The sequence below is a fragment of the Maniola hyperantus genome, chromosome 1, assembly GCF_902806685.2.
Source record: "Maniola hyperantus chromosome 1, iAphHyp1.2, whole genome shotgun sequence".
Lineage (NCBI taxonomy): Eukaryota > Metazoa > Arthropoda > Insecta > Lepidoptera > Nymphalidae > Maniola > Maniola hyperantus.
Genome location: NC_048536.1, coordinates 16,777,650 through 16,900,006, shown reverse-complemented (window position 1 = coordinate 16,900,006; position 122,357 = coordinate 16,777,650). Strand labels below are relative to the sequence as shown.

Below are 122,357 nucleotides of genomic sequence, written 5' to 3'. Positions count from 1 at the left end.
ATCTTAAGTCTAAGATTTAAAATAGGACCTAATTATTTTATTAGCTTCAGTAGTAACTAAATTTTATCTTTGGATGTCACTTCCTGTAGGTAGAGTAGAGGTAACAAAAAGGTTGTCACTTGCTTGAAATAATACCTAAATAGATAATATTGAAATGGATTTACTTGTTGATATCAAATCAATGTTCCTTTGGTAATTACTAGCGGAGTGTGCGTTGCAAACAAACCCATATGTCAGGTCATGGGGGTCACCATGTCCCTTATGTTTGGATAATTTGATTACTGCTTGTCCTACAGTGTCCGTTGTAAAATTAATGGTGTTCTGATTACCTACTTTGTTTACGATTTTATAGCACAATACGTTTATAATTAACTAACTTATGCTGGTGACTTCGTCCGCGTGGACTACACAAATTTCAAACCCCTATTTCATCCCCTTAGGGGTTGAATTTTCAAAAATCCTTTCTTAGGGGATGCCTACGTCATAATAGCTATCTGCATACCAAATTTCAGCCCGATCCGTTCAGTAGTTTGAGCTGAGCGTTGATAGATCAGTCAGTCACCTTTTCATTTCATATATTTAGACTAGCTTACTTCGCTCGGGTGGAATTTAGAGAATCAACGTGGGGTGTAAATTGTCAAAAATCCTGAAACACGTATTTGTGACCGAAACTAGAAATACCAATTTTTATGGAAATACCTTGAAAAATGACGGACTTGCATACAAACTTTCATCCCCTATTTAATCCCCCTAGGTGTAATTTTCAAAAATCGTGAAATATAGGTACGCATTTTTTTACTTTTAACCGAAAGCTTAAATACCAATTCTCATCGAAGTAACTTCAAAAGTGACGGACTTTCATACAAACTTCTATTCCCCATTTAACCCACTTAGGGGTAGAATTTCGAAAACTCCTTTCTTAGTGGATATTTTCTCTTTACAAAGAACATACAGGTACCAGATTCGATCCTCTCAAATAAAATAACCTTTTCTTTTTCCAAGTGTTGCCCAGTGCCCAGATCTGTAGGTTGAAAAATAACTAACAAGTAACAAAACCACACATAAGTAGGTACAATACAAAAATTGAAAAGTCACCGTGCCATGTTCCCACGTAGTCGGGAGCTCCGGCCGGGAATAAAACCTGCGACCCACTCGCGTTAATAAAACCCTCAATAAAGGAGTCCGATCGCCGGCCGATGCGCGGGCGCAGGTGATGGCGGTATGTGCCAAATTAGAAGATTAATCCATTGATTTGTTCAAAATATTATTATCTATACTTATATTAAAACTGTAACTGGACCACTTTTGTACCTACCTACATCAAAAGCACTACCCACTACTAGGTACTTATTATAAATGCAAAAGTGTGTTTGTTTGTTGGTTTATTGGTTTATCCTTCAATTCGACGTGCAGGTGTGCGACGCGTCCTTCCGCCATACCCCGATTGCCATCTCTGTCTGTCTGTCTGTCTGTCTATCCGTCTGTCAACAAACCTACAGGGCACTTCCCGTTGACCTAGAATTTTGAAATTTGGCAGGTAGGTAGGTCTTATAGCAGACATTCGGGGAAAATCTGAAAACTGTGAATTTAGGGTTAGATCACACAAAAAAAAAATTGTGATACCTAATGAATTACTATTATGGATTAGTATTTTCAATTTTCGAAGTAAGATAACTATATCAAGTGGGGTGTCATATGAAAGGGATTTACCTGCGCATTCTAAAACAGATTTTTATTTATTTTTATGCATCATAGTTTTTGAATTATCGTGCAAAATGTCGAAAAATACGACTGTAGTACGGAACCCTCGGTGTGCGAGCCTTACTCGCACTTGGCCGGTTTTTTTTACTTGTACCTAGTGGTTGTGTGAGCTTTTTCAAACAAAATAAAATGCATCTAAAACTTTCACCTACACTACCATCCACTTTAATACACGATATATTCAAGAAATATCATTCCTCGCAAGTAAAAGTATAAAATAATAAAAAAAAGCAAAAAGGCAATAAAAATATAACCCTCATCTTACGATAACACTTCATAATGACGAGGCCGAGCGCGGGCGGCCAGAACAAACAGAATCGTACGCGCGCCATCTTTTTTTACTGTTTCATTCAAATGGTAGAGATTATTACCTCTATCCCACTCTAACGTACACATTTTTAGCCCTTTAGAAGGAGACGGAAAAAGGATCATGGGCCAGGTACCAGGTAAAGGTGCCGTGGTGTCTGATGCAGCCAGACAGAAGGACTCCAAGTTGTGGTATTTAAAATATGTGAATAGATTTAAGATTAATATTATTATGATAGTACAGGCGCTGATTCTGTTGTTTCTTGCTAAACTAAATTTAGAGTATCTGCATCCTTGTCTTTTTAATACCTATTGCTAAAAAAGGACGGAATATGAATTTTACATTTAAAGGCTCTAAAATTTTGTGCACGCTACAAATTTAAACGATACGCTCGCGACTGGCAGCTTAAGTCACGAGGTTTGACGGCTCTTAATTAAACTTAAAACTGTCAAACTATGTCTGTCCTTTTCATATTATATTAGTGAGAAGAGGATACGAATGCTCTAAAATTTAGTTGTGCTCATAATCAGTACTAATGGACACTTAAAATAGTTGAGTCCAAAAAAAGTTTGGGATTGCGATACTAATGGGGAAATATTTTACGTAAGAAATAGGAATCCAAAATAATAATTCCATCATCTTAATTTTTTCACAGTTTTTGGAATTCCCAATTAGTTATGGTATAGGTAATTATAAACGCACTTATCTTACTAATGTTTTCAGTCACGCTCGCTGCACTTACGTTTCTTTATAGTTACTTACCCAAAGCCTACCCATTAGATATTTCATTCTGTTCTGTTACGAAAAAATCTAATTAGCTCCGCGTGATATTCGAATTCCGCTTATTTCCACCTTGCTTTCTCGTTCCTAACAAAACTTTATCTAAAGACAATTTTTTGTCACTTTTATATTAAGTAGTAGTACCTACTTTGATGAAACAATCCATACTAATATTATAAATCTGTGTCTGTCTGTCTGTTCGTCTGTCCGTCTGTCTGTCTGTCTGTCTTTCTGTCTGCTAGCATTTCACGGCCCATCCGTTCAACCGATTTTGACGAAATTTGGTAAAGCGATAGCTTGCATCCCGGGGAAGGACACAGGGACTTTTTATCCCGGAAAATCAAAGAGTTCCCACGGGAGTATTTAAAACCTAAATCCACGCGGACGAAGTCGCGGGCATCATCTATGTCTGTAATTTTTTTTTTAAATAAAAATGGCGAGCAAACGACCCAGTTAATACAAAAATACTAATTATTTGTTCATGAACACATTTTAATTTTTTTTGTGATATAACTCTTTATTCTTCTTTTATCAATTCGTCATCAAATCAAAGATACCTTAGTCGTTTCATAGCCTACCTATAGCGTCAAATGTAGGTAACATTTGACGCCTGCCAGTGTGCCATGGGTGAAATCTCGACGTTCTGTACTGACATAACTGTCGTGAACTGTAGACACAAAATATGATGAATGTAATCAGTAATCACCAATCCAGCGGCTCCCTGCGACTCGTCTGATGTCGTCCGTCCACCTAGTGGGGTGTCTTCCAACGCTGCGTCTTCCGGTGCGAGGTCGCCATTCCAGCACCTTGGGACCCCAACGTCTATCGGTTGTACGAACTATATGCCCTGCCCAGTACCATTTCAGCTTCGCAACCCGTTGAGCTATGTCGGTTACTCTAGTTCTCCTACGGATCTCCTCATTTCTGATTTGATCACGTAGAGAAACTCCAAGCATAGCTTTCTCCGTCGCCCGCTGAGACCGTGGCGTGTGGAAGTCCCTACAAGAGACCTATGTCCAGCAGTGGACGTCTACTGGTTGATGATGATGATGATGATTGTAATCACCAATGACATTATCTCTACAAAACAAACTTCTTACAATCGCATGAGTCGTTACACAATAAATCTTTTGTCGCGCAAGTAGGGGCTTACCCGCGGCTCGAACAGTGACCTAGCAAAACATACACCCGTCCTATGATTTATTTAGCCACCGAGACCGGACACGGACGGCAAACCGGACTGGACCAGTCGGGCTGGACAAAGCTAGGTTGGGGTGGCCATCATTTTGGTCATTACCAATGATGATGAAGCTTGGAACAAAACCTCGACGCTTCACCTCATACTGGCAGGCGTCAAATATAGCACGAGCTTTACATTTTGTTGGAGGGGAAAGGGGAATATTTTTCATAATTAACATTGCTAATCTTCTATAATACAAAAATGAATCACCAAATGTCATCACAAATCTCGAGAACCGCTGAACCGATTTCGCTAATTCTTTTTTTATAATATTCCTTGAAGAACGAGGAAGGTTCTTACGGAGAGAAAAATTTAAAAAATTTAAATCGACTGTGTCGGAACGAAGTTCGCCAGGGCAGCTAGTATTCTTTATAAAATATGTATATATCTAAATATATAAAAGGAAAAGGTGATTGACTGACTGACTGACTGACTTACTTACTGACTGACTGACTGATCTATCTACAGCTCAAACTTCTGCACGGATCGGGCTGAAATTTGGCTTGCATATAGTTATTATGCCGTAGGCATCCGCTAAGAAAGGATTTTTGAAAGTTCAAGCCCTAAGGGTTTAAAATAGTGGTTCGAAATTTGTGTAGTCAACGCGGACGAAGTTGCGAGCATCATATATTTTTAGACATTAAATAAATAAATATTACAAGCTTCCAACTGTTGTTAACTGTGACAATATGAAACGGGAATCTCGAATAGCCCGTCGCATGGGCACCCTACGCGAACCAGCCCCTTGCCACCTGCTAAATCAACGTTAATCTCCACTGACCGCAGTTCCCATAAAAAGAGATTTAAAACACGGCCCATAAATAAAGTTTACCTTATTATTTATTATTGTCACATTGTATGAAGCAATTTAATTAGACACGGTTTGTTCGACGCCTCTTTACATATACTGTGGGGTGTAGACACGACATTCGAGACTTGCTTTACGGCGCAATCAAACTTTACTTGTCAAAATAGCGCATAATATAGATCTCCTTAAAGGAATTCTTCTTATTTATTTATGAAAATGTACCTATCTAAGTGCCGATTTCACCAACGTCGACTGACGTTTAACCTAGGAATAAATTGGGCGTAGTAATGTCAGTTTTTGTATTGAAAACCTGCCAAAATATCAATTTTACTCTCGGATAAGATTTATTTTACTTGGGTGAAATCAAGCCTAAGCATAGTACAGTAGCCGGCAGGAAATATTGTAACATCGACCTTTAGAAAGAGGTTTGGCTTTGTAGAGCGCTGTCTCTGTCACTCATACCTATGTGACGTTTTGTCGATCAACGCAACGCTTTAAGAAACAGCTCTTAAATCTCTTTCAAACCTAAATCCATGCGTAGCAGGCATCAGCTATTTGTATAATATAGATAGCCCTCTCAATATGTGCTGAAGTTTCGCACGAACCTTCAATCTACTCTTCATAATATTGTTTTGTGATTACAAATGGCACCTAATTGGCACCGACTCCAAAAACTATTATTATGTATATCTAAGTAGGTACAATAACTCTTGTATAGGTGCATTATATATTCGGTACCTAATAAATTAAATTATTTATTTTTTAGTGTTTGTGGTTATTGAAGTCGGTATTTATTTTATTTTTGAAAAAAAAAAATTACATATTTTAGTGGCCCCATTGTACTAAAATGTGCTATAAGTACCGGGTTCAAAAGCTAGTGTTTCCCTTAGTAAACACTAGGTTTTGAACTAGGCGTGCAATTAAGTACTTACCTACATATTTTAATAAAGTTGAGTTTTAACACTACGTGATTTAGGTATAAGATGTCTTTTTAAATAAACTTCCATACCGCTTAAATATTGAAATAATTAACGTTAAATAAAAATAACATTCAAATTTTATAGTTATTAATAACATATGTAAGTAGTATTAAATTATGGTTTTATTATTTTATAAATATTGTGACACTAATTAACCGCATCGTTTCAAAGTGTATTTTATGACACAATTAGCTTCGAAATAATTTATTTTTATATATATATTTTCCCGCTAAACCCTGCTTTTTGTCTAATGATGGTAAAATGTTTGATTTAAGTACCAACTAAGTCGAATTGACGACATGTCACCGCATTTAATTTTTGATGATAAGAATAAATCGAGAGTTTTCCAAGAAAATTATAGATATACTTAAGATAAATATTTATCAAAAAGTTATCAAGTTTATGCATTTCAGTAATGTGCATAAGTATTTATTTATTTATTCATTTTCATTTTTCATGTACCGAAATTGTAGTTAAGTACAAATAGTAGTAAAAAATTAAGTTACATTGGGAATTCTTATCGCTAAACAGAGATTTCTTCCAGCTTCCCATTCATGATTCAAGGTTGTGAGTACTTAAGTGGAATAGGTCTTACGGTAGGACTAGAATAATTATAAAATAAATACAAGAGTCCTTAGTTAATATATGTATATACAAAAGATATATATATACCTATTATGTCTATAGTATCATCAATTCTCGTTTGTAAAATGATAAAAAATAAACTTTTTTCAAAAATAACGATTTTTTACGGGCAAGAATTAGGTCCGTTGCCTATTTATTTGAAACTTATTTAAAAGCAGAATTAATGTTTCTTATAAGAATAAATCCTTAGCAAGTAGGTGCCTATATATCCATTGCCTATTAGAATAGGATTTTTTAAAATTATAACAGGTTTTAGGAGGATAATAATTATGTCAAACAAACACGTCATAAAAACTCTATATCTAATACATTAGGCAGGTCTACCTTATTATATTTACATTTTGCAAATTGTGCCGCTAATTTGATGAAATGGGGTTATAAAAAATTTCATACTATATAATATCTACCTACCTACTTATCAAAAAACCTACAGAGTCGGTACTTCCCTGTAGGTTTCTTGATATTTGGCAGATAGGTGTAGGTTTTATAGCAGACATAAGAGGAAAAATCTGAAAACCGTGAATATGTGGTTATATCACACAAAAAAAAATTAAATTGTAGTCGTGAACTAATAATAAGTATTTTCAATTTTCGAAGTAAGATAACTATATCAAGTGGGGTACCTACCTATTATATGTATAAAAGGACTTTAGTCTTTACCTGTAAATAAATAAATAAATAATCGTGCAAAATGTCCAAAAATACGACTGTAGTACGGATCCCTCGGTGCGCTAGTGTCACTCGCACTTGGTCGGTTTTTTTAATAGATACTATTATTGCCAATAAAAAATTTCTTTTGAAGCTTTTTCGGTTTCAGCTAAGTAGATAGGTATAGTTAGGTATTTTGATTAGGTATTTTGACCTGCAGCTCGTTCCAGCAACGCACAAGACTGCAAATACTACTTTATACATGGCATAATCTTGTACCTATATCAAATATTTGAAAAGAGCAACCGCCGAGTTTCTTGCTGGTTCTTCTCGGCAGGAAAGGCATTCCGAACCAGTGGTAGATGCATCCGACTATTCGTAAGCACTTGTAAAAGTTTATACGAATAAAAAAGATTTTCATTTTTTTTCATTTCTATTATCGAGTGATATTATCATGGCAAAAAGCTAAAATAGAAAAAAATATTAACTAATGTTCAAAATAGATTTATTGACTTTTTCTCTAATTTGTATTTATTACCTTTCGACAGTACCTATTTCTTGTTCGTCGATTGACTCACATCCACTAATGTTTTTTCGCCCTCTTCCCTAATATCTTCCACACAATTTGTTATATTTGACACAAGTTACGCCCACTTTCCCCTAATATTAGTGTAAATCTTATCCATTAAGGGCAATAAAAATCACCCTTTGACTCCAGCGTCCCATCTTTGTCTAAACAACATTGGCGAAAAGGGACAAAACATTAACCCTATGAAAACTAAATAAAGATATGACGTGGTTATTGCAAATTTATTCTAAGCCCTTCCGTTTTTTTTTTTATAACATTAAAGAAGTTCCCATTTACTTATTTATTTGCTTGAAATATTATCTTCTCGTTTTCGAATTAAGGAAATATGTAGTTTTTGCATCCGATTTGAATTGTATCGGTGCACTTATCTACTATCTTTTTTTAAAGTAAGATTTTATGGCATTTGAAAAGGTACCACATGCTTTAATTATAACAGATATTATTATTTTCAAAAGAGCGAGAAAAAATAAAAATCCTTCCTGTTTTTATTTTATTAGATAGGTGTACTTATCTAATGGACAGAGGTCTCTGCAAAAATATCAATTTAGAGGTAAGAATATTATGTAAAAAACAGCCAAGTGCGTGGCGGGCCACGCGCAGTGTAGGGTTCCGTAGTCACAATCCTCGAAAAACAGATATAAGTAACTCCTTAACCTGTGAACGTTACATAGCCCTGATAGTTTTCCTTTAAAATTGATTATAATATACCTATTCTACTGAGATTAACCGAGGACGGACGGACGGACAGACTGACTATAAGGGTTCCTTGTTTACTACGGAACCCTAAAAAGCACTGATTTATTTTTCTCATGCAACAAATCCCGTTTATTTAATAAATCCACAGTATTATTATAGCAAATTATGTTATAAAAATATGAATAGGTATTATTAATTTTTAAAAAAACAGGCTTCTAAAACAATTCGCGACTGGATTCGTTAATTTATTCACCTTTCGCTCGTTAAACGTTTAACTGTTAAATATATTATTAATTTATTTTAATCCCAACAACTAGTAAATTATGTTGGTTGTGGTAGTCTGCTATTTTTAAAATATTTATTGGCTTTTAACCAATTTGCATAGCGAATAATATTGATTCTCGATAATTTTATAAATCTAATCTATAAAAAAACCACAGGCAGACAGAACTAGTCGACCCAACGCTTTAAGGTACATGTATAGTGCATTCAATATTAACTGGCTTGTTTCCACTTGAGACCGTTAATAGCAATAACAATAAGATCAAGTTGTGGCGGGTGAATTCAAAAGTATAAACACTGGTTGGTTTGCAACAAAATATATAAGGTTGGACCGGACCGGCTCCTTTAAAAATGTATGGCATGAGTGTTTGGTTTATTACCCCTATTGTTTAAGTGGCATGTCGAATGTCGCTATTGTTATTGCTCATGACGGTCTCAAGTGGAAACACGCCAGTTAATATTGAATGCACACATTATGTGTAGATTTTCTGAAAATTCTATCTTACGCCGCGCTGGCCATACACAATCAAGTTTGCAGCGGACTTGAAGTGGCGTCCAGTCTACTGTACCCGTAGTACAAGATTTTACGTCTCACCAAACCAAACCAAATTCGAGAGTCGAAATACTTCCGCGTTACAGTAAACTGGATCTTAAATGCCTTGTTTTAAAGCTCAAGTTTGTCTACACTTCTACAGCCAGCGCTCCAAGCGGAAACATTGCGAAATTAAAATCAGTGGCATTGAATATTTGACTTCAATTCAAGGCTGTTTAGGTCCATTTTACTGTAACGCGGAAGTATTTCGACTCTCGAATTTGGTTTCGTTTGGTCAGACGTAAAATCTTGTACTACGGGTACAGCACGGCTAGCATGGGCCGAAGATAAAAATTATATCCCCCGATTTTATCCACTGCACAGGAGATAACATTAACTTCTCCACCCCTCAGAGCACGGCAACAGGGGAGAGGAGAAGTTTATCCCCGTTTGACATTTCACGGGGACTCGGGGGACTATTTATCCACCGTCTATAGCATGGGGCCAAATAAAAGAAGATAAACTGTCCTTTTTTGACATTTGAGAGGGATAATTTTATCATCGAGATTAGAGGTGGGTATAAGCTCATAGAACTTTAACTCAATTATTAAAAGATCAAAAAACATGTCTCGCGCTTTTTTTATTAGTTTGAAATAGAGAATTTAGAACGAAAATAACATGAGCACGTAATTAGTGATGGAAGTAATCCCTTTGAATTTCCCGACGCTGAGTTCCAACACTTGTTTCGGATAGACAAATATTATGTGCTGTACTTATGCGAGCAGCTTAATGAAGCACTAAAGCCGATTAATTCGGTGGATGGATTCTTAAAAGTAAGTAAGTACTTACCTATTACCTAAAACCATCTTGTGCAAACGAATAGGTACCTAATTTAGGTTACCTACTTAGGTAGGTAGTAGGTACCTACAAATAGGTATTCGCGGCTATTCTCTATTTATTCTACGTCCTCACATCTATAAGACTCTTGGCAGATGGTAGTTACCAGTGAGATACAAGTCAAGGTCATGGGATGACTATTGCCCGCGACTTCATCTGTGTGGATTTAGGTTTTGAAAATCTTGTGAGAACTATTTGATTTTCCAGAATAAAAAGTAGCCGGTGTCCATCCTCGGGATGTAAGCTAACTCTGTAGGTACTAAATTTCATCTAAATCGGTAAGACTGTTGGGCTGTGAAAAGCTAGCAGACAGACAGGCAGACACACTTTCGCATTTATAATATTAGTATGGATTATTGGAAATATAAAATAACACAATGACTCATTATAATAAAATCATTTATTTGAACAAAATAGGCAGGAGTCTAATTTAACAAAACAATTCTTAAATTAAAATACACACCTATATCATAGTTAAATACATAATGATACACAAACACAATAACACTTTACAAATTATAATGGTTCATCATAAGTGTTTTGTAAGAGTAAATATGTTAGCCTATTATACTTTATAGACCATTTCAGTATATCCTCTTACTCTTAATTTATTATTATTGAAAATCATTAATGTATAAATTGTATATTTCAGAATTCCAATGGAACAACCAAAGGACAGACTAGAAAATGTAACAAATAAAGAAATCTCACATATCTATGGATCAAACCAGACTGCTAACTGTTGCCCGACAATAAAAGGGAAAAAGGGATGGAATAATAAATACATATTTGCATTAAAATATATTTCTTTAAGTACCTATTACCTAAAACCACCTTGTGCAAACCCATCCTTATATCTACTACTACTACTAGGGTTCTGTAGGGTATCAATGGGACCCTATTACAGTCTCAGCTCTCCATCTGTCTGTCTCCTGAAACGTAACAGGTTAAAGTTGAAATTTTGTACTTATTTCTATTGCTGCTATAACAAAAAATAAGTTTCTTCAAAAAATAATTTTGCTTTAAGTACTCTTTCTGTGTGATTGATTGAGTAACAAACACAAACTTTTAGGCATAATATTAGGAATACCAATTAAAACAATGCTTATTTGGATGTACACAAATCTCTGATGTTAACTTAACAGATCTAAAAGTAGTGCTATTATCCTTAAGAAAAGGAAGTAACAAGTTTAATGTTCAATCAAACCACACTGCCATAGAATAACTTCCTATATTCATAACTATTTACAAATTACAAAAATGTACATATCCTCTACTTACTTTTTATTTATTTATTGGCATTTATAGGAAAACCACTCGGGGCTATTGGTTTTATAAAGTACCTACCCACTGTGTACAAAGTGGGTTAAACGACAGTCTCACCATAGTCCACCACCGACACTTCAAAGATTTCTTGCCATAAGATAAAAAACATTGGGCTTGACATGCTTATAAAGAAATAAGTTAGTTTAATAGCTCAAACCATACCAGCTTTAAGTGATATTGAACTCTTCTCAGTGCAGTGTGCTGAACTGTTAGTTTTATCATCATCTCAAACAATAATGAAAATATTTTATGTTGATAAGATGTGTACCTAACTTACCTATTCCAATAGGTAGGTACCTAAAGTTATTTTGAGTTTGTTATACAAGACACACATTTAATAGAACTAAATTAATACACGCATCTCTCTGGCTGGCCCATTATGGAGTCTTCAGGTCCAATTCCTGTTGAGCATTTATGCCCAACAGTGATAATTAATATTGAACACTTATGTGCTCATATATGTGACCGACGGCACTATTGAGACATTTCCCGGTGGTCCTACATCCCGAGCTGCCTCATCATACTTGTCAGTCAGTGGCCAGTGCCCTTCTTCAAGTACATATTTCCATGTCTGCAAATAAAACAACAATTTATGCATTTCTTTGTCGCTAACAATATCAATATATTATCACTTCAATTTTGTGTACTGACTAACACAAATTGTCTTTGTGATACTTACTGTGATAGCTAGGAATTTCAACTATTCGATTATTTTTTAATTTGGATAAATCAAAAGTGGAGTTAGGTTAGGTAAACACAAACAATAACAATACTTACGTGCATAATCTTCTGTGAATGTTTTTTAAACTATTTTACGGCTCCGGCTTCTAGCTCTTTTAAAATAAAAAGCAGCCACAGACGAGTTACGAGTAACGAAAACGAGCAAAATCAAAAGCACAGATAAAAAATAATAACACTTTGACATTAACCGAGGACTAGTCTTTCCCCGCCTTATCACCGGGGATAATTATATCCAACCCTGTGCCCATGCTCGGAGAGTGGAAATAACTATCGGAGGGGATAAAATTTTTATCCTTTTCTCGGGGAGAAAATTTCCCGGCCCATGCTAGGCAGGCAGGTAGATAGCCAAGCCGTACCATAGCACACACTTGTCAAGTTTACTGGACGCTGCTTCAAGTCCGCTGCAATCTTGACCGGGAAACTTGACCGTATAATATGGGAAGCGTTAGTTGAGGTTTACTTGATAAAGAATACCTAAATATAGGTCCCTATATGAAAGTTTTAGGGAACAAGTGGTTTGAATAGTAGGTACGTTCATGTCAGCTAGCTTTTCCTTTTAAAAGGAAGAGAGAGAAAAAGAGGTAACTTTTAGGTAGATATAAAGGTACAACTGATTCGACCGTCCGTTGTGCCAGATCCTTCTTTCCACGCACATGCAAACTGTGGAATCAACTTCCAATTTCCATCGATGGTGTTCCCACTAGATTACAACATGGGGTTATTCAAGGAGCGGACCAACAAATTCCTGAAAGGCCGGCAACGCATCGGCAGTTCCTCTGGTGCTGCAAATGTTCATGGGCGGCGGTAATCACTTACCATCAGGTGACTCGCCTGCTCGTTTGCTCATTAAAAAAATAGTACTAAGCAGACATTTTTTTATTAAAACAACATTATTATCTTTTGTACCCAAGTAGTTACATAATAAAACAAAAAAATGTATTTTTTGCAAAACCTAGGAACAATCGTGAAATTAACGACAAATAACTATTGTGTCCTTTTTCAATTCCAAAGTTCTCAAGACAGTGGTTGAATAAAATAAAAAAAATACTCCTTTCAACCCTTGTCTAACCTACAATGGTACCCCAATCGAACCGATATTAAATTTAAAACCCTTTTAAATACAATTGAATGATATTTATTGCGTTTTTTTTTCATTTTTATCAATCGATTCGCATTCGCCGTGTAATGCTCTAGATACAAGCACAATGGTAGAGAATTTTTTTTAAAAAAACATAAGAAGCGCTGAGGGTGCGAGATGGGTAACTTGAGGTCATACTCACACCCCTGTACTTCCTGTTTGAAGTTACAGGGTTGGCAACGATATCATTAAGTCTTCTAACCTGTTTGGTTCAGAAACACATTTCGATTTGTGAATTGATTATCGATATCTTTAAAAAAATTGATACTCGCCTAAAAATTACATTCAAGGAAACTCATAATTCACTAGCTTATGCTCGCGACTTCGTCCGCGTGGACTATACAAATTTCAAACCCCCATTTCACCCCCTTAGGCGTTGAATTTTCAATAATCCTTTCTTAGCGGATGCCTACGTCATAATAGCTATCTGCATGCCAAATTTCAGCCCGATCCGTCCAGTAGTTTGAGCTGTGCCTTGATAGATCAGTTAGTCAGTCAGTCAGTCACCTTGTTCTTTTATATATTTATAAGATTTACTACAAGCTCTTGTGTACGGTATTTTCATGGTTGTGTGTAACTTACTACATATTTCAATAAATAAATCTATTTTACTAAATAGGTAAGTACTTAGGTACCTAAGTACTAAGTAGGATAATAATTTATAGATTTTAGACCCTTAAATTATGTCCTGTTCATAAAACCGATTTCATATAAATTATTACCTTCAACATAATATTATTATGTAAATGTATGTTGTGTATTTACATATAGTGATGAGTTTTTAAATCCTAAATTAATTTATTCGGTTTATTTTAAACAGGGTTTATGTTGGTAAATTACGTTTTATATATTATCAACAAATCGAACGTCCATTAGCTAATCATTTTGTTAGATTATGTAAAAATATATTAAGCGCGTGGGTACCTACATATTGCAAAATTGTTTTCTAAAAGAGTTGAAAAATTTAACAAAATAAGTATAATTATGTGTGTATAAATCAAAATCTTGTTGAAAAAATAATTTTTCGTCACTTTTGGCAGCCCTGACACATGAAACGCAGATCATCTGACAGGTCACGGGGCACGTCGGGTTCCGTGAGAACGTCAACTGGGCAGCTGACAACTGACGACAGAAAACGCGAAACGAACCGATGACAGCAGTGACAAATAAATAATACCTGAGTATTAGTGCACTGTTCAATATATTGCAATTGTGCAATCGTCTATTTTTAGAGGTAGAGCACTATTTGGCGACTTCAATCTTCCCACCAAGTACAGTAAAGTAGTTCGATATCTTAGTTTTATCAAACGGTCCGTGTGACAAGTAAGTGGGAGGTTTGTCTGGTGGGAGGCTTCCGTAGCTAGTTACCACCCTACCGGCAAAGCCGTGCCGCCAAGCGATTTAGCGTTCCGGTACGATGCCGTGTAAAAACCAAAGGGGTATGGGTTTTATAAAAACTGCCATACCCCTTCCAGGTTAGCCCGCTATCATCTTAGACTGTATCATCACTTACCACCAGGTGAGATTGCAGTCAAGGGCTAACTTGTATCTGAATAAAAAAAAATAAAAAAAGTAGACAGATAGGTACCATAGTCAGCGACAGATTGAGGTCACAATTGGGGTACACCATTTCGACCTGTCGCGTACTATACAAGTCGCTGTTTTGATAGGTGTTTCTCTTGCTAGAGATATCTATAGCATTTTGGTGCTAGTCTGCTATTTTACTAAGAGCTATTGATTAGGTAGGTACTAAATTTCGCGACTATCGAACTCCTTTACTTGATTAGATCGTAATAGATATGATTTCAAACCGAAGCCAAGATCGGGTACGGAACCCTAAAAAGCTAAAACTAAGTAGGTACTTGGTCCTAGCATCCAATCCAATCCAATCCATCAGCCTGTTTGCGTCCACTGCTGGACATAGGCCTTTCCAAGAGCACGTCACCAAACACGGTCCTCAGCCTTCCTCATCCACCCGCTCCCCACCACCTTACCGTACATACAAATAGGTCCTAGCATAGTTCATACAAAACTATAGGTACCTTACAGCAGATCTTCTTGTATAACCTCTATAACTAGGTATACGTGCTCTTTTCACGGCATGGCCTCGAAATACGAAACCAGGCAATTTATGATGTTTTTCAAAAATTCAAGGTTCAAGATTGGTTTTCTTCCCACGTTCTTTAAAAAGGACATTCTAATTATGATCACTACCTAGTCGTTGGATGTCTGATGTCTCCACGAAACCATGAATGGAAACACACGCCTGGTCTTAGCACCATTGTGTCAGGAGCCATTTAAACTATATCATTTGACTGCCGCCCGCTACTTCCGTTCACGCCATTATACTCATCGTTAGGGTTGTCACTTGCTAGTTACCATTGTTTTTACGAGCGAGTCACTATCCATTTTTTAAACGCGCAAGTGTATTTGTATTTTGCTTTGTCCTTCAATCACGCCGCAACGGAGCAACGGATTAGCTTGATTTTTTTGAATATCTTCAAAGACGTGGAGAGTGACATGGGCTACTTTTTAACGGACGGAGCTGAGGGCCTCAGCTTGCCTTAAATAGTAATCCTTATGAGATACAGTAACAGTTATGCTATCTCAAAAATATTCAAAAAATGTCTTAATAAAAATAAGGGAGGTGTGGCAAAGAAAACTTTTCACTTCCCATGTCCTTTAAAAAGGATATTCTAATTTTGTTCAAATAACTAGGGTTTGTTGGACGTCTCTGTGAAACCATGAATGAAGCACACGCCTGCACGGCTAGCATGGGCCGAAGATAAAAATTATATCCCCCGATTTTATCCACTGCACAGGAGATAACATTAACTTCTCCACCCCTCAGAGCACGGCAACAGGGGAGAGGAGAAGTTTATCCCCGTTTGACATTTCACGGGGACTCGGGGGACTATTTATCCACCGTCTATAGCATGGGGCCAAATAAAAGAAGATAAACTGTCCTTTTTTGACATTTGAGAGGGATAATTTTATCATCGAGATTAGAGGTGGGTATAAGCTCATAGAACTTTAACTCAATTATTAAAAGATCAAAAAACATGTCTCGCGCTTTTTTTATTAGTTTGAAATAGAGAATTTAGAACGAAAATAACATGAGCACGTAATTAGTGATGGAAGTAATCCCTTTGAATTTCCCGACGCTGAGTTCCGACACTTGTTTCGGATGGACAAATATTATGTGCTGTACTTATGCGAGCAGCTTAATGAAGCACTAAAGCCGATTAATTCGGTGGATGGATTCATAAAAGTAAGTAAGTACTTACCTATTACCTAAAACCATCTTGTGCAAACGAATAGGTACCTAATTTAGGTTACCTACTTAGGTAGGTAGTAGGTACCTACAAATAGGTATTCGCGGCTATTCTCTATTTATTCTACGTCCTCACATCTATAAGACTCTTGGCAGATGGTAGTTACCAGTGAGATACAAGTCAAGGTCATGGGATGACTATTGCCCGCGACTTCATCTGTGTGGATTTAGGTTTTGAAAATCCTGTGAGAACTATTTGATTTTCCAGAATAAAAAGTAGCCGGTGTCCATCCTCGGGATGTAAGCTAACTCTGTAGGTACTAAATTTCATCTAAATCGGTTAGACTAGCTTTTCACAGCCCAACAGGCTGCGAAAAGCTAGCAGACAGACAGGCAGACACACTTTCGCATTTATAATATTAGTATGGATTATTGGAAATATAAAATAACACAATGACTCATTATAATAAAATCATTTATTTGAACAAAATAGGCAGGAGTCTAATTTAACAAAACAATTCTTAAATTAAAGTACACACCTATATCATAGTTAAATACATAATGATACACAAACACAATAACACTTTACAAATTATAATGGTTCATCATAAGTGTTTTGTAAGAGTAAATATGTTAGCCTATTATACTTTATAGACCATTTCAGTATATCCTCTTACTCTTAATTTATTATTATTGAAAATCATTAATGTATAAATTGTATATTTCAGAATTCCAATGGAACAACCAAAGGACAGACTAGAAAATGTAACAAATAAAGAAATCTCACATATCTATGGATCAAACCAGACTGCTAACTGTTGCCCGACAATAAAAGGGAAAAAGGGATGGAATAATAAATACATATTTGCATTAAAATATATTTCTTTAAGTACCTATTACCTAAAACCACCTTGTGCAAACCCATCCTTATATCTACTACTACTACTAGGGTTCTGTAGGGTATCAATGGGACCCTATTACAGTCTCAGCTCTCCATCTGTCTGTCTCCTGAAACGTAACAGGTTAAAGTTGAAATTTTGTACTTATTTCTATTGCTGCTATAACAAAAAATAAGTTTCTTCAAAAAATAATTTTGCTTTAAGTACTCTTTCTGTGTGATTGATTGAGTAACAAACACAAACTTTTAGGCATAATATTAGGAATACCAATTAAAACAATGCTTATTTGGATGTACACAAATCTCTGATGTTAACTTAACAGATCTAAAAGTAGTGCTATTATCCTTAAGAAAAGGAAGTAACAAGTTTAATGTTCAATCAAACCACACTGCCATAGAATAACTTCCTATATTCATAACTATTTACAAATTACAAAAATGTACATATCCTCTACTTACTTTTTATTTATTTATTGGCATTTATAGGAAAACCACTCGGGGCTATTGGTTTTATAAAGTACCTACCCACTGTGTACAAAGTGGGTTAAACGACAGTCTCACCATAGTCCACCACCGACACTTCAAAGATTTCTTGCCATAAGATAAAAAACATTGGGCTTGACATGCTTATAAAGAAATAAGTTAGTTTAATAGCTCAAACCATACCAGCTTTAAGTGATATTGAACTCTTCTCAGTGCAGTGTGCTGAACTGTTAGTTTTATCATCATCTCAAACAATAATGAAAATATTTTATGTTGATAAGATGTGTACCTAACTTACCTATTCCAATAGGTAGGTACCTAAAGTTATTTTGAGTTTGTTATACAAGACACACATTTAATAGAACTAAATTAATACACGCATCTCTCTGGCTGGCCCATTATGGAGTCTTCAGGTCCAATTCCTGTTGAGCATTTATGCCCAACAGTGATAATTAATATTGAACACTTATGTGCTCATATATGTGACCGACGGCACTATTGAGACATTTCCCGGTGGTCCTACATCCCGAGCTGCCTCATCATACTTGTCAGTCAGTGGCCAGTGCCCTTCTTCAAGTACATATTTCCATGTCTGCAAATAAAACAACAATTTATGCATTTCTTTGTCGCTAACAATATCAATATATTATCACTTCAATTTTGTGTACTGACTAACACAAATTGTCTTTGTGATACTTACTGTGATAGCTAGGAATTTCAACTATTCGATTATTTTTTAATTTGGATAAATCAAAAGTGGAGTTAGGTTAGGTAAACACAAACAATAACAATACTTACGTGCATAATCGTCTGTGAATGTTTTTTAAACTATTTTACGGCTCCGGCTTCTAGCTCTTTTAAAATAAAAAGCAGCCACAGACGAGTTACGAGTAACGAAAACGAGCAAAATCAAAAGCACAGATAAAAAATAATAACACTTTGACATTAACCGAGGACTAGTCTTTCCCCGCCTTATCACCGGGGATAATTATATCCAACCCTGTGCCCATGCTCGGAGAGTGGAAATAACTATCGGAGGGGATAAAATTTTTATCCTTTTCTCGGGGAGAAAATTTCCCGGCCCATGCTAGGCAGGCAGGTAGATAGCCAAGCCGTACCATAGCACACACTTGTCAAGTTTACTGGACGCTGCTTCAAGTCCGCTGCAATCTTGACCGGGAAACTTGACCGTATAATATGGGAAGCGTTAGTTGAGGTTTACTTGATAAAGAATACCTAAATATAGGTCCCTATATGAAAGTTTTAGGGAACAAGTGGTTTGAATAGTAGGTACGTTCATGTCAGCTAGCTTTTCCTTTTAAAAGGAAGAGAGAGAAAAAGAGGTAACTTTTAGGTAGATATAAAGGTACAACTGATTCGACCGTCCGTTGTGCCAGATCCTTCTTTCCACGCACATGCAAACTGTGGAATCAACTTCCAATTTCCATCGATGGTGTTCCCACTAGATTACAACATGGGGTTATTCAAGGAGCGGACCAACAAATTCCTGAAAGGCCGGCAACGCATCGGCAGTTCCTCTGGTGCTGCAAATGTTCATGGGCGGCGGTAATCACTTACCATCAGGTGACTCGCCTGCTCGTTTGCTCATTAAAAAAATAGTACTAAGCAGACATTTTTTTATTAAAACAACATTATTATCTTTTGTACCCAAGTAGTTACATAATAAAACAAAAAAATGTATTTTTTGCAAAACCTAGGAACAATCGTGAAATTAACGACAGATAACTATTGTGTCCTTTTTCAATTCCAAAGTTCTCAAGACAGTGGTTGAATAAAATAAAAAAAATACTCCTTTCAACCCTTGTCTAACCTACAATGGTACCCCAATCGAACCGATATTAAATTTAAAACCCTTTTAAATACAATTGAATGATATTTATTGCGTTTTTTTTTCATTTTTATCAATCGATTCGCATTCGCCGTGTAATGCTCTAGATACAAGCACAATGGTAGAGAATTTTTTTTAAAAAAACATAAGAAGCGCTGAGGGTGCGAGATGGGTAACTTGAGGTCATACTCACACCCCTGTACTTCCTGTTTGAAGTTACAGGGTTGGCAACGATATCATTAAGTCTTCTAACCTGTTTGGTTCAGAAACACATTTCGATTTGTGAATTGATTATCGATATCTTTAAAAAAATTGATACTCGCCTAAAAATTACATTCAAGGAAACTCATAATTCACTAGCTTATGCTCGCGACTTCGTCCGCGTGGACTATACAAATTTCAAACCCCCATTTCACCCCCTTAGGCGTTGAATTTTCAATAATCCTTTCTTAGCGGATGCCTACGTCATAATAGCTATCTGCATGCCAAATTTCAGCCCGATCCGTCCAGTAGTTTGAGCTGTGCCTTGATAGATCAGTTAGTCAGTCAGTCAGTCACCTTGTTCTTTTATATATTTATAAGATTTACTACAAGCTCTTGTGTACGGTATTTTCATGGTTGTGTGTAACTTACTACATATTTCAATAAATAAATCTATTTTACTAAATAGGTAAGTACTTAGGTACCTAAGTACTAAGTAGGATAATAATTTATAGATTTTAGACCCTTAAATTATGTCCTGTTCATAAAACCGATTTCATATAAATTATTACCTTCAACATAATATTATTATGTAAATGTATGTTGTGTATTTACATATAGTGATGAGTTTTTAAATCCTAAATTAATTTATTCGGTTTATTTTAAACAGGGTTTATGTTGGTAAATTACGTTTTATATATTATCAACAAATCGAACGTCCATTAGCTAATCATTTTGTTAGATTATGTAAAAATATATTAAGCGCGTGGGTACCTACATATTGCAAAATTGTTTTCTAAAAGAGTTGAAAAATTTAACAAAATAAGTATAATTATGTGTGTATAAATCAAAATCTTGTTGAAAAAATAATTTTTCGTCACTTTTGGCAGCCCTGACACATGAAACGCAGATCATCTGACAGGTCACGGGGCACGTCGGGTTCCGTGAGAACGTCAACTGGGCAGCTGACAACTGACGACAGAAAACGCGAAACGAACCGATGACAGCAGTGACAAATAAATAATACCTGAGTATTAGTGCACTGTTCAATATATTGCAATTGTGCAATCGTCTATTTTTAGAGGTAGAGCACTATTTGGCGACTTCAATCTTCCCACCAAGTACAGTAAAGTAGTTCGATATCTTAGTTTTATCAAACGGTCCGTGTGACAAGTAAGTGGGAGGTTTGTCTGGTGGGAGGCTTCTGCCGTAGCTAGTTACCACCCTACCGGCAAAGCCGTGCCGCCAAGCGATTTAGCGTTCCGGTACGATGCCGTGTAAAAACCAAAGGGGTATGGGTTTTATAAAAACTGCCATACCCCTTCCAGGTTAGCCCGCTATCATCTTAGACTGTATCATCACTTACCACCAGGTGAGATTGCAGTCAAGGGCTAACTTGTATCTGAATAAAAAAAAATAAAAAAAGTAGACAGATAGGTACCATAGTCAGCGACAGATTGAGGTCACAATTGGGGTACACCATTTCGACCTGTCGCGTACTATACAAGTCGCTGTTTTGATAGGTGTTTCTCTTGCTAGAGATATCTATAGCATTTTGGTGCTAGTCTGCTATTTTACTAAGAGCTATTGATTAGGTAGGTACTAAATTTCGCGACTATCGAACTCCTTTACTTGATTAGATCGTAATAGATATGATTTCAAACCGAAGCCAAGATCGGGTACGGAACCCTAAAAAGCTAAAACTAAGTAGGTACTTGGTCCTAGCATCCAATCCAATCCAATCCATCAGCCTGTTTGCGTCCACTGCTGGACATAGGCCTTTCCAAGAGCACGTCACCAAACACGGTCCTCAGCCTTCCTCATCCACCCGCTCCCCACCACCTTACCGTACATACAAATAGGTCCTAGCATAGTTCATACAAAACTATAGGTACCTTACAGCAGATCTTCTTGTATAACCTCTATAACTAGGTATACGTGCTCTTTTCACGGCATGGCCTCGAAATACGAAACCAGGCAATTTATGATGTTTTTCAAAAATTCAAGGTTCAAGATTGGTTTTCTTCCCACGTTCTTTAAAAAGGACATTCTAATTATGATCACTACCTAGTCGTTGGATGTCTGATGTCTCCACGAAACCATGAATGGAAACACACGCCTGGTCTTAGCACCATTGTGTCAGGAGCCATTTAAACTATATCATTTGACTGCCGCCCGCTACTTCCGTTCACGCCATTATACTCATCGTTAGGGTTGTCACTTGCTAGTTACCATTGTTTTTACGAGCGAGTCACTATCCATTTTTTAAACGCGCAAGTGTATTTGTATTTTGCTTTGTCCTTCAATCACGCCGCAACGGAGCAACGGATTAGCTTGATTTTTTTGAATATCTTCAAAGACGTGGAGAGTGACATGGGCTACTTTTTAACGGACGGAGCTGAGGGCCTCAGCTTGCCTTAAATAGTAATCCTTATGAGATACAGTAACAGTTATGCTATCTCAAAAATATTCAAAAAATGTCTTAATAAAAATAAGGGAGGTGTGGCAAAGAAAACTTTTCACTTCCCATCTCCTTTAAAAAGGATATTCTAATTTTGTTCAAATAACTAGGGTTTGTTGGACGTCTCTGTGAAACCATGAATGAAGCACACGCCTGGTCTTAGCACCATTGTGTCAGGAACCATTTAAACTATATCATTTGACTGCCGCCCGCTACTTCCGTTCACGCCATTATACTCATCGTTAGGGTTGTCACTTGCTAGTTACCACTGTTCTTAGTGAGTGAGTTAATAATAACATGTAGGGTCAGCAACAAAGCTAGGTTTGCACACGTCCATAGTCGCTTGTACCTACTGGTGGGTGCAAACCAAGCTTTGTTGCGGACTGTATATCAAACCATCGCTGCGTCACTACTGAGCACAGATCTCCCCTCAGAACGAGAAGGGTTGGCAACAGTCTATCACGCTGGCCAAGTGCGTATCGTTCTTGCCTGTGATGTGCAGTAGTTTGCGCAGGTTTTGAAGCTAGGGCAGGCATTAGTTACGTAGATACCTATTAGGTGACAGGTTATAGAGAAATTAACATTGAACTAGGGTAAGCAGTGCTTCTATGCCACTATGACCTGCACCCCATTGGTGATGTACCACCGTAGCTTTTCTATTGAATTAGAGATTATAACGTAACAACTTCTGACAAAGAAAAATACATATTTTCTCAAAATTGCTTTAAAAAAAATTGCAACAGGTGACAACCCTACAAATCGAATACAATGAAGTTTCTCGTAAACCATCTTAAGCCTTTTTACATGAAATCGAACTATGATTATAGAATCGTTAACACTCAGAAATGTACCTTAATAGTATTGTTATTAAGTTGAAAATTGAATGTTACAATACACACAAAGGCGTAGATTTTCATGTCCAGTGCATTGCGTATTGTGGTAAATCACTAATCTGTGGTGCTGTTGGTTCCTTAGGCAGTGGTCCGACAATGAGCGAGAAATGAGTAGAACTAGAAACTATAAACTAGTTGGCGATCAGCGGGAAGCGAGTGTGTAGTTTCGATAGTTTTGTCACCGGGCTAGGTATAAGCGAGTGTGCAAGTGCGACGAGCGATTACTCGCGCCATTCGAACGCGGTCGCTCAGTCCTGTGCAAAAGTGCGCGCGCGTTACATGTGTTCAAGCGAGCGATTGCTGAACGAATATCGCTGAGCGAGTTTATTTTTGAAAGCTCGTCGCTCAGCGACAAAACCAGTAACGCGAGTCGTCGCCGGCAGTGTGAACAGTCAGAGAGCAACTTTTGATATACATGCATCTCTTTCGTTTACACGGAATGTACCTACTTACTTAACATTTATTGTGCGTTTCTTGAGAGAGAAAATCGCCGATAGTTACTTATATTAGTCGTTTTCTCGCCGGCGCGGCGGTCGGACCACTGCCTTAATAAAGTGCACGCAGAATTTATAGTATTGGCTGGTATTGGTAATATTCGGTTGTACTTATATTGTGCCTTGTATGAATGGCGATGTTGGTTACTTTCATATACAGAATGTTTATGGGATTCTGTAGGCATTTTCTAGGATATAATAGGTAACAATATGTAGGTAAGGATAGGTGTTATTTACTGTAACGATGGAAACGCTGTACTTAAGTTATTATAGTTCTACCTAGCTAAGTATCTGAAATGTTATTTAGATTACCCCTACTAGGTACCTATTCTTTATACCTAATGTCGTTAAACCACGAAATAAGACCAACTGTTTCATTAAAATGTACCTATCTAAGTAGTAGATATAGTGATGTTACTGTGGGAACTTGAAACGAGTATCGGATATCGATAATCCTCTCGAAACTTGAAAGCAGCCAACATGGGATTTTGCTAATAATACGCTTTTCATCGGTAAATAAAACCGCGCCCAATCTAAAGGGATGAGCTTTAACAAAGTTACCTATACTGCTGAACAGATAGATAATTAATTGTCATTTTAAAGTGACAAAGGCTAACCGCATTGAGGTATGTTTAAAAAAAAGTTAAATCTGCATTTTGAATCTGATTGTTATCTTCGTTAATACTCTTTTAAATGCAACCAGTTTTTTTTAATATCCGGAATGAACTGACCGCAGTTAACCAGTTGTGTAGAATTTTAAACTTTAATTGGTTCGAATAGAGTTCAAATTAGAACAAAATTTTGTGCAAAGGTTTTATGTTAATGATACAATGTTTATTGTCAAGTCGAAAGCACGTAAACGGAAGAAAGTGTGATTTTATCCTATGATAGCTTTCAGTTTTTTTTTTAATGAAGTCCTTTAAATAGTATCTACTTTCGGTGTAGTTAAGTGGTTTTCAATACCACCTTTATTTCTATTGAATATTTACATCTGGTCAGATTAAAGGGCATACGCATAAGATTATAACGGTAAAACGCATAGAATTGCATAAAAAAAATCTGAAGGAGTTTAATATGTGCGGTTGAAGCTGATTGAGTGGATTTTACTTTAGAATGAAACCATTTGCAAGATGCCTACGGTATTCTTAACCCTTCTATGATAACTTTACGGTGCATAGGTATCTACTAAATAAGTACTTACTTAGTTAGGTAGAAGAAAAAATCATATGGAATGTTTCCAGTTCCTCAACTAGGTTTTGGATCTTTCAGATTTTGAACTAGCTTACCTAATATGCTCGCGACTTTGTCCGCGTGGACTACACAAATTTCAAATACCTATTTCACCCCCTTAGGTGTTGAATTTTCAAAAATCCTTCCTTAGCGGATGCACGTCATAATAGCTATCTGCGCATGCCAAATTTCAGCCCGATCCGTCTAGTACTTAGTTTGAGTTGTGCGTTGATAGATGAGTCAGTCAGTCAGTCAGTCATTCAGTCACCTTTTCCTTCTGTTTCCGACCGGTAAAACATTTATCTATGGGTCTAAGAACCTTCGCGGTTTTAATAAGACGACAAACTCTATTTCTCCAATACCAGTAGCAAATACAAAGTAAACATCGTTCGCCAAACAGGAATTAAATTGAAAAGGAGCGTCTATTGACACATGATGCAATGATTGCAGCTCTCTGGTTTCCACAGAGGCATTTACTTCTGGCGGATTTAACTCCAATGGCCACAGAACTGAATGCCTCCTGATGATATCATTGCACCTAAACAAATAAATATTGCTAAATTAGTGCCAATACATTTTGAACTTCATGGCAATGAAGTTAGGGTTTCAATAAGGGGAGTTTATTGAATTTAAAAAGTGATAAGGTTTCATTATTTCCACCTTCACAGTGGGATTAATTTTTGGTTTAAACTAGTAGCGAAAGCGAGAATTTAATTAATATCTACCATTGATTCTGATAATGACACAATTTATGAATCATTAAAATACCTAATTTAATTTTCTTTGCATATAGACGTCAGTCTTTTTTTGTATGTTTTATCACTACACAAATAGAACCTGATCCTCGAATGTCGGTACATAATAATGTGATAACTCGTCACTGAAAGAAATGCCTAGTGACATGAATCACCTGCCTTGAAATCGAAGCGATTTAATATTTGTACGACGAATTTGAATGCTGTACCTATTGGTTATTCCATACTCCATACCATACTATCTAGTAATTAGGAAGTGCTGGTTCTTTTACACTTACGCAAAGACTTCACTCTTCAAATTTTGAGATCAGACATGTTGCCAGTAGCACAGTCTATATTTAAATAAGATTTTACACCAGAACGCTTAGTATAAAATTTTACTTCTCACCAACGTTGATAGTATTCAAGAATCGAAACAAAATAACGTCAAAGAAAATGAGCCCAAAGCGTCTTGGTTTAAAGTTAAAAGTTCAGTACCATTGATTTTAATTTCGTAACGTTTCCGCTTGGAGCGCTGGCTGTAAATATATGTGCAAACTTGAGGATTAAAACAAGGCAGTTAAGGGCCATTTTACTTTAACGTGTATCGACTCTCAAATACTATCAACAATGGTTAGAAGTAAAATCTTTTATACTAAGCGTACTGTAAAAATAAAAGCAAAACGCTTCTATCTTGCACCCCACAATTTTTGCAAGCAGCATCCCGAAACCCCACAATCAGACACGTTAAATGATCAACCGAGATTAAGCGACGGATCTTACGCTCTATCGACAATCAAAAGGTATTTAATTTAAAGGGGCCCACAATGTAGGGATATGAATAAAATTGTGACGCAAAAACTCCGAAGGTTTTTGTCTATTGACGTTGTTATTTGGTAATTGAATTAGCGATTCAGTCGAGTGTGAATTGTTTTGCTGGTCTTGTTGTAGTGATGTTGGAGTGACTTCAGTTTAAGATGAGTTTTCAGATGTTATGAAGCTGGATGCTAGATTTTCTATTTTGAAAAGAATTTTTAGATTGTAAGGAGCCTCGATAGCTCAACGGTTAAAGGAGCGGACTGAAAACCGAAAGGTCACCGGTTCAAACCCCACCCGTTGCACTATTGTCGTACCTTCTCCTAGCACAAGCTGTACACTTAATTTGAGGGGAAAGGTGAATATTAGTCAGCTTGACAAACTTGGCTAATATTCTTTAAAAAAAATGTAAGAAATCTTGTTAAAAGGATATTATGGTATAAGGAACCAAAGCTTAATTTGCTATTTCTCTGTTTCAGCGGATTAATAGCAAATCAAGCTTTTAGTTATTTGTAGGTAGATAGTTTTTTTTTATTTATAGCTTTTTAGTGTAAGTAGTCATTGCTTGATACATAAAATATCAATTCACTATCAGAAATTCCCGAATCCCCACGGCTTAGGAGTTCAGTACTTTGCAGCATCAGGATTGAGGAGTTGGGATCCGAAGTTCAATGGTGTAGTCTATGCTTGGCACCAAAAATAATATTGCATCATCCTCAGTTCCTGTTCATCACTATAGTTTAGGAGTGCTGTACCCCACCTCATCAGGGTTGAAGAGTTTGGGCTTGGAATTTAAGCATAAAGTCGTTGCTTGGTACCTACTTACAAACATTAATTGACTATGAACACTTCCTAAATCTTGATAACTAAGGCGGGCAGTAACCCTGCAGCATCAGGATTGAGGAGTTGGATCCAGAAATTTAAATGGGACCACCACCTCTGCTGCTCTCATCCTCTGCTGCTTAAAAAATATTTGCAAATCGGTCCAGAAACCTGGAAAAAGTCGATGTAGGTAGGTAGGTACATTAAAAAAAAGTCGAAAAAAAACTGGTCGACTTGAGAACTACCTCCTTTTTGGAAGTCGGTTAAATCGATTGACAAACAGACCCATTTTCATATAAATTTTATAATAGGTACCTACTAGCTTATGCTCGCGACTTCGTACGCGTGGACTACACAAATTTCAAACGCCTATTTCACCCCCTTAGGCGTTGAATTTTCAAAAATCCTTTCTTAGCGGATGCCTACGTCATAATATCTATCTGCATGCCAAATTTCAGCCCGATCCGTCCAGTAGTTTGAGCTGTGCGTTGATAGATCAGTCAGTCAGTCGTCAGTCAGTCAGTCACCTTTTCATTTTATATATTTAGATTAAAGATTAGTAAGAAATTAGGTATCTAAGTAAGCATGGATCGTGGGGAAAATATAAATCAGTTAGTAGATACCTAAGTACCTACTCGATAAAAGCTCTCGATACCGAAACAGATTATGCATCAATCGCAGCCCACTCGATGACACGGCCACTTGGCATTGCGTTCGACAATCGACATCGATATTTAACCGTAAGCGTGCGGCACTAGTGTGGGAACAGCAAACACGTGGTTTGCTTGACAAAGTGCTGTTCGGCTAGATTAGAATAATTCTACTTAGGTATTAAATAATATTATATAAGCTGTGATAGCCTAGTGGTTAGGACGTCCGCCTTCTAATCGGAGGTCGGGGGTTCGATCCCGGACACGCACCTCTAACTTTTCGAAATTATGTGCGTTTTCATTAATTAAATATCACTTGCTTTGACGGTGAAGGAAAACATCGTGAGGAAACCTGCATGCCTGAGAGTTCTCCATAATGTTCTCAAAGGTGTGTGAAGTCTACCAATCCGCACATGGCCAGCGTGGTAAGTAGACTATGGCCAAAACGCTTCTCATTCTGAGAGGAGACCCGCGCTCTGTAGTGAGCCGATGATGGGTTGATCATGATGATTAAATAATATGAATATTTCGGGACCGGTCAGAAATTGGGTATTTGACTACATCAAAAATAAATTAGTATTTCTTAGTGATTTTTTTTAATTTTTTTTTTTTAATTTTTTTTTTTAATTTTTTTTTTTAAAGAATATTAGCCATGTTAAATGACTAATATTCCCCTTTCCTCTCCAACTAAGCGTCAAGCTTACTAGGAAGCTAGGAGTAGGTACGACAATAGTGCAACGGGCGGGGTTTGAACCGTCGACCTTTCGGTTTCCAGTCCACTCCTTTACCGGTTGAGCTATTGAGGCTTTAAATAGAGGGTCTTCCAAAATACGTAAAATCCACGTCCTTTTTTGGTTTTAAGTGTAATAACCATTTTAAACTATCGATTAAAAAGCACGTCAAATGATTGTGACGTCACACACCGGTATTTCATAGAATCTCGCATAAGTAGGTAGGTACGCGGCCAAAAGTGATGAACATCGATCTTTAGGAGGAGACAGCAGATTTGTAGAGCACTGTCTCAGTCGTTTAGACCGACAAAGCGTCATATGGGTATGAGTGACAGAGACAACGCTTTACAAAGATGAAATGTCATTCTAAAGGCCGATGTTCATCACTTTCGGCCGCGTGCTGTATTTATCCACCTACTTAGCTATTAGATTATATTATTATTATTTTATTTATAATACGATATATAACTACCTACCTTCCTATATATTTTAATAAAATAGATAAATCTACGCTCCTCCTAAAAGTCGTATGGGAATTTCAAATAGGTAGGTGGGTAATTTTTTTATTTGCAAACATCAAAATTAGCGTAGGTAGGTACCTACCTAATTAAGGTATTTACCTATTTAAATATCTATCCATAAATCAGTAGCATTTACATAAGTAGCTATATACTTAGTACAAAATGATGAATTATTAACAAGAAAAATTAATATGAATATCAGTTTGCATGTCCTTTAAAACCACCGAGATTTGGAGACAAAACTATTAATTTCACTTCACTAGCTTACGCGAGTTACACCTATTAATACAATAGCGAACAATCAAAAAACGTATCGATTTAAAATTTATCAAAATCACATCGATTTCCATTTAAATGCCTATCTCTAACGGATTTGCATGGAACACAGAATGGTGCACAATGCGGTACAAATTCGAAAATCGATTCGTTAGAACTATTACCATATTTTTTGGTTGTGAATAGATTTTTTATGGTGCATTTGTTCGCCAATTTATGCTAATATTTTACCTTTTTTATTGGCTGTTTTGTTGCTTTAGATTCAACAATGGTTTCGATTTATCGAATAAATTACGCTACCATGTTCGTAAGAAGGTAAATGGTAGATAGATAGAATAAGTGTAGTGGGTAGGTAAATACCCTTTTGCATACCTAGGTTATAACTTTCTGATAATATTTGTTTTTAACTCATACCTACCTAAAATAAAAACATACCAAAATACAAATGTGGTGGTAGATACCTACTTAGGTACCTATCAATAGTCGAAATCAATTCATGTAAGAACCTATTCTAATCTAATTTATGGCAAGAATGCCAAGAGGACTAAGTTATTAGAATGCTAGCAAAAACAAAGACACGTGATTGTAGACTAGGTACCTGATAATGATTAATTAAGTACTGATAGGACACCACAAAAATCACAAAAAACTGTATTTTTAAACATTCGGAATGCAACAACGCGGAACTTGCGAATAAAACATCTTACTCATGTTAGAGGTAAACGAACTTTGCGTAGATTGGTGCCGATGTGTCAATCTAGTTTTGCACGCTAAGTAGGTAGGTGTACCTACATTGCTGGTTTGAAAAATACTTACCTACTCAATAAATAAATAATAAATAAATAAAATAAAAATCTTTTTTATTCGTATAAACTTTTACAAGTAGGAGTCGGATGCATCTACCACTAAAAATACAAGTAGCTATAAAGCAAATGATTATAATAGATACATACCTATACGTATTGGATTGTGTTTAGGTAGTAAGACGCTAAGTTTTCACTAGCATTCTAACTGTAGGTATACTTATTTGTATTTTTTTAATTTATATAGGTAAAATAGGATAATATCTAGAATCATTCGAGCTTAGAATCATCGAGCAAGGTCGTGGTAATAATGTAAGTATGAAAATAAACATTCAACAGACAAATACCGGACCTACTGTTAAGAATTAATACGGTTCAGTTGAATCAAGTGTAAAGTCACTCTAAATGGAGCTAATTTATTTATGCTTATCACTTTATCAATGCGCGAATTTGTAACGGTTTGTTAAATTCAGTTGTAAGCTACAATCGCATTTAAATCACAGTGGCAGAGCAATAAAATCGTACCTGCGTACACATGTTATTAAATCTACATACGTAAAGGCCGTAGGTACCTATAGCATTCCATACCTATTCCATAATCAAAATTGGTTTGTCCGCGTCCCCATATGCAAAAATCATTTAGCAGCATTTAAATTTCTTTTATTCGGGCACATGTACTGTGCGTCGCGAATCGATGAATAGATATTTTTTTATTGGCGATAAAAATTGTATGGTGCAGCAGTTAATTTGCGTATGGCGCATTGTAGACCGCATTGTGACGTCGCGAACACCTTCCACCGTTTGGGGCGCGACCCAGTGCCCTCGAGTCACCGAGGACATTTCACGTAACGTCACATTTTACAATTCAATTATCGAACACGATTGTGCCATTCATAAACATTTTTTAAACGGCCTTGCATTTTTCGGTGGCGATGTAAATTTTTTCCGCTCATTTCAATCTGAAGAGATACATTTCGATATGAATTTCGTTATTTCGTATCGATAACCGATTTGCATGTCTCGCATTGTCCTTCTGTTGGATCATATTTTGGATGATAGACATATGATAATTTTTCTTGAAGAACTTTATTGTATCTTCAACGGTTAGTAGGTTTGTAGTCGAAGGTGACTTGGTTCCCCATTCTCGCTGCGTGGATCAATACTCGGATGTTATTCTTTAATCTAGTTTCCGTTATGTTGCCCATTGATGTGAAAATTCTTCAATATTTCTTTGTAAGCGACGCCTCTTGACCTCATATTGTAACCGTCTTTGATACGTCAGACATTGCAATGTTATTTATTCTTCTTGCATTTCATGTGAAAACGATATCTCTACGAATGCAAATTGACTCTTCTAACTTTTTGCTTTTGTATCTATTCAGATATCAGAATATGGATTGCGATTTTAATAAAAAAATATTCAAATATATGCACTTATATTATAACAAACACAAGTAAGTAAGTATTTTGTATGCAGTCGATATACCTACCTAAGTATACCTAATTTATAAATAGATAATAATAATTTACCAGTAGGTACCACCTACCTACGAATCTAAATGAAAATTCAAAAGTCTATACTTAAACCAATCAAACCGGAATTCGAACCCGTAACCTTTTTGTAAGAAATCTTAGCATTTCACCACGGAAATCTTGGCTCACGGAAGCCATCATTTACAAGATTTTGCAATTAAATTAACATGTTAGCAATTTGTCTATCTTTTATAACTGCAATTTGAATATTAAATAGATACCTGTAATACCTACCTGTCATCAATGCCTGTTAATAATAAATTAATTAAAATGTATCTAATTAAGCTTCTGTTGCTCTACCCACCTACGAATAAAATATTAGTTAGGTACAGTACGCGGCAACCTTTAGAAAGAGGTAGAGGTTTTGTAGAGGATTGTCTCTGTCGTTGAGACCGACAAAACGTCACAAAGGTATGAGTAACAGAGACAACGCTCTACAAAGTCGAAACGTCATTCTAAAGACCGATGTGATTACTTACATTAAGTACTTTCTGCCGCGTACCTACTGTAGGTAGGTACTTAGTACAGTAGGTACTTACAACAAATCAAATCATTAGATATAGGTAAGACTTAGTGTTTTAATTTAACGGACTTAAGTATATAAATAAGACTGATTTCAGGCTCTCCATTCCATGATTAATCTTCTTTTAGGGTTCCGTACCTAAAAAGGAAAAAAGGAACCCTTATGGGATCACTTCGTTGTCTGTCTGTCTGTCGTGTCTGCCAAGAAACCTACAGGGTAAGTAGGTATGTACTTCCCGTTGACCTAGAATCATGAAATTTGCTGTAGGTCCATACCTACTTGTACATCCTAAAAAACATTTTTATTTATTGTTATGCATAGCTTAGGTACCTACTCATCTAATAGTTTTTGATTTATCTTGCAAAATGTCGAGAAAATACGACTGTTGTACGGAACCCTTGGTGGGTGAGTCTGACTCGCAATTCACTGGTTGTAAGTATTTTATTTTAATGCACCTTTTGTTGGGTAATTTTGTAAACAGATTTTTTTGCCGAAAATTCTGAACTTTCAGTTTGCAGGTGTGGAAGTACAAGTTACAAACTAGACGCCCAAATTACTTAAGCTAAAGGAAACAAAGAGTGACTTACGAAGTAACTATAAAATATTAATGTCATATTATTTATTTATTCAGAATTTTGAACAAAACGTTCAGCATACAACAAAGCTCGGAGACCACGCCGCAACCAATTTGCATTGTGACTCGGCTGGTAAACGCTTAAATTCTTATTTTGAATTCCGAACAGTTGGTCTCCTTCTGCATAATAACATCCGTAAGGCAATGGCAGTTACTTGACCAATGGGAGTGCCCCGTTCGTTTTCGTGGGCGTATTGCGGCGCTGTGATTGGCGGAGCCGCGCCGGTTTATCACTCGATTTGTTAGCAGCGCCGTCACCACAGTCGCGCCGCACGATTGTCGATTGTCGCCATTGTGGCGAGCGGCGTTCGTATGACGGTCGTACTGATTCGCGATACGCGTTTTTATCGATAACAATATAAATAATCGGTCTCATACCTAATTATGAATAAAAATAATAAAATTATGGTACAGTTCAGTTTGTTTTGAGTTTCACGAACAGTGTAGTTAACTAGCGACTAGTTTACAGTGTGAAGTGCGAGGGAACTTTTTGACTAACGTGTTTCGAAGGTTTCAAAGTGGATCTGGAGTTACACCAACGCGCCAGCGGCCACTTGATGAGGTAAAGTACTCGAAAAAAGAACTGTTACAGTTAAGAGCATGTTTTTTAGACGGTTACATTATTCACGCCCCGCGTTTCCAGTATTTTGGAGTCAACGAACTCGTAAGTACCTATACCTAGCTATCAAAGTTGAGTGAGCTTTGAGCTTTTTGGTTTTAATTGAAGTTTAGTTTTATTACGTTTTAAACAAGAAAAGAATCATTGAAGTAGGTACCTACCTACCTACCTACTTATAAATAGACAGCAGGTACTTTCTCATGTAGGCAGATAGGTAAGAACTAAGAACACCTAGGTATATTTAGGTAGATAAGTAGGTATACTACTTATCTAGATATTAACAACAAAACAATGTTTAGTCTGTACCTATTTAGGTACCTAGTAGTAGGTACCTACATATTCTGACAATAGCCGGACAGGCATGAGCGTGAAAAGCCAAACATGTCTAGCTAAAGCCAGACGCCTAGCAACCCTAGTTAGGTACATTGGTAAGTACTAGAGGATTCGATCCCGGTCGATTTTTCTAATCCCGGGATTTCGGGATTATCTACAGTTAATCTCGGGATCCCGGGATAGTCCCGGGATTGTAATGGTAATGGAAAGTGGTAAGAAAAGACAGTAAAACATACTAAAGTCTAAATTTTTTTATTTATCTTTTAGTTTTGTGAGGACATATAATACCTACTTCTTAAACGTAAACAAAAATGAAAAGAACATTTAGATCTAAGTATGTACGACATTAACATAACCTCTTAGAGCTACAGAACACTTGTTGTTTTTTTTCTATATTTACTCAGACACATTAATGCATTGTTGCTTTTAATAATTTCATTGATTATCACAAATACTCAAACAAAAAAAATATCAATAAGTACTTACACGACGTGAAGCGGGAATTTTTCCACACTTTTACGCATTCCGGTACTTACCGGTCGTTAGCAAAAACCAAAAAACAAATGAAATCAGCTGTGTAAACAAGATGGCTGTCAAAATGTCAAATCAAGGTAAGTACGTTTCGTTTCACGCAAATTTTTATTGACTTAGTTAAAAAATGTATCAATCCCAAAAATCCCGGGACTCATTAAAGATCCCGAAAATTTCGGGACTAAAATATGACCTGGATCCCGGGATCGAATCCTCTAATTGGTATGTACCTACCTATGTACCTACTTATCTACTTCATAATCCTATTAGATTTTTATTATTTTTAAAGTAGGTACCTACCTAGCAGTGGCGTGCAGGCCATAAAGGCATAAATGCAGTGCTTACCCCAGTTGTAATGGCTCAATGCATATTTTTCATTATTACCAACCAGTAAAACATGTTTTCACCTAACTAATGCCTACCCTGGCACCAAACCCTGTGCACGCCACTGCTACCTAGGTATTCAGTACCTACCTACGTAGGTAGATTCTTATAAGAAACTAGCTTATGCTCGCGACTTCGTCCGCGTCTACTACTTAAAATTCAAACCTCTATTTCACCCCCTTAGGGGATGAGTTTTAAAAAAATCCTTTCTTAGCAAATTTCAGCCCGATCCGTCCAGTAGTTAGCTTTGCCGTTGACAGATCAGTCAGTCGGACATCTTTTCCTTATACAGGTATATTTAGATGTTAATTTATTCATAAGAATTTATTAGGGGTACCTACTTAGGTAAAGAAAGAGACCTCGACCTTTCTGCCATACTTTTACTAAAAAGCGGCTAGGTACCTACCTTATACCTACCTAGTTAGGTACCTAAGTACTACCTAAGTCCTGTCTAAGTACTCAAAAAAACCGGTCAAGTGCGAGTCGAACTTGTACGTCTCGTACCATTGTACAAGATAATAATATTATACTTAACACTTGTGATTTCCATCCACCAAAACACCCTCTACTGCGCCTGGTCCACCACCACGATGTCAGGCATTCGCTAGAACAGTCCTGTCTAGAATGGACCAGTCCCCAGTGGCGTGCACAGTGTTTGAAGCCAGGGTAGGAACCTGTTCACTGGCAGGTCATAACAAAAAATATGCGTTGAGCTATTACAAGTAGAGTATAAGCAGTACATTTATGCCTCTATGACCTGCACGCCACTGCCGGTCCCAATAGAGCCGGACTCGGTCGCGCTCGAGTACCGGCACCGGTGTTATTATTATTATTTTGTACGGACTATAGGTTAACCACCTACCTACCTAACCTACCTACCTAGGACTTATATATAATGACATCAATTACTTTAAATTCTGCAAATTCTAACTGCGCCTTTATAGAAGCAATTAGGTGGCTAATGAAGGCACAATCGCTGCAATATTTATAGTGGGTGCCATAAAGCCCTTTATATTATTACACTTTTACAATAGCCGCCGCGCTTTGATGTGCCGACGGACGGTGTTTAATTTTACAGTCAGCTCGAATTGCCTGAATGCAGATTGCAGACCTGTGCCTACTTAAATTACTATTACCTACCTACTGATTTAGTACCTAATCCTTAGGTCATCATCATTGTAGGCCCTGTAGGGACACATATGCACATGTAACATGACGTTATGCACCCTCTAATTACAACTATCTCCGCCACCCGCTCCAAATTTTTCGTAAGTCCGTTTAGTCGCACGGCAGCGCGCTCCAGTGGCCCTACCGCGGTTGTTTGACAGCTACAATGTCACGATCGCAATCATCTCTGATTGGTTAATGCTCGCTCACTATTGGCTACAATGCATTGTTGCAACAAGAATGGCACAAATTCAGCCAATCAGAAAAATTGAGATAGTAATAATGATTGATGCAGGTTTTAGACAATCGCCCTACAGGTCACCTATACCGTGCACTTTGATCTTGCACTTTTGTGAAAAATTATAATTTTAACAATTTTTGTAAGTAAGTAGATATGTTTATGTTAGTTTGTACTCGTAGTTTAATTAGTGTAATTGGGCTTTATGGCCGTTCTAATTAAATAATAAATAAATAAGTAAATAATAATAATGACGCTTGCACCCGACTCGGCGAATTGTCGCCGTATCTAGGAATATGTTTCAATTCATATTTTGTATTTCAGTCCATACTCAGTTCACTTATTGGGAACACGTCATGTGAATAAATATGATTATAAGGGAGGTTGGTATTTCCTTTCTCTCGTCCCAAGGAGAGGCACCTTATCCCCTAAATCATCATTATCAACCGATAGATGTCCACTGCTGGACATTTTTTTATTCATTCAGATCAATGACTTATATGTATACATTATAAGTCATTGATTCAGATACAAGCTACCCCGTGACTGCAATCTCACCTGATGGTAAGTAATGATGCCGTCTAAGATGATAGCGGGCTAAACTGGCAGGGGTGCAGAGCTTGTCGATTTGTGTCATCGACTTTTCGTATGGACAGGGTTATTGAAGAAACAAAATGGCACCCACTCAGTGGTGCTTTAGCCCCAATGCAAACTAAATGACGTCTGGATTTCAAACGGGTCGTTCATTAGTATCTAAAAGGTGGCGCTGATTTATTTGGTCCCTGAACCGTGAAAAATTTGTTCGCTTGACCATATCTTGTCATTTATAAAGTACTAGCTTCTGCCCGCGGCTTCGCCCGCGTGGCCTACAGGAAACAAATAGCATTGTTTTCAGAAACAAACATTATAACATCAGGACACGCACTCTGAACAGCACCGAATAACACATATAACCTTCCAACCCCCATTTCACTCCTTTATGGGGGGGGGGGGGGGGAGATTTTCTCATAGTCGTTTCTTCTTCTTATATAATATCAATAATTAAAACTTCCCCATACTATGGGCGAATTTTCCAAAAATTCTGACACACATATTTCTTAATTTGTGACCGAAAACCCAAATACCAATTTTCATGCAAATAAATTGAAAAATGAACGACTTTCATACAAACTTCCATCCCCCTTTTAACCCACTTAGGGGTGGAATTTCGAAAAATCCTTTCTTAGTGGATACCTTCTCTTCACAAAGAATAGACCCTCCAAATTTCATGTCTTTAGGACCAGCGGTTTAGGCTGTGCGTTGATATCTTTGTCAGTCAGTCAGTCAGGACTTTGAATTTTATATATATAGATATCAATGAGTGTTTCCTTTCTTTTTGTTGACATCTAGCGGCAGTCATAAAAGCTCGCTACTTAAACACTGCCGCCTTGTGCTATAGCTGACATACTTCCATACATCTTGCGGAAAGCATACATGGTTATCCACATTTGTTCATTGAATTATCGAGGCTCTTTGATTTTACTTGAATACGCCGATTGCCGACTTTGTACTTACATACCTAATTGATAAATCAAACTTCCTTATAAACTGGATAAGTGCCTGACGGAAAAGAAATCTGGTAGATCGTGGGACCAATCAAGTTAAGTGGGCTTATGAAGCACCAAGGGGTGCCAGCCAGGTAACCTCCCCGAGTGCCTGAGTGTTGCGAGTCCCTTCCTTCCGGGGGAAGAGCAGCGCTTGGGCCGGTGTACTCTGGTAATACATGGTTAACAGTTTCTCTTTATGGGATATTGTTAGCCTTGGCTAATTGACCTGGCGGGGGGGGGGGGGGGGGGGGGGGAAGCTCAGAGGGGGCAGTGGACGCACCCATGGGGCATAGGTGTGGCTGTGGTGGGTGGTTGGTGATGAGTGTTTCATCACCCATCCAAGCACTGGCTGCCCCACCGGTCTCTCGCTCGTCCAGTTTGGGGACGGGCGAGGGAGATGGTGAGGATGGGGATCGTGGAGAGGGAATGGCCCTCCCCGCGAGCCCTATAGCGGCACACCCGCACGTCAGCCACGCTATCCGCGCCGGGGTAGCGCAGGGACGGTATGTACCTACCTATTATGTGTGCAAACCTGGCCACTTATGAGCAATGTCATTTTGTTCATGATCTGTCGTGAATGTGCGCACCATTGGCATAAGAGGCGAAGCAGCTCGGAGCGTACAGGTGCCAGGCCGGCACCACGGAGGAGCAGCAGCGAAGATCTCAGCTGTGCTGGTGACGTCTAGCTCCCAAGGGACAATATGTCCTCGAGCATAAGGGACAAGGAGGAGACATAAAATAATTTAGCGTTTAAACTACCGTGAGTGATTTCCATTATAAATACTATCTGTCCCGGCTTACTCACGTGTGTAGTCTACGTTAGCCCGACTAGTTTCGAACCCATCCGGGGTCCTTTTTCAAGGGAGTCCGTCCGCGCACGCGCCGCGGTTTTGACTGCGGGACGCACGTGCCGCTGCCCGTAGAGCCCGTTGTGAGGTTGTGTGTGTTGGGGGTTCGAAACTAGTCGGGCTAACGTCGACTACACACGTGAGTAAGCCGGGACAGATAGTATTTATAATAAAATAATTTATAGGGAGTCAAGGAGCACCTAAGCTGTGATAGCCTAGTGGTTAGGACGTCCGCCTTCTAATCGGAGGTCGGGGGTCCGATCCCGGGCACGCACCTCTAACTTTTCGGAATGATGTGCGTTTTAATTAATTAAATATCACTTGCTTTAAAGGTGAAGGAAAACATCGTGAGGAAACCTGCACACCTGAGAGTTCTCCATAATGTTCTCAAAGGTGTGTGAAGTCTACCAATCCACACATGGCCAGCGTGGTAGACTATGGCCAAACCCTTCTTACTCTGAGAGGAGACCCGTGCTCTGCAGTGAGCCGGCGATCATGATGATGATGAACCGAGAGGTTGGTGGGGCCATGGAAGGTGGAGGGTTGTTCATGATCTGTCATCTATACCTACTATTCTACATTATAATGCTTACCTATTCGAAAAACCGCTAACAACCCGCGGTATGACACTACAGCCATAAAGAAAACGATGATGTCTCCTCTAACAGACGAGAATGAGATAAATCAATAGTGATAAAAAATTACGAATGTTTCGACTGGCGTGGTATTCCCGAAGTGGTAATTGGTTAGACAAAGCGTGAGCGGCGTCTCGCCTCTTAACGTACTGGTACGGTAGCTTGTTTGGATACCGCGTAGGTACTTGTCTGACATGCCAGGCCACTTTTCGGCGCTTTGCCACAGTTCACAACGGTTCAACCAAGAACCATGTCTCATAACATCGAAATGACGTAAGTAATTTTTGCCGTCAGCCAAAATAAAAATATACCATCAGCTCGAAACTTCAGTCTAGTACTGACGTCACTCAAATGGTCGCCACGCGCATTAGCAATTTGCATACCTACATAGATACCTACCTATATTATAAAGACGATAATAAGTAATCCATACTCCATACTAATATTATAAATGCGAAAGTGTGTCTGTCTGTCTGTCTGTTCCTTTCACCCTTTCACCAAAGGTTGCCTGGTAGAGATTGCTGTGAGCAATAAGGCCGCCTTTGCATACAATTATTTTTTTAGTTTTAGTTTCTGTAATAGTTATGTAATATTTTTTGTGTGTAATAAAGTATTTCTATCTATCTATCTGTCTGCTAGCTTTTCACGGCTCAACCGTTCAACCGATTTTGACGAAATTTGGTACAGGGATAGCTTGCATCCCGGGGAAGGACATAGGCTATTTTTTATCCCGGAAAATTGAAGAGTTCCCACAGGATTTTTAAAAACCTAAATCCACGCGGACGAAGTCGCAGGCATCCTCTAGTAACTTATATGATTTTTATAATATGTCTACGAAGTGCTTTGATATGTTTACTCACATTTTCAAACAAATAGGTATACCTAGGTATTATTTGATAGCAATAGATACTTCTACAAAATATAAATACATTTATGTTTCTACTAGCTTATGCTCGCGACTTCGTCCGCGTGGACTACAAAATTTTAAACCCCTATTTCACCCCCTTACGGGTTGAATTTTCAAAAATCCTTTCTTAGCGGATGCCTACGTCATAATAGCTAAGTATCTGCATGCCAAATTTCAGCCCGATCCGTCCAGTAGTTTGAGCTGTGCGTTGATAGATCAGTCAGTCAGTCAGTCAGACAGTCAGTCAGTCAGTCAGTCACCTTCTCCTTTTATATATATGGATAGATTAGGTAGGTATAGTTAGGTATATTTTAGGAGTTGCGTCACTCAATCGTAACTTCGCAAGTAGGTATTTGAGCAGTTGTTCACGGGCTACTGTGAAATCGTTACGTGCCTTGTTTCTTGTGGAGCAAACTGTCGACTTTAGAGAAGCCTTTGAGAATGATTATCATGGTTTTGTTAGCTTCAGTTAGGGTTCGGAAGTTGGAACCATCCTATTAATATGATTTCTTTCACAAGCTAAGTTGCACATGTAAACTGTGTAATCAACTGCCTTCGGTGGGATTTCCACAAGATTACAACATGGGATTATCCAAGGGGCGACCAGCAGATTCCGACCGGCAACGCAATACGCATCGGCAGTTCCTCTGGTGCTGCAAATTGTCATGGCGGTAAACACTTAAACATCGGCGGGGTTTGAAGTTGAACTGTCGACCTTTCGGTTTTCAGTCCACTTCTATACCGGTTAAGCTATTAAGTTAGTTCATCATAGAGCCTTGATTGATTCAACCATAATAATAAATTCAACAGAGTATACGCACTCCAATTACCTACTAACTAAAAAGTTTTATTCAAAGAAGTCCCAATGTTCCCCTTTCTTATTAGACTTAATCACGGATTAACAAACAGCCCGTCAGCTTTTTTGTAGGTTTCGTGTACATATTTCCGTTCGTCGTCCGACTCCTCGTCTTACTTTTCCGAGAATTATGTATTTGGGTCAAAAAGGCCCTGTTTGTCCACGGAATATGTCAATATTTGTCACCTGCCTCCTGCGCGATTTCGTCCCTTAGGTACTCTATTTTTTTGGAATATGGAATGAAGGATGAGGGGTAGTATGTGTACCAGATTCCGTAGTATAGTACGTTCCGTATAGTACGTAAGTAGGTACTAGTGATGTTCTGGATCATTAAAAATGTAGATCTTACCTCAAAAGGAAAAACGGAACCCTTATAGGATCACTTTGTTGTCTGTCTGTCTGTATGTCTGTCTGTCTGTCTGTCGGTCTGTCAAGAAACCTACAGGGTACTTCCCGTTGACCTAGAATCATGAAATTTGGCAGGTAGGTAAGTAGGTCTTATAGCAGCCATTAGGGGAAAAATCTGAAAACTGTGAATTTAGTGCTAGGTACATAACACAAAAAAAAAATTGTGGTGCTGAACTAATAATTCGTATTTTCAATTTTCGAAGTGAGATAACTACCTATATCAAGTGGGGTATCATATGAAAGGGTGTCCTGTGCATTCTAAAGGAGATTTTTATTTATTTTTATGCATCATAGTTTTTGAAATATCGTGCAAAATGTCAAAAAACTTCGACTTTATACTACGGAACCTTCGGTGCGCGAGCCTGACTCGCACTTGCCCGGTTTTTTTTATAGAAAGAATATTAGTCAAGTTAATTGCTGACTAATATTCCCCTTTCCTCTCCAATTAAGCGTAAAGCTTGTGTGTAGGTACGACAATAGTGCAACGGGTGGGATTTGTACCGGCACCTTTCGGTTTTCAGCTATCGAGGCTATTTTGGCTCATTGGCGTCAAGATCCGCGGATACGGATACGGATACGGATTTTAAGTTTCTTACTCAATCAGTGTCGATGCGCGTGACCTTTAAACGATAGTTAACACCACTTGAGCTAAGCTTAGCTGCTAGCTTGCCTTTAGGACTTAGTCCACTCCTTTTACCGTTGAGCTATCGAGGTTCTAAATTCAAAATTATTGTGTGTTGTGAATGGATTCAGGTTTAAATAAGCGTAATGTAAGTTAATTACTGAAACGCCAATTTGTGGTAGGTACAAGTAGGTACCTACTTACGATATACTTAATTAGTTATTGTACCTAAATACTATTATTTTATACGAACTGAGTGTGATGGATAGAGGACTCTGCCTGTCCTGTTCTTGAATTGAATTGACCTTTAAAACTTACAGCCGTACTCAGAGTCACTTAGGTAAGTGTTACTTAGGTAAGTTTAGTTAAAACGAGATAGAGCTATATCTCTCACATAAATCTGTCTCGTTTAGACTCAATTTTAAGTAACGATTAACGACTCTGAGTACGGCTGTAAGTCCACTCCTTTTACCGTTGAGTTATCGAGGTTCTAAATTCAAAATTATTTTGTGTTGTGAATGTATTCTGGTTTAGGTAAATCAATTTTCCCATTGGCTTCAGTAGGTAGCGTAATGTAAGTTAATTACTGAAACGCTAATTTGTGGGTAGTACAAGGACGTATGCTGTAATTCGTAGATTTTAGAGAGGTTTACGGTTTTCAATTTAGTTTGAACAAGGAGTAGGTAGGTAGATACCTACTTACCTAAATCACGATATGTTTAGTTAATGTAAACTATTACTTACTTAAATGTGGTTACCTAAACGAGATTAGACTGATGTGTAATTGAGGGCAATTGAAATAGATATCAGCAGGTATATAATATACTAGCTTATGCTCGCGATTTCGACCGCGTGGACTACACAAATTTCAAACCCCTATTTCACCCCTTTAGGGGTTGAATTTTCAAAAATCCTTTCTTAGCGGATGCCTACGTCATAATAGCTATCTGCATGCCAAATTTCAGCCCGATCCGTCCAGTAGTTTGAGCTGTGCGTTGGCCGTTGATGATTCAGTCACGTATCACAATTGAACCCAAAACATCATGTTTCGAATTTGTAATGTATTTTCAATTATCGTTTTGCCATAGACCTCGTATTCAAATAAAATAAACAGCAATATTATGACAAATGTATGAAGAAAATATAAATTGCCCTTTTTGCTCAATTAGGTTACACTTTAATGTCCCCAAACCCAAAATCTGAGGACTTGGGGATTACTTAAAGGAATTAGAATAAGACTCTTCAGCAGGTAAGTCATTAAAAGGGGAATTGGACCAATCAGAAACAAGTATTCTTCCCGTGTAGGTGAACCATCTGAGAATTAACTGAACTAGGACACTTTATATTTTAATGTATTATAACGGGTACCTACCAGCGGCGAAGAGTCAATATAACACGATTCCTATCGGCTTCCCTTTAAGAATTGGCATAATATAGCGTAAGTAGGTACTATTCACATAAATTCGGTAATACGTTCGTAAATACAAAGGTTCGATCGTCACAAATGCTATTTTTTTTTTGTTATTACTAATTTAAGTTAAAAGCATAACAGCTAATGTAGGTAAGTAACATACACCTACAGTCCTACACCGTACAAGCCATAAAATATCGGATTCCCTAGTTAGATTTTTGCTTAGTATTTATCTCTTTCATTTCCCTAGCGAAAGCGAAAGGAGCGAACTAGGTCTGCCTCGCTCTACGGTTGGTCAAAAAAGAGCACACCAATTTAATCTGGCCCAGTAGCGAATACGAATTTGGAACTCTGACAGGTCAGACAAATTTGACGTAACTAAGCCGCTAGAATCCGAGTTACCGTATTAGGTATACCTCCAAATTAAAAATTATATTAATAGTATTATTTTAACAGGTACATGCTACTATTTTGAGTATTTTGTATTTTGAAGGGTGATTTGATATTGATACATTTATTTTTGTGAAGCGGCCATGCTTGTTTGTTTTTAAAGTTGTTAGTGGTGTTTTATTTTGATATAATAAATTGGGGATAGTGATTAATAACTAATAAGTGTAAGTTCACGGTAATTTTGATTCAGTTTGGTAAGTCAAAATCAGAAATGGCCTTAATACACATAGATTGTTGTTTAACAGATTTCTTGTTACGTAACGATAGTAATTTTTCTAAATTAAGTTTTGAAAACAAAAATCGATGGGGAACAGCTGATATTCTTTTAGGTAAGTACGTTTCCGGCTTCCCTTATTCAGATTTTCACCCTTTGCCACTGGTACCTACATACATACCACGATAAATTTTTGTTTAAAGTGACGTTAGAAGTGTATTTTGCCGTACTGCTCGTGAAGTTCCAGCGAAAAGAACAAAAAAAAGGGTAGTTCGCTACTACCCTTGACAGCTCGAACTTCATCTCTCGCAGCACCGCAGTCCCGTCGTGACCACGACCCGTGCAATTAGGTTGAAATATCGGCAAGTGAAAAGAAAAACTAATCGTAGTATGTACCCGTTATATACATTAAAATATGTCGTTAAACCACGAAATAAGCTTTAAATCATTAGGACACTATATTGAGTACCTTTTTTTTCGAGGGGGAAATCTTCTCAAGATACCCGATCGGGTTATGTGGGATTTCTACCCACTAAAACCCCCTCGGTTGCCCTCCTCAGCGCATATTGAGAGGCTTCAGGAACTCTAAAGAACGTACCCCGGTGCCTCTCACGCGCAACACCCATTCGACTCATCCTGGAGAAAGTACTCCTCTGGCCTCATGCACCTGCATATAGGCACGGCAGCTTATATTGGTTTTTTTTACGGCCCTGGATGTCAGTCCTTCAAGGCCTAGCTTATATTGAGTACCTACTTTACAAAGAGTCAAATGTGGTTATTTCTATTGTACAAATCAAACAGATACTGCTATCCCGTTTATAATATTATATGTAGATAAGGATAGCACTAGGTTTAGTTTAATTTAAAGATTTATTAAAATGACCCGTAACCACCTACACTAAAAATGGTTTTTGAGAAATTCCAACGGGATCTAGGTATAAAAAAATATCCACTCGGACGAAAAAGCTAAAAACTAGCCAATTACCATTATTTTAAGTAGGTACTTATTAGGCATGTGATTTTTTCATATTTTCAAACATCTTTTCTATGTTTTTTAAACATGATTATCCTTTTTTAGCGTTTATAATACATATAATGATTATCCTTGTAAGACAAGCAGCAGCAGCTTCTTGTTTATTCTCTTTTTTTTACCATGGTCACCCTATGCCGTGTCATAAGCAGCCAATTTGTAAAAAGCCCTCTTTGTAATGCGTATGATATTAATATTTTCCACTTTTATGATCACAGTAATTGTCGCTCAAATATTAAAAGTTGCAATTGTTAAGGTGCACGTGGTGTTATATAGGGGGACCTGTTACAATACCATGTAATATGTAAACATATTATATATATACATAGGTATATTAAGTAGGTATTTTTTAATCATTTTAACAATGCCACGACAGGAGCTTAGTTACTTATAGCTTCAAGTTAGCATGCAGGTTTCCTCACCCGGTATTGTCCTGGCACAAAGTGAAGATGGCTCTGCCAACTATCAGCTTGATGCATTGGATTCGGTGGACCGTCGCGCCAGAAGACTCATTGGTAACGAAACGCCGGTCAATTCTAAACTGAAAAGTTTGGAACATCGGCGCAAAGTTGCCTGTCTATCGGTATTTTATAGGATACCTATATTTCGGAGAGTGTGCCGAAGAACTTTTCAACCTGGTTCCTCCTTCACCTTTCCACTATCGTGCCGCAAGGCATCGCCAAGGTCTGCACCCGTACGTAGGCGAAATTCCACGGATACGTACGAAGCGATTTGCCCCCTCATTTCTAATTCGAACCGCCAAGATTTGAAACACCCTTCCAGCATCAGTTTTCCCACCGAATTATAATATGGGTACCTTCAAGACAAGTGTGATAAGGCATCTTCTAGGCAAGCGCTCCATCTTAGGCTGCATCATCACTTGCCACCAGGTCTGATTGCAGCCAATTGCTAGTCTATAAATTAAAGAAAAAGACTTTTTATGCTTCACCACGCTTGACCATGTACCTACCTAATGTAGGTAGGTACTCCTCTTTTTTTTATAAAGTTCGTATAATGTGCTGAAACTTTTGTATGTTTTTGAACAATAGGTATATAATATATAGGTAGGTACTTACGGTACGTTCACACAGACACATCCGATTCTTTGTGGGAACTGTTTTCAGAACATTATGGAGAAATCTCAGGCATGCAGGTTTCCTCACGATGTTTTCGTGCCCGGGATAGAACCCCCCGCCCTGACCTCTGAACAGGCCGACGACGTCTTAACCACTAAGCTATCACCGCTTTAATTTTTAGGGTTCCGTACCTCAAAAGGAAAAACGGAACCCTTATAGGATCACTTTGTTGTCTGTCTGTCTGTCGGTCTGTCAAGAAACCTACAGGGTACTTCCCGTTTACCTAGAATCATGAAATTTGGCAGGTAGGTAGGCCTTATAGCAGACATTAGGGGAAAAATCTGAAAACCGTGAATTTGTGGTTACATCACACAAAAAAAATTAATTGTGGTCATGAACTAAATTATTAGTGTTTTCAATTTTCAAAATAAGATAACTTTATCAAGTGGGGTATCATATGAAAGGGCTTCACCTGTGCGTTCTAAAACAGATTTTTACATATTTTTTGCATAATAGTTTTTGAATTGTCGTGCAAAATGTCGAAAAAATACGACTGTAGTACGGAACCCTCGCTGCGCGAGCCTGACTCGCACTTGGCCGGTTTTTTTTAATTACAACTAGTTAAATCAAGTTTCCTTTGTTTCCAGTGCCGCTGGTGCAATGTGCGACCGCTCGGGCTACGGCAGCACGATGGCGCACTTTCCCATGGGCCACATGTCGGCCATGGGGGCCATCGGCACCATGGGGGCCATCTCCGCGATGAACGGACAGTCACACCAGAAGAAAGCACAGGAAGAACACATAAAGAGGCCCATGAACGCTTTCATGGTATGGTCCAGGCTGCAAAGGCGGAAAATAGCACAGGATAACCCTAAAATGCACAATTCGGAGATATCTAAAAGATTAGGTGAGTAAGCATTTGAAATTTTAAGGTGCCTGTCCACTAAAGCAAGCGGGACAGAGATATTGTGTTCTGTTAATAGACTATTCACATTATTAAAGACTAGCTTATGCTCGGGACTTCGTCCGCGTGGACTATACAAATTTCAAACCCCTATTTCACCCCCTTACGGGTTGAATTTTCAAAAATCCTTTCTTATCCTTTCCTTTATAAGTTTCTGACCCCAGCGGTTTAGGCTGTGCGTTGATAGATCAGTCAGTCAGTCAGTCAGTTAGGACAGTTATGTATCTATAGATTAATAATGGAAATGTCCACTCACTGAATTCTAAGTCTAGCTACATGTATGTAAGTTAACGACTAGAAAAGAAAACCGGCTAAGTGCGAGTCAGGCTCGCGCAATGAGGGTTCCGTAATACAGTCGTATTTTTTCGACATTTTGCACGATAATTCAAAAACTATGATGCATAAAAATAAATAAAAATCTGTTTTAGAATGTACAGGTGAAGACCTTTCATATGATACCCCACTTGATATAGTCACTCACTTCGAAAGTTGAAAATACTAATTATTAGTTCATGACCACAATTTAATTTTTTTTGTGTGATATAACCCTGAATTCACGGTTTTCAGATTTTTCCCCAAATGTCAGCTATAAGACCTACCTACCTGCCAAATTTCATGATTCTAGGTCAACGGGAAGTACCCTGTAGGTTTCTTGACAGACAGACAGACAGACAGACAACAAAGTGATCCTATAAGGGTTCCGTTTTTCCTTTTGAGGTACGGAACCCTAAAAAGCAGTGTAAGAACATAACACTAGGTATGTGAATTTTGACAATCCATTTGGAAGGTAGGTAATTATCACCATAGGTATTTTGAGTGTCAGTTTCCAATATCAAAATCCTATTGGAAATCTTCTATTGATCCTTTTGGAGTCGGCGTATTCATCAATTGGTTTAAGTAATTTAATTTGATAACATTACCTAACGCTTATTTCCATTAAAGCCTCAAATATTGAGTCAGGGTTGACAACTATTAACACAATCCACTACTACAATCTACATCCCAACCCATACCTATTATAAATGCGAAAGTGTGTTTGTTTGTTGTTGGTTGGTTTGTCCTTCAATCACGTCGCAACGGAGCAACGGATCGACGTGATTTTTTGCATAGGTATAGTTTCAGACATGGAGAGTGACATAGACTACTTTTTATCCCGGAAAATCAAAGAGTTCCCACGGGATTTTTTAAAAGCCTAATTCCACGCCGACGAAGTCACGGGCATCAGCTAGTATCTACATAAATACCTACTTACCTGCCTACTATATTTGCTCAAATGAAGTTGGCAACCCTAGACAGAGAGGTTTCATTTACATTGCAAATTGATCATTTACATCTCACCTTTGTCACGAAAAGCCTCTTAGAACATCGCCAATTCAATCCACTTCCACAATAGTGGGATATGTTGACGACGGATAGTGTGGTTTTGACGACCTCCCTGGCGCAGTGGTGAGCGCTGTGGTCTTAATAGTGGTAGGTCCCGGGTTCGATTCCTGGCAGGGGTTTGAAATTTTATAATTTCTAAATTTCTGGTCTGGTCTGGTGGGAGGCTTCGGCCGTGGCTAGTTACCACCCTACCGGCAAAGCCGTGCCGCCAAGCGATTTAGCGTTCCGGTACGATGCCGTGTAGAAACCAAAGGGGTATGGGTTTAATAAAAACTGCCATAACCCTTCCAGGTTAGCCCGCTATCATCTTAGACTGCATCATCACTTACCACCAGGTGAGATTGCAGTCAAGGGCTAACTTGTATCTGAATAAAAAAAAAAAAAAAAAAAAAAAAAAAAAAATTTACGTATGGTACGCGACAGGTTGAGATGGCAATCGGGGTATGAGGCGCATGCAAGTAACATTCAACACTCCACTCCTTTTATTGTCATCTCCACGCACACGTTCAACAACATCCAAACAGACTGACCTCAACTGCTGTTCAAGCTTAATCAGTCCCTTTATTATAAACTAGCTGACCCGGCGAACTTCGTACCGCCTAACAATCGATTATTTTTCAAGATTTTTTTTAAAATTTTCTCTCCGTAAGAACCATCCCCGTACTTCAAGGAATATTATGAAAAAAGAATTAGCGAAATCGGTTTAGCTGTTCTCGAGATTTGCGATCAGCAACACATTCAGCGATTCATTTTTATATATAGAAGCTGAGGAGTATACCTAGAAGATGCGAAAGTGTATATGTAAGTTGCTTTGTTGGTTTGTCCTTCAATCACGCCGCAAGTCGCAACGGTGCAACGGATTGACATGAGTTTCGCATGGGTATATAGATAAAGACCTACGATAAAGGCTACTTTTTATCCCGAAAATCAAAGATTTCCCACGGGATTTTTAAATAACCTGATTCCACGCGGACTAAGTCGTGGGCATCAGCTAGTCTGAAAACGAAAGGGTGACTGATTGACTGAGTGACTAACTGACTGACTGTCTATCAAAGCACAGCTCTAACTCTTGGACGGATCGGGCTGAAATTTGGCACGCAGATAGCTATTATGACGTTGGCGCCCGCTATGAAAGGATTTTTAAAAATTGAACCCCTAAGTTCGTTTGTGCACTCATCCGTGATTTTACGGATCCGTGAAAAAAATAAAATTCAAATGTACCTACGTATTTGTATGATGACCACTTTGAAGAATCACGGACACGAACCGAATACGGATGAGTGCACAAATGCCCTATGGAGGTGAAATAGGGGTATGAAATTTGTGTAGTCCACGCGGACGAAGTCGCGAGTATAAGCTATTTTGACAATATTTCTGCTCGCCCCGACGAACAAAAAGATTAATAATCATTTATTATACAAACCTGTAGACGTGCACCATTGACAAATGTCTCCCACAAAACGTGGCCACAGAATGCGGCGCGGTAAAAAAAATTGCTTACTGTAAAAAAAGGAACGCGCAATCAACCGGCAGAAGCCTCGCAGCGGGGTACCGGCCACCGAATTAATCAACGACCAAAAGTAAGCAAAATCCTGTTCTAACAGAGAATTTAAAAATGTTCAGAAAAGGGGAGACGCGGCCGGAAGAGTACGGAAAAATAAAACCCGCCGCGGCAGCTATTCTGGCGGTGACGGCGAGAGGATGCGCGGTGTTCTATTTTTCTATCCTTTTTAGGATTCCGTAGTAAACAAGGAACCCTTATAGTCCGTTTAGTAGTTTCGCCATGTCCGTCCGTCCGTGCTAGAAATCTGTAATTTGGCATGGGTATATAAAATTACATTACCTAATCAAGCCGACAAAGTGGTCAAAGTCAAAGTCAAAGTCAAATGATTTATTCAAAATAGGTAATAAATTACTCTTATTGATTGTCTGGTATAGTGTTAGATTTGTAAGATATAGTGGTGATAATTATAACGCAAACTTAAAACTAAAGCTACGAGGGTTCCAAACGCGCCCAGGTCTGAGAAGGTCTGGTGAAATAAAATTGTGATAAGTAAATATTTTTGTCGTGTACCCCATAGTGTGGGGTATCGTTGAATAGGTCTTTTAAAAATACTGTGGGTGTGGGAACATCATTTTTCGATTTCTAGATCTGTTTGTAACATAAATGATGTTTTAAAGTGCTAATTTTTATTAGAGACAAGTGTCGTCGTCGTCGTCCCCCCCCCTTTATCAGCCAAATGGTAGCATATAGGAACGTTTACAAAAATTTACAGCGGTAGTATATTACAATCAATTTTAAAAGAAAACTATCATGGCTTAGTAGGGTTCACCAGGGTGAGGAGTTCTACGGAACCCTACACTGCGCGTGGCCCGCCACGCACTTGGCCTGTTTTTTCAACACTGCCCGCTCTTGTGTATAGCCGGGTTCGGGAGGTTCGGGATACCTAAATTTTCATCGTCTAAACCTAAATACGTAGCAGGTATATAGCCTGATTTTAATCTCAAAACGGTTGTTACAGTTCACGTAAATTATGTCGAACTTTTTGACACATCTGCCAAATTACTCGATATATTATTATCTTGAAGTAATTTTATACGAAAACGCAAACCATTCTCGATGGTGACGTAGTTAGTTTTATGGTAATTCGTATCGTAACGTTGATAGAAACTTAGAAACACTCGATCAACTCTAGTTTGCAATATTTCCGCTGTGTCGCTGGCTGTAGATGTATGGAAAAACTCGATTTCGAGTTTGGTATTTTTAAAACTATGAAATCTTATACTAACGGTACGTACTGTTTAAATATGGCAACGGCTTGTATTCGAACATTAGGTAATTTCCTGTTTATATTGTTATACTAGATGATGCCCGTGACACCGTCCGCGTGAATTTGGGTTTTTTAAATCCCGTGGGAACTCTTTGATTTTCCGGGATAAAATTTTCTCCCCGGGATGTATTTTTATTTTATTTTTAGACGTTTATTTATACAATTGTGCCACACATCACTTAAAGCTAAGAGCTGGTTATTCCGTATATGTAAGCTAACTCTGTACCAAATTTCATCAAAATCAGTAAAGTATAAGTATTAATATGGATAAAAAGTAGCCTATGTCCTTCCCCGGGATGTAAGCTAACTCTGTACCAAATTTCATCAAAATCGGTAGAACTGTTGGGCCGTGAAAAGCTAGCAAGCAGACAGACAGACAGACACACTTTCGCATCTATAATATTAGTATGGATTATATTATGTCCTGAATTAATTCTTAGGTACCTATCAAGAACGGAAGAAATTTACCCACCTTAGGGGAGGATTTTCTAAAAATCCTTAGTGGATACCTACCCTTTACAAAGAACAAACCCTTTTCTCTTGGGGCAGTGGTTTAGATTGTGCGTTGATATATACCTAAGTCAGTCAGTCAGGACTTTGAATCCATACTTAATATTATAAATGCGAAAGTGTGTCTGTCTGTCTGTCTGTCTGTCTGCCTGTCTGTCTGCTAGCTTTTCACGGCTTAACCGTTCAACTGATTTTGACAAAATTTGGTACAGAGGTAGCTTGCAACCCGGGGAAGGACATAGCTACTTCTTATCCCGGAAAATTTAAGAGTTCCTACAGGATTTTTAAAAACCCAAATCCACGCGTACGAAGTCGCGGGCATCAGCTAGTTTTAGGTATATAAAGACTTTAAAAAAATTGTATCATAAATAATAATCCAGTAGGTATTTTTTTATTTTTTTTTATTCAGATACAAGTTAGCCCTTGACTGCAATCTCATCTGATGGTAAGTGACGATGCAGTCTAAGGTGGGAGCGGGCTAATCTGGAAGGAGTATGGCAGTTTTTATTAAACCCATACACCTTTGGTTTCTACACGGCATCGTACCGGAACGCTAAATCGCTTGGCGGCACGGCTTTGCCGGTAGGGTGGTATCTAGCCACGGCCGAGGCCTCCCACCAGACCAAAACATAATGACACAAATTCACAATCCTCAGAAGTTGTAAGTTCTAGAGCTTTGTATCCAAACTAAAAGCTTTTCGGAAAAACGCTGAGCGTTATATGAAACACTGTGCTCTTTCCAACTGTAGTAGGAACGAGGGTATTGTGTTTCTTTAACGAACAGAGCTGGGGCGACAGCGCTTGTATTGTCCCGTTCAAACAGCGCATGTTTTATGCATACAATGTCTTTTGGATGCTGAATAGGGACGTTTGTTGGCAGAAATTACTTGTTTCGTCGCTACGGAGGGACGGGATGAGTTGAGCTAAAATTTCTGCCCTAAATACAATATTTGTGACGTAAAGGATTTTTGTTTATCTCATCATCATCATCGCGTGCCTTCTTCAAAATGAAGTTTGGAGGTCATCATGCGAAAAGCTTCTCTATTCAAAGCCGCCTCTTTCAACTTTGGGTAACTAAGCCCTGTCCACCCCCTCATATCGTCCAACCATTTGCGTCTTTGGCGACCTGGAGCCCTTTTGCCCTCAATCCTTCCTTCCAAAACTAATCTCGGAAATGAGAATTGGGCTCCCCTTTGTAAATGCCCAAAGAAAGCGATCTTCCTTCGCATGATAGTGGACATGAGTTCTCTGTCTTTGTGGACCATTTTCAGTACCTTCGTATTTGGTGTAAAGCTGTTCCAGGTTATCTTTAGCATTTTCCTGTAGATCCACATCTCAAAAGCTTGCAGGCGGTTATTTGCTTCCTTTTTGAGAACCCAAGCTTCACAACCATACAAGAGGGTGGACCAGACATCGCACTTGACAAGGCGGCATCTCAGCTCGAGCTGTAATTTGGTGCTGCAGAGGGTCTTAGACATCTTGTGAAACATAATTTTTTTTTTTGTTTATCTACCGGTATATACATAGAGCAGAAACAAAGAGGAGTTGGCCTAAGCAACTGTGCACTGTGATTTTCAACTAGGTCCTGACGTCATCACTGTGGGCGGGGCCTTAGTTAGTATGCTGTCTGCGTTCGTCAGGTTCACATATATTGAGACTCGTATTATCGGTGTGTTTTCGCGTTTTTAAGGACAAAAGGATGAAGTGTTGTGTTTTATCGTGTCAAAGTTATTCAGACAGACGTTCTAATGCTATGAATGGTATCACATTTCATTTGTAAGTAATTTTATACGTAATTTCTACACTTATTGACATCTAGTGTGAGATAGCTGAACTATGTAGTGACATCAATATATCGATGTTAGGTCGCTAAGCGAGTAGTTTTGCTACTAACCGGCAGATGGAAAATTGAGAAGTGGGCGGCGTTCCACAACCCCTCACCCCGCAAAATGTCACTCGATATTTCATAGGGAAATCTTAATACAACATCTCCTCTTTGTTTCTGCTCTATGCTCCGGAGGGACGGGATGAGTTGAGCTAAAATTTCTGCCCTAAATACAATATTTGTGACGTAAAGGATTTTTGTTTATCTCATCATCATCATCGCGTGCCTTCTTCAAAATGAAGTTTGGAGGTCATCATGCGAAAAGCTTCTCTATTCAAAGCCGCCTCTTTCAACTTTGGGTAACTAAGCCCTGTCCACCCCCTCATATCGTCCAACCATTTGCGTCTTTGGCGACCTGGAGCCCTTTTGCCCTCAATCCTTCCTTCCAAAACTAATCTCGGAAATGAGAATTGGGCTCCCCTTTGTAAATGCCCAAAGAAAGCGATCTTCCTTCGCATGATAGTGGACATGAGTTCTCTGTCTTTGTGGACCATTTTCAGTACCTTCGTATTCGGTGTAAAGCTGTTCCAGGTTATCTTTAGCATTTTCCTGTAGATCCACATCTCAAAAGCTTGCAGGCGGTTATTTGCTTCCTTTTTGAGAACCCAAGCTTCACAACCATACAAGAGGGTGGACCAGACATAGCACTTGACAAGGCGGCATCTCAGCTCGAGCTGTAATTTGGTGCTGCAGAGGGTCTTGGACATCTTGTGAAACATAATTTTTTTTTTGTTTATCTACCGGTATATATCATCATCATCATGATCAACCCATAACCGGCTCACTACAGAGAACGGGTCTCCTCTCAGAGTGAGAAGGGTTTGGCCATAATCTCCCACGCTGGCCTATACCAATCCGCACATAGGTGCGGATTGGTAGACTTCACACACCTTTGAGAACATTATGGAGAACTCTCAGGCATGCAGGTTTCCTCATAATGTTTTCCTTCACCGTTAAAGCAAGTGATATTTAATTAATTAAAACGCACTAACTCTAAAAAGTTCGGGGTGCGTGCGTGATCGAACCCCCGACCTCCGATTAGAAGGCGGACGTCCTAACCACTAGGCTATCACAGCTTTTTTGTACCTGTATATATACAACTAGCTAATGCTCGCGACTTCGTCCGCGTGGACTACACAAATTTCAAACTCCTATTTCACCCTCTTAGGGGTTGAATTTTCGAAAATCCTTTCTTAGCGGATGCCTACGTCATAAAAGCTATCTGCATGCCAAATTTCATTCTGATCCGTCAAGTAGTTTGAGCTGTGCGTTGATAGATCAGTCAGTCAGTCAGTAAGTCGGTCAGTCATCTTTTTTTTATATATTTAGATTATGCCAAAACACCATACCTACCTACTATACAGGGTGTAACCAGAACGCTGGCAAAAACAAAGACACGTGATAGTTCCTACTTACTGACGATTACTGATAATATGATACCACAAAAAAGCGCGAAAAAAAATATGAAAAAATCCTAAGTATAATTTTGTAAAAGTTTATGATATATTGCAAATAAAACATCTGGCTGACGCTAGACGTCAACGAACATTGCGTAAGTAGGCCACTTGGAGTCAATGCCGCGTCGCCGGCGGGGCATTGACCCAAGTTTTACACGTTGTACATTGCGGTTTTGAAAAATACTAAATCACTAAAACTACAAAATGAGGCAAATGGTTATTAGTTTTGGATTGTGTTTAGGTAGTAGGTATAACAATAACGCTAAGTTTTTGCTAGCGTTCTGGTTACACCCTGTACCTACATTGGTTTAATATGCTAAATATCTCCATCACCATACATAACATAGCGTTGAAAAGAAACACATAATCGTATTACTTGATTATGTTTTTCTTTTCAAGGCATTTTTGAATGTCAGGAACATGCAGGTATAGTAGGTACTTACTTGTAACTATATCAATTTCTTTAACGAGTAGATACCTTGCGCGGCAGCTACTAAAGGCTAAGTTAAAAGTTAAACCAGTAACCTATCGTTAAACACTTAAAAGATAAAAATCGATATGCGAATAACACTTTAACGGAGCACTCCAAACTAATCTAAATCCATCCATCCATTCACCGATACCTAAAGAAACGGCGAAGACAAAAAATCTATTATAAATCGATTCGGTATCAGTTACCGAAATAAAAGCTCATTTATTTTGAAAACAGCTCCTGTTCCGACCGCACAAAACACCCATTCTATCAGAACAGTTGCTTTAGTGTACTTTTAATAGATTCCTTACACACAATGCTTAGTTATTTGTGCCGGGTACACACAGTTCTTTGAGGAAAAAATTAGACATTTGAAAAATGACCACGGGGTTCTTTATACGATTATAAACGGAGTCGCTATTGGACATGCCTTCCCAGCGAGCTGGATAATAGCCAATGGCATTAGATACTGAAGCCACCGTGGTTTAATTACTGCATCTGCCGCACAAAAAAGCGGTGCGAGCATTTGAAACAAAAAAGCAGAAGCAAAAAAGAGTCGAGAGTAAAAAGTTAGCTATATAAAGGCGGGCGAGGAAAATCGTTGTAAATTGGAATTTGATAGCGACATATGTTATGTAGCTGCCGTCGAGCGGGGCGTGGATAATTTGGTAAATAGATTAAAAGTTTTTAACGAAGGGAGCACCGATGTGTCAATATTCAAATTTTACTGATATGACTCGTGAAAAACTTGTCGAATCTGAAATATCTATTGATACGCCTTACTCACAACCTTGAATGGGAAGCTGGAAGAAATCTCTGTTTAGAGATAAGCATTTCCGATGTAACTTAATTTATTATTACTTTGTAACTACAATTTTTGGTACATGAATAATATTCTGTTAGATTAATGCCCATTACCTAAACTCGAAAAACATGAAATTACTTAAACTGTATTCCGAAAGCGAATAGCCATTTTGTCACTGTTTGACTGTGTACGGGAGCGATGTGCAGGCTCGACCGTACCATAGGGAGATGTCCCACCGAGCGATTGGTTGTGCTCGGTAGTGCCAGCTGGACCGACGGTTGTATCTTGAAACTTCTTTATATAGTCCAGATTGCAGAAAACTCCGTTAGTGCGAGTACTGTCGGCGGTGCATTTGTTCGGGACTACGTCATGAAATGTTATCGATTAAATAGCGCCATCTAGTTGCATTTGTGGCAACCGCCACAACTGTTTGGTTAGCTTATGTGTATCTTGTGTGTTATGCTCAAAAATTTAGCTCGGACGTTTATTATGATGATCTCCAAAGTCATTTTGTATTAGGGAAACTAAGGGATAGTATATAAAGGGAAGACATTTAATACCTACGTGTTTGATAAAAATGATAAAGGTGTATTTATTTATTTAAGATAGGAAAAATTGTTGCGTATATACTAGAAATGGATCTAAAGATTAGAAGTAAGTAGGAAAGATAAAAAAAAATGTTTAAACTGCTAAGAGAGACTTAGCTATAGTTTAATTTAACTGACAATAAAAATTCAATAAAGCCACTTGAGCCAATTGATATGATAAACTACAAGATCTAGACAACAAAAAGGTTTAACACAATGTTCAAGAAGTACCATTAACATAGAAACACTGATAGAATTAGTAGGTACCCTTATTATAAATGCAAAAGTGTATTTGATTGTTGGTTTGTCCTTCAATCACGTCGCAACAGATTGACGTGATTTTTTGCACGGGTAATATAGATAAAGACCTGGAGAGTGAACTTTTTATCCCGGAAAATCAAAGAGTTCCCACTCGATTTTTAAAAAACCTAATTCCACGGCAACGGATTATTAGTACCAAATATAATACAGATTTATTTAAGTAGGTATGTATTTATTTAAGATTGGGAAATTATTGCATAAAGACTAAAGATGGGTTTAAAAGTAGAAGTACTTAGTAAAGATAAAGACAAAAGACAAAGTCAAAGACTTTGTCTCATAAAGACAAAGTCACTTACATGAGAACTTAATTTTAAGAATAAAGTTTACAAATATTCGCCATTTAGGTACTCATTCAATGCATTTGTCGAAGTGATTCGCATTACTCTGTGAGCAGCTAATTCAGTTTTAAATGCATTGAATGAGTACATTTTTTATGTGTGCAGGTATTTGGTTATAAAGTATATAATAATATAAAGATATAGACATGTGTCCGCTATAGCTTAACTTAACTGAAAACCGCTGCCGTGCCTATAGCGTACCGTAGCGTTATTGTCGTAGCTAGCAACGGTTTTCAGTTATCATCTATGACGAACCACCTGACAACGCAACACTGCCAACTGGCAACTGACAATGCATTGTTTGGTTTTTTGGTAACTAGAAACGCAATAATTATGCCTTCTCTTTCTTTCTTTCACTGAAAGCTGAGAAGGAGCGGTTATTGGCTACCGGCTTAGTAACTAAGAACTTAGTAAACCAAAGCCGACCTTATCTCTATTACGCTAAGGCTTAACTGTACAAGTACTTGTCCATTACACTTTGATCTATCATTCTAAATACAGTTAGCCTTAGAGTAATAGAGATAAGGTCCTCTTTGGTTTATCAATCTTCATGAAATGTTTTTGGTTAACTGGACTGTGGCAAACTATTTGTGCAGGCGTCCACTATAGTTTGATCTATGTCAATGATCAAATTAAACTTTACTGCTATGAACTTAAGGTTGTGATTACTTCACGATATTCATGAAAGTAAAATTGGTTTTATTTTAGTGAATATGCGCGCGCTAGCTATACAGACGGTATTGACACGGCAGCTAGCTTAGTTACTACTACGGAAACCGCTGCGCGTTGCGCATATTAAATTAGTTGAAACACAACTCTGATACCGATATTCGGCAACGGTTAACAATATCGGTATTGAAACTAAGTAACTGTTGATTAACCGTTGCCGTAAATAGCCAATAACGCCCATCTTTATAAAGATATAATAATAATATATATAATATAAAGATAAAAACAAAATACCTATCACTTTTATATACATAGAAATTTTATCAACTGACAATAGCAAATTTAAAAGGCACTAAAAAAATCATGAACCTTTAAATAATATGAAGTCCAAGATCTTGATAGTAAAGGGTTTTGACACAATTTCCGAGAAGTACAATTAATACTGGAAAGTGGAAACACTGATAGAATACCAAATACGTGTAATCAAGGAGAACGTCTCGCCGGTTACACGTAAGGGTTGACGCGGTGTCGATAAACGAAAAGCAATTACAACACTACAATGGCCGCCCCGTCTTAATTAATATTAACTACGCGTACGAGCAACGCCCCTAACAGTTGGCGGGATTGTAGGGAACGTTGTAAATGCAACAGACAGGAGTGAAAACAAACATGGGACACACGGCTGCGGTGTTCTGGGAACTATAGTTATTCATGATAGGCAAACTAGAAACAAAAATAAGCTAGCTACTCCTGCGCTCCGCCTCTGGAAGGTGGGAAAGTCATTTGTGGGAATGAGTGTAATATTTTATAATAAAATTCCACAAGCAATTTTAGACTTGCCTTTACACAAGTTTAAAAAATGTGTTAAAAGTATGCTCCTAAAAAAGCATATTATACAGTCGCAGACTATGTAAACGATAAAAAAGCTTGGATTTGACACGCTCCAGCAATGCACGGGGCTGCAATGGCTTGTATAGTACGGTATAATAACATTGTAAATTGAAAAATTAAAAAGAGCAACCGCCGAGTTTCTTGCTGGTTCTTCTCGGTAGGAACGGCATTCCGAACCAATGGTAAATTAAAACTACCTGACTATTCATAAGCACTTTTAAAAAGTTTACATGAATAAAAAAAACATTCTATTCTATTCTATTCAATAATTTTATACAATGAACCAAGAGCTTAATTCACTATAATGCGCAGAAACAGGTCGAATCTGTATGGTGCAACATGCAGCACGCGAAATGCACCGCCCGCCCTGCCACTGCTAAACATGCAGGAAAAAGCAGCCACCAGGCAAGCAATTCGCACCACCACACAAATCAAAAACACACTCGATGCACGTTTCGCCCCGACACCGGAGCATCCTCAGGAGATGTAGACCTTACAATGCACAAATTGCAAAGTGACAATCGTGACAAATGTACCTACCGTCTTAAATACCTTTACCAACCCAACTGGCCTCCCCACTGCATCGCTAAGCCTACTACCCCCCCACTGTTTTTATACAAATTGAGTAGTGGTGAATTTGATTTTATTTGTTCGTTCAATAATTTTCCTATACAACGTGCGAGATTATTTACGAGAGAGTTACGAATATTTTAAGGATCAGTACTAAGATTTCAAAGAGATACCTACTGTACAGAAGGTTTAAAAGAAAACCATGTTGATGCTAGCCGTGTGCTTCTTGGGGTGTTCTATCACTTATTTGACCCATAAGAGACGACCTACAGTGGGAGTAAATCGAAGCTAATGTGGATCTTTGAACATGGATTTTCAAAAAAAAATCCTTAGTGCTTGCCTACGTCAAAAAGGAACTCCTATACTTTCATGCTTCCAGACTCAACGGTAAAGCAAAATAAGAAGAAAAATGTATATGCAGTGCTGACATAAAAGCACACCATGATTTCACAATATCCGGCATTTTAGAGAACATTGTAAAGGAAATAAAGGTCTGAGAGAACGAGTACCTTGATGAAATTTAGAGCTGTAATAGTTACCCACTAGGTACAGGCAAAACAGTAAAAACATCTACCTAAATATTACAATGGATAAAATGATTATTACAATGTTTTACTGGTTGCAACATCAGATTAAAATCACGTTCGATAAGATGAATGACCAAAACGAGTAAAGTGAACCCAAGCACGACCTTTGCAAAAAGTTGGGGAAACTTTCCCGTCGTATGTCACGAGAGCTGCTCTGGTAAAAAGATACGCCAGCATTGTAGTTCTATACCTTTGTGAAGCGCATCGACATTTGTCGGGCGACATTTCGATTGGGTTTCGTAAACAAAACGCGTTTTGTGCGTCGATTTATTAATGCCAATAAACAATGAGCCCTACGCAATACACCCGCTCTTGATTATCGACAGGTACCCAACAATGTGAGCCATTGTTGAGCTTGTACACGCTTTGTACAGTAATATCTATGACAGCCAGTTGGTTGAAAACGTGATATCTACCCTCAACTACCCTTAGCTGATTGGAATCGTATAAATTAAATGGTATGTTGTTGCTTTTTGCTAATGCTTGAACAGTTCAATTTAGGTGATTACATTCTCAGATCAGTATCGACAGGAGTTTCTCTACGAGATCAAATCAGAAATGAGAAGATCCGTAGGGGCACTAGAGTAACCGACATAGCTCAACGGATTACGAAGCTGAAGTGGCAATGGGCAGGGCACATAGTTCGTAAAATCGATAGACGTTGGGGTCTCAAGCTGCTGGAATGGCGACCTCACACAGTGTTGGAAGACCCCCCACTAGGTGGACGGATGACATCAGACGAGTCGCAGGGAGCCGCAAGACCGTGGCGTGTGGAAGTCCCTACAAGAGACCTATGTCCAGCAGTGGACGTCTATCGGTTGATGATGATGATGATGATAGACAGAAGGAAGAAAGAAAGGAAGAACAAAGTTGCTTTGCAATTGTGCATTGTAAGGTCTACATCTGAGGATGCTCCAGTGTCGGGGCGTTCCCTCCCCGATTGCCATTTCGATCATCGCCTAGTAATTTATTTTCATTGATGGCTTAAAAAATGTCCCGGTCTAAAGGTTCGTCCGCACCTGAGCGGCGCGGCGCGGCGCTTCAGTCCGACTGCAGAAGGCGTCACCTCAGGCCGCTCGACGGTGCCTACCGCACTACAACTTCAGTACGCGGCACCTCGCGTCACTTGCGCGTCACTTTTATACCCGTTCGCGTACGAGCCCGAAGCGCCGTGCCGCGCCGCTGGGTATGTCGCTCTAGCGTCACTGCACTGCGCGTCGCTTCGCTGCGCTTCAAAATATTCTCTCCAGCCGTGCCGCGCGGCAACGCGCGGTGAAGCGCTGTGCAGCGCCGCTCTAGTGCGATATGCGCCATACAAAATGATAGAAATGATATTTTGACGCTCTGTGCCGCGACGTGCAGCTCGCTGAAGCGCCGCGCCGCGCCGCTCAGGTGCGTACGAACCTTAAGGTTGGAAAACTGTTCAAAATATCTTCTAAGTTCATTTTTAAATGTGCCATTTTTGACCATATTGACTCAAAAGTTCACTGACGCTGAAAATATTTTGCAACTAAAAAAGACAAAAACGCCATATTGTTGCATTCGCCCAACATTCATCCAACGTAGCGTAGTACAATGGGCTGTAGTAATTAAACAAGGCCACACAACCGCCCCTTTCAGCAACAACAAGGAAACAACTGTATTTTTGTAGCGTGCCCCTGACAGCCTGCGTCGGCGTGATAAGCCTCCACTCCCTACCTTCAAGTTATGTACTTATGGACTAAGAGCCAGCGCGTGCCAGACCTTCCTCTAAATATATAAAAGAACTAGCTCATGCTCGCGAGTTCTTCCGCGTGGACTACACAAATTTAAAACCCCTATTTCACCCCCTTAGGGATTGAATTTTTAAAATCCTTTCTTAGCGGATGTGTACGTCATAATATCTATCTGCATGCCAAATTTCAGCCCGATCCGTCCAGTAGTTTGAGCTGTGCGTTGATAGATCAGTCATTTACCAGGGGGTTACCACAATGCTTACTGTCTGGCAATGCATGACGTGATTTCTAATACTATTCCGAAGAAAATTAGACTTTTAGCAGTTTTTACACCTTTATTACCTGTTATCTGCCAAAGCCACTATGATCCATATGATTCATAGTCGCTGGTCGTTCCTCCCTGTGCTGGGGACAATACGCAGATAAACTTTCAACTTTTATAAAATAACGAAGATCTGGGAAGCGCTGGCTCTCTCTCTATTACTCGTATGTACCTACGTGCCATCTTTTATGTGTCTGCCATGGATTTAAATTACCTTTTTATTTTCAGCTTTTCAGCTGCATTATAAAGTGAATTTGAGTTAGTCGACTCTTTGTTGATTGTTACATTTTATTCACTTATCCCTTTCAGTGGACATTCTAAATCCAAATCCAGTAGATGCAAAAGTACTTGTAACGGTATATTTGAATTTGAAAAATCTTTCTATTTCTAGTGAATCTCTAAAGAAGGGCATTAAAAATTTTTTATTTACCATTACCAAACAACCTTCAAGTTATGAACTGACTTGTAAGTACATATGTACGGCCATCGTTTTGGTGTCTGCCATGGATTTAAATTACCTTTTTATTTTCAGCTTTTCAGTTGCTTTATGAAGCGAATTTGAGTTAGTCGACTCTTTGTTGGTTGTTACATTTTATTCACTTACCCCTTTCAGTGGGCATGCCAAATCCGAACCAGGGGCAGGGGGTAGAATGACAGCTACGTAGAAGCTTGCTCACTATTGCCTACAATGCATTGTTGCAACAAGAATACCAAGTATTCAGCCAATCACAACAATTGCAATTAATGATGATTGATGCAGGTGTCCCGCTATCGAAGTGCTGCAGTAGATAGATGCATTTGACGATTCAAAAGTACTTACTTGTAAACGTTTATTTGAATTGAAAATCTTTCTATTTCTAGTGAACCTCTTCTAAAGAAGAGTATTTAAAAAAATTACCATTTTGCCCACAAAGCAAACAATCTTCAAGTTTTGTAGGTACTTATCTATTCATGCCGTGGATTTAAATTACCTTTTTATTTTCAGCTTTTCAATTGCTTTATGAAGTGAATTTGAGTTATTCGACTCTTTGTTGTTTGTTACGTTTTATTCACTTAGCCCTTAAGTGAATCTCATCTCAGTGAAGAGCATTTCGCAATTTTAATTTGCGTAATTTAGAGTTTTAGGGTTCCGTACCTCAAAAAGAAAAACGGTACCCTTTGTTGTCTGTCACTGTATGTCGGTCTGTCAAGAAACCTATAGGGTAAGTACTTCCCGTTGACCTAGAATCATGAAATTTTGCAGGGAAGTAGGTATCATAGCAGACATTCGGGGAAAAATCTGAAAACCGTGAATTTGTTGTTACGTCACACAAAAAAAATTGTTGTCATAAACTAATAATTAGTATTTTCTAAGTAAGATAACTATATCAAGTGGGGTATCATATGAAAGATCATCACCTGTGCATTCTAAAAGATATTTTTATTTATTTTTATGCATCATAGTTTTTGAAAATAATATCGTGCAAAGTGTCGAAAAAATACGACTATAGTACGGAACCCTCGTTGCGCGAGCCTGAATCGCACTTGGCTGGTTTTATATTCAAGTTGAAGGTAATCGTTCGTTAAATATCCAATTTCTTTCAAGCGAAGCCGAGAAGTAGAGCGCGTAGTGCCGGGAACGAGACGATCGCCTTTTCCTTTGTTTTTCCGTTCAGTTAAATTGAAACTATCTTTTAAAACTCTCTTAAGCATTTAAATTACTCAAAGGCTTTTTAAGGTTCCGTAACTCCAAAGAAAAAGGAACCCTTGTAGGATCACTTCGTTGTCTATCCGTCCGCCTGTCGTGTCTGTCGTGTCTGTCGTGTTTGTCGTGTAAGTAGGTTCCCGTTTACCTAAAATAATGAAAAATAAGTAGCCATGTCTTAAAGCACAAGTAGGTAAGTAATGGTACCTACTTGACTCGATTATTTTCCTTAAACTGCAGCAAAATCTGTTTTTTAGGGTTCCGTACCTCAAAAGGAAAAAGGAGGGTTCCTTAGGTTATAGGTATGATCACTTTGTTGTATATAATCTGTCCATGTGTCTGTCAAGAAAGCCTATAGGGTACTTCCCGTTGACCTAGAATCATGAAATTTGTTGGGTACGTTAGGTCTTATAGCAAGTAAAGAAAAATCCGAAAACCATGAATACCTATGTGGTTGCATCACAAAAAAAATGTGTTCATGAAAAAACTAATTTATGTCACACACATATTATTATTATAGATGAAAGTGTTATCATTAACTTGCCATGTTGTTCATAAATGTTAAAATATCTTGTAAGTACGATACGGAACCCTTTGCGTGCGAGTCCGACTCGCATTCAACCGGTTTTTTACACCAATTTCTAATCCTGAAACTGTCTCTATAAAACAGCCATGAAATACCTATTACATCCAAAATAGTCGAATTCAAATTTACACGACCGTCATTACTAATGCAAACCATTCAGTCGCCCCTCGAAGACACCAAAAAAAATCTATTAAGATTTAATAAAATCATGACCTAAATAACGTCTTACCATTTCAATTTTCCGGACGAAAGGGTGGGCTCCTTCGTCTTTGTTGCCTCCCCCTACCGCCCCCCCTCCCATTGTCGCACGGCACACAAGCTTTCAGCGTAATGAAGAGCATTTTCGTCCGATTCCGAGCACAATGGCCGTTTTAATACAACGCAGAGAGGAAACTCCTTTGTCGCACTCGGCATTGTGACGAACGAGAGTGTGTTACATGCGCTGTTGTTTTTTGTCTCGCGTTTTTGTTTTTACGATTGTCGTCGACAAAGGTACGTAATGTAAAACGCGCTGTTCTCCCAGATTCGCTGATGTCATGTACACGATGTTTTGTCCCTATAGCTACATATTCGTGTCACACTTTAGATCTTTATTTAATTTGTTAGAATACATTACCACTACATTACATTAGTAAACTAATACCTATCTCTTCAAGGTATTTTGACTGTGACAAGCCAGAGTCTGTTACGTGTACCTACTGTTGTATTTTGTCTCGAGTTTTTGTTTTTACGATTGTCGTCGATACGTACCTAATGTAAAACGCGCTGTTCACCCAGATTCGCTGATGGCATATGCACTGTGTTGTCTGTATTGCTTGTGTACTCGCTACGTAATATATCGTGTCACTCTTTAGATCTGTTGTTCAGTTTGTTGTTATATCATCATACTCATGGTCGTACACCGATAGACGTCTCTGCTGGACATAGGTAGGTCTCGTGTAGGGACTTCCATGCGCCACGATCATGTGCCGCCTGAATCCAGCGGTTTCCTGCGACTTGTTTGATGTGATCTGTCTAAGGGGTCTTCCAACGCTGTGCTTTCCGGTACGAGGTTGACATTCCAGCACCTTGGGACCCCAACGTCTATTGGTTTTCAAACTATGGTCACTGCCCATTGTCACTTCAGCTTTGCAAGCCGTTGAGCTTTCGTTTACATAAAAAACGAAGGTCGGGCACGCGCTGGCTCTCTCTCTCTCTCTATATATATATATATATATATATATATATATATATATATATATATATATATAAAGCTATAGACATATAATATGTATATTGATTACGTTAAAGTATAGGTAGGTAGTATTTATTACCTTTTGCACTGTTGAGAATTTTTAGGTCGAATTAAAATCATGTCAAACCAAATTACATTATTTAGGTTCTTGTTCCTCTTCAATTAGTGATCATATTTTTGGGACCTAACTAAACCGTTATATTTTGTTAACATACCTCGTTTGACCGGTAGGTAGGTAGGTACTAGGTAGGTACTTGAGGTACTTAACTTTCTAATCACGGTTAAGTGTTGATATAATGCGATGTTATTTTATTGTTAGTAACGCTTTCGCTTGAATACGTCCTAAAATGAAGACTGACAACCATGAACTCACATGTTGATTTTTGTTTATTGAGATTTTTTCAAGACGAACAACAGTTCTGAGTGTAGCTTCGTTTTTAATTCGAATTTCGAACCGCTAGGATACCTAGGTATAGTACCCCCTTCCAGCATCAGTTTTACCTCCAATTTGAATACGGGTAGGTACCTTAAAGTCAAGAGTGAATAGGCATCTTCTAGCCAAGTGCGCTCTATCTTACGTTGCATCATCAAAACCAGCCAAACACACCAAAACCAAACCAAACCAGCAAAATTTGTTGCCAGCAGGTCTGATTGCAGCAACCCCTAAAAAAATTATACCTAGTCTATAATTTTTTTAGGGTACCGTACCTCAAAAGAAAAAACGGAACCCTTATACGATCACTTTGTTGTCTGTCTGTCTAACAAGAAACCTAAAGAGTACTTTCCGTTGACATAGAATCATGAAATTTGGTAGGTAGGTCTTACAGCACACGTAAGAGGAAAATCCGAAAACCGTGAATTTGTGGTTACATGACGAAAAAAATTAAAATGTGTTCATGAACAAATAACTTTCAAAGTAATATTACTAAGTATACCAAGTGGTGTATCATGTAAGATGGCTTTACCTGAACATTCTAAAACAGATTTTTATTTATTTTTATGATTGATTTATCGTGCAAAATGTCGGAAATTACGACTGTAATACGAAACCCTCGGTGCGCGAGCCTGACTCGCACTTGACTGGTTTTTTTTTTAGAAAAATAACATCTTCACAGATGAGAAGACGTGTCGTGTCAGTCAGTCCAACTACTTAGAGTTCTGATTTCAGATCTTAGGGTGAGATCTATAGAGATCTGACTTAGCTTAGACTTAAGACGAGTTAAAACGAGACAGAGCTAAGTATAGGTATCTTTAACATAAATCTGTCTTGTTTTAACTCAATCTTAAGTCTGAGCAAAGTCAAAGTGCGCTCTATAGATCTCAAGTGTAAGTTGAGATGGTAAAGTTAGTGCGCCGAACTATGGAGATCAATAACGCCTTTTGCCCTTACCTATCTAAATATATAGAAGGAAAAGGTGACTGACTGACTGATGTATCAACGCACAGCTCAAACTATTGGACGGATCGGGCTGAAATTTGGCATGCAGATACGAGTAAGTAGCTATTATGACTGGGCATCCGCTAAGAAAGGATTTTTGAAAATTTAATTCACAAGGGGGTAAAAGAGGTTTGAAATGTGACAGATATAAATTAAGCATAGAAAGGCAGTTATGCCACTTCGTTTGTGAGCCTACCGCCTTAGGTAGACGTAGGTACTTAGGTAGATAGGTAGATAGGATACCTACCTAACACATTTCCTACCTACATTGTTTCTGCATGCGATCGTTATTCAATGTTGCCATTGTTTCTCCTCGGGGCGGGATGTAGGAAATAATTATTGTAGAGTGGCAACACTCGACGCACGTGCCGGGGTGATTGTTAATTAAATTAAAATTTATATTCCGCCCGACTGGGAATGTGAGTCGCCATTTTGTTGAGTCAAATGGGTCAAGTTGTTTTGTATGTACAGCTGGTTAAACTGTAGGTGGTATAGGACAACAATTCATTTAATACTTAATCGTAATTAGAACCTTCTTAAATATACCACGCAAAGACCCACGCCCTGAAAAAACAGCTGCCTTCCTGAAGTTAATACTTCGTGCGATTCCGGGAAGCCGCGAGCGGAGTTAACGAAGAGTGGAGGAGGTTTTTTAGTCCGTAGGCCACTGCGCAACATCTGCAGTGGAGTCGGGCATGCACAGTGCAATCTATGAGGGTTTTCCTCCTCCAAGGAAAAAAAAAATATATACCACCTACTTATCTACTTATAAAAGGTGATCTATCAATGCACAGCTCAAACTACTGGAGGGATCGGTCACATGCAGATAGCTAGCTAATAGCTATAACGACGTAAGTATAGATATCCGTAGTATTGTATACCTAATAACGTCAGCACTAGACTGAAGTTTCGAGCTGATGGTATATTTTTACTTAAATATACGTCAAATGACGTCAAAACGTCATTTCGATGTTAATGAGACATGGTTCCAGCGCAATAGCAATTTGCGGGATTTATATCATGTATTCGTGGTTCGCGACAGGTCGACATGACAATCGGGGTATGAGTTGAGTCGTAGAGGGGGAGGGGGGGACCACCCACACACCCGCACGTCACCCGCGATATTCCGCACTGGGATGTGCGGGTATGTTGGGCGTCCCTATCCCGATTGCCATATCGATATGTATGTCTTTTGTTGTATGTATGCCCCCAACTTTTATAAGATAAGTACCATGTCTAGCCATTTTGAGGGTTTAACTCGTTTCTCTATTAGATATACCTACTGTTTTCCCTACTGTACAGTGTTACCTACTGTTAATTTATAATTTGCAAGTTGTGTACCAGTTTCATTCAAAACCTTTTTCCATAAACAAGCAAGGTTTTGAATGAAACTGGTACACAACTTGCATATTATAAATTCGAACAGTTTGTAGATATGTTTATGTATGACATAAGAGCAATAAAAATCAAAGGTAGGTAGCAAAAAAAAAGATATATATATATATATAATCGGGTTATAATCGCTCAAGTTAGGCACATCGTCATCTTGCGAAAACAAGTCTACTTACTGGTTTCTTTTCTATGCAACGCATGTTCACGCATTCACATCTTTGCAAAACCGTACAAATATCTTGGACACTTCTACCTACTTATATCTATCTAGGTAAATAATCTTTTCAGAAAAATCGTGCTTTAATTTAGCCACGAAGAATATGGCTTTGTTGAATAACCATTTTCGAACACAGCATCATTGTAATCTCTGCAAAGAACGACAAACCATTTTGAAGATTCATGTTCTGAGAAGGAAATTACAAAGTTTTCATATCTTCGGCCACGAGTCCGTTTGACGTAACATATAATAATAGAAAGCGAGTACACGATCCTTATCTTCGCTACAAAAGGCAACAGTACGCTCCCCGAAGTATCGACAATAATAAGGAACCGGGAAAAACTTCTGTAGCGGAATGAAAAGCGCAAATTCGTCATTAGGCGGCGCTTTCCGCCATTGTTGTGCCCGTCCCGTTTCCCCACGGGGAAATTCGGGTGCGAGGGAACGGGAGAAGAGATGGTCCTGCGACCGGATTGTTCCTTTCTATGTTGGCGACATTGTTTTCGCTTTTATACTCCGCTGAATCAGGATTGTCTTGTCTGTTTGAATGGCCGGTGGCGCCCCTCCACGGTATCGATGCGATGAATACAGCCTCCTATAAATGGGGGGAGACAAAGGGTTGGTTGGTCTCTTTGAATCGGGTTGGGAGACAGGTCGTTCGTGCTTTCGATTATATATTGTATCGATCAAAGGCATTGTCTATGCAATGAAGGATGGTTAGAGCAAATTACTTTTCTCTTTTTGTCCGTGTGTCATATTAGTGGGACGGATGGTTTGTTTTAACTATTCATATCCAAAACCTTGTTTTGTGAAACTAGCTTTATTTTTCACTGTCGTCTGTCTGCAACTTAGAAAGTAACTAGCTTATGCTCGCAACTTCGTCCGCGTGGACTACACAAATTTCAAAGCCCTATTACACCCCCCTTAGGGGTTGAATTTTCAAAAATCCTTTCTTAGCGGATGCCTACGTCATAATAGCTATCTGCATGCCAAATTTCAGCCCGATCCGTCCAGTAGTCTGAGATGTGCGTTGATAGATCAGTCAGTCAGTCAGTCACCTTTTCCTTTTATATATTTAGATTATCTCTCAACGGCTATACTATACTCACGTGTTTAGTCGACGTTAGCCCGACTAGTTTCGAACCTTTCCAGGGTCCTTTGTCAAGGGAGTCAGTTCGCACACGCGTCGCGGTACTTACTGCGCGATCCTCGCGAACTAACGTCGACTAAATACGTGCGTCTAATAGCCGTTGAGAGATATTATATATAATAGAAAGTCAATTAATAAATCTTACATAACTGGAACAATTTTCGTTTGAGGTATGAACTTTATACATGACGTAGCTCATTGCCACGAAAATCTCATTTTGTCTCTCTACCTACCTAGTAAGTATACTTATCATCATCATCATTACCAACCGATAGACGTCCACTGCTGGACATAGGTCTCTTGTAGGGACTTCCACACGCCACGGTCTTGCGCCCGCCTGAATCCAGCGGCTCCCTGTGACTGTAGGGGGCTATATCCACTATATCAACTAGGCAAAAAAGGCATCTTTTGGTTTCGTGACCGGCTTATTCATTTATTTTATTTTATTTTTAAAAGAATAATTAGCCACGTTAAATGACTAATATTCCCCTTTCCTCTCCAACTAAGCGTCAGGCTTGTGCTAGGATTTGTACGACAATAGTGCCACGGGCGTGGTTTGAACCGGCGACCTTTCGGTTTTCAGACTCCACTCCTTTACCGGTTGAGCTATTGAGGCTCTTCATTAACCATTACGTAATACCACAGGTGCAGAATGGAAACTCCTGACGGAAGACGAGAAGAGGCCGTTCATCGACGAAGCCAAAAGGCTCCGGGCGATGCACATGAAGGAGCACCCGGACTACAAGTACCGGCCGCGGCGGAAACCCAAGACCCTGAGGAAGGAGGGGTACCCCTACTCGATACCGTACCCCAGTGTGCCTATGGACGCTTTGAGAGCTGGTAAGTGGCAAAGGCAACTTTTACCAAATAAGTACCTAAAGGTCTGTTCGCACCTGATCTGGGCGCGTCACTTCAGGCCGCTCGTCGGTACCTATCGCACTACAACTGCAGTAAGCGGCAGCTCGCGTCACTTGCGCGTCACTTCTAGACCTAGCCGTTGGCGTACCTACGAGCAACAACGTAGCAAGATGAGCGACAGTGAAGAGGGGAAGGGGGAAACAGACATCCTATAGGGGTTGCGACTTTTGAGGATATACTTCTAAGAGCATAAGGAACACATCATGTGCCAAAAATTAAAACTACGTTATTTATTTTGATGTCTATCATGCCGCGACGCGCTGCGCCGCTCTAGTGTGATTTGCGCCATACAAAATGATAGGAATAATATTTTGACGCTCTGTGCCGCGAGGTGAAGTGCAGTGCAGCTCGGGTGCGTACAGACCTTAACACTTGATCTAACGGTGAAGGAAAACATCGTGAGAAAACCTGCATGCCTAAAAGCTTTTCATAATCTTCTCAAAGGGGTGTGAAGTTTCCTACAGATTTCTTGACAGACAGACAGACACCCAGACAACAAAGTGATCCTACTTAAAAGGGTTCCGTTTTTCCTTTTGAGGTACGGAACCAACTCCAAAAGTCACTACTGTACCTACTGCACACACAAAACGGAAACTTGCCAAAATCGATAAAAGAAAGATGGGTATAACCCTTTACCGTGAAACAAAGATTTGGAAAAATTTATAAGTAAATCGAGGATACAAACACTACAGTACCCGTAGTACAAGATTTTACGTCTCACCAAACGAAACCAAATTCGAGAGTCGAAATACTTCCGCGTTACAGTAAAATGGACCTAAACAGCCTTGAATTGAAGTCAAATATTCAATGCCACTGATTTTAATTTCGCAATGTTTCCGCTTGGAGCGCTGGCTGTAGAAGTGTAGACAAACTTGAGCTTTAAAACAAGGCATTTAAGTTACTTCCAGTTTACTGTAACGCGGAAGTATTTCGACTCTCGAATTTGGTTTGGTTTGGTGAGACGTAAAATGAGTGGCGGATTTTCAGTCTTGGCCGCCCTAGGCCCCAGGATATCGTGAATACCAGCCGCCCCTTTCTCATATCTATCCGCCCTAGGCCCGGGCCTACTGGGCCTTAGGGCAAATCCGCCACTGCGTAAAATCTTGTACTACGGGTAATGATAACTTAAAAACACATCTTTTTAAAGTACCTACTATTGATGTCAATGTTCATTATTTAGTATTTAACGGAAACATAAGTATTCCAAGTACTTCTATTCTATTACAGTAACCATTTATAGAAAGCATTGCGGTCACTCGCCCCAACAAAAAGCTCTCCGCGGTCACGACTTTTTTCCGTGACTCCTAAACTATGAATTGGTGACGATGTATAAAAAAAACCGGCCAAGTGCGAGTCAGGCTCGCGCAATGAGGGTTCCGTACTACAGTCGTATTTTTTCGACATTTTGCACGATAATTCAAAAACTTTGATACATAAAAATAAATAAAAATCTGTTTTAGAATGTACTGGTGAAGACCTTTCATATGATACCCCACTTGATATAGTTATCTCACTTCGAAAGTTGAAAATACTAATTATTAGTTTATGACCACAATTTAAATTTTTTTGTGTGATCTAACCCTTAATTCACGGTTTTCAGATTTTTCCCCAAATGTCAGCTATAAGATCTACCTACCTGCCAAATTTCATGATTCTAGGTCAACGGGAAGTACCCTGTAGGTTTCTTGACAGACGGACAAACAGACAGACAGACAGACAGACAAACAAACAGACAGACAGACAGACAGACAGATAGACAGACTGACAGACAGACAGACGACAAAGTGATCCTATGAGGGTTCCGTTTTTCTTTTTAAGGTACGGAACCCTAAAAAACCGGCCAAGTGCCGGGGGTTCCGTAACGAGGGTTCCGTACTATAGTCGTATTTTTTCGACATTTTGCACGATAAATCAAATATTATTAGGTAGATATACCTACATAAAAATAAATAAAAATCTGTTTTAGAATGTACAGGTAAAGCCCTTTCATATGATACCCCACTTGGTTTACTAATCTTACTTTGAAATATTTTGTAATTACTAATTATTTGTTTATGAACACATTTTTTTTTTTTTTGTGGTACAACCACTTTACGGTTTCCAGATTTTTGTCTAAAAATCCGAAACTACCTACCCGCCAATTTCATGATTCTAGGCCAACGGGAAGTAGGTACCTACTCTATAGGTTTCTTGACAGACGCGACAGATATACAACGAAGTGATCCTATGAAGGATCTTTTTTTCCTTTTGAGGTACGGAACCCTAAAAATACCTATTGTTATACCTATTGTACCAAACCTTATTATTATTATTGGTATAAAAGATGTATTTCTTTTGGTTAGATCTCTTGTATTTCACTAATAGGCTCGTGATATCTACGCCCTGTTCATTTAGAAAAGTCCAATAATGCTTACAGTTATGGCGGTACTTACCTATTACAAAGCGGATTTGTGCTTAGTATGAGATTTTACATCTCACCAACGTCGATACAATTATTTGAACGTTAACACTTCAGCATTAAAGTAAAATGGACCTCAATCTATCAGCATCATAAACCGATAGACGTCCACTGCTGGACATAATTATGTGTTTTGTGACGTGTTTTGTCTGAAGTGTTTTGACGTTCAAATAATTAGTCTCTTCTAAGGACTTCCACACGCCACGGTTTTGCGCCGCCTAAATTGCCTATACAGCCAGCGCTCCAAGCAGAAACATTTGTGAAACTAAAATCGGTGGTAGGTACTGACTTTTTTACTTCGTCGATCTTTAGGTTCGTTTTACTCTAACTTTTTGTATTTCGACGCTCGAATTTTATCAACGTTCGGTGAGACGTAAAATCTCATACTAAGCGTACCTATGCGTACGACATCAAAGTAAATATATTGGGAAGAAAACCCACTCAAATGTCAAGGTTTGTTTATAACATTGGAAATTTCTAATCGATTGGTATGTACGTCGGTGTTTGCGTTAAAGAAAATCAGATTTGACTTCACAAAGGTTAAGTTCAACATCTTAGAAAGGTAAACGAGCGTTTAGTTTTCTATTGTTGACTAGTTGAACCACAATCACGCCTGATGGTAAGTGATAACGCAAAAGAGATCAGACGCGCTATCTTGCCATAGATAATGATGACAGTTAGATAATGCAACACTTTTTAGAGGCGAAAAGACATTGCCTACCATCAGTGGCGTGCAAAGTGTTTGAAGCCAGGGTAGGCATTAGTTACGTAGAAACCTGTTTACTGGCAGGTCATCGTGAAAAATATGCATTGAGCTATTACAACTGGGGTAAGCAGTGCATTTATGCCTCTATGACCTGCACGCCACTGCCTACCATGCTATGAGATAAAAAGAAATTTTTGAACCACTAAACTTAAACGCAACATTGTAACATTGCATTGCTTTGGCTACGGACCAAGAGCCAGCGCGAGCCAGACCTTCGTTATTTTATGATAGCTGAAAGTTTATCTGCGTAGGTATTTTCCCCAACACAGGTAGGGACGATCAGCAACCATAAAGTTTAGGTTATGGTGGCTTTAGGAGATAACAGGTAATACAGGTGTAAAATATTAAACCACGTAGGTAATAGCTTACAAGGCTTAATTTTTTTAACCTATCGCAGGCACCCTATCCCGTTGACCTAGAATCATGAAATTTGGTAGGTAGGCAGGTCTTATAACACAAGTAAAGGTATAAATCCGAAATCCGTAAATTTGTGGTTACATCACAAAAAACCGGCCAAGTGCGCGTCAGGCTCGCGTGACGAGGGTTCCGTAATACAGTCGTATTTTTTAGACATTTTGCACGATAATTCAAAAACTATGATGCTTAAAAATAAATAAAAATCTGTTATAAATGTACAGGTGAAGACCTTTCATATGATACCCCACTTGATATAGTCACTCACTTCGAAAGCTGAAAATACTAATTATTAGTTCATGACCAAAATTTTTTTTTTTTTGTGTGATCTAACCCGGTAAATAAATTCACGGTTTTCAGATTTTTCCCCAAATGTCAGCTATAAGATGTACCTACCTGCCAAATTTCATGATTCTAGGTCCACGGAAAGTACCCTGTAGGTTTCTTGACAGACAGACGGACAGACAGACAGACAGACAGACAGACAGACAGACAGACAGACAGGCAGGCAGACAGACAGACAACAAAGTGATCCTATAAGGGTTCCGTTTTTCCTTTTGAGGTACGGAACCCTAAGAATGTGTTCATGAACACATAATTAGTTTTTCAATTTTCAAAGTAAGATAGCTAGGTATACCAAGTGGGGTGTCATATGAAAGGGCTTTACCTGTACATTTGAAAACAGATTTTTATTTATTTTTATGCATAATAGTTTTTGATTTATCGTGCAAAATGTCGACAAAATACGACTGCAGTACGGAGCCCTCGGTGGGCGAGCCTGACTCGAACTTGCCCGGTTTTTTATTCATCATAGGCACACGCTTGACCACAGTCACGCCTGATGGAAAGTGATGATGTGGCCTAAAATGGAACGCGTTTACCTAGAAAATGCCTATTCACTCTTGTTTTAAAGAACTAGGTAAGTATATTGGTACCTAGACGGTTTTTTGATTTTTTTTGATTATTTCGACGAATCTTATACGAAAATTATGGTCATTATAATAATTTAAGATACTCCTAATCCCAAATATTATGTAATGTCAAGGCTTTGATGTTTAAAAGTAAGAATAAAAGTTTGATATACAACAAAAAACTCTTTCCAATTTTCTCAAAGACTGCATTTAACCCCTAAATGCTCGAATGACAAAGAGGGCTTGCATCTAAAAGATTGTTCGAGTACTTACCCTCTCACACAAAGGACCCAAATATGAAAAGCGTTCGAAAATGGAACGTGTATAGTTTAAACCTCGTAGACTGCTTTTGACAGTTGACAGTTTTCACTGTCAAAACGGAGGCGACAATCGAACTAACCCTTAGTTTGGGGTGCGTCAAATTTCGCTCCTCGCGGGGTTATCCGCGATTATGTTTATTGAAAGATGCCGCTTTTTAAAGGGATGTTATTGAATTTTGAAAGGGATGTATTGCGGTCGAGGATTCTGTGTGGGCTTGGGTGGGCATTACATCGGTGCCTAATCATTCGAACGGCTGCAATACTGTTTTCAAATTTAAATCGAAAGTGATGAACATCACTTAGAATGACATTTCTTAAAGGTTTCCGTTTATTGTGCGTGCAGTACAGTAGTGGCTATTGGAGTTGGTTCCGTCGTGTCTGTCACGAGAACCTATAGTGCACTTCCCGTTGAATCATGAAATTTGGTAGGTAGGTAGGTCTAATGGCACAAGTAAAGGAATGAATCCGAAGACCGTGAATTCTTGGTTACATCACAAAAAAAATGAAAATGTTTTCATGAACAAATAATTAGTATTTTCCACTTTCAATGTAAGATAATTATACCAAGTGGGGTATATCATATGGAAGGGCTTTACCTGAAAATTCTAAAACAGATGTTTATTTATTATTATGCATAATAGTTTTTTGATTTATCGTGCAAATGTCGAAAAAATACGACTGTAGTACGGAACCCTCGTTGCGCGAGTCTGACTCGTACTTGGCTGGATTTTTATTATTTATTAGAGTTCCCTACGAGTCACACTTACCTACTCTTAGTGTGACTCTTTGGGAAGATTGATGCGATATCACCTTAATTCTGTAACAAATTCCCTTAAAACAACTAAAACTATTAAACCCCATAAAACCATATAACAGTCCCGTCCGCCCCTCTCTTAGTTCCACCATAAATTCGCGGCAGCAATTAAGCTAAAAGCCATTGCTTAGTGTGTCGCAGCCCTTAGTTAAGGGTCGCACACACGTGCCGGCCCCGCCCACGTTTATACCGCAGGGACTAAATCATAACGCCTCGTGGTGTAAAAACTCATTTGTTTTGAGGCAGACATTTATTAGCTTTTGGATTCGATGTTGGTTTTGCCTAAGCTATTTAAAAAAAGCCGGTGAAGTGCGAGTCGGACTTGCACACGAAGGGTTCCGTACCATCGTACAAGAAATTCACTTTTTAAATATTTTGTCGTGCTAAGTAAGTATAGCTAACCACAAATTCATGGTTTTCAGATTTTTCCTTTACCTATTTATGCTATTAAGTAAGCTGTAAGACATTGCTACCAAATGCCAAATTTCATGATTCTAAGTCAATGAGAAGTACTTACCTTATAGGTTTTGATTCCACCGAATTGACAGACATGACAGCTGACAGACATACCGAAGTAATCCTAGAAGGGTTTTTATTTTTATTTTGAGGTACGGAACGCTAAAAACAATAATTATTTCAACTTTTTTAATGGATTCCACACTTTTAATGCAACTTCCATCTCATCGCTGGTTCACTGCAGAGCACGGCTCTCCTCTCAGAGTGAGAAAGGTTTGACCATAGTCTACCACACTGGCCATGTGCGGATTGGTAGACTTCACACACCTTTGAGAACATTTACGATGTTTTCCTTCACCGTTAAAGCAAGTGATATTTAATTATTACTTAAAACGCACATAACTCAGAAAAATTCTGTTACGGCCCGTTCACACATGGGAGTCCGTTTTACTGGTACGTTTTTAACGGATACGTCATAAATTTATGCTCTGTTCACACATAGGCACCGTATAACGTTCAACGGATCCGTCATTACTGGATGCGATGTGTGAACAGAAAACTCGCAGTATACCACACAGTAAAACACGCAGTAAAACACGCAGTAAAACACACAGTATCTATCCGTTAAAATTCTATGTAGCCATATATTTCCGTTCCGTCCGTCCAGTATTCGATGACAAAACGGAATGTAATTTTTTTTACGGAACGATATTTTTTACTGTATACAGAATACTGTGCCATATGTGAAGTCGCTCATACAACTACATACGCCATCGACGAAAAAAAAACGTACACGATAAAACGGAACAGTAAAACGGAGACATGTGTGAACTGTGAACCGGCCGTTAAGTAGTTGCTGTCTATACCGAATTCAATGTCTGAAGTCTAAACTAGTCGAATAGTGCCTATTGCTACATGCTAGTGGCGAGATAAGGATCTGAGACATGCTCATAGTTAGGGCCTCATGAAAGCTCAGAAACACTGAGCGGGCGATGGAGAGAGCTATGCTCACTGTATCAAATTAAACTTGCTCTATATTTTCGTAATAACCTAGATTTCTTTACAAATCTATTTAATCAGAATTGCATAATATTAGCGCGGATGGATGGCGGTGAAAACCGTCAATTTTGGTCAAACTACCCTCCTTGATTGGCGGTGGGCGGGGTTGAAGTGTGTCGCGACCCCGCTTGTCAGCACGTGCCCGCCGCGTGTGTAGTGACCCTTTAAGTACTACTTAGAGAGCTTGCATTGATTTTTAACATTTGATATTTCTAACACAACCTAGAAGCAGCGCAAAAATATCAGCTTAGTTGAGATAGCGTACATATATCTATATTATATCCATACTTATATCTGTTATAAATGCGAAAGTGTGTATGTCTGTCTGTCTGCTAGCTTTTAACGGCCCAACAGTTTAACCGATTTTGATGAAATTTGGTATATAGTTAGCTTACATCCCGGGAAGAACTACTTTTTATCTCGGAAAAGAAAAGAGTTCCCGCGGGATTTTTGGAAAACCTAAGTAAATCCACGCGGACGAAGTCGCGGGCATCATCTAGTAACATATAAAAGAAGAAGTTGACTGACTGAGTCAAAGTCAAAGTCAAATGTTTTATTCAAAATAGGTAAGAAATTACACTCTTCGATTGTCAGTTGTTGGATTTGTAAGATACTTACCGATTACTGGTTATAATTATCAAGATTCACTTTTCAATAAAGGCTTTACGCTTCGTTTCGATTTATATTGTGAACATAATATAATAGGTAAGTAGTTCGCTGCTGTTATCGTGATAGTAGGTAGATATATTAGTTGCTTAGCTGAACACACAATGCGTGTCGCTCTGTTTGTTGCGACACATTCTTTGAACTCAACTCACAATATTGTACAATGAGTATAAATCATATAACAGGCATCGATATCAAAATTAATCGCTGAATGTGTTGCTGATCGCAAATCTCGAGAACAGCTGAACCGTGTTTCGCTAATTCTTTTTTTATAATATTCCTTGAAGTACGAGGATGGTTCTTACGGAGAGAAAAATTTAAAAAGTTGCCTGAAAAAGAATCGACTGTTAGGCGGTACGGGTCAGGTGTAATATACATAGGTATAAGTCAATGATAGCATGACTAAATGAGGTCATCAGGCACGGGTCTCCTCTCAGAGTGAGAAGGAATTTGGCCATAGTCTACCACGCTGGCCAAGTGCGGATTGGTAGACTTCACACACCTTAGAGAACATTATGGAGAACTCTCAGACATAAAGTAATAATTTTATTACTTTTCCCTGAATTTTCTCTCCCCCAGTCGAGTTTTTTTTTTTGTTATTCTTATGTTTATTCTATCTGTGAAAACTTGTCATTAGCTTTAATCTTCTTTTGTTTTTACCTATTCATTTTTTCATATTAGCTGTAAGTTTTCCTGTTAAATAAAATAAAATAAAAATAAATGTTAATGTCCAAATAAGGGCACGATAGACGATAGTTAAGTAGGTGTTTGGTTGTCTTCATTTCTAACAGCTTTAAAATATAAAATACTAGCTGACGGCTGCGACTTCAGACGTGTGGATTTAGTTTTTTTTAATATCCCGTGGGAATTCTTTGATTTTCCGGGATAAAAAGTAGCCTATGTCACTCTCCAGTAGGCTATGGTTTCTGACTATACCCATGCAAAAAATCACGTCAATTCGTTGCTCCGTTGCGACGTGATTGAAGGACAAACCAACAAACAAACACACTTTCGCATTTATAATAAGGGTACTGATATAGAGTAGGTAAATTACATAATATAGGTAATATAAATCCAAGGTAGTGAAAAACATATTGAGTGAAACATATTAAATGATTATGCATACCTATGCATACCTATGCTATTAAGTATTTCCATTCAACGAAAAACAAATAGATATCTAAATATATAAAAGGAAAAGGTGACTGACTGACTGACTGACTGACTGATCTATCAAAGCACAGCTCAAACTACTGGACGGATCGGGCTGAAATTTGGCATGTAGGTAGATAGCTATTACGACGTAGGCATCCGCTAAGAAAGGATTTTTGAAAATTCAACCTCTAAGGGGGTGAAATAGGGATTTGAAATTTGTGTAGTCCACGCGTACGAAGTCGCGAGCATAAGCTAGTTAATAATAAATTAACATAATATAAAGGCCACACTTATGTTTTTCATTCGCCCATTGTCTTTGAATAATGAGCGAAAATATGTATTACAAAGAATGAGGCAATTCACATAAATCCGTCAATGTACCTATTTTCAATTGATATCTGTTCATTATTGATACAGCCTTATTGTTCAATCGATTCAGTTTTGTAAATAGGCAGCTATTAAACAGTTGCGTATGTGGACGTATTAAAATTTGAACAATTGGTGTTGAATCGGAAAAACAAAAGTATGTAAACCATATTTATGAACAATGCTTTCGATTTTTAGGGTTACGTACCTCAAAAGGAAAAACCGTTATAGGATCACTTTGTTGTCTGTCTGTCTGTCGCTTTGTCAAGAAACCTGAAGGGTAATTCCCGTTGACTTAGAATCATGAAATTTGGCAGGTAGGTAGGTCTTATATCTGAAAACCGTGAATTTGTGGTTACATCACACAAAAAAAATTAAATTGTGGTCATGAACTAAAAATTAGTATTTTCCATTTCGAAGTAAGGTAATTAGGTATATAAAGTGGGGTATCATATAAAAGGGCTTCACCTGTGCATTCTAAAACAGATTTTTATTTATTTTTATGCATCATAGTTTTTGAATTATCGTGCAAAATGTCGAAAAAATACGAATGTACCTAATACGGAACCCTCGATGCGCGAGCCTGACTCGCACTTGGGCGGTTTTTTTTCACAAGCCGTGGTTGCGTGGCCACAGTGAACTTGCTTTACCTACGGATAATTACAGTACGCCATATAGGTATGAGTGACAGAGACAACGCTTTACAAAGCCGAAATGACATTCTAAAGGCCGATGTACATTACTTTCGGCCGCGTACTGTACCTACCCAGATATAAGTAAGTAGCTGATACTATAGTTTTCGAAAAAATCATAAATACACGTTTTACTACGCATGAGATGTTAGCCGAAGCGCGTGAATTATTTCTACCTACAAGGCACAAAAACGTGGACTAACATTATTTTATTACATACAACACGCAATGCAACGATAAATTCTGGGTTCGGCATCATAATGAGCAATTCATACTCCGCTGGAACTGAAATTGTTCATACCTACTATACTTGAAAACATTTATCCTCCTACCTAATTCATAGAACGCGCCCTTCTTAGGTCAAATGCCTTAAATAAACCTTACGACTAACCTTAGAGACTTGGCTTGTTTCTGGTCATCAAAATAGTTACTGCCTGGTAAGGTGGTAACTAGCCACGGCCGTACCCTCCCACCAGACCAGACCAAAGGCAAATTAGAAATTAGAAGTTTCCAAATTGCCACCTGCCTACCTGCCTATGATTCTAGGTCAACTCGAAGTAGGTACCTACCACATTGTTAAAACAGGGTACCTATATATTCATTCCAAAAGAGTAACAAACATACACCCACACTCACACACACACACACACACACACACACACACACACACACACACACACACACACACACACACACACACGCACACGCGCACGCGCACGCACGCACACTTACAAACTTTTGCCTTCATAATATTAGTGTGATGCTTTATTAAGCTTATTTTCCATTAAAACTCTGAAAGAAGAATCGTCCATATAAAGTCAAATTCCTTCCCTAATTCACCATAATCCAATAAATCGCCTCATCACGATTAGCATATTATACTAATACTAGTAGTTTGTAACTGAACGGAAGTGACCAATCGCGTGCGCCGCCGGAAGCCCCACCCCGCGCCGATCAACTTCCGGTCACGTGACGTCATTTACATGACAGTCGCTCGCGAGACGTCGAGGATGGAGGGTGCATATGTCGTTAGCTAGGAAGTGACTCTTATTTTTTTAGTCGCTTCAGCTATTATGTAATTTCTCATGGGCTTTCCCTAAATAGTTATAGGACTAAAAATGAAATAAATATAAAAATCAGCAACAAATAAATAAGATGCAAAAGTTCTTGTAACCACAAATTAATAGTTTTCGGATTTGTTCCATTATTTGTGCTATTAGACCTACCTACCTGCCAAATTTCATGATTCTAGGTAAACGGGAAGTACCTACCCTATAGGTTTTCTTGACAACCCTATAAGTGATCGTAAGTTCCTTTTCCTTTTTGAGGTACGGAACCCTAAAAAACGTTAGTAATTCGCAAGTAAGTAGTGTTGCTAATCAATCACTTTATCCATGGTTTGTTAGGTACGACCCTGTGCACAAGTGGGCTGTGGGGGTGTGGGGGTGAATCCGTACTATATGATATTGCAAAAATCCCTGCGTCATGTTCTTGGCTGTAACCTAACCTAAAGAATTGTTTTAAAAATAAATAAAAATTTTTGATTTTTCTTAATTTTTCTCTTTAATAATGAATTCTAGCCCGATAGACTGTCGCTAAGTAAGCTGTGGTAGCCTAGTGGTTAGGACGTCCGCCTTCCAATCGGAGGTCGGGGGTTCAATCCCGGGCACGAACCTCTAACTTTTCGGAGTTATGTGCGTTTTTAAGTAATTAAAATATCACTTGCTTTAACGGTGAAGGAAAACATCGTGAGGAAACCTGCATGCCTGAGAGTTCTCCATATTGTTCTCAAAGGTGTGTGAAGTCTGCCAATCCGCACTTGGCCAGCGTGGTAGACTATGGCCAAAACCCTTCTCAATCTGAGAGGAGACCCGTGCTCTGTAGTGAGCCGGCGATGGGTTGATCATGATGATGATGATGATGAAACTGCCGCTATACAAAAAACGTCATTCGTCCAAGACGCTATTTTGTCAACATTAGATAATTGCAGGTGCAGGGCAGGCAGTGGCGTGCACAGGGTTCAAAGCCAGGGTAAGCAGTAGTTAGGAAGGTACCTACTTATATTGAGCATTAAGCTATTTCAACTAGGGTTACTATTTCTTGGGTAAGCAGTACTTTTATGCCTCTATGAGCTGCACGCCACTGAGGGCAGGATGACATTGAAGTTATGTTGGTACCGAAGTTTACACACAAAAATGACGAATTAATCGAATTAACGCAAATTTTTTCGCACACCAAGTAAAAACCAAAAGGGTAGTCATATCCGGCGATTCAAAAGAGGATAATTCGCAAGTAGCGTCGCTAATCGATTGCTTATTATAATCTAAACGATCAATTTAACCATGGTTACTTAGTTACTTGCGACTTTGTGCCCGACTGAGGTGTGTTGTTAGGGTTCCGTACCCGGATGGTGCCATGCCAACTCTCGTCGGACGGACAGGGACCCTGTTAGGTACTAAGCTAAGCCTAGAGTTGAAATTTTCTCAGAATGTGTATTTCTATCGCCGATGTAACAACAATAAGAAATTTCAATACAGCCGCCATGAAAATTAAAAAAACCGGCCAAGTGCGAGTCAGGCTCGCGCAATGAGGGTTCCGTACTACAGTCGTATTTTTTCAACATTTTGCACGATAATTCAAAAACTATGATGCATAAAAATAAATAAAAATCTGTTTTAGAATGTACAGGTGAAGACCTTTCATACCCCATTTGATATAGTCACTCACTTCGAAAGTTGAAAATACTAATTATTAGTTCATGACCACAATTTAATTTTTTTTGTGTGATCTAACCCTAAATTCACGGTTTTCAGATTTTCCCCCAAATGTCAGATATAAGATCTACCTACCTGCCAAATTTCATGATTCTAGGTCAACGGGAAGTACCCTGTAGGTTTCTTGACAGACAGACCAACAGACAGACAGACAGACAGACAACAAAGTGATCCTATAAAGGTTCCGTTTTTCCTTTTGAGGTACGGAGCCCTAAAAACTTAAAAGCTGTTAGATATTTCTTGTCCGATGGTCGGAACCTTTCGTGTGCGAGTCTGACTTGCCCTTGACCGATTTTTATATTCTCGCTCAATTTGATCATGGCTACTTAGCTACTCGTGTGGTTGTGAGTTGCGACTTTATTTTTTTTATTTTTATTTTTATTGAATGGTTTACTAGCGATTTTAACATAAAACTTACTAACTATAATAAATACATAGGTTTTTCTATCATGCACAACTATGTTAAATCATTTAAAAGTAAACACTGCATGCAAATTCCGTACAGATATCAGAGTTACAAAGGGGATAAAAATTTAAGTAGGTAAAGATTCCATTCAGTATGTCTGTAGGTATGGTTAAAAAGTAAACAGTAGGTAAACGTTCTACTGTAAAATTAATAAATATTATGTTAAAAAAACTAAATTAATGTTAAAAAAACTAAATTAAAGGTTTTGAGTTGCGACTTTGCGCTTGATGCCATGATTTGCTATGTCATCTCATAGTCTTTGTTCTAAGTCGAATTTGTGATGTGTGAAATCGGATTAAATTAAATTAAATTTCACAGAAGTTTAACTTTCAGCACGTCGTAATTAGTTAACGATACAAAATGAATATAAGCGCCAATGCGTATCGAATACGACTATTCAAAAAATCGTACTAAGACGTGGCTATCAGACGGATAATATGATCAGTCAGTCAGTCACCTTTTCTTTTTATATTATTTAGATTTTTCGCAGTCACTGCTTTGTTCGATAAAATCAGTACCTATAAATAAATAAATAAAAAAGCCTTTAATCTAATACGTTACAAATAATAAAAAAATTAAACAATCTTACATTTCGTTTCCCTTATTCCATTAACAATCAAATTAACAATCAAATAATAATAATAATCATTCACATTTTAAGTATAGGTTTATTCTTTTTTTTTCCTTCATAAAGGTGTCATTAAATCATAAATTAATAATATTAATATAAATTAATATTAGTTAATTACGCAAATTACGAGTCAGATACAATGATTATTATTATTTAAATTAATTATGTGGATTATTTTATTACAATAGTACAATAGTAGTTGCCATTGCCTTGTGAAAGTAGTCATAATGTCCTACAATGAAAGCCCAGGAACAATATCGATTGAAACCTCACCAGTTCAAAAGGTTAGACCATCCAGGGAGGCTATTACTTGAACCAAAATAGCGAATTCCCTTTCCGATTCATGTTGCAACAATGTCAACAAAAAGTCAAATTAATTCGCACAAGAAAGGGTTAAATTTACTATGAACGATGCCGCAAAAATGCCACATCAAAGCCCTTTGCTGATTTTAATTAAACGGCACGAGACTTAGGAAAATAGACTAGGAGCCAACCATAACAAAAGTCACTTGATTACATCATCATCATCATGATCAACCCATCACCGGCTCACTACAAAGCGCGGGTCTCCTCTCAGAGTGAGAAAGGTTTTGGCCATAGTCTACCACGCTGGCCATGTGCGGATTGGTAGACTTCACATACCTTTGAGTACATTACCATTATCATTATCATTAGTATCTAAGAGGTGGCGCTGATTTATTTGGTTCCAAAACCGTGAAAAATTTTGTTCGCTTGGGCATATCTTGTCATTTATATCGATGACCGTATAGTCCGTATAGGTTTTCTTGGCAGACCGACAGACAGACAGACAAATAGACAGACAACAAAGTGATCCTTATAAGGGTTCCTTTTTTCCTTTTGAGGTACGGAACCCAAAAAAGACAACTTTAAATATTATTATAGCTATTTATAACAAAGACTTTATTTAATCGGTTTCCACTAAGCAAATAAGTAACAATACTTCTGACGTCATATAAGATAGGTCTACTTAGAAGTGTGTGGGTACTGATACAGAATTTCGCGCGTGCCCCCAAGGCCTCCGTGGCGCAATTGGCTAGCGCGTTCGGCTGTTAACCGAAAGGTTGGTGGTTCGAGCCCACCCGGGGGCGAAAACCTTTTTGATCAAAAAATTAGTTTTTTTTGAAACGTAAACCTACTTTAAATTAATTCACTTAGATTTTTGAAAACAATATCGAACCGATTTTGAGAAAATTAGTACTATTAGTATTAGTATTAAATATTAATATTACTATTAAATTTTAATTAAACAAATTATTTAAAACCTTATTGAAATGAGTTTCATCATCATCATCATGATCAAATCACCGGCTCACTACAGAAAACGGGTCTCCTCTCAGAGTGAGAAGGGTTTTGGCCATAGACACCTTTGAGAACATTATGGAGAACTCACAGGCATGCAGGTTTCCTCACGATGTTTTCCTTCACCGTTAAACCAAGTGATATTTAATTAATTAAAACGCACATAATTCTGAAAAGTTAGAGGTGCGTGCCCGGGATCGAACCCCCGACCACCGATTAGAAGGCGGACGTCGTAACCACTAGGCTATCACTGCTTATACCAGTGGCGTGCACAGGGTTTGAAGCCAGGGTAGGCATTAGTTAGGTAGGAACCTGTTTACTGGCAGGTCATAATGTAAAATTTGCATTGAGCTACTACAACTGGGGTAAGCAGTGCATTTATGCTTCTATGACCGGCACGCCACTGGCTTATACCCATACTACGTACACTATATACAGTACATACCTACACTATAATTATTACCCACTAGCTGATGCCTTTGACTTCGTCCGCGTGGAATTAGGTTTTTTAAAAATCCCGTAGGAACTCTTTGATTTTCCGGGATAAAAAGTAGCCTATGTCACTCTCCAGGTCTTTATCTATACCAGTGAAAAAAATCACGTCAATCCATTGGACTGTTGCGACGTGATTGAAGGACAAACAAAGGTGGACGGACGACATCAGACGAGTCGCAGGGAGCTGCTGAATTCAGGCGGCGCAAGACCGTGGCCTGTGGAAGTCCCTACAAGAGACCTATGTATTAGCAGTGGACGTCTATCGGTTGATAATGATGTGCTATAAAACTTCCCTACTTGCAAAATTTCATGATTCTAGGTCAATGGGAATTTCAAGTACCTACCCTATAGGTTTTCTTGGCAGACAGGTAATAAAGTGATCATATAAATAAGAGTTCCTTTTTTCTTTTGAAGTATGGAACGCTAAAAATTGAGCCAGGATCGGAAACTGAGAATCCAAGTTGATTTGAAACAGTTTTGATCTAGAAAGGAGCGATAATTTTTTTTTTTATATAAAGAATATTAGCCATGTTAAATGACTAATATGAACCTTTCCTCTCCAATTAAGCGTCAGGCTTGTGCTAGGAGTAGGTACGACAATAGTGCGACGGGCGGGGTTTGAACCGTCGACTTTTCGGTTTTCAGTCCACTCCTATACCGGTTGAGCTATTAAGGCTCTAAATAGTGTTTTTTGATGATTAGCTCTTTGAGTATAAAAACGAGACGACTGGTTCAACTTTGAAAAGTTACCGGCGTTCTGCACGTGTAAAGGAAAAAGTTTTAGTCACTTTTAGTTGTTGCAAGGAGTTTTTTTACGCGACTTTTTTAAGTTGCAACCCTGTTTTAGATTTACGCTAGACTTATTTCCTTCGCAACAAATACGCTTAAGTATATGCCATTTAAACGGCCTTTGTTACGTAAAAAATATTTTAATGAACATATTGTTATAATATTATGAAGCATAATATTAATTGCACAGAATACTGATATTGTGTAAGTAATACTAAGTATGTACCAAGCTGTGGTAGCCTAGTGGTTAGGACGTCCGCCTTCCAATCGGAGGTCAGGGGTTCGATCTCGGGCACGCACCTCTAACTTTTCAGAGTTATTTGCATTTTTAAGCAATTAAAGTATCACTTGCTTTAACGGTGAAGGAAAACATCGTGAGGAAACTTGCATGCCTGAGAGTTCTCCATAATGTTCTCAAAGGTGTGTGAAGTCTACCAATCCGCACATGGCCAGCGTGGTAGACAATGGCCAAACCCTTCTCACTTCGGAGACCCGTGCTCTGCAGTAAGCCGGCGATGGGTTGATCATAATGTTGATCAAAAATTGTATAAAAATTTCAAGTTTAGCTATTCATGTCATATAGATAGAATAGCTAAACTTAAATAGATTTTTGTGGCACCCATTTTACTTTCAGTAAGTAAAGTCATGGTTATTTGGAATAACGACGTCATACCATATCAGCAAGCATTCGCAGCATTTCAATATGTAACCAAATACGCGTTAAACCTGTCATCAGTTAAACTAGTCCATCTAGCGGATAACAAATCACCTGAGCCGATAGAAACACCTGACGGCGTACAGAAATCAGAATGACCACTTTTCCGTGAAATTTAACACATTGAAATCGACAGCTGACGAGGGTGTTACGCAAAATCATATAATTAATACGTACTTAAAACTAAAGCTACGAGGGTTCCAAACGCGCCCAGGTCTGAGAAGATTCCACAACAAACTCAGCCGGGTATTCATTTCATTATCACCACTTTACAAAATCACTTAAACTTATTAGAACTAACACAAAGCTATTAAGCAACTCATTCCCAAGCTTTCTTATCATATAAATAATCCTTTACATTGTAATAGGATTTTTTCATAAGTATTACTTATCAGCTAGCATTTCAATATACCCAAATACGCCTTAAACATGTCAGTGAGTACCTCTAGTCCATCTAGCGGATAACAAATCACCTGAGCCGATAGAAACACCTGACGGCGTACAGAATGACCACTTTTCCGTGAAATTTAACACATTGAAATCGACAGCGGACGAGGGTGGTACACAAAATCCCTTTTCAGCCGCCTTAGTATAAGATTTTACATCTCACAAACGTTGGACAATAGTATTCGAGATTCGAAATGCTTTAGCACCATCATCACCATCATCATCATCAGCCTGTGGACGTCCACTGTTGGACATAGGCCTTCCCTAAAGAGCACCACCACACCCAGTCATCAGCCTTCCTCATCCAGCCATTTCCCGCTAGCCTCTTTATGGTATCTTCCAGCACGATGGACCGACGATATAACACGTCGTCCCACACTACGCTTGCTGAAACGCGGTCTCCACTCAAGGACTTTCCGGCTCCAGCGGCCATCGCCTCTACGACAGACATGACCTGCCCACTGCCACTTCAGCTTGCTAATAGTTTGGGCTATGCCAGTGACCTTGGTTCTCCTGCGGATCTCCTCATTTCGAAGCTTTGGCACCGCTTACTTTTAAAGCTCAAGTATGTCCATTTACCTACATATACAGTTAGCGCTCAAAATGGAAACGTAATGAAATGGCGAGGTCGCCATTCTAGCACCTTGGGACCCCAACGTCTATATCGGTTTTTCGAACTATGTGCCCTGCCCATTGCCACTTCAGCTTCGCAACTCGTTTAGCTATGTCGCTTACTCTAGTTTTCCTACGGATCTCCTCATTTCTGATCTGATCACATAGAGAACTCCAAGCATGCTCGAGTTTTCTTATAATATGAGGTCTATACGTGTTATTGTATCCCCGGTATAATACACTTATTGTACCGGGGATCGAGCTCCCGATCCCGGGCACGCATTTTATTCTGGCGAAGGTTCACTTTACGTGACGTTATTTTGTTTCGACGCTCGAATTCTATGGACGTTCGGTCAGATGTAACATCTCATGCTAAGCACTCGGGTGGCAGACCGTTTTCTGAATCGATCCCCGTTGCCGTATGCACAATACCTGCTCTATATTTACGTATTAATATATTATGTTGGTAGGAAGCCGGTCATTATGCGTTGAATGGTCGCCCGGCGAAAATGGATGCATTGTGAACGAGCCTTAGGGTGGACGTATGAAATTACACTTTGTACCGTTTTTTCCTGTACTCTATTTTCTTTTTTTTTTCTTTTTTTGGGGGTTTATTTACATTTAGATGAGTATTGATTTGTTTTTCGGCAACTTTGTTTTTTTTTTTTTTTTTATTCAGATACAACTTAGCCCTTGACTGCAATCTCACCTGATGGTAAGTGATGATGCAGTCTAAGATGATAGCGGGCTAACTTGGAAGGGATATGGCAGTTTTTATTAAACCCGTACCCCTTTGGTTTCTACACAGCATCGTACCGGAACGCTAAATCGCTTGGCGGCACGGCTTTGCCGGTAGGGTGGTAACTAGCCACGGCCGAAGCCTCCCACCAGACCAGACCAGAAATTTAGAAATTATAAAATTCCAAACTCCTGCCAGGAATCGAACCCGGGACCTCCCACTAATAAGACCATAGCGCTCACGACTGCGCCAGGGAGGTCGTCAAACTTAACTTTTAAGTACTTAGCTTACTTACTATTAAGTACCTATTTATTTTTCTCGGACCTGGGTGCATTTGTAATCCTCGTAGCTTAGTTTTCAGTTTAGTTAGGTGCTACGGTAGTGCTACGGTGGTAGGTACTACGTAAATTAAATGTACATTATCACTACCCATACCTATTATAAATGCGAAAGTGTGTTTGTTTGTTGGTTTGTCCTTCAATCATGTCGCAATGGAGCAACAGATCGACGTTATTTTTTGCATAGCCGAATTTCATCCAGGAAAATCAACGAGTACCCACGGGATTTTTAAAACACTAAATCCACGTGGACGAAGTCGCCGGCATCAGCTATAGTTATTTCATAGGATTCATAATAATAAACAGTAAAAAAGCCGGCCAAGTGCGAATCAGACTCGCGCACTGAGGGTTCCGTACTACAATCGTATTTTATCGACATTTTGCACGATAAATTTAAAAACTACTTACTAGATCTCGTTCAAACTAATTTTCGGTGGAAGTTTGCATAGTAATGTACATCATACCTATATTTTTTTTAGTTTTATCATTAGGTATCTTATTTTAGAAGTTACAGGGGGGGCACATTTTACCACTTTGGAAGTGTCTTTCGCTCAAACTATTCATTTTAGAAAAAAATGATATTAGAAACGTCAATATCATTTTTGATGAGCTATCCATAAATACCCCACACGTATGGGTTTGTTGAAAAAAAATTTTGAGTTTCAGTTCTAATAGTATGGGGAACCCCCAAAATTTATTGTTTTTTTTTCTTTTTTGTGTGAAAATATTAATGCGGTTAACAGAATACATCTAGGTACTTACCAAGTTTTAACAGTATAGCTCTTTGTACAATTTGAATGATAAACTCTTTATCTACCTACATATAACCATTCTTATAAGAATAATGATAGGTAACATAGGTACCTATCATCACATGGTTCATTAAATAATCACCGAAACAGGTTCATTAAATAATCACCCCAAAACCTGTCGTTCATAAAAAAAAGAAAAATATTTAAAAATGGCACCAACATAAAATGTGTGTTCGAAATTAATAAAACTCTTGAAAAAGTTCCCGGAGAGAAAAATCCATCGTTATTCACGCCAATACCAGAAGAAGACACGGAGATGAGAACGAATTTAATTATAAATATAATAAAAAAAATCTCCATCGTCCCTTCCCAAAGCAAACTTATAACCGCAGCTGCGAAATAGCTTGCTAAGCGAATTTGAACTCTATTTCCTGGACAAACACGGTGATCGTACCGTTTTGGATGTGCAAAATATTTGGTTTACAATATATTGTAGGTTCGATTGACGTCACTACAATGAGGGTGTCTCATATATTTTTTTTATTTAAAATTGGAATCTCTTGCGCGGGTACGTACTTAGAAGACGTGGAGTGTTCGATTATGTGTAATGACGTCATGATTACTGTCATGATTTGGTATAATGACAATTGGGTATTTGACTACATCAAAAATAAATTATTTCTCAGTGATTATTAAATAGAGGGTGTTCCAAAATACGTAAAATCCACGTCCTTTGTTGGTTTTAAGTGTAAAAACCATTTTAAATTATCGATTATTAAACTAAAAAAAGCACGTCAAATGATTGTGACGTCATACATCGGTAGGTATACTTCATAGAATCTCGCATACTAGCGCGCGTTTTGACGTTTGATAAAAAGTCACTGATTTGAGTAGTTGTCAAATACCGTATTCAACATGATTATAATGATCAAGTAGGTTAATTAATTATTACAAAAGAATATATTGAATAGGGAATGGGTAACGTGGGAATAAATCTAAAATGGTAAGAATGATAGTAATTAATTTGTTTTTGATTTTTTTAATAAAGGTGTCGGTTAAAATTAGATAGATACTTACCTACTTACCTGTTGTTTGTAGTTAGGTAAGCTCTCATGAAGCGAATATCCGTTTAATTATTTAAAACTTATTTTAAGTATCTGCAGGTACATCTAGTATTAGAATCGAGTCTTAGATTATTTTACTTTTTTATAGGTACCTACTTATAAATAGGTATAATTGGTATTTCAAGAACGGAAATACAAAAAGTAGTACCTACTGTAATTTATGACTAACAGTTTTATTAAATTGTATAAAATAACTAATTTATGACGGCTATTTAAACTAAACATCAATAAATTTTATCCATCAATATTAAATTCAAAATTCGAACGTATCAAATTAATAAGATCCGTTATCTGTGCTCTTAATTGTATTGGTTATCTGTATTGAATAGAACGCGTTCGATAATCGAATTTCAAAACAGTTCTGAACAGTAATTCAAAGTTGGAATTCACAGGTTCACACCTCAGTGCAAGTGGCTGCCGTAATGGACATAGTCTAGAGTAGACCTCTGTCCATTGAGTTCGGCTAAGGTGACCATCGTTTAGATTATACAGGACTTTCCCAGAACCTATAACTTATAGGTTCTGGGAAAGTCCTGTATAATCTAAACGATGGTCACCTTAGCCGAACTCAATGGACAGAGGTCTACCTATAAGAAGCCTTTTTAGGGTTCCGTACCTCAAAAGGAAAAAAGGAACCCTTATAGAATCACTTCGTTGTCTGTTTGTCTGTCTGTCTGAAACCTATAGGGTACTTCCCATGGACTTAGAATCATTAAATTTGGCAGGTAAGTAGGTCTTATAGCACACGTAAGAGGAAAAAACCGAAAACTGTGAATTTGTGAACAAATAATTAGTATTTTCAACTTTTAAAAAACTAAGCTAAAACGATAGGTAAGTCCAAATGTATTGATATCCCTTTCGTAATGTTCCCTGCAGAATAAGGATAGCGCTAGATTTAGACCTGTCAATTAAGCTAAACTTGCATCAATCATTATTACAATTCGCAATACGGTATTTGACTATGTCAAAAATAAATTATTTCTCGGTGATTATTAAATAGAGTCTTCCAAAATACGTAAAATCCACGTCCTTTGTTGGTTTTAAGTGTAATAACCATTTTAAATTATCGATTAAACAAAAAAAAACACGTCAAATGATTGTGACGTCTTACACCGGTATTTCATAGAATCTTGCATACTAAGCGCGCGTTTTGACGTTTGATAAAAAGTTACTGATTTGACTAGCTGTAAAATACTATGGTTATATAATATTGTTTTGGTGGCTGAATTTATAGTATTCTTATTGCAACAATGCATTGTAGCAAATACAGTGATAGCTCTTATTTTACTGCAATACGGTATTTGACAACTAGTCAAATCAGTAACTTTTTATCAAACTTCAAAACAAGCACTTAGTATGCGATATTCTATGAAATACTGGAATGTGACGTCACATCATATTGTCGTACTTTTTTAGTTTAATCGATAATTTAAAATGGTTATTAGTTACACTTAAAACTAACAAAGGACGTGGATTTTACGTATTTTGGAAGACCCTCTATTTAATCATCATCATCATCATCATCATCATCATCAACCTAATACTTTACTTTTTAATGTATAGTAAGTTTAAAATAACCCACATTTAGCTTAATGTTGTTAGTTTATATTAAGTAATTGTTAGTTAGCTGTTAAGTATTGAGTATAACAATAAATTAATGTTACGTGTAGGTACCTATCGACTGTCGACGGCACTGGTGTACGGAAAAACTTATTTAAAGTTTATGAATGCACCAAACTTGTGTAACCTGCAAATATTCTTCTTTAATAAATAAATAAATACAAATACAAAAACCAATAGACATCCACTGCTGGACATAGGTCTCTTGTAGGGACTTCCACAATCCACACGCCACGGTCTTACGCCGCCTGGATCCAGCGGGATCTCTATTTAATAATCACTGAGAAATAATTTATTTTTGATGTAGCCAAATACTCAATGCGAAGCTTCCGTGTCCTGATTTTACAAACTTCGACATATCGACCCGAGGTCCAGTACATTATGGCGAGCCGGCAACTCCGATTTGAGCACCAATTAATTATTTCATTGTTGTGTGAATAATCCCGCCGGCCCTCGAGAGCTATTAACCAACGCCGGTCAGTTCCTTAGCGCTGAGGTGTTTATTAAACACGCCTTAGTTTGGGGTTAGTTGTACTTCGCTCGGGATGAAATATCGTTCTGAAGGTTGCAAAGGTTTATGTACACGTCCTTTCTTGATTTAAAGTAGGTAACTTTAAACTTACTAAATTAGTGATATTAAAATGATCTGGTATAACGCGAATATCAATAAGTTACGTGCTCGCTTCGCTTGCGTTTTTATTCAGTATTTCATTTTATCAATCAATCAATCAACCTGTTTGCGTCTACTGCTGGACATAGGCCTTCCCAAAAGCGCACCACCACACACGGTCCTCCGCCCTCCTCATCCACCCACTTACCACAACCTTCGTAAGGTCTTCTTGTTGCTCCGCGGTCTCCACTCCTGAACACGTCTGCCCCAGCGGCCATCGGTTCTGCGACAGACATGGCCTGCGCACTACCACTTTAGCTGACGAATTCGTTGAGCTGTCACTTTGGTTCTTCTACGGATTTCCTCGTTACCTATTTTGTCCCTCAAAGAGACACCCTCTATCTATTTCACGCTGATTTCATTTTATACCTACTGTAAACATAGATTCTGCATCGTATACAACAAATTTTGACTTGCTACCCCTCGCTTTACTATTCTGAACTTGTCTAGTTTAGAAATATCATCATTTGCAGTGATATAATAAAAATAATGTACGACATACGAAGTCATTGACCATCTGTTATTACCATTGATGTTGGAAGAGGTAGTTATCTTATTCTATGGTTAGGTATTACAATCCATGAGAATTTTCGAGCTTATATTAGTCGGTCAATTTCAGTGTTTTAGGGTTCCGTACCTCAAAAGGAAAAACGGAACCCTTATAGGATCACTTTGTTGTCTGTCTGTCTGTCAAGAAACCTACAGGGTACTTCCCGTTGACCTAGAATCATGAAATTTGGAAGATAGGTAGATCTTATAGCTGACATTTGGGGAAAAATCTGAAAACCGTGAATTTAGGGTTAAATCACACAAAAAAAATTAAATTGTGGTCATGAACTAATAATTAGTATTTTCAACTTTCGAAGTGAGTGACTAAGTATATCAAATGGGGTATCATATGAAAGGTCTTCACCTGTACATTCTAAAACAGATTTTTATTTATTTTTATGCATCATAGTTTTTGAATTATCGTGCAAAATGTCGAAAAAATACGACTGTAGTACGGAACCCTCATTGCGCGAGCCTGACTCGCACTTGGCCGGTTTTTTTTCACTGAGTAGTAAGTAGATAGGTGCTTTTCATGTCTGCGGGTTACTGATACCTCTTTAAATATTATTTTGGAGGGGAGCCCAGTTAATAAAGTCGTTGTTGAATTTGGCTCTTAAAATCCCATTTGTTTCCAGGTATGGCCGGCGGTGGTATGACGCAGGCCATGGGCGGTTACTACGGCGCCGCCTACGGGCCGCTCGGCGCCAGCATGGCTGCAGCAGCGGCCGCGGCGGCGCAGCAGAACGCTATATCCGCTGCCCTACAGCCTAATGCACAGGTAATCTAAATATATAAAAGGAAAAAAGGTGACTGACTGACTGACTGACTGACTGACTGACTGACTGACTGACTGATCTATCAACGCACAGCGCAAACTACTGGACGGATCAGGCTGAAATTTGGCATGCAGATAGCTATTATGACGTAGGCATCCGCTAAGAAAGGAATTTTGAAAATTCGACCCCAAAGAGGGTGAAATAGGAGTTTGAAATTTGTGTAGTCCACGCGGACGAAGTCGCGAGCATAAGCTAGTAGTCACTAAAAAACAAGACTCAAAATGCTAGAACCCAGAGCCAGCCGCAGGTAACATAAAAAAATAAAACAAGGTGCACTACTTATGCTTTTTTCAATTAGGTAGTACAAATTCCTCGGAAATTAGGAGGGGGGTTAAAAGCTCGGCATACGATATTATAATAATATGAATTATCAGTTTGATTCATACCTTTTAAAATAATAAATTAGCGCGTGTTTCCCTCGTAGCTGTTTTTAGTTCGCGTATAATAATTCTCACCACTAGGTAGGTAAGTATATCTTACAAATATAACAACCGACCATCAAAAATAGAGTAATTTATTACCTATTTAGAATAAATTATTTGAATTTTGAATTTTGATTTTTGAATACCAGACGGATGAACAGAAAAGTGGACACTGAGGACAAACCTCTGTGGTTCTTTCAGTGTTTTTATAGTTTAAGCTTTTTGATTTGTACTTATGTATTTTGATTTGATGATAAATAAATAAAAAATAAAAAAGCAATGATATTTCACACAAACATTTTCATTTTAAATTACCTATCGTTACTTCTCGCCTAATTTTTATCAATGTTTATAAAACGCAAAAGTTTCATAGACAGATTTTTAAATCAAGCGCGACCTAACAATGAAAAGATTACAACCATGTAATAGGCAACTCAAAAATCTCTCCATCATCTCACTAATGACCTTAACACGAAACTTATCTAATAAATCCTTAACTAACCGAATCAAAACCTCAAAAAAATGGTTTCCTTAATAAGACATAAACTGAAATAATTTTCAAAATGAAAAAAAAACATCAACCATAATAGAGAGAGAGCCAGCGCGTGCCAGAACTTCGTTATTTTATAAAAGCTGAATGTTTCTCTGTGTTTTGTCCTCAACACAGGGAGGAACGATGGCTATGGGAGGTGACAGGTAATAAAGGTGTAAAAAATGTTGCGTCAAAGTATAAAGGCTATTTTTTTTTATTTTTTTTTGGAATAGTATTAATCATCATGTCATGCATTGCCAGACACTTAGAGTCATGGCAACCCCCTGCCAGACGCCCTCAATGTTTAATAAATTGTTAATGTTTAACACCTTTATTACCTGTTATCTCCCAAAGCCACCATAATCCAAACTTCATAGTCGATGATCATGCCTCCCTGTGTTGGGGACAATACGCAAAGAAACTTTCGGCTTTTATAAAATAACGAAGGTCTGGCACGCGCTGGCTCTTAGTCTATAAGTAATTAAGTAACACATGATAGTAAATAAATTTCAAAGTAAGCGCCTCCGTTAAAAATTTAATATGCGTGTAATGAAATGGGAATGAGTTTACTCTTTATATTAGCGAATCATCATTTTGCCACATAAAGGTCCTAATTTGACACGGAACCTTAATAGGGATGTGGTAGCTAATATTTTTTTTTAAATTTTTAGGGTTCTGACCTATGGGGTGCTAAACAAGAGTCGGGTAATAAGGTAGCTTGTTGAAATTTTCTCCAAATAGGCCTCTATCACGGCAATAAGTACCTAAGTAAAAATTTAAAAATAAAAATACATAGGAAAAAGCTCAAAAAATAGAGGCAGGTACTAGGTAAGTAGGTAGATTTGATATGAATAAATTTCGAAACAAATTAAAATTTTGATTAGGTAAATAGTTTGGACCGTTTGGACTGAAACGGTATCTATTTATTTCGTGGTTCCGGTTTTTAACACCAAAAAAAAGATTTAAAAAAGCAAATTAAAAAATAAGTACCTATGTATTACTCCCATAGCAGCTAAAAGATAGAATAATTATTCTAGTAGGTATGTCCTAGGTATCTACTTGGATATAATTGTAAGGGATAGGTAGACAGCAAAGTTCTTTGGATAATAATCTGCAAAATGCAATTTGTTATTAGCCAATATTGTTGAAAAAGGTTTTTTATATCGTCCAGATGTTATAAATATGCCGAGTAATCCACATTGTACAGTAATAATAACAAAAAACCATCCTCAAATATAATTGTGTTGTAGGTGTGAAAATAAATAAGAGCTGTCAAAGTTATAAAGATGTAATTTTTCGCATTACCCTACCATATATGGTGTAGGAACTCTTGAGTTGCCAGTTCATTTAAAAATGCTATGTTTAATTTACTTATTTCAAGTTTTAAGTAGGTATTCGTAGTCATTTATTTTCTCATTGACTTATAAGAGGTGATGTGGCTTTTAATAACGACTTAAAGGAATTTATTTGGTTTTGTTAGTATTTGAAAAAAAATTAAAAAAGAAGTAGGGTAAATTGATGCCCTGTAACTTCGTAACGCGTGGATTTAGATTTTTAAATCCCATAGGAACTTTCTTTTCCCGGATAAACTGTAGTTTACGTTACTCTTCAGGTTTTTATTTACTTACATCCATGTGCAAAATCACGTGGATCCGTTGGTCTGTTGCATGCGATGTGATTTAGGAACAATCCAATAAAGACACACTCTAAATCTTTGCAAGATAACATTACAGTTCAATTTGCACATTAATCTAAAAGATGATTCAATAAACGTTAACCCTACAGCATCTCGCAACGTTGAGTAGGTACCTATTAGACCCCCTGTTACCATTGTTTACAATCGGAAGCGGTGAGACGACTCAAAATAATTAGCGAGGGTACGAAACGGTCGCATCAAGCTGCTTGATGCGTCCGTCAAGCAGACAAACTACGTGTTTGACGTCAAGAAGCATGAAGTTGATAGTAATGATTGAGATTAGATGCTACGCGAGTTTCTTGCTGGTTCTTCTCGCAGTAGGCTGTGGCATTCTGAACCAGTGGTAGATTGTCGTTGGATGTTCAGATGAATAAATTACTGTGATTTGATTTAGAGGCTGCAATAGCAATCGCGACCCAATAGCATGATGAAGTGTTTAGCTTAAGCTAGCTAGTTTAGATGGTTGGCGAAGGTGTCGCTATAAGGGGTGATGTGGAGGCGACTTAGGTAGGGTTAGGTTAGGTTAGGTTGATCTGGTTGTGTTACGTTGACGGTTTTCCCTGTCGCAGCAAGAATACTGTAAATTCACAACAATGAGAAAGTAGCAGTTTGATAATCACGACCTGCTACTTACTAATAAATCTTTGCAAGATGACATTACAATTCAATTTGCACATGAATCTAAAAGATGATTCAATAAACGTTAACCCTACAGCATCTCGCAACGTTGAGTAGGTACCTATTAGACCCCCTGTTACCATTGTTTACAATCGGAAGCGGCGAGACGACTCAAAATAATTAGCGAGGGTACGAAACGGTCGCATCAAGCTGCTTGATGCGTCCGTCAAGCAGACAAACTACGTGTTTGACGTCAAGAAGCATGAAGTTGATAGTAATGATTGAGATTAAATGCTACGCGAGTTTCTTGCTGGTTCTTCTCGCAGTAGGCTGTGGCATTCTGAACCAGTGGTAGATTGTCGTTGGATGTTCAGATGAATAAATTACTGTGATTTGATTTAGAGGCTGCAATAGCAATCGCGACCCAATAGCATGATGAAGTGTTTAGCTTAGGCTAGCTAGTTTAGATGGTTGGCGAAGGTGTCGCTATAAGGGGTGATGTGGAGGCGACTTAGGTAGGGTTAGGTTAGGTTAGGTTGATCTGGTTGTGTTACGTTGACGGTTTTCCCTGTCGCAGCAAGAATACTGTAAATTCACAACAATGAGAAAGTAGCAGTTTGATAATCACGACCTGCTGCTTACTAATAAATCTTTGCAAGATGACATTACAATTCAATTTGCACATGAATCTAAAAGATGATTCAATAAACGTTAACCCTACAGCATCTCGCAACGTTGAGTAGGTACCTATTAGACCCCCTGTTACCATTGTTTACAATCGGAAGCGGCGAGACGACTCAAAATAATTAGCGAGGGTACGAAACGGTCGCATCAAGCTGCTTGATGCGTCCGTCTAACAGACAAACTACGTGCTTGACGTCAAGCCGCTTGACCGTCGCGGAGGCCAAGATTCTTTAGAGAGTCTTCATGAAGCATGAAGTTGATGTTAATGATTGTGATTAGATGCTACGCGAGCTTCTTGCTGGTTCTTCTCGCAGTAGGCTGTGGCATTCCGGACTAGTGGTAGATTGTCGTTGGATGTTCAGATAAAGAAATGACTGTGATTTGATTTAGAGGCTGCAATAGCAATCGCGACCCAATAGCATGATGAAGTGTTTAGCTTAGGCTAGCTAGTTTAGATGGTTGGCGAAGGTGTCGCTATAAGGGGTGATGTGGAGGCGACTTAGGTAGGGTTAGGTTAGGTTAGGTTGATCTGGTTGTGTTACGTTGACGGTTTTCCCTGTCGCAGCAAGAATACTGTAAATTCACAACAATGAGAAAGTAGCAGTTTGATAATCACGACCTGCTGCTTACTAATAAATCTTTGCAAGATGACATTACAATTCAATTTGCACATGAATCTAAAAGATGATTCAATAAACGTTAACCCTACAGCATCTCGCAACGTTGAGTAGGTACCTATTAGACCCCCTGTTACCATTGTTTACAATCGGAAGCGGTGAGACGACTCAAAATAATTAGCGAGGGTAGGAACGGACCCCTCCTTTCCGATTATAACACCATATTGGCGTGAATATCTTTTAACGGTTAATACGTGAACATTTTGAATAATGTTTTTTACAAACATCGGGAATTTTCTAGGTAAAATCTAACTCAAAGATGTTGAGTTAGATTTTTCAAGTGAATAAGACACATAAATAGGTAAATAGCCCAGTAGTTTTCCAGCGCAATGATAACAAAGAAACGTTCACACACACACACAAACACCCTTTAGCGCTAAACAGATAAATATACCGTGTTTCGTTGTGTGAGACTCATATCTAAGGGTAAAAAAATAATTCAGACAAATCGACTTAGCGACTAATCTAACCCTAAACAAAATACAAACCTAACACAAATCAATGGTATTCCAACCCTAAATAACTAGGGTTGTCCCTTGGCCCTTAAATAAAAACGTAATCGATTAAAACACTACTCGGGACACGAGCTCGCGCAATTAACTCCCCAGATAGGGTAGCCAACCATCCAGTTTTCCCCGGATTAGTCCTAGTTTGGAAGACTTCCGTGACAAGTTTTACATACTACAAACCCGGGCTAAATCTGATAATAATAAAAAATCTACTGAACCGATTTTGAACATTCTATCACCACTAGAAAACTACATTATTCCTGAGAGACATAGACTATACCTATTTTTTTCTTAAAAACGAAGCCGGGGCGGGTCGCTAGTCCAAATAAGTATTTAAAAGGAAAATGTGACTGACTGACTGACTGGCTGACTGATCTATCAACACATAGCTCGAACTACTGAACGGATCGGGCTGAAATTTGGCATGCAGATAGCTATTATATTTATGACGTAGGTAGTATACCTACGCTAAGAAAGGATTTTTGAAAATTTAAGCCCTATAGTTTGAAATCTGTGTAGTCCACGCGACCAAAGTCGCGAGCATAAGCTAGTTAGTAAAATCCTTTCTTAGCGGATGCCTACGTTAAATAGCTATCTGCATGCCTCAGCCCGATCCGTCCAGTAGTTTGAGCTGAGCGTTGATATATCAGTCAGTAAATCAGTCAGTCAGTCAGTCAGTCACCTTTTCCTTTTATATATTTAGATGAGGTAAAGAAGAATAGATAGGTAAAAAATGTTCTGGTTGTACCCTCCAAAATTCAGGGTTTTCGTGCCCCTTGTCCTAGTTTATAGATTTTACAGATGGCAACCCTATCCCCCGAGGGCCCAGAGGACTTGCCCTCCGAAAAGAATCCTCCTCGATCTTCCCTCCGACGCCTAATCCGCTGTTAGTGACGTTGATGCGTTAAATATGTACCGAAATAAGTATTTGATCCAAATATTTTTATCTCTATTTAGGGTACTCCTTAAGGTACTCGGAATTAAAAGAGTTATAATTTTCTGATACACGCTATTTATTATATAATATATGGTCATAGATAACGGAGACAAGGCAAAAAAAACCTTATTCATTTATAAACTAGCTGATGCCCGCGACTTCGTCCGCGTGGATTTAGTTTTTCCAAAATCCCGCGGGAACTCTTTGATTTTCCGGGATAAAAAGTAACCTATGTGTTAATACAGGGTATAATCTATCTCCATTCCAAATTTCAGCCAAATCTGTCTAGTAGTTTTTGCGTGATTGAGTAACAAACATCCAAACATCCAAATATCCACACTTTCACATTTACAATAATTTTTTTATTTTTTTTTAAAGAATATTAGCCATGGTAAATCATCTAAATATAATTAAAAGGAAAAGGGGACTGACTGACTGACTGACTGATCTATCAACGTACAGCCCAAACTACTGGGCGGATCGGGCTGAAATTTGGCATGCAGATAGCTATTATGACGTAGGCATCCGCTAAGAAAGGATTTTTGAAAATTCAATCCCTAAAGGGGTGAAATATGGGTTTGAAATTTGTGTAGTCCACGCGGACGAAGTCGCGAGCATAAGCTAGTGACTAATATTCCTCTTTCCTCTCCAACTAAGCGTCAGGCTTGTGCTAGGAGTAGGTACGACAATAGTGCAACGGGCGGGGTTTGAACCGTGGACCTTTCGGTTTTTCAGTCCACTCCTTTACCGGTTCAGCTATTGAGGCTTAATAATTATTATATTAGGATCTGCTATCTCCTTTTAAATGTCGATGTAGGTACATTACTTTCGGCCGTGTACTGTACAAGAAAGGTTCTCTAAAATATAGTTGGTAATTATTTTTGCTATTATAGTATCAATAGATTCCGCCGCTGCCCTTTCAATCCATCAGGATCATTGTCCCTTCCCAATAGGATCGAGCTATCGTCGGGAGTAGGTAGTCGGTACCTACCTATAGTATACGTACGCGACAGGTCGACATGGCATTCGGGGAGGTAACGCCCCGCACACCCGCACAACCCTCGCGCTAACCCGGTGCGGGCAAGCGCGGGTGACATGCAAGTGTGCGGGGTCCCCCCCCCGCCTCATACCCGCATTGCCATCCCGACCTGTCGCAGACTGTACCTATCAGATGAAAACGCACTTTTTCGATTAACGTGTCGAATCACACCCTAAAACGGTAGAAAACAATATAATCAGCTACCATTCAACGCATACTATCAACACGTATATTTGGGCCGCAGACTTCAGACAATACTGTATTGAGACAAAATATACTTGCGACAAACCCCAATGAGCGATATCCCCTAAAATATTTGTTCATTTGCGACCTTCTTAGACCTCAGTGAACACAGCTTACTTTGGTAATGTCAAAATTATTATTGGTAGAGATTTTTTTTTTATTCAGATACAAGTATAGCCCTTGACTGCAATCTCACCTGATGGTAAGTGACGATGCAATCTAAGGTGGGAGCGGGCTAACCTGGAAGGAGTATGGCAGTTTTTATTAAACCCATACACCTTTGGTTTCTACACGGCATCGTACCGGAACGCTAAATCGCTTGGCGGCACGGCTTTGCCGGTAGGGTGGTAACTAGCCACGGCCGAGGCCTCCCACCAGACCAGACCAGAAACATACAGACATCGTTTCAGTAAAGATTAAGTATTTTAATTACCTACTTGGGAGTGTACACACAAGTCGACTATACTTATTAAAGGTTCTAAGACCTCAATAAATGTAAATATGTGAAAAAGTAAAATGAATTAATATATTATTAAGTAGTTAATACACTTTGAAAATTTATTTAAGTACATACTAGGTGATAACTGTGACTTCGTCTGCGTGTTTTCCCAAAATCCCATGGGAACTCTTTGGTTTTTTGGGATTAAAAGTAACCCATTCCCTTCCCTGGGATCTCTTTGTATTCGACAAAATCGGTGGTTTAACGGATGGGCCGTGATAAGCTAGCAGACAGACAGACAGACACACTTTCACATTTATAATATTGATTGTGAATGTTCAAGAGCCTCAATAGGCCGGAAGTATTATCATTTAATATCTCTACATAGGATTATTCACTCCAAAATAGATTCTCCCGTATTGCTGTCGTTGATTAATATTAATTATAATGTCCGATTTAGAAACCCTAGACCTTTTGCCCTTAGTGTATATAAGAACAATACTTCCTTTTACAATCTCGTTGTCCGTATGTGTCGCCTGTACAATGATCTTTTCACAGCTAACCATAATATTGACATTTTTAATAATAATTTGAACATATTTAAAAAACATATTTATCAACATTTTGCATCTTCTCCACTTTAAGTATATTTTTCATAGTTAATTTTCTTGTATTTCTTTTTTCTGTGTTTTTATAAATTGTATCTTATCAGTTAGTTAGTGCATTTATTTATTTAAGAATTGTTGTGTACACATATTAAGGGTTACCGCTTAGATCTTAATCCATTTTTTTTTTTTTTATTTGGACCATTTATAGCTGAAACCTGTTTTGTGTGCCTTTATAATAAAAATAAAAAATAAAATAAAATAAATAGCTCAACTGGTTACGGAGTGGACTGAAAACCGAAAGGTCGCCGGTTCAAACCCCGCCCGTTGCACTATTGTCGTACCTAACTCCTAGCACAAGCCTGACGCTTAGTTGGTGAGGAAAGGGGAATATTAGTCATTTAACATGGCTAATATTCTTTTTAAAAAAAAAACATAATTGCATCACAGCTTGCGTCAGTTAAGTCCAATGTCTGCGTCACCGGCCGATATTAAAAACGGTGATTGTGCATTTTGGCGGGCAGGTATGGAAACGGTTTAACGAACCATTGTGAGTTTCGGATTCGATTATCTTGATCGATGGTTTATCCGTCCCCGCTTATTGGGCTTTCACGGCTAGCTAAATGTTCGGGTGTTCTTTACCTTGCCTTGTCTAATTGTGTAATATTGTATCTAAATACAGGTAACCAGAATACTGACAAAAACCGGCCAAGTGCGGGTCAGGCTCGCGCAATGTGGTTTCCGTACTACAGTCGTATTTTTTCGACATTTTGCACGATAATTCAAAAATTATGATGCGTAAAAATAAATAAAAATCTGTTTTAGAATTTACAGGTGAAGACCTTTCATATGATACCCCACTTGATATAGTCACTCACTTCGAAAGTGGAAAATACTAATTATTAGTTCATGACCACAATTTAATTTTTTTTGTGTGATCTAACCCTAAATTCACGGTTTTCAGATTTTTCCCCAAATGTCAGCTATAAGATCTACCTACCTGCCAAATTTCATTATTCTAGGTCAACGGGAAGTACCCTGTAGGTTTCTTGACAGACAGACAACAAAGTGATCCTATAAGGGTTCCGTTTTTCCTTTTGAGGTACGGAACCTTAAAACAGGTGATAGTACTAATGATTACTGATATGATACCACAAAAAAAATCGCGAAAAAAATATTAAAAAATCCTATAATTTTGTAAAAGTTTACAATAATATATTGCAAATAAAACATCTGACTGACGCTAGAGGTAAACGAACGTTGTGTAAGTAGGCCACTCTGAGTCAATGCCGCGTCGTAGGCGGGGCATTGACCCGAGTTTTGCATGCTATAAATTGCGGGTTTTGAAACATACTAAATCACTAAAACTAAAAAATGAGGCAAATGGTTATTAGTATTGGATTAAGTATGTTTAAAAAACGCTAAGTTTTTGCTAGCGTTCTGGTTACATCGTGTATATAAAAGAAAAAGGTGACTGACTGACTGATCTATCAACGCACAGCTCAAACTACTGGACGGATCGGGCTGAAATTTTGCTGTCTTGACGTAGGCATCCGCTAAATAAGGATTTTTGAAAATTCAACCCCTAAGAGGTTGAAATAGGGGTTTGAAATTTATGTAGTCCACGCGGACGAAGTCGCGAGGATAAGCTAGTTTTAAACATGAATCCCACACATTTAGGTACCTATCTATATTCAATATTTTATTTCTCCTTTTATATTTCATTTTATTCCTCATTATTGTCCCTTTATGTTGTCATTTCATTTCATTTCATGAGAATATAATATCAACCATTGAATATTATACGGTGCATTTATGCCCACATACACATCACCTGTATTTATAAAGGGCTTCACAGTTTCATCGGCGAGCGAAGATCGAAGTGTCTCGTTTATAACTCAGGTGTAATAAAATAGAGGGCCGCGAGCCGTAAACCCCGCGCTTGATGTCGCCTGTCCCACTAATCCTGATTTAGCACTCTAGTGTGACCGCCGCGCGTATGTTATACCTTAACATGCTCTACACACTGCCTTGGAGCATGATCAACATGCTCTACACACAGCCATGGTGAATTGACAACATGCTCTACACACAGCCATGGTGAATGACCAACATGCTTTACACACCGCCCTGTTGAACAAACAAAAAGTTTAAACGTTATTATACACACTGCCCCAGGGCAGTGCAGGGACAGGGCAGGGCAGTCCTCAGGGACTGAAAAACAATTTAGACATCTAATTAGTAAACAAGACGGCCTAATCAATAAAATTGAGGGCCTCGAGCCCTAAACCCCGCGCTTGATGTCGCCTGTCCCACTAATCCTGATTTAGCACTCTAGTGTGACCGCCGCGCGTATGTTATACCTTAACATGCTCTACACACTGCCTTGGAGCATGATCAACATGCTCTACACACAGCCATGGTGAATGACCAACATGCTCTACACACAGCCATGGTGAATGACCAACATGCTCTACACACAGCCATGGTGAATGACCAACATGCTCTACACACAGCCATGGTGAATTAACAACATGCTCTACACACAGCCATGGTGAATTGACAACATGCTCTACACACCGCCCTGTTGAACAAACAAAAAGTTTAAACGTTATTATACACACTGCCCCAGGGCAGTGCAGGGACAGGGCAGGGCAGGGCAGTCCCCAGGGACTGAAAAACAATTTAGACATCTAATTAGTAAACAAGACGGCCTAATCAATAAAATTGAGGGCCTCGAGCCCTAAACCCCGCGCTTGATGTCGCCTGTCCCACTAATCCTGATTTAGCACTCTAGTGTGACCGCCGCGCGTATGTTATACCTTAACATGCTCTACACACTGCCTTGGAGAATGATCAACATGCTCTACACACAGCCATGGTGAATGACCAACATGCTCTACACACAGCCATGGTGAATGACCAACATGCTTTACACACCGCCCTGTTGAACAAACAAAAAGTTTAAACGTTATTATACACACTGCCCCAGGGCAGTGAAGGGACAGGGCAAGGCAGGGCAGTCCCCAGGGACTGAAAAACAATTTAGACATCTAATTAGTAAACAAGACGGCCTAATCAATAAAATTGAGGGCCTCGAGCCCTAAACCCCGCGCTTGATGTCGCCTGTCCCACTAATCCTGATTTAGCACTCTAGTGTGACCGCCGCGCGTTATGTTATACGTTAACATGCTCTACACACCGCTCTATAGAGTTACCAACATGTTTGAAGCATTGAACAAACTGCCTTGATAAACTGCCTTGAATAATCTTAAGTTACTCAGTGTCTTGTAGAACGAACAACATAATAATTATATGTAACCTTTGCATATATATTATGCTGACAATCAGAATGCGCTGTCTAATCTACCTGTTCAGGATAGCCGCGGTTATCCGGCCGCGTTGAGAAGGTCGCGCGTCGGCAACGGCTCGCGTGTTACGCGACCGCTTACGACTAGCGGACCACACTTTCATATATACACACAACGAAAAGTGACCATGTCAGACGAATCTGTGTCTTAGTTAATTAATAGTTGTTCTCTTAAATAATAAAAATATAACGTGTAATACAGTTCACTATTTTATTGGACGCCGAGATATCCCTCAACAATACGTGCAGGGCACTTGGCTCCACTACTACCCGTAGGACAAAATATTATTAATACAATTAGCTGGAAATGTGAGCGTGATCCGTAAACCCCGTGCTTGATGTCGCCTGTCCCACTAGTCCTGATTTAGCACTCTAGTGTGACCGCCGCGCGTATGTTATACCTTAACATGATCTACACACCGCCTTGGAGAGTGAACAACAAATTTAAAATGCTCTACACACTGCCCTGGAGACTGAAAAACAATTTAAAGATACTCAGTACTAGCCTATGAGATTTCGGTTTTGTAGAACGTTGTTTCTGGCACTCATAAACCCCTCGCGCTTGAAGTCGCCTGTCCCATTGATCCTGATTTATCATGCTATACACACTGCCTTGGAGACTATCCAACATGCTCCACACACAGAATTGGAAACTGCAAAACAATTTAGACAGTCAGTACCTACCCTTATTATAAATGCGAAAGTGTGTTTGTTTGTTGGTTTGTTGGTATGTTGATTTGTTGGTTTGTCCTTCAATCAAGCCGCAACGGTGCAACGGATTGACGTGATTTTTTGCATGGGATTTTGACAAAGTCGCGGGCATCAGCTAGTCTAGTTAATAAATAAGAGAGCCTATAGTTAGTAAAAATGAGTGCCTTGAGCCGTAAACCCCGTGCTTGATGTCGCCTGTCCCTCTCGTGATTTAGCACTCTAGTGTGACCGCCGCGCGTATGCTATACGTTAACATGCTGTACACACTGCCTTGGAGAATATTCAACATGCTCTACACACAGAATTGGAAACTGCAAAACAATTTAGACAATCTAATTAATAAATAAGAGAGCCTAGTTAGTAAACTATAGGGCCTCGAGCCGTAAACCCCTTGCTTGATGTCGCCTGTCCCACTGATCCTTATTTAGCACTCCAGTGTGACCGCCGCGTGTATGTTACACGTTAACATACATACTTAACACACAGCTTTAGAGAGTGACCAACATGCTCTACAGTCTACACGCAGTCTTGGAGAATGGCCAACATGTTAGAATTTCGAAACACGATGAAGGACAACAAAATTAGAAAACAGAATTTGTGTTGAGATGAGAATTGCAAGCTTTTTTAACCGACTTCCAAAAAGGAGGTGGTTCTCAATTCGGCCCGCTTTTCTTAACTTTAAACAGTCTGTTTATAGATGTAGCATACAATATATTATATGCATACTCCTGTCAAAGACGGTGTAAACACTAATAAAAAAATATAGGGCCCGCGCTTGATGTCGCCTGTCGCACTAATCCTGATTTAGCATCCTAGGTTATACTTTAACATGGTCTACATAGTTCTCTGGACGACCCAGAACCCGCGATAATTTTTATCTTTGAAAAGCGATGTTTGTGCAAATATTTACCTAAAACAAGTGTAGTAATCTACACTGCTACCATATTGCTTGTCATTATTTTTATATTACCACACTTTCTATTAGATATGCCTTAAAGTTTATGAATATTTAACACGCATCTAGGCTAAATAAATATAAACATTAATCATTAACAAACGCGTACGCATTTTTCAAAGCAATCAGTCATACAAATATGTTTAAAATTATACGCCAACTTATAAATAAACATAAAACCGTCAGCAACAAACAATTTATGTTGTATAAATCATTTTCCCCGGCTCACCGAACATAATGGCAGTGTGTGTCGCGTCAAAGCATATTTTCCTCACAATATTGTGTACGGCTCACTTCATTAAAAAATTGAAACTCCGAGCATTATTCGAGGCTTTTGTAACGTTTGATTTGTGTGTCTGCTTGTGTGAAGTACAATACATTAGGGCTAGAGCACACTGTATACTTTTAGCAGCAGCGATCAGCGATAATTCTTCGGTAAAGCAAATGAAAAACTTTTGAACAAAACTAGCGCTGGCCTTGCTGGCAATATTTCTAATACCTACTGTTCCGAAGAAAATATAAAAAACTCTTAGTTTCCTAGATAAAAGTAAAGTTAACTATACCCATGCAAAAAATCACGTCAATCCATTGCTCCGTTGCGACGTGATTGGAGGACAAACTAACAAACAAACGAATACACTTTCGCATTTATAATAAGGGTAGTTTCCGGGATAACAAGTAGCCTATGTCACTTTTCAGGTCCTTAACTATACCCATGCAAAAAATCACGTCAATCCATTGCTCCGTTGCGACGTGATTGAAGGACAAACCAACAAACCAACACACTTTTGCATTTATAATAAGGGTAGTCCGTAGTGATTAGACTTTATACTTACTTTGACGTAAGATATTTTACGCCTTTGTTGCCTGTTATCTCCATGATCCAAACTTCAAAGTTGCAGATCGTTCCTCCCTGTGTTGGGGACAATACGCAGATAAACTTTCAGCTTTTATAAAATAACGAGGGATCTGGCATGGGCTGGCTCTCTCTCTATTAGTCGCTGATATAAAAAATATCAAGTGTGCTCGGGTCCTAAACTACAATACATTAAATTTTCATATGCACCCATAGTCTATTCAATTTTAAATCCAATTTCTATGTGTGTAGAGTTCTATTTAACAATTGGATTGTGTTCTGACTGTGGGGGTGTATTCAATTTTCAGTAGATCGAGTATTTCGTAGATAGAATAACAAATAATATAATCCGGCTTATGAAATTATTTGAGGTGCTGATTTGTCAATGTTTTGACTTTTCCAAAATATGATGTGTGGTTCCTTGTGGTCTAGCCGTGGATGGCTAATATTTTTTTTTGCCATAAGAAAGGTCTAGGCTTAATAAGATATGAACTAGATGATGTCCGCGACTTTGGTTTTTTTTTAAATCCCGTGGGAACTCTTTAATTTTCCGGGATATAAAGTACTCTATGTCACTCTCCAGATCTTTAACTGTACCCATGCAAAAAATACATAGACTTAATATGCTGTCCATCCCCGGAATGTAAGCTAACTCTGTACCAAATTTCATCAAAATCCGTTAAACTGTTGGGCTGTGAAGGGCTAGCAGACAGACAGACAGACACACTTTCGTATTTATAATAGGTATTAGTATGGATGAAACGTTGTTTTAGTCACTACCATAGTACTTAATTAATTGGGTATATTGGCAAGCTGACTAATATTCCCCTTTCCCCTCCAATTAAACGTAAAGCTTGTGCTAGGAGTAGGTACCATATATATAATATTGCAATGCAATGGGTGGGATTTGAACCGGCCACCTTTCGGTTTTCAGTCCGCTCCTTTAACCGTCGAGCTATCGAGGCTCAATTTTTTAACCATTCTACAGTTTTCTTACCTAACTTTCCTTGTTTCAGATGGGCTCTACAATGGACATGTCCAAGTACTCTATCGAGGACAAATACAGGAGCTACGGCATGTACCCGGACCCTTCTCGCGGCTACCTGGACTCCGCGACCCTGTCCAAAGCTTACATGTACATGGACCAACAGCAGCAAAGGTCTTATCCCATGGACATCAGCAAAATGTACTCCGAAGCGTCCGCGGCTATGGTAGGGTTAAGTTCAACTGTTAACTCCGCATCGAGTCTGTCCCCACGTTCCCCAGCAGAATCCCCGGATACCCAAAAGACCCAAGAACGCGCAGAAGGCAGCTCCTCATCCGGGTCAAACCCGTCCCCGTCTTTATCCTATTACCAGTCATCCACGGGGCTATTGATGCCCCAATATCCGGGTCAATATCCCCAAAATCCTCAAGGAGGGCCAGAATTTCGGAGGCCGTTAACAGTCATATTCTGACCTGATGTTTAGTCGAATTGAATCTCCGATTGTTTTTGTTGTTTTGTTGTAAATAAATGGAAAAGCTGTAATGTTGTTTCGATTGTTGTACACAGAAGTCGTGGCTTACCATTGGCTTGCTTGCTGAAATTGTTGTCTATGTTACAGGAAATTAAAAATCTAGTTTATTAGAAAAAGTAATAGAAGTGAAGGTACTTACAGTTAAAATTTTCATTTTTTTTTATTTGATTTTTTTTGTTCAAATCTCTAGAAGCAACCAATTATATTTAATACTTAAGTATTAAATTAATATTGCGTGTGTTTCTCTTAAATTTTTATACCTACTTTGTGCTTTAAAAAGTCTACAATTTGAAAAGTAGGTAATATGTTTGACAAAAATAGAAATTTCAAAAGTGTAAAAACCAGTTTTGAAATATTATCTATTTTTGTAATTTTTGAATTTGTAATGTTTATATCTTAATGTTTGCTAAAAAAGTGCCCTTTTTACGATAAACTGCAATTTTTAATTTTCCTATGACATCTCGTATTCAATTTTTATTAGTACTTAAGTGATTTTTTAAAGAATTTTTCTCCCTTTTTAATTATGAATGCGTAATTTGCAAATAGCTTTTATTTTTACGACTTTACGTGATCTTCTTTTCTAAAGTTCCTTGATTATTTAGTTTACTTATTAGCATTAAAATTACTTGTAATTTTAGGTAGATAATAAATAGATACATTCCGGTTTTTATGTAAATTGTAAATACATATTATAAAGTAGGTACTCTGATACTTAATAGGTAACTAAGTACATATATAGCAAATTTTTCACGATTAGAAGTTATTATCACATTTTTCAAAATTGCACATTGGTAGGTAACTAGGTATAGGTATTATTTTCGTTAAATATCTATTGCAGTAGTAATTAAACGTGGAAAACCTGGCTTATTCCGTTTATACACCCCAAAAAACACCCTACGGGGTGTATACTCGGAAACGTGTGTCCGTTTATGCACCCTGGACGGCGAATGTTTTAAGTCCACACTAACACGCTGAAAACCTAATTAATCCATTCGCTACTTTTTCTAAAATTAATCGAGTAGATAGATGCATACCTACACGTTTCCGAGTATACACCCTAGAGTGGATGAACGGAACACGCTAAAAACCTAATTAATCCATTCGCTAATTTTGCTAAAATTGATCGAGCATACCTACCTACACGTTTCCGAGTATACACCCTAGGGTGGATATACGGAATAAAAAGAAAAACCCAACCAATTCGCTAATTTTGATAAATTAAACTATTCCGGAAATAAATCTAAGAATCTAAGAACATTTGGTTGTAGGAAGAATTAATTTAGCATCAATGCTTTTTTTGTTAGGTACTAATTTATATTTTGCCAAAAAATACGAAACAAAACTGTTATGTCATAGTAACTTTTAATCGTTGATTATACATATATGTAAAAAAGTCCAAGCTACAACGACTTGCTAATTAAATACTTATATTATACCCTTTTAAATTATTGTAAATATAATAGATACTTATAGGATTTAAAACTGTGTTAAATTGTCGTTTAGATACATTTTTAATTAAGACATAATTATTATTATGTTTTCCATGTAGACTGATTTAAAGCTTATAAAACTGTTAGGTCAAAAAACAAGTTACTTATTAAATATTATGGTTAAAAATATTTCTTTAGTGAAATGGTACGGCTCCACTATTGGGTTTTTTTTTTAATTTATTCAGATACAAGTTAAGCCTTGACTGCAATCTCACCTGGTGGTATTGCACCAGGTGAGATGAGGTCAGGTGAGGTGAGGTTCGTGCTATAGTTCCCCATAGCCTATCTCTGTACTAAATTGCGTCAAAATCGGTTAAACAGATGGGCCTTTATAAACAGGCAGACAGACAGGCACACTTTCGCATTTAAAATATTAGTATGGATCATTTGCTGATCCCGATGGAGAGCTGTATCATAATGGGCTAGTTGACACTTTTTTTAAGTAGGTCTTAAATGGTTAATATTTGTCCAATTAGATCAAAAAAATTAACACTATATTTTTTGCGCCCTAAAAACCGTAAACTTTAATTTAAAAATATATTTTTCTTAGACAGGTGAAAACACTGTCGGCCATGTTTGGCCGATAGATTATCTGTGCTCTGACGTCATGCATTTGTAAACAACAGCATAACCTCCCAAAGTTGATATATAAGTTAGTCAGGACTTTAAATTTTATATATATGGATACTACGTTAGTCCCCGCGTGACATAGGGATGACATTTCTTTGTTTACATATTTAATGACGTCACATTATGGCTGACAGCGTTTTCTGCGTTTCAAATAAAAATAAAAACTGTATTTTTTTAAATTGGATTTATATATCCATCCTGCGTTTTTAATAATTGTTATTGATATATTTCGTTGTCTTAAGCAAAATACTATAATAAATAATCATTTATTGGACGAAATTAGATATGAGTCAAGTAGCCTATTATTAGTGCATCTAAACCTAGGCCGAGAGTCGGTAAACGATTTATTCAAAGTGTTTATACCTACCGATATTTTTTTAATAATTTAATTCTATAACTATTGGATAAAAACCTTCTTTTCAAAATAATTTCGTATTTCTTTTAATTTTGATGTCTTTGGCGATGGGGCACAAGTTCTAAATACTTTCCTACTAGGTAGGTATTTTTGTTTTTTAAGACTTTTCCTAAAATTGGATCGGTCTTTTTTAAATTGTAAATCATTATGTAAGTTGATGAAAGTATAAAAATATTTGTTTTATTTTATAATAGAATTGGTAATCAAAAGGAATACGCATTAATCAAAACGCGTGAACATTGCATTTATTTAAGATGCCATACTTTAATGTAATAAAATAGAGAAGAAATAGGTAACTGTTTTTGTTTTACTTTTCGAATAGTAAGATCTCTTGTTTTGTGTGGGTTTTAATTTATCCAGTGTTTATTTTTTATTTAAACTAGTTAAAATATTGTTAAGTGTAAATTATTTTGAATTGAAATTGTTTATGCCCTCGTTTCTGACCATTTGATTGCTTAGTGTTAGTAAAGTTACTGGTACATCACGCAAAAAGACCGCTTGGCATCAGTGAAGTAGGCCTTGCGCAATAATATTAGTCTTATCTACTGCTCCTTCTTACCAACCGCCCGCGAAATGAAAGATGGATTGACTTTGGATGTCGTACGACGTTGTCCTGATTTGGATAGTCAAAATAATGACAGAAAAATCGCCTACTGCGCAGGTAGGTACAAGGTCAGAGATCTTTCAACGTGAAACTAACTGGACGTTAAGTGTTTCCACACTAAGCATGCAGGCTTACGAGGCAAATGCTCGGGCAGTGTGGACCAAGTGTTTCGTCGGTGAAGACTGTAGAGGGTAGACAAAGTGTGGACGTATTTAATAGTTGAGCAGCCAATGCGATGTGCGTTTGAAAAACTCGAGGCACGTCCATACTGCTGTACATTTGGTTTACAATGCTGCCGCTCGAGCCCAAACGGTGTGGATACACCTTTATCACACGTCAATTAAACCAAATATTTGATACAATCCGACTACCAGTATGCTAGCGTGATAGAATCTAAAGCAGACAGTGAAAAGAGACAAGTAATATTTGCTATCAAATGGTAACGAAAGAGAGGCAACAATAATAATATGTGTAGCTATAACGAATATGTACAATGAGACTTAGAAGATATTATAATTATTGAAAATTACGTAATACATCATTAAATATTTGAAAAACGGCCTTTTGATTTTTATTTTAAAATTACAAACCTGCCATATTTTTAGGTCTACCTACTCTTAGACTATGTTAGGTACCTACCAACAAAGTATTTTTCAAAGCTTGAAATCAGTAGTGTCTGACAGAAAGTCGACCTCTGGCCGAAGCCAAAGCCAAAGCCAAATAATTGGCTACCGCCACAACCTTCTTCATCATCAAACAATAGACGTCCACTGCTGGACCTAGGTCTCTTGTAGGGACTTCCACACGCCACGGTCTTGCGCCGCCTGAATCCAGCGGCTCCCTGCGACTGTCTGATGTCGTCCGTCCACCTAGTGGGGGTCTTCCAACGCTGCGTCTTCCGGTAATTATTTCTTAGGAATTATTAAGGTCTTCCAAAATTCGGAAAATCCACGTCCGCTGTTAGTTTTAAGTTTGCTAACCATTTCATATTATCGATCTAGCTAAAAAAGTACGTCAAATTATGTCAAGTTTTATGACGTCAAATCTTTTTTTATTTTTTTTTTATTCAGATACAAGTTAGGCCTTGACTGCAATCTCACCTGATGGTAAGTGATGATGCAGTCTAAGATGATAGCGGGCTAACCTGGAAGGGGTATGGCAGTTTTTATTAAACCCATACCCCTTTGGTTTCTACACGGCATCGTACCGGAACGCTAAATCGCTTGGCGGCACGGCTTTGCCGGTAGGGTGGTAACTAGCCACGGCCGAAGCCTCCCACCAGACCAGACCAGAAATTCAGAAATTATAAAATTCCAAACCCCTGCCAGGAATCGAACCCGGGACCTCCCACTATTAAGACCACAGCGCTCACCACTGCGCCAGGGAGGTCGTCAAAAATCTGTATGCTAAGCCTCCGCCTTTTATGCTGAGCAACTGCCTAAGCTTGGCGATCGGGGCATGTCGGCTATTAGGCGTCTATAGGTGGTGGTACTTATATGCGATAGCCCAACGCTGTCGTTACGACTGAAGGTGACAAATAAATTAGAGAAACTTTGTTCAGCAGTAGCTGGTACATACCTATCTAAGTGTTATCATGAATGATATGCATGGCTAAGTGTGCGAGCAAAGCAGCGTGTATTTATTAGTGTGGAGTTGTTTGCTGTGAAAACAATCGCAGCCTGCATCCGACACCGTTGATTTTATTTATTTTCCTTCGTTTTATCATAATACCCGGGGAGTTAGCTCCGTTTTGATACAGGGTGATTTTAATTTAACAATATTTTTAAAAGAATAATTCCTTCTATTTGATTTTTTAAAAAGTTGGTAGAAAGGCTACCTTGCACCGAAAAACGCAGCGTTAGAAGACCGACCACTAGGTCAAAACATCAAACAAGTCACTAAACTAATGGTAGCTGAGGACGTCTATCGGTAGATAATTAATGATAATGATATATATTCACAAAAGCGGGCAATTAATTATTCGTCTCGTGGAAAATCCCAGATTGCCCTGCACAATGGAAACCTAGAGCATTGAAGATACATCAGCTTTCTTTTGTGTCCTATCGACTCTACATCTAGGAGTCTTCTGAAGAGTTAAAGAGAGCTTAAAGTTTAAACAGATATTGTGGCTAATTCCGTTGTACGTAAAATAATAATAATGTAATAATAAAAAAGCTTTATTTTTATCCCTTACTAATTAATTTTACATTTTTATCTGTAGTTTAAACTTCTTCTTATTTTTATTCTTCCCAACTTACTTAATATTTACACTAAACAATTTAAATAATCTAATATCTACAATAAAAGTTTCATATTGTACATTTTTTTTTACTCAAGTTCTATGTAAGGGCCGCCAGTGGCGGTAAAAGCCTCCTCCATTTTACTCCATGTACACCTATCTCTGGCTAGCGTACTCCAAATCTTCCCCGCAACTTTCGCGAGGTCGTCTTCCCATCTTTTTAATGGTCTTCCGGGTCTTCGCTTCCAATTCAAAGGATACCAATTTGTTACAGTTTTGGTCCATCTATCATCTTTGTATCTTTGAATATGCCCCGCCCATCTCCATTTAAGTCGTAGGATTTGCTTTATTGCGTCTCTCGCTTTAGTCTCACGTCTTATATCGGAGCTTCTTACGCGGTCTCTTAGTTTCAGCCCAAGGAGACTTCTCTCTAGGCCTCTCTGGCATGTACGTATTTTTTTAATTGTTCTGATAGTAAGAGTTCCGTTGTACGTAAACACTTCATATTTCAATAAAATATTTAAAACCAATCTCCTCCATGCCTCCTTTACACTAACGAAATGTACTGTGCTGGTCTGGCCGCCAAACATGAAAAAAGAAAATATAATTCAATGCATGTGAAATAGTGTGCATAATTATTTTAATCACGAAATAAAATATATCTACACTAACAAATAGATAACTATTGTTTTATGAAAGTCAAGCTGCTTTAACGATCTTTATTAAGTATCGATTTGAGAATGGAGACCTTTTTCGGAACACGCTGTACATTCTCACCTGATACAAATGAGGGTACGCTTTGTTTATGTTATTCCACCGTATTTTGCTCAACAAAGACAGCCCAGTTGTTTACTTTCTGCCAAATCACTACCCCGCTGTGAGTAGGTACCCACGCAATGATATCTATCGAGTGCGCATATTTTATTAAAAAATAAAGGGGATCGTTCAACCTTACTCCTGTGTACAATTTTTTTTAACTACCCGCAAAGGAAAATAAGCTTTAATGTCATTAAATTAAAGTTGCGTCGTTTTAGTATCTGCTTGATTGCATTTTATTATTTTAGCGGTCCCAAAAAGTGGAATGTGTTATGATGAAAGTGTCGTTAATGATCCTAAACAAACATTGTTGAAATATAATACTTTTTGAAAATTGCTCATGGGGCCTGTGATGGGGCGTAGTTATCTATTTAATACATAATAGGTATAATTTTTAATTTTAATACCTAATAGGTAATCATCATCATCAACCCATCGCCGCGCTCGCAACTACTTGAGCTCGGGTCTCCTCTCACAATGAGATGGGTTCGGCCATAGTCCACCACGCTGACCAAGTGCGGATTGGAAGACGTCACACATTTTTGAGAACATTATGGACAACTCTCAAGCATGCAGGTTTCCTCACGATGTTTTCCTCCACGGTTAATTAAAGCAATTGAAATTTCATTGCGTAAAACGCAAATAACTCTGAAAAGTTAGAGGTCCTTGCCCAGGATAAAAACTTTATCCGGTCACTAAGTAGCTTATGCTCGCGACACTACACAAATTTCAAACCCCTATTTTATCCCTCCAGGGGTTGAATTTTCAAAAATCCTTTCTTAGAATACTATATCTTCGTCATAATAGCTATCTGCATGCCAAATTTCAGCCCGATCTGTCCAGTGTGTAGTTTGAGCTGTGCGTTGATAGATCAGTAAGTCAGTGAGTCAGTCAGCTTTTCCTTTTATATAGGTAGGTACATAAAGAATTAAAAGAATGATATTACTACGGGTGGCAAGTGAGAATATTTAGGTTAACTTTTCAGCTAGTGAAGCTTTTAAATAAGCGACCAACATAGGAATGAAGGCAAATTCACATAAATTATAGCCTACATAATCCATAGCTGCCACCTATATGGTTTTGCTTGTCGACACTATACACAACACGTGCTGTTTCCCATAAGCCGCTTTATAATTACTGTTTTCCATGGTCAATTATTGTGAGTTATGCCATGAAGTGTTGCGGTATAATGACACAATTAGTGTACGACAGTGTCCGATACTTTTCCTTCATAATAGCTTGTAGAAAGCCTGTCTTTCCAACACAGTGGTGACATGCAGTGGCGTGCAGCTCATAGAAGCATAAACGCACTGCTTACCCTCATTGTAATAAATCAATGCTGATTTGTCATAATAACCTGCCGTAAAATAAGTTCATACCTAAATGCATACCCTGGCTTGAAGTCCTGTGCACGCCACTGGTGACATGCATAGATAACACACTATATACCAGAGAGTGACATGCTCGCAGGTCTGATTACAGGTGTAATCAGATCGCTAGCAAAAACGAAGATAGGTGATAGTGCCGATAATTACTGATAATATGATAGCAATAAAAAACGCTAAAAAAATAATAAAAAATCCTATAATTTTGACTGACGCTAGACGTCAACGGACGTTCCGTAAGTAGGGAATTAAAAAATAGACTTTGGATACTTAAATGCCAGTAGAAACAAAAACAACTGACCACAGTTTTCTCTATCGCTTATTTGAATTTGACATTTAACATGTCAGCTGTCAAACACGCACGTGTCGGCGCGTGCGGTGGCGCTTTAAACTTATCGGTTTGACAGGACATGTCAAAAGTGTCAAAAGGTTGTGCAATTGTGGCCAGTGTTGATTGTCAAGCGTGATTCGGTATTGTTGTTGGTAATTGAATTTTATTATGAGGAAAATTCTGTAGAGTAGGTAGGGACTTACAGTACCTATAGTTTATTTGTTTTGTTTCTTTTTGTGAGCAAAGTTAGATAATAGTTAATGGCAATTTTAGATAATAAAGCTCAGAGTCACTCAGCGGGCGATGGAGAGAGCTATGCTTAGAGTTTCTCTACGTGATTAAATCAGAAATGAGGAGATCCGTAGGGGAACTAGAGTAACCGACATAGCTCAACGGATTGCGAAGCTGAAGTGGCAATGGGCAGGGCATATAGTTCGTACAACCGATAGACGTTGGGGTCCCAAGGTGTTGGAATGACGACCTCGCACCGGAAGACGCAGTGCTGGAAGACCCGCCACTAGGTGGACGGACGACATCAGACGAGTCGCAGGGAGCCGCTGGATTCAGGCGGCGCAAGACCGTGGCGTGTGGACTGTGGTGGAAGTTCCTACAAGAGACCTATGTCCAGCAGTGGACGTCTATCGGTTGATGATGATGATGATGATGATGATGATGATGATGATGATGATGATGATGATGATGATGATGATGATGATGATGATGACCTACCTACCCCTACATATATCTACCGAGAAGAAAATTTATTTTCATACACAATAGGTACTTCATAAAGTAAGTAGGTATAACCCAAATCCTACCCTTTTTTCTCCAAATAGGTAAATGATTTAAACCCTCAACAAAAACTGGAAAGCGAACTGAAACTAACGAAACAGGATTCAATAAATTATCAATGTCCCAACTTCAGCATGGAAACGGGAAGTTTCGCCCGACTCTAGGAAAACCAGGAAAAGTAGGAAAACACATAATTTTTCGGCTTGACAGGCGACGTGAGGTGGGTATAGGGCTGCCAACTACAAGATCACGGCTTGCCCTAGTTTTGAAATTACAGCTACTTATTTAGATTTTATTCTACCCCGGATTTAAATAAAAATCGGTCAAGTGCGAGTGGGACTCACACACGAAGGGTTCCGTACCATCGGACAAGAAATAACACTTCTTAATTAATTTTGGTGATGTAGGTAACCACAAATTCCCGGTTTCCAGAATATTCCCTTTACTTGTGCTATTTAACATTGCTGCTTTCCCAATTTCATGATTCTAGGTCAACGGAAAGTACCTATATCTATAAGTTTTGATTCCCTTGACGAGCCTTGACAGACACGACAGACAGACAGACAAAGAAGTGATCCTTTCTCTGGAGATAAGGAACCATATAATGATCAATTTCTAATTTTCTGTTCTTTATCATCATCATCATCATCAACCGATAGACTTCATAATATAACCTAGGTAGGTAGGTACCTACTTCAATTGTAAAAATTATGAAAACGTTCTGTTGCCAGCCCTAGACCGAGGGCTGTTTATACGAAAAACACGTATTGTTATCAACCCCCGAGGAGTTTAAAGCCCTCGGTTATTTCTTTAAGATTATACCCTCTTCAATCGAGATATTGATTACGGCAGGTATTGTTTGATTATTGACATTCGCCATTGTTGGGGATGACGCATGTCGGAAACAAGCACCGAAATGAAAATGAAAATACCTATCGGCCTACCTTCATTTAAAAAAAAATCTACTATATGTTATTTGTGGGGGTGACCTAATATCGGCCCCATCGTTGCATCACTTGCAAACTAAAATAAAAATATACTAAGTACCTAGTAAGTACCTTGTAGGTACGCAGCCGGAGGTATTGTACATCAATCTTCAGAAGGAGATAGCAGATTTTGTAGAGCGTTGTCCCTAGCTGTCATTGAGACCGTCAAAGCGTCATCTATTATTAATAGATAGGTATATCCTATTTCTTTTTAGAGTTCCATACCTACCTCTAAAGGAAAAATAGAACCGTTATAGGATCACTTTTTTGTCTGTCTGTCTGTCGGTCTGTCAAGAAACCTACAGGGTACTTCCCGTTGACCTAGAATCATGAAATTTGGCAGGAAGGTGGGTCTTATAGCTGGCATTAGGGGAAAAATCTGAAAACCGTGAATTTGTGGTTACATTACACAAAAAAAAAAAATTGTGGTCATGAACTAATAATTATAGTACCTATTTATCAATTGGG

General features: G+C 38.3%; 1 protein-coding gene and 1 non-coding gene across 2 annotated transcripts; both read left to right on the top strand.

Annotated features, from left to right (window-relative positions):
- The first annotated feature begins 33,482 nt into the window (after nt 1–33,482).
- On the top strand, nt 33,483–115,895 carry LOC117982649 (transcription factor Sox-21-like). The gene is made up of 5 exons (XM_034969029.2): nt 33,483–33,758; nt 47,159–47,418; nt 71,165–71,359; nt 96,191–96,333; nt 111,701–115,895. The coding sequence occupies exons 1-5, from the start codon at nt 33,754–33,756 to the stop codon at nt 112,139–112,141; spliced, it is 1,044 nt and encodes a 347-aa protein (XP_034824920.1). The 5' UTR covers nt 33,483–33,753; the 3' UTR covers nt 112,142–115,895.
- Nucleotides 86,421–86,494, top strand: TRNAN-GUU (transfer RNA asparagine (anticodon GUU)). The gene has a single exon. It is a non-coding gene; the product is annotated as a tRNA-Asn (tRNA).
- Nucleotides 115,896–122,357: the final 6,462 nt, after the last annotated feature.

Coding starts and splice junctions, on each gene's coding strand:
- LOC117982649 (XM_034969029.2), top strand. Junction 47,419..71,164: donor GGAGATATCTAAAAGATTAG/GTGAGTAAGCAT, acceptor GTAATACCACAG/GTGCAGAATGGAAACTCCTG. Junction 96,334..111,700: donor CCCTACAGCCTAATGCACAG/GTAATCTAAATA, acceptor TCCTTGTTTCAG/ATGGGCTCTACAATGGACAT.